Consider the following 121896-nt stretch of genomic DNA (forward strand, 5'->3'; position numbering starts at 1 on the left):
AAACATAAAAATAAAAAGAAAGAAAGAAAGATGTTCAATTGCTTTCTGTTGTGTCTAACTCTTCATGATCCTCTATGGATTTCTTGGCCAAAATACTAAAGTAGTTTATCATTTTCTTCTCCAGCTCATTTTTATAGTTGAAAAAACCAAAGCAAATAAGATTAAATGATTTGTTCAGAATTTCTCTTCTAGAAAGTGTCTAAGGTTCTTTTTGAACTTAGGGAGAAGAGTCTTCCTAACTCCAGACCTGGCATTATGGTGCCACCTAGTTGTCCTTGAAAAAAATTCCTATCCCTAAACATTCAAGTTCCCACCAGTGAACCAATGAACAAGTTGTGTGAGTTTCTTCAGAATCCTTCAGAATCTTCAGCAATGTGTTGTGGAAAGAACACTGGATCTAGAAGACTTGAATTCAAGTCCCAATTCTTCTATTCACTATATTTGTGTCCTTCAGGAAGTCATTTAACTTCTCTGATGCTCAGTTCTCTGAATCTGTAAAATAGAGATATTATTTACACCCCTACACTCCAGGGATATGATGAAGCTTTCTTTCCCTGTTAGAGACCACCATGGTCTTTCCCATCACCCAGACTTACAGCTTCAACCTCTGAGTCATCTTCCATTCATTATTCTCAGTTACCCCATATATCATCAGTTGTCAAATGTTGTTATTTCTGCTTTCACAAGATCTCTTATATATGTTTCATCATCTCTATTCATACAGCCACCACCCTACTTTAGAACCTCATTACTTTTCCTTTGGCTTCTTTGAGAGTCTATTGTTTTTGAATCTCTTTCCTCCAAGTCCAATCTCCACACTGCTGCCACAGTGATTTTTCTAAAATACAGATCTGATCATGTCATTCCTCCTTTGCTTCTAGGCCAAAATCTAAACACCTATTTTCCATTTAAAGCTCTTCACAATCTGGACCTTACCCATATTTCCATTATTCTTATGCTTTAATCCTCTTCTCCTACTCTAAATCTAGCTAAACTGGTCTATTTGCTGTCCCTCATAAATCTCTATGCCATTTCACCTCACTTCTATCTCCAGGAATCTTTGGTTCCTTCAGAACTCAGTTTACGAGTCACATTTTTAAATGATTTCTCTTATAATCCTCCCCAATCACAGCTGTTAAAATACCATCTATTCAAACTACCTTGTATTTATTTTGCATATTTAATATACCTACTCATATGTGTATATGTTATTTTCTCCATTAAAATGTAAGTTCTTTGGGTAGAAAGAGTATTTCACTTTTATCTTTATCTCCTTTGACTTTAGCACGGTGCCTCTAAACTTGTAAGCACTTAAAAAGCGTTTGTTGATTATCTGATACACTACTTCTTTACTACTTTTTTAGTCTCAAAGAATCTTTAGCTTTCTTCACACATGGCACCTCTCTGACATGATTCTCCTGATTTTCCAGTTGTTGGTACCTTTTCTTCTTCAAATTATTTTGTTTTACTTTGTATTTATTTATGTGTGTGTGTTGTATTTCCACCTTAGTCTTTGACATTGTTGAGTCCTGAGAGGACATTCATTATATTATCAAAGAGCGAAGATCCTTATGGCACTGGAAAGAGGGGGAGGGACTAGACTTTGGGAATGGGTTTTGTTGTAAAAGCCCTGGGATTTTCATATCCTGGGATTTTTCTGTTACTATATTCCCCTTAGAATCCTCTTGTTTTTTGTGCTTCATTATCAAAGAGAAGCATTAACAATCTCTATACTTTTTGTTCCTACAGAGTCAGGATTTTTCATTCCTTGGGGGACAAAGAAGAGGAGGTTAAATAGTAAATATTTATTGATGGTAGCAACAAGGAAAAAGTCATTCTAGTTATAGCTGGAGAGAGGTGACACATTTTAAAAAAAAACTTTTTATTTTCAAAATATATGCACAGATAATTTTTCAACACTGATCCTTGCATAACCTTGTGTTTCAGATTTCCCTCTCCTTCCACCCACCCCCTTCCCCTAGATGGCAAGCAATCCAATATATGTTATACATGTTAAAATAAATGTTAAATCCAATATCTGTAAACATATTTATATAATTATCTTGCTGCACAAGAAAAATCAGATCAAAAAAAAAGAGTGAGAATGTTATGTTGTGATCCACATTCAGTTTCCACAGTCCTCTCTTTGGGTATAGATGCTCTCTTCATCATAAGATCATTGGAATTGGCATCATTGTTGGAAAAAAATCACGTCCATCAGAATTGATCATCATATAATCTTCTTGTTGTCATGTACAATGATCCCCTGGTTTTGCACATTTCACTTAGCATCAGTTCATGTCAGTCTTTCCAGGCCTCTCTGAAATCATCCTGCTGATCCTTTCTTATAGAACAATAATATTCCATAACATTCATATACCATAACTTATTCAGCCATTCTCCAGTTGATGGACATCTACTCAGTTTCCAGTTTCTTGCCACTACAAAAAGGGCTGACACAAACATTTTTGCACACGTGGGTCCCTTTCCCTCCTTTAAGATCTCTTTTGGGATATAAGCCCAGTATGCATAATTTGATAACTTTTTGAACTTAGTTCCAAATTACTCTCCAGAATGGTTGGATCCATTACAGTTCCATCAACAATGTATTAGTGTCCCAGTTTTCCCACATCCCTCCAATATTCATCATTATCTTTTCCTGTCATCTTAACCAATCAGTTGTGTGGTGGTATTTCGGAATTGCCTTGATTTATATTTCTCTGATCGATAGTGATTGAGAGCACCTTTTCATATGATTAGAAATGGTTTTAATTGAAGAGGTGATACTGAGATAATATTTCCACTGAAATCCAAAGACTTAGGAGAGAAACTTTCCTCTAAACTCCAGACTTATAAAGATTTCTTTTTTGTTTGTTTTGTTTTTTAGGGAATGGGGGGGGGCAGCAAACTACATATAATGTCAACAACAAGTGGCATAATAATAAACTGGACATTTCCCAAAGTTACTCACATTTCTAACAGGAAGACAACTTTCAACATCTAATCTCTCTCTAACTATGATAACACACCAAGAACAATACTGCATAACCCCCTGTATAGATATCCCAGATAGTCCCCTGAGGTTACAGAGGAGGATAAAAATGATTAATTAGAAACAACATCCATCTGCCAATGTAGTCATTTTCCAAAGCCTGGGCTATGGTGCTCAGTAGGAGTGATGGACTGACTACCAATCTCAGATCTTCTGAAAGATTCTGATAGCAATAGGGTACAAGCTGACACATACCCACACACCAAGAAGAAGGAATGTGTTAGCCCTTCAGCTGAAGAATAGAGGCTCCCAGGGTCCCTTTTCAGAGTCCTTTGGATGATTCTATGCACAGAATGATTTATCCTACCTTTAAAATTGAGTCAAAAAGAAACCAAATGCCCTGAGTGCAGAATCTTGGATAAAGAGTGAAAAAACGAAAGTAAATAAAAATGGGAAAATGGTATCTGGTTTCACGGGTGAGTCTTTCCCAGAGACAACCAGGGAAAAGAAAAACTGTTGGGTTTTTGTTTTTGTTTTTGCTCTCTCTCTCTCTCTCTCTCTCTCTCTCTCTCTCTCTCTCTCTCTCTCTCTCTCTGTCTCTCTTTCTGTGTGTGTGTGTGTGTGTGTGTGTGTGTGTGTGATGGGTTTATGTGATTTTTTGTGGGGAGAGGGAGTCAGGCAGAGGGGATTTCCACAGGTCTCCAGAGCTTGTAGTTTTTCTATAAGAAAAATGAGTAACCAAAAAGGGTTGAAGATGCCAAAGATGAGCTGACAAATTCCTGAACTGAGATGCAGTCAGCTAAAGCCTGATGAAGAAGCATCAGAGAAGACAAAGAGCTACAGGATTTCAGGAAGAGGACCAGGGAGAACAGGATTCTCTGCATAGGAACTATGGGACTCCAGTACTTTTTTTCTTTCTATGGTTGAAACAATATCACCCAATTGCCTTAAGAGAGGATTCCTGAAAATGAATGTTGTAAAATTACAAAGAACAAGTATTACAAAGAAGAGGTAGAAGACACCACCTTTCACTCCTTTGCAGAAATGGAAGGTTTATGAGAGTGAAATATTTAATTTGAGGAGGGAAAATATTGATCAATTTGTCTTTTTTCTTTAAAAAAGCATTCTTTTTAAAAATTATTTATTTTTAATAATATTTTATGTTCCAAATACATGCAAAGATAATTTTCAACATTCATCTTGGCAAAACCTTGTGTTACAAATTTTCTCTCTTTCCTCCCCTTCCTCCTCCCCTAGATAGCAAACAATCTGATATAAAACATGGTCAATTCTTCTAAACATTTCCATATTCATCAAAGCATTCTGTTTTATATAAAATGGCTCTTTGAGAAGGATGAAAGAAGGGGATGAAAGGGGAAATTTAGGAGATGTAAAAGCAAATGATACCAGTAAAATTTATTTTTTTAAAAGAAGCTGTTAATGGGAGTGGGAAATAACCAGGGTGTCACTGTCTGGGATAAATCTCTATGAGGAAGTTCAGAAAAGTAGATGTAATGTCTTTGATGTATTGTCCTTGATGTACTATCATAACATTGGAGACAGAATAGATATTATTAAAAGGTCTCTTCCTGCTAAAAGTATGAATAACTTTGGGGAATGTTCAGGTTATTATCATAATTAAGTCACTTGTAGAAAATATATGTAGTTTGCTGTTCATCATCTCCTTCCCTTAAAAAAAAACAAAACAAACAAAATGAAACTTGATAAATATGGAGTCTAGAGGAGAGATTTTCTCCTAAATCTTTCTGTTCCAGTGGGAATATTATCCCAGATTCTGGCATAGCATTGAATCAAATAAAATATTAAAATTTCCTTAAAATGACACTTCTTCCCAGCTATATCTAGAATAGGGCAATTGTGGCCTTTTCCTTTGGTTGCTGCTATCAAGAGGGATATGCTTCCTCCTGATTCTGAGAGCATTTCCTCTCTTTAGTGGTCCAGAGAGAGCCTCTCCAGATGTTGTTATACTTAGACCTTATGATCTTATATAGAAAAATCCTTGTCCTTTGCTTTAGACCCCCAGGCTACCATTAGCATGCTTCTCTGTGGCCCTGGAGGTAATATGTATCCCAATCCACTTCCTATTTCCAATTCAGTCAATTATGGAATGAGAGAGTGTGTGTGTGTGTGTGTGTGTGTGTGTGCATTCTTCCATCCTTTGATCATTTCAAAGGAGAGTAAGATTCAATTCTGTTTGCATAGACTTCCATTTGTGCACACAAGACTTCCATTTGTGCACACAGATTAGGTGAAATAATTTTCCTTAACCTTCCTCTTCTTTATCCTCCACTCCAAAGATGGTCCTCTTCTCCACTATTTTCCTTCTTTTTTAAAGATCATTAAGAGCCACTCCAGACCTGTTTAATTGATTTCCTCGAAGATTCATGATAATGATAAAGTTCAGAAGGCATACATATTACCTTCTCATTTTATATTGTAAGCAGTTGATCCTTACTTATTGCTTTACAATTATCCTTTTTTATTTGCCTTTTTATTCTTCTTGCCTTGTGTTTCCTCTGATCTTTTCATCAATAATGCTTGGAAGTTCTCTTTTTCATAATAAAATTCATATTCCCCACCCCCTCCACAGAAGAATGCTCAGTTTTAATGGACATGGTTATTCTTGATTAAAAATCTGTATCTTTTGCCTTCTGGAATATCATGTTCTAAGCTCTTCTATACCACAAGGTGATGGCTTCTAAATCATGTGTCATTCTGACCGTGATAAACTGATACTTGAATTCTTTCTTGTTATTTGCAATATTTTTGTTTAACCTGAACTTCTGGATTTTGATTATAATGTATCTGTTGCCATGTTCTCTGCCTAAAGGCTCTCCTCACTCTGTTTTATCCTTTATTCAGCTGTCAAATTGGTATTCCTAAAGGACAAATCTGACTGTCACCTCTCTAGAAAATAAACTTTAGTGGTTCCCTATCACTTCTATGATCAAATATAAAATTCTCTGTATGGTACTCATGGTATTTCACAATCTCAACCCCTTCTTCTTACCTCCAACTTCCCTCTCCCTAAACAGATATTTCATATCTCCCTTGTTAAACCTTCTTGAGAGCAAGGGTTGTCTATTGTCTTTCTTTGTATCCCCAATACATAGCACAGTGCCTGTTACATAGTTGGTACATAATAAATGCTTATTGTGTCACTAACTGGAGTCATCCCCTTCTTTTGAGTTTGTGTCTTAATCATCTATACTCAATATGATGGCTTTTTATGGTGAAATTTGGTTTCTTTTGCTTGTTTTATTATTCATTCTTCTAGCCTACTTCTTGATTTCAGACATTAAGTTCAAGGTCAAACTCTGTACATTTCTGGAGAGAATGTCTGGGCTAGTCCTGATGCTACTTTCTTGGGGTATTGAGTATTATGTCATTCCAGAATGTTAGGGATGGCTCAGACTGAGCACCTGCAAGCTTTCAGTGCTCCCCAAATGGTATGAGCCAGGGCAAAGTCTTATCATTAGCCTCCTGGTCTGAGCTCTGCAAGTTCCTGATCTTAGTCTGAGCACCAAGCTTATTATAACAGACTGTCTGTTGTGGGACTCAGTCATTATAAGCCATCTGGGAATCTCTAATTATTTAGAGTGACACAACTGTAGACTTCTCTTTGACCTGGGATATATGCTCTGGTTATTTCCTTGCAGAGTTCCAACTTGACTGGAATCTTAAGCAGAAATCCAGCTTCAACTCTGGGATTCAAGCTACATAGCAACTGCTTTCTTTTTTTAAAAAAATATTTTTATTTGTTTTATTTTAAAAAAACAGAATAAGAAAAAAGGAAAACTGAAAAGCAATACAAAATGAAAAAGAACATTGACATGTATCCAGCAGAACATCAGGGAGGATTCAAAATATATAATAACAAATCACCAGATCAAGAAAGTATAACTATTAGTAAAAGAAATTATATTTATGAGTGTCCATCTTTTCTTTACTTCATTGCAAATTGTTCTTTTGTTCTCTGTTGCTCACCTTTTTTACTTTATTCTTTTTCCCCCTTTCATCTCCTGCCATCATCCCCCAAGTAGGCTAGTAGTTAAGAAAGAATATATTTATGTTTACATATATAAATACATACACACCCATACATAGACACACACATCTCATCCCCCCCTCTCCCATACACATATATCTTTCCTATTCCTCCTGACTCATTGCTTTAATTCTGCTCCTAATTTGCCTTGCTATTACTTAACTTCCCCCCACCCATGGATCCCTCCCTTGTCTTCTTCCCACACCCTATGCTTCCTGGTCTGCCCATCCCTCTCTCCCTTTATTTCTTTAGAGATTTTGAAGAGTGTTATACCCTTCGTGATATATATGTAGTGTTGCCTATTTAATCCATTCATGATGTGAGTAGGTTTTCAGAACTATTTCCCCCTCTAATGGCTCTGTATCTATTCTTCCTCTGCACCTCATTTGTAGAATTACTATTTTTATGACTGCTGTTTTCTTCTCAACTTATTGTTTGCTGTATCTACTCCTTATGCTGGTACATCACCCTTGAGCACAGGTTTCTTCTTTAATTCATCCCTGATCTGGATTGAGAAAATGGGAACAGAAACTAGGTAATGAGCAAACACTTCCTACGTGGTACTTGTTCCCACTCTGCAGGCAAATTTAAGCCCCTTTCTGCTGAATCTGGGACCTCTTCTTTTTTGGGGACATGACTTTTCTCTGGACTAGAATTCTCCAATATAGCTGCTCCTGGCCAGACCCAATCCCTAGTGTCCACAGATCTCTCTGTCTCCCTATTCTAATCTTGGTTGGAAAAAGACTCAATGTGATTTTTTTCTTGGATTTTCCAACTAGGCTAAAAACACATTTTTAGATATGTTTGGAACAGTTACTTTATTATAAGGGGGAGGAGGAGGAGGAGAGGTAGTATTTCCTAGTATTCCATTGTGATTCTATCTTCCATTGCTTATTAGCTCTACCTTCACTCTATATTAATTCTCATAAATCTTTCCATGCTTCTCTGTATTCATCATATTTGTCATTTCTTCATAGCACAGTAATATTTTAATACATTCATGTACTACAATGTGTTAATCAGTGGGCATTTACTTTGTTTCCAATTCTTCTTTCTACAAAAGCATGGTACTATGCATATTTTGATGTATGTGGGGATTTTTTAAAATAAATGACTACTATCTATTAAGGAATAGCTTTTAGTTATAAATTTCTTTTGTCTATATATATTGAATGTCAAGCCTTTATCCAAGAAATTTGATACCAATATTTTTTTCCACTTGACCAGATAGATCAATTATGTTTGTTTAGAAGCTTTTCAATTTCACATTAATAAAAGTATTTATCTTTTGTAATTGCTTCTGTCCCTTGTTTGATTAAGAACTTACTTACCATTAATAGTTGTAAAAATTCTATTAGCTGCTCTTCTTCCAATTTTTTAATGATAGGATCTTTAATATCAAAATCACATACCCATTTTGAATTTATTATGGCATATGCCCACTATTGCTTCTTACAAGGGACTTGGCAGGCAATTTCCATTCTCAACAACAAGCTACTTTTCAAAAGAGAGCACTCTTTGGCCTCTCCACTTCTCATATAATGTAAGCTATGCCTCAAGCCAAATTATACTCTTTCTCAATTATTTGGAACAAAATGAGCATTTCTTCCATAAGAATCATATGCAGTGGGGTAGCTAAATGGCACAGTGGATAGAGCACCAGCCCTGGAGTCAGGAGGACCTAAGTTTAAATTTTATGTCAGACACTTAACACTTATTTCTAGTTGTGTGACCCTGGGCAAGTCACTTAGAATCTCAAAAAAAAAAAAAAAAAGAATCACATGTAATGACTACACATATATAACCTATGTTAAATTACTTGCCTCCTCAGTGGGAGGGGGGAAGGAGGAAAGAAGGAAGACAAAGAGGGAGGGAGGGAAAGAATTTGAAATTCAAAATTTAAAAAAATAAATGCTAAAAATTGTTTTTATATGTAATTCAAAAAATAAAATTTTAAAAATATATAAACTCTTTGGCACCATCACACTTTCTCAACCAGTTTACTCCAGGCAAGTTACCCAAATAAAGTATGTTAGAAGAGCAAAGAGTCTCACCATGATTAGGGAGGACTTCTAAAGTAATTTTGTAGCAGATTCAATCCCAACCATATTTACTTAAAGCTAGAAGGCTGACTCCTATATTTCTTTAGTTACTCATGGAGGAGTAAAGTCACCAGGGACAGATGAACCATTTGGGGATCATCACTGAAAGCCTTCTTTTTTGGATTGTCCGTGAATACAAAGATAACTGAGAATCATCTGAAATCAGCCAGTGATAGGGTGAACAAGTCATGGAGAAATAGAATTAGAGGATGGGGACCTTTTTTTCTCTTCAACAAATCTGCTGAGAACTGGCTCTCCTTTCTCCTTTTCTCCTTATCTCGATCACCAAATTCTGGGTACTCTCCCTCATTCTCAAAACCACAGTAACATTTACGTTTTATTTACTATAACAGTATATTTAAAACCCCCAATGCATTTTAGAGCCAGGAAAGCTGTTAAAAATCAAATTCACTTTCCCCTCTTCCCATTTTAGAGAAGGGGAAACAGAAAAGAAATGCACCCAAAATTGTTCCTAGTAACAGATCCAGGGCTCCTGACCCAGGGATCTCTACTTTGTGTGGGAAGTGGTCCTGTTTTGTCTGTTTGTTACATGTGTCAATATGATGTATTTCAACTCATCAACTTTCTGGAGTAGGAACTGGTGGTGCTTCCCTTTGCCCAGCACCTAATCCAGTTCTCATTACAAAGAGGAAATTTGCTTTTGTGAGGGTATTTTCACCTCACTCCAATTAAATGATCACAGAAAACTCCGATATCTCAATTGAATCAATCAATGAAAACTAAGCTAAGTATGAATAATTCCTTAATGAAATGGAAAGAATCATAAGAGTTTTGGGTTCCTGAATGAGAATATATGATGTGATATTACATAACACATGTTTTGTGACTCTCCAAAGAGAATCAATTATGTTCTATAGGGTTATTTATAAAAACAGTAAGCTCTTCCAGGGCTGAGTCAGTTGAAAGGTGATTGAATATAGCAAGGAAGGACTTCTGTGATGGAATTGCTTTTGGGGAAGTATGTTTCTCACCTTTCTCTCTTGCCTCCTATTGACTAAATATTGGTCTTGTGAACTTCTCAAGGTGTGAGTAATAGTGTCCCCAGAGTAGTAGTGACCTTCAGTAGTATCTGTATTAGGAGCTGAGAAACATACCAAGCACAAACTTGACATATCAAGAAAAGGCTGCTTTTAAATTCTATAAGAGCTCAACCCTTAGAGCCCAGAAGAGCTACACCTAAGGAGAACTTCATGAGGATTTCATAAAGGAAAGAGTCACCCTTTTTTCTTACAGGTTCCCTACATGTGTGTTTCACTATTATCTTACTTTAAATTTGGGACCTTGTATGTGCAAGGGAAGAATGTGCCTCAAATTTGAAAGGATTGTTTCTGTATCAGTGATCCTGACTATACCTGCTTACTAAATGCCTCTTCTAAAAGCTAATTAAGTCTGTCTAATAATCAGGGGAAGCAAGACAGGGAAGCTCATGAGTATAAGAAAAATCTAAGTCCCTCAAGGTTTTCCTTTAGAACTTGGAGGAGAGTAGTAGTGAATCCTTTTTCTGGTGTCCTGGCTTGCCAAATTCAGTAGTAATTGGGGAAGTAATCTAGAGGAGTACTACTTCTTACTTGAGAAAAGTCACTATTAGAGTGTTACACTCCTTTAATACCTTTTGGGCTTGGATAAAGGAGTTGGGTGGGGAGAGGAAGAGGAAAAGACAGGAAAAAGGAGGGAAGAAAGGGAAGAGGCAGCTGATTGTAATCCTGGCTAAAGCATTTAATTTCATGGTCCTCGGGTAACTCTCTAAGACAATAAATTGCATAGCAATTGATGAATCTGCTTTATAAAAGGAGTTTCTTCCCTTGAAATTCCTTACATCAATGAAATCTTCCTCTCTCCAAAAAATAATTTGTTAAAAGGTTTGTATTATTATCCAATATTTACTGACATACAGATCCAATCTTCAAGGCTTAGCTCAAATGTTATCCTCTCCAGGGAATTCATTAGGCAAAAATGATTTTTATTTCTTTGAATCACACACAGCACTTTGTATTTCAGATTCAAGGATCTGTGATTCCATCAGCATGGATATTCCCTTCACTAATTCCCTATCCAGGACTTCTTATGAGGAACTGGTCAGGCAGTTTCCAGGAATACCCCATTGTACAGCCAATCTACACATAAACTGCTATGACTTCCAGAGGGAAGAAGAGGGAGGAACTCTGGCAACCCAGTTCAGTGGCATTTCCCCCATCCATTACTGCAGAAACAAGGGCACTCTGAGGGCACAAGCTTATTTCACTGACTCTGGGAAACTGACTTTGCCCAGGTCTTTCTTTCATTGACCATGGTTCAGGAGCAGAAATAGCATATATTTGGCCAGAAAATGATTAGGATGAAAGATTGATTGAGTCATTCTTCTCAAAGTCAGTTCCTGGCTGTGAGCCTCTCACACCTTCTTCAGCCAAAGCAAGCAGCTGGTGATAAGGTCTTTAAGCCATTGAGCAGGGAGAACTGGGAAAGACTGCCGGAAAGGTTCTCTTCACCTGTCTCTACTAGACAGTCAAGTGGCTCAAGAGGGATGAAGGGAAAATATAGACAAAGATAGAGGCAGAGAAAGGCAGAGCAATATAGACATGACAGAGGTCTAGAAAAAGACACAAAAGGGGAACAGGGAAAGAAGCCCCACAATGTCTTCTTTGTTTTCCCTAAACCACTCCAATGAGCTTAGAATTCTTTTTTTTTTATTAAAGCTTTTTATTTTCAAAATATATTCATGATAATTTTCAACATTCACTCCTACAAAACCCTGTGGTCTAATTTTTTTCCTCCCTTCCTCCACTCTCTCCCCCAGTTGGTAAGTGATCCAGTATATGTTGAACATATACAATTCCTCTACATATATTTCCATAAATATCATACTGCTTTAGAAAAATCAGATCAAAATGGGAAAAAAAATGAGAAAGAAAACAAAATACAAGCAAGCAACAACAAAAAGAGTGAAAATCCTATGTTGTGATCCACATTCAGTTCCCACAGTACTCTCTCTGGGTGCAGATGGCTTTCTTCATCACAAGATCACTAGAACTGGTCTGAATCACCTCATTGTTGAAAAGAGCCACATCCAATAAAATTGATCATTGTATAATCTTGTTGCCATGTACAATGATCTCCTGGTTCTGCTCACTTCACTCAGCATCAGTTCATGCAACTTCCTCCAAGCCTTTCTAAAATTATTCTGCTCATCATTTCTTATAGAACAATAATATTCCATAACACCCATATATCATAATTTATTCAGCCATTCTCCAACTGATGGGCATCCACTCAGTTTCCAGTTTTTCAGTTTAGAATTCTTTCAGAATTCCTAGCTCTAATCCATGTGTGACACATTCATTCTCCTCTTCCCCAGTGTCAGCTAGATTTAGCCCAGCTTTAAATCCTACCTTTTCGATATCATTCTCTCACTATTTCCAGAGTCATATCTATCCACCTCCCCTTGACCTCTAAACTGGCTCCACATGTCCCAACCTGGGAATTCTCTGAGATCCTGGCCTGGAGCTGTTCTTTCTTTAACTCCCTTATATTGGGGGAGAGCTCTGAAGGAAGGGACTGTTCCTAATCCCTCTCTGTTGTCTCACAGTAGCTCCACATAAAGCTGTAAGAAAAGTACAAACTTGTTGGTTAATGGCTACTTTCCACCAGGAGTGAGAACAGGACAGATTGTCCAGGAGAACAAGAAGTTTACTTGATCCTTTCTTAGAGTTTAGGATGCCAAGACCTAGGAAGGTTAATAATATCCCCCACAGTTTTCAGGAAGAATAAGAGTTAACAAATTATTTCAGAGCACTTCCTGTGTGAGTATTTCTACCTTAAGGCTTGGGGATGGTTGATTTGATAGCACTCTCTAAGGATAAATCTGGATTTTGATTTAGCATAAGAATGTGTGTTCATGGGCAAGTTAGTTCACTTCTTACTAGTAAAATAAAAGGATTATACTAGATGACCCCTAAAGTCTTTTCCAATTCTAAACCAACCAATCATTCAAGAAATATTTGTTATACAGCTGCTATTAAACTTTGTGCCACCCAGAAAGGTGAATGGACTCTGAGACTTCTGGGATACTGAAGTTCCTTCTTCCCAGGAGGAAGTGTATAGTATCATAGATTTATATTACATTTCCAAAGGATGAATAAGGTCAATGAGGGCAGGTAAAATTTTACCTTTTGTTTCCCCGTTAGACACAAAGTAGCTTTCTGAGATTTTAGACTGAACCAGAGATATAGTTTTGATTTCTGTGCAGATGGACCTGGTGAACTAGGACAATAGATGATTGTATGGGAAAGATGCAGAGATTTCCATAGTTAGAAAAGGCACTATCAACTATGATTTCTATCTGGGAGAGAGAGACAGACAGAGAGACAGACAGAGACACACACAGAGAGACAAAGAGAGGGGGGTATAGGGAGAGGAGGGAAGGAAAAGAGAGAAGGGAAAGAAAGAGAAAGAGAGAGGGAGGGAGGAAGGGAAGGAGAGAGACACTCAGGCAGGCAAATAGAGAGGTGGGGGGGAGACAGACAGGCAGAGAGAGAGAGAGAGAGATGGGGGCGGAGAAAAGAAAGAGACAGACAGAGAAAGGAAAAGAGAAGAAAGAGAGGAGAGAGATAAGCAGTAGAATAGACAAAGAGAGAGAAAAAGACAGAAAGAGAGAGACAGATTCAGAGAGATTCAGAAAAAGAGAGGCAAAGAGACAGAAAGAGAGGGAGAGCAAATAATTGAAGAGCCACAATAGAAACTAAGGAAAATGATTACCCCTTTCTGGGGTAAGGAAAAGTAGCAGAAAAGAATTAGAATGGGGGAAGACAAACTCTGGTCCTAATTTTCCTCTCTGAATCACTCTACAAGATGACAGAATTCTGGTTTCTATGATTGACAAAATTATGCCCAGAACACTATGACAGGAATAAATGAATGAGAGTGAACAGAGGACCTTTCCTTTTTGTGGGACCCAGCAACTTTAAAAAGAATGGGGTATTTTAGTTAGTTACTACTCTACTCCACCTTTCTATCATGTTCTCTGGAACTGTTGTTCCCTAACACAAATTGCTCTTACATCTAATTTTCTATGGGCAAAATATTTCCACTAAATAGAATGTAAGCTCCTTAAGGCAAGGACTAATTCTTTTTTGTCTTTGCATTCATCCCACCCCTTCCTTGACAGTGGAAGAAAGAATAAGGAACTCTAAGGGGTTTTTAATTGGCAATGTGGGGGAAGAGAGAGTTTAAGTATGTATGGAAAAAGTCTGGAAAAGCGATATGATAAGTAGAATAGTGAATCAGTTACAGAGATTTAAAAAAAGAATTACCTTTTTGCAGTGAGGGCCCAGTTGAAATTATGTAACAGGATTTTTAGTGAATTCAGATCAGAATTCGTTCATAATTTTTCTCCAGCTTTCTTCAGTAGCATATTAGTAAGAGAGAAGGCATGATGGTACTTGACAGGTCAAAATAATTTATAGAATAAGAGACAAGGGACTTTGAAAGAAGAGGATACTGTTGAGTTAAACTGCTTTGCTAACTGACAAAAATGGAAAAGGAAAAAGTGTTGCCAGTATTGATGATGTGGGAAAGAAATGAGAGGTTGATGGATTGAAGTTCATGGTGAGGATGAGGTATTGTAAGGCAGAGACAAAGATGAAAATATAACATGATTAAATAGAGGGAATTTCAGAGTTCATGAACATGGAAGTGGAACTCTTGTGGGTGATTATAAGATCAAAGATATGATCTGTATATTATACTTATGTAACATAATTTGTTTACCTATTCTCTAGGTAAACAAGTTCCCCCTTAGTTTCTAATTTGGAGTTAATACTTCTAAAAAAAAATGCTAAAGATGTCTGTACATTTAGGTCCTTTTCCTGTGGTGGGATTGGATCAAAGGAAATATAAAGACTAATAACTTTGAAGGTATATTTCTAAATTGCTTTCAAGAATAACTAGACCTATCATAATACCACCAACAGTGCACCAATGAGACCCCTTAGTTACTCATTTTCCTCTTGGGTCACCTTTGCCATTCTGATACATGTGAAGTAGGACTTTAGTGTTGCTTTAAGTTGCATATCTTTAAATATTAATGATTTGAGTATTTTTTTCCCCAAATGGCTGTCGATAGCTTAGGTTTCTTCCTTTGAAAACTGCTTATTTATATCCTTTTCCAAATTACCCCCTTGGGAAAAGGATCTTAGCCTTATCAATTTGAAACGTTTTTTTTTTTTTTTGTATCTAAGATGATATCTATCAGAGAAACTTGATGTAAAGATTTCCCAGTTACTTAGGTTTGTTCATGCAATTTTTTTAAAACATTTTTACAATCATATTTGTCCCTTTTATCTTTTATGATTCTCTCTGTCAATTTAGTTATGAATGCTTCTTCTGTCCTTAGGAGTGGAAAGTTAATTTCTTTATTACTCCAGGAACCATTTGTTCTAACACTAACTTCTCTTGTATCTAATTTTCCATGTACAAACTGTTTTTGCCCAAAAGAATGTAAGTTCCTTAGAGCAAAAAGTCCTGATATCCATTAGGTTGTTAATAAATATTTGTTTAATAGAATTTAAACATATCATATCATATACATGTAGATATCATATACATACATATATGTACATTGTGGAATCATGTCTGACTCTTCCTGACTCCATGGACCATATTGTTCATGGGATTTTCCTGGCAAAGACACTGGAGTGGATTGCCATTTCCTTCTCCAATGGAGTAAAGTAAACTGGTTAAGTGATTTGCCAAGGATCACACAGCTAGTTTTTGAGGTAGGATTTGAACTGGGTCTTCCTGACTCCAGGTCCAGCCCTCTATCCACTGAGCCACCTAGATGACTCCAATATATACATACGTATGTGTGCATGTATGTTTACTACCCTACTCTGTATTCCTGCCCTTAACCAGGAAGCTTGTGGCCAGACCATCCCTAGCCTCTTCATTTCTACTCTCCCAATTTCCCCAAGATGTCCAGAAAACTCTCAGCCACCCAAGATCCCAGAGCACTGCCTTTTGTCCCGTCGTCCTAAACTTCTCCACCTCTATTTGGAGCAGTTTGGAATCCAGTCCTTTTAATCCAGGGTGCAAAAAGTACCTATGGGAGGAAGTGGGGTGGGAAACACAATGACCCGTGGAACTCCCTAGGGAAGAGGGGATTTCCTAACCTGAAGTTTCCTGGGGAATTCCCCTTAGAATCTGGCATCAGCTCTATCTCTTGTCTTCTACACAGGATAGTCAGAATTGCGAGCTGTGGGGAGGTAGAGGGGGCAAAAGGGGAGAGGCAGCCGGATGAATAGAGCAAATAAAAGTAGCTGTCAGCTCAAAGGCCTTTAATCATCCAAATATGCCAGGCGGGAGCCGGGTGGGTTGATGAGTTAGTCACTGTCCTCTGGACTTCCTACTTTCCAAAAATGCAGACTTTCCCGGAGACTGGAAACCACTTGTTTGAGCAATGTTCATTTTAAATGGTTTCTGGATTATCTAGGTTTCGATTATCTGCACCCCTGCCCCTGAGGGCGGTGAAGCAAGGATGCCCCCGGGAGTCGCGGGTTCCTCGCGGGTACTTGGCTTTTTGGCTGGGGAATTGTGGGGTAAGAGGTGCCCAGGACTTCTTCCTAGTATTTTGTAACCTTGCGTCCCGCAGGTGGGCAACCCAGGCATCCCAGGGCTGCCATTTAGAATACCGACTAAATTAGAAGGGGTGTGTGTGTGATGGAGAAATGGGGGAGGGAGAAAGAAGTGGGTCCTGGGACAGATGAGTTGAGAGAGGTTCGGGGAGCTCTGAAACCCCGCTATCTCAGTTTGATTTCTATCCCAGCGGGAGAGGGAAATCTCCCCGAAATTTCCTGGGATTTTGTCTGACCTGTCAGAATCTGAAATCAAGGCTTTGGGAGTGACTGGCTAGGGAGGCGTTCCCTGGGCTGGAGGAAGGAGGGGGGAGAGGGAAGAGAAAGAGGAGAGAGGGAAGGAGGAGGAGGAGAGAGGGGAGGGGCTGGAGCAAGCAGGGGATGCACCGGAGCCGACCAAGGGGCCCCGGAGGCAGCAGCGGCAGCTGCGGCAGTGGCGGGATCGCGGCGGCGGCCCCTAGTGTACTGCCCCCCGGTGTCCGGGCCCCCGGAGACGCCATGCCCCACACAGTCACTCTCCAAGGCCCCTCACCATGGGGCTTCCGCCTGGTGGGCGGCAAGGACTTTAGTACCGCGCTCACCATCTCCCGGGTGAGTCCGGGGCCCGCGAGAGGGAATCCTGGGGAGGGGGATTCTAGGAGGGGGATCCCTGGGAAGGGTCCCGAGACAAAGGCACTTGCAGATCTAGCTGGGATGGGGGACGAACACAGAGCGGTGATCTGTGGCTGGGGCCGCTGTAGTGAGGGAAGGTGAAAAACTGCCAGTGTCCACCGCTGGCCCTGAGCCTCTGTCCCGAAAAAGCCTCTTCCAGGATTTCTGCCCGGTTAGCGCCTGACTGGGGGAAGGCGGCACCCGTCCGTGGTCGGTGTAACTTCTAGCTGCGGATCTTAAGGACCGCGCTGGGCGCGATGCTCCAGGCGCTCGCTGTTCCGCGCTGCGCCCCGCCCCGGAGCCAGTCGGACCCGCCAACCCTGCGGGGCCAAGGAGGTCTGCAGCCTCTGTCCCGGTCTCGGTCCTATTATAACGCCTACAGAACTCACTTTGAGTTCCCAGGCTGTGCCTTTCTGACCAAGCGTTATTGGATCAAAGGGGTCACAACTCTTTTTGGTCTTAACCAAACTAGACCCCCAGTGGAACGAAACTGTCACCCGTGGGGTCTTTGAGGTCCGGGTTCACAGGAGTACCCTCCCTAATCCCCCAAACTCCCTCCGGATTTGGCTGGACGCTTCTCCGTCTCCCTCACCACGCACCCCCCTGACCTCTCCGGGACCCCAGGGAGAAAGTGATGAGGAATGTGCCCTTGGCGAGTGAGGTCTGCCGGCAGTTTGTTTCTTGCGAAGAACAGACAGCCTTACTGACAGTGCAGTCCCCTCACACAATCAATCTTAGCTACTAGAAGAATCATAGCGCCCAACAGGGTGACTGGCCTTCTGGTGGGTGGTGGGAAGGAAACCAGAAGGGGACCTGATTCTTGAGGAAGCTGGTAGGCCGATGGGGAAACAGTGACCCTCCCCGGGGCTGCTTGTTGGGAAGAGAGAAGGGGCCAGCAGCAGCCTTGGCAACAGGTGATCATCTAATGTAAGTGGTCACTTTTCGAATATTTTCCACTGGGGAAGATGCAGAACAACACTGGGCCTACAATCCGTAGGTCCGTGCCCCGAAATCCTTTGCTACAAATTTATGTTAAGGAAATCACTTGATGTTGGGGCTTTCTTCTTCTTCCTCCCCCTCTGCAAGTTCCTCAGAGGCTGGGGCGTTTTCCCTTGTTCCCTTTTCTTTTTTGGATCTCCAGTCCCAAACACAAAATCGTGCACAATAGGTACTTAATACATTTGTGTAGGGTGGGATTCGGCTTGTTTTGGTGAAGACGATGCTGCAGCTCTACCCGTCTGGCGGGGCGAAGGGCAGTGAGAAATCTGAAGCCTCCTCTCCTGACCTGTTAAGTGAGGACAACTGCACGGAAGACGACGTCTGTCCCTCCCCCTCCTCGCAGCCCTACCCCCACCCCCACCCCCAGCTGCTCAGGAGGGCAGGAGCAGGTCACACATTTGCAGAAGGTGTTCACATCTCCATGTCAGCTCCTGTTTAATCAGCTTCACTGACCTTACGAGCTGGCAGTGGGAAGGAGGCAGTGTTTGCCTTGTTTCTGAGAGAGGCAGGGACTGGACTGTGGCCCAGAGCTGGAGATGGCTGTAGAGGCTTTGTCTTTGGGAAAATCCTGTGTCCTTGGAGCTCTGTAGGCTCCTAATCCATTGGAACAGAGGGAATAAAATGGCCCATAAAACTGCCATCAGCCTCGAGAGAAAACCCAGCTGTGAAAGGATGGAGTTTTCCTTTTTCTATAAACAGAAGATTGTTCATGAAATCTACACCGGCTGGAAGGGTAAAGGGCTCCAGGGTGCCTGAGTGAGGGTCACACAATGCAGTTTGGAAACAAGCTGCTTGTTGTGCCGGTCTTGTCTGGGCCCTTCAGCCTCCTTTAGCAGAAAGGTCTGTGGTGTAGGGGAGTAGGTTTCAAGGCAGCTGATGAAGTTTGCCTAGCTGCTCATGCAGAGTGAGCTGAGGAACACAGACATCTGTTAAAACAACACAAACTAGATATGCCCATGGGGGAGTCCTTGGCCTTCCAGGCATCAACATTTAGACTAAGAAATTTCACAGACTACTTGGGTTGGGGATGCAAGGCCTAGAGGGCTCTCACTCTGGTATGATCTTAGGAATTTGCCCCATTGGAAAGATTGCATGGGAAGAAGCTATTTCACTCTAAAAAAACATGAAAATACTTCCAAAAATCTTGTGGGATTTGGAAGCCTTCAAAATCTAGCTCAATTATCTTTAAAACTCTTGTTTTTGTTGATATTTTGTTTTTACATCATCATTTTCAAATGTATCCTTCCCTTTCAAATACCCAGCAATCAAAATTTAATATGAAAGAGATGAAACACACAGATATATAGACACAGACACATGTACCTTGTCTGGCAATATATGCAGTATTTTATATCCATTGTCCCCCACTTCTGCAACACAGAGAGGTATATTTTGCCCTTTATTTTTGTAACCAAAAAGAATGGAGATGATTTGTAAGTGTTGCATTTACTCACAGAGGAAAAAAATATCAGGCAAGTCAGGAAGGTCCAATGGTTCATAAGTAAATGAATTGATTTCAGGTAGGTAGATCTTGCATTAAAAGAAAGAATGTTCTGTGTCAGGGAGGATTCAAATGATTGAACTTATATGCAGTGGTAGAGAGAAGAGTTCTGGATAAGAAGTGGCAACTGGCTCTGACATCATTGATAAAGTAAGGCCCAGAAGGCCTCAGCCAGGTATGCCTAGGGGCCTGGAATTCCCTATCTCTGCTCCTGTGACCTTATTTTCACTACCTCCTGGATGAGCCCATTCATTATAACACTTATCTCTCATGGCAGAATGGAAATCAGTGAGAGGTTACTAAGACCAAGAGAAGGTGCATTTTCTCTACTTTTCTCAGACCAAAACTTTGTCATTATAATTACACAGCTTTGAGCTATGATCTGTTTGGTCTTTAGGTTTACAATGTTGTATACACCGTCAGAGAGTCACGGTCTCTGGGGAAACCTGAAACGGAGGGCAGGAAGCAAGCAATAGTAAAGGAGGAATGCAATATGGTTTTATGGGAAGAGCACTGAACACAGAGTACAAAGACCTGGATTCAAATCCATTTCTGTATAACTGTGCAACCTTGGTTTCTTATCTGTCAAGTGAGGGGATTGAAATTAGGTTGTTTCAAAGGTCTTGAATATTTTCTGCTCCATTTGGAATCAACAAATCCACAAAATCTTCAGCACTCTATTTTCCCCAATAGTAAGTTTAATTTAAATTGTCCTTGCCTGTATTAAAAGTAGCTTAGATCAGCCAAACACTGAGTTTATGCTTTGTGAGTTTATGCCCAGTGTAAGTGGCCATATATGGACTGAGAAATGAATAATACTTCGGGAGCTTCATTGTCCACTTCATGCTGCTCATCTGTTTCCTAAAAGAAGGATCAACACTGGAAGATTATAGGGGGAGTCACTAGCAAATGAGGCAGTTTCTAAGATCCATGCAACACTTATTTCCTTTAATACAATGTCTAATGGCAGGAGTACTCTCCAAAGGCATGTGGGCTGTGGCTTTATCGGAGGCTCCTGGTGCTGGATGTACACATGTGTTTACTGTGACCAAGCAGGGTTTAGGATTTTGGCACAGGGTGGGTGCTGCTAGACTACCAAAATAGTGAAGTGGCTCTTGAAGCAAACAATTTACTAATATTAGTGGAATGCTGAGCTTTGTCTCAGCATACAGTTACTCGGAGAGGAAGCTGGTGAGATGTTCAGGACTTTAATTGTCTCTAGGATTTCAATCGACATCAGAGGAAGCTACCCATTACACAAATGGGAAAGTGTAAATCAGCTGCTCTGGGAGCAAAGGGGAGGCTTGGCTTTTAAGTTCATCCACATGGGAGCTTTTCAGAGCTTAGACCCCGGAAGCAGGGTGTGGCCAGGATGGGAAGGTTTTGTATTTAGTCCCTCTGGTCGGATGTAGGCAATGTCAGACCCAGGCAAAATAATAGAATTTATTTAAATCTGGGACATAAACAAGAAATTTTGTAGTTCCAGTGTCTCATTGTACAGAAAAATAAATTAAAGCCAGAGAGGACAAGTGATAGGATTCATCATTCTTTTCATTTCACTTTTCCTCTCAAAAAAAAGTATTATATATGTACATTCATTTTTTTTACATATTTTCTTATAAATCATGTTGGGAGAAAAAAATGAGAATAAAAGGGAAAAATCATGAGAGAAAAAAAATAGAAGAAAAAGAGGAAAAAGTGAATATAGCATGTGTTGATTTATGTTCAGTCTCCATCATTCTCTCTCTGGATGCAGATAGTGTTTTTCATCCAAAATTTTTTTGGATTGCCTTGGAGAAGAATCAAATCTGTCATAGTTGATGATCGCACAATCTTGCTCTTACTATGTACAATGTTTTCCTGGTTCTGCTTGTTTCACTCAGCATTAGTTCATGTAAATGTTTCCAAGCCTTTCTAAAATCAACTTGTTCATCATTTCTCTCAAAACTCTTGAGGCCCTTGAAGCTAGGACCTGGTGTCTTGCTGAAAGCCGTTGCTCATATTCATGAAGGATTTGCTTCCCGTTGAATTGGCTATTCTAGGTTCCTTGATAATCTTTGGATAAGTTTGTAACTTGTGTCTGTGGGACCCAGGTGTCCCTCTCTCTTTCTGATGAGACAATCCTGTCCCATTCAAAAGTAAGTGTCCCCAGAGGAGAGCTTGGTAAAGGTTTTTAATTTAGTTTAGTTTTTTCCCTACCAGGATTTCCCATTTTTTTCAGGTGGGGAAGCTAAGGCACAATTTGGCCAAATCATTTCTCAAAAGAATGCTAGGTACAAAAAACAAAAGGAAGGTAAGAAGGTGTGACTTCCATTCCTGGTGAAAAAATATTTTATAGACTCTAATCTAAAGTGGATTTAAGTCAGTGCTAAACAAACACATTTCTTTGTTCTATTGTTCCAAGCTAACACACCAAGGCTGTCTCTTTGGCCCTGCTCCAGTGTTTCTCTAGCACAGCTTGATCCAGCCCAGGTGGATATCCTGGGCATCTGGGCCGCATCTATCTAGCATTTTGGACTTGCTTCATAAATTCATCGAAATGCTCAGCTATGGCACTTAATGTTAAGAGCTTGGAGGGCAGCTAGGAAGTGAAATGAATAGAGCAATGGATAGTGAACTTCTCCTAGAATCAGGACCCAAATCCAAGTCTACTTATTAACAGGGGTGATACTTACTAGCTGAGCAAGTCCCTTAACCCAATTGCTTAAAAAAAAGTTTGGGAGAGGCATCGGGTCATGGCTAATAAACTAGCTTTCAGAGTTTCAAAGAAGGCCTGGGTTCTATTCCTGGCTCTTACACATACTGTTTGTAATACTGCCAGCAAATAATTGAATCTCCCTTGCCTCTTTGGGCAACTTTCTAAGATTAAAAATTGCGGGACAAGTTGCCCTCTGTCCTAGTAGGAGGAATTTCTTTCCTGGGAGTCCTCTTTACAATGAAGTCATAGTTCTGGATCAAGAAAAAATACAGAGGGGAGGAAAAGCAAATATGAGCTGCCACCCAGTATTCATGTTCCCATTCTATCCTTTCTTCCTTGTTGAAAAAGCAGAAAATAAAGGACTGAAAAGAGAAAAATGAGATTGACACTCTGACAATGTCACCAGTGAGTCAGTGGCAGAACCTACACTGCCTACATTCTGTTACAGATTCTTAAAGGTTCCTAAAATCTCATTGAGTCACTGCCCTGCTGAAGAATTTTCAGGAACTCCCTAGTGCCTTTGGAATAAAACGAAAATTTCTTTAGCTTTTCATTTAAAGCCCTTCACATTCTAGGTCCAGTCTACCTTTTCAGACTTATTTCACATTGCTCCCCTTTACACACCCTTTATTATTAGCTAATAGGCCTTCTTGCTTCTCCCCAAACTCAGAATTTACTTTCCTTTAGGCCTTTTCATGAGCTGTCTCTCTCTGAACTTAAATTTCTTAGAACTTCTAGTTTCCTTCAAGTTTCCTCAATTAAGGTGCTACTTCTTACTGAAAATTTTTCATATGCCCCTAACTTTATGTGTTTTCTCTGTCATCCTTCTCACTCCCACTTAGAAGGAATTAGCTTGGTGGCTTCTTTAGGAACAATCCATAGAGTCTGGAGTCAAGAAGACCTCAATTCAAATCCAACTTCAGACACTTTTTAGCTAGCTGTATGATCCAGAAGTCATATTGAAAGGATCAAATGAGATAATTATTGTAAAGGGTTTAATACCCTTATACATAATTGGTGCTTAATACTTTTTTCCTTTCTTCTTTCTTTCCTTCTCCCCTCTCCCCTCCCTCCCTCCCTCCCTCTATTTCTCTCCTTCCTTCCTTCCTTCCTTCCTTCCTTCCTTCCTTCCTTCCTTCCTTCCTTCCTTCCTTCCTTCCTCTTTCCCTTTTCCTCTCTCCCTCCCTTCCATCCTTTCTCCTTTTTTCCTTCCTGGCAGGAATTCTTTATCAATTTATCTTTGTATCACTAGAACCTTGCATAGAGTCTTATATCTAGTTCAGAGTATCTGGACTTGGCAGCAAGAGTACTGAACTTTGCTCTAGGCTTATTTGTAACTAATTCTGGAGGTTGATCAAATATTTTATCATCAGCCTCTATGATTTTGCATGGAATTTTTCTCCCTTCTCACTTCTGCCTCTTGGTCCTCCTGACCTCCTCTGCTTCCTTGGTCCTCTGTTCAAGGCCCAGTTTAAGGACCACTTCCTTCAAAGGTTTTCTCTTTAACCAGCAATTAGTGAGAATCCCCTCTTCCCTCTAAGCACAGTATATTTCATCTGTATATTTGACAAGAATTCTTATTTTTGCCTTTCTTTCCCCAAGGCCTAGCCCAATGTTTAGCAATATAGGGCATTAGTGTTTGGTGTTTTTTGAATTTGGTTTGGTGGGTTTTTTTTCCTCAATTTTATTTTTCCAGTTACATGTAAAAATAGTTTTCAACATTCATTTTTGTAAGATTTTAAGTCCCCATTTTTCTACCTTCTTTCCTTATCTTCCCCTCATCCAAGACAGAAAACAATTTAATATAGTTAAACATATACAATCATTTTGAATACATTTACATATTTGTCATATTGTGAAAGAAAAATCAGAACAAAAGGGAAAAACCAAAGGGAAAAAAAAAGAATGAAAATACCATGCTCTGTTCCGCATTCAGTCTTTGTAGTTCTGTCTCTGAGTGCGGATGGCTTTTCCATCTCCAGTCCATGGAATTGTTCTGGATTACCAATTAATGAGAAAAGCCAAGTCTATCATAGCTGAATAACAAGATCACATAATTTTGTTATTATTGTGTGCAGTGTTTTTGGTTCTGCTCCCTTCACTCAACAAATGAAAGTTTGTTGATTGATTACCATAATGTTGGGCAAATCACTTAGGATCATAGGATCAAAAATTTAGAGCTAGAAGGGACCTTTGAGATTCTCTAAACCCTGCCTCTCTCCCCCTCCCCACATTTTACAAATAAGGAAACTGAGATGCATTGTGGTGAAGTCACTTTCCCAAAGTTATTCAGTTAACAAGTGACTGAGTCAGTATTTGAACCCAATCTTGTCTCCAAATGCAAGCTTTTCAATCAGGATGATAGATTTCTTCATTGATCAGGGGTAGAGGCCAGAGCTCTGCTAAATTATTTTGAGCTGCTGAGTCAGATAAAACTCCACCCAGAGTCCTCCATGATCAGATCTAGAAAAATCCTTGTTTTTATTCTCCTTTCATGGGCTTTCCTTGTCCCTCCACAAACCAGATTTTCATTGCTAATTCTTTTTACCAAGCAGTTTTCTGATTAAGCCAGTTCCTTTGCGGCTTCTCCAACTTCCCCATGGAATGTAAGTTTTAACATCCTGCAAGCTCCTATTTACTCACAGTCTGCACCCTGCCTGGTGGTGATGTGAAACAAAAAAATACATCACTGCCACCCCTATCAAGTTAGTGCTAACTTCAAGGAAATGGCTTTGAGGCTTGGTTTGGGGCTTTTGCCAGTCTGTGAGTCAGGGTTTCAGGTTTTCCCAAATAGCTCCTGTTAAATTTTAGCAATAATTTGTTTTCCATGGTATAGCCACCCTCAGCCACTCTTTTCCTGCCTAGATTGGTATGGGCATCCATGAGCTAACTGACTTGACTTTCAGATGAAACCAGCATTTTGTTTACAGTGGGGTGAACGTCCCAAGCTGAGACTAGAATCAGAAATGTATTAGTATGGGGAGTCTAAGGAGGGAATAGTCAGGAGGATGGGCAGTTCACATCAGAAAGCACATATTAAGTATCCACTGTGTGCAAATATGCCATTAGGCTATAGGAAAGATTCAAAGTTTAGTCAAATGTATAGCATCTCCAGTCATGAAAGACCTCTGAGAAAAAAAAGCCTTCAATTGGAGATTGTAAATGGTGGGGACACTACCTCTAAAGACAGTCCCTTTCACATTCTTCCAGTTCTAATTGTTAGGAAGTTTTTCCATCTGTGGATTTTAAAACTGCCTCCCTGAAATCTCCATCCACCCTTTGCTCCTAATTCTCTGCTCTGGGACCAAACAGAACTAGTCATATATCCATACCCATAGCCACATATATACACACATGGACTTTCTCTGCTCATGTCACAAGTGGCAAAAACATTTGCCATGAAACTGCTCCCACTAGCTTTCTGCTCCAGGGGATAAAGACAATTTTTAGTTATGGCTCTGCATGCTACCAAAGGAGGAGCAGCTAAAGCTTTTGATGAGAAGTGAAAGCTTGCTCAGAAGACACTTAGGAACTTTCTTAAACCATAAATAGTTTATACTGATTCCTATGGGTCTAATGTGGTTGCAGATATGGTTCCACATGGAATCTGCCCTTTTTCTCGGTGACTTCTGCCCTACAGAGAATTTAGTTTATTATTTGGTAGTTTTGTAACACCTGAAACGTCCCTCTAGTGCTTGGATTTGTATTTGGGGGGGAATAAGATAGAGCCAGAAGCCAGCTTAACTAAACGTCACATTTGGCCATTGTGCTCAGCTCAGGAGCTAGGAGAGTTCTTGTTAAAGGCAAAAGTGTTCCCAAGAACCTCTATATGCCACTTACATAGTATCTGCTCAAGCTTGGGACCATTGACTACAGCTGGAGACTTCCCTGTCCCCATCCCCCTTCCCTAAATACTATCTCTCATGTCTCAGCTTCCAAAGCAGAGAAGATGTATGAGTTATCTTAGTTTCTTGAAATGAAGAATTAATTTTTTTCTTCCTGATTTCAAACTAATTTGGGTAATTGAAGTTAGTAAATAAACACAGTGATATTTAAAATATAAGGAGAGTCTATATAAAAAGAGCTAAGAGACAGTCTGTGGTGGATATTGGACCAGTCTTTGAATCAGGAAAACTTGAATTCAAATCTTATATCTGACTTCTATTGGCTGAGTGACACTACAAATTATAGAATCTCTCTGTGCCCCAACTTGTTGTTTTTCATCCTTCATTCTCAAAGAAGCCCAATGACATCGTGAGAATGACCTTGACTTGCAAGTGAGTCAGATTTAAATGAGGTGGGACTATGAAACATTATCAACCTCACTCTCTCCTACAGTCATCAGAATCCAGTGGCAAGACAATAGTCAAGATGAGGAAAACCAAAAAAATTCCTGACTTTAACCTCACAAATTAATAAAGTCATCTTTGTTGCACAAGCTCCTTCATCTTTATCTAATTATTTCCATGTCATTCTGAAAGAATGAGATACTTCAGGAATTAATCTTACACATATGACAAATTCAAGCTATAATTTAACTCTTGCTTAGATTGTGAACTGACTACAAATTCAGGTAAAAAAGCAAGATCTTTTCCATTTGCAATTTAATACAATAATTCAGATATCTTAGTATTAACCTAATATTTATTGCGGAAGGGGAACTTGCACTGTTCCCCTTCCCTGATAAAGGAAATTTGCAATAAGAGGAAGAAGCAGGAATATCGTCATAATAGCATCAAAAGTGATCTTCTAGGTTCACATCGAGAATGACTAGATACAGAATAACAAAGTTAAAAAGCATCCTTAACTGTTTGAATTCCCAGTTTTTTTGTGTGTTTTATGGAAATGCGATTATTTTTCCCCCACAGCATGATCAGTAAGTTTATGTATTAGCTGTTATCTAAGTCCACATGCTAAGGTATCTGAGTCCGCATGCTAGAGAGTGCAAACAGCATTATAGCATGTGTTGAAGCTTGTGAGATGTCATGGAGGCAAACTTTCAAACAGAAAATAGGATTGTACTCTCACAACAGATAAGAGTCATAGTTTAGTTTCTGGAACAGCCAGTCTTACAATGTTACAAAGTTCCACTTCCATTTATAGGGTACCAAAGTCAGTCTCAGGATTTAATCAGGTGAGAAACATTCCTATTCAAAAGTAATTAGCACAATGGGGAAACTGAGCCAGGAAAAATTTACCATGCCATGCCAGGATTGTCCTTTTAGCTTTTCCCAGGCATTAGCACCTGTAATAATTGTTTCCAAAATGCCCTCCTTCAGGGCAGCATGTGGCATTTCCCTTGAATGGGAGACTATTAACTTCATGACAATGCAAACTATCACACTTGAAATTAAACTCAGAATAATATCAGATCATCTCATGCTCCAAATTACTTTAAGGCCACTTTTTCAGCATATTACCAGTCTATATTGGGGCAGAAAATTTCCATAGGGATAGGGATAAAATCCCAGTCCAGTGGCAAGACAATAGACAAGATGAGGAAAACCAAAGTGGTTCCTGACTTTAACCTCAGAAATTACAGAAATTAATAAATTCATCTTTTTGTATAGGTTCCTTCATTTTTGTCTAATTATTTCCATATCATTCTGCAAGAATGGTACTTCAGGAACTTAAGGCTTTTTATCAAAACAATGTTTATTAGGAATATAACTCAAGAATAAGATAGAAATTTTTTTTTAATAATTCAAGGTCCGATTTAAATCAACAAATGTTGTGCCAGAGCACCTTCTATGTAAGACCCTGTGTAGGGTAGAGGAGATACAAAAAGGAAAACAAGTCTTTATTCACAAGGAGCTAACAGTAGTTGTTTGAGATATGGGAGTATATACATGTCACCAAGTAACTGTGATACAAGAGTGAAGGAAATGCAAATAAGGTGTCAAACAATGTACAATAAAAAATTAGCAGAGAAATAGATCACTTTTATCTGGGAAATTTGGAGGACATAGGTATGGGAAATTAGGAATGATTTCCTGTAGAAGATGACACTTCAGTTGATCCATGAGGACTTTTTTTTATAGTTTACAACTCACATGTTACACATGCTGTTATATATCATTTAGAAATTCCCTTTGAAAAATAATAATTGATACTCTTTTTTTTTGGCCAATTGATTAGTCTAAAAAGACATCTTCTAGAGTTGACTTTTAAAGAAGTTTAACCAGAGTACCAATCCTGTGCTCACAGATGGTCAGATGCTGGATCAAAAGGGGGAATGAAATTCTCCTTTTCTGTAAGCCAGCTTCACTCAGTTTATTTTACTTGTACACGCTGAACAGGAAGTTGTTTGTTTTCTCTCTGTAGTAGACAGTGTATGAATTTCTCTTCAGGGATTTTGCCTCATTTTCCAAAGATGAATCCTCTGACTTAATGCCAAGGCTACTTAACTCCAGACTTCTCACTTTCTCCTTTGTAAGTGAGAATAGAACTAAACAGCTCCCTTCACTTCAGGGTTCATTGATCTAGTCCTCCCTTCTCTTATTCACTCTATTCAGAGTCAGCATACCCCATACTAATGCAGTCCCTTTCCTCTCTGGGGAGCCATTTCTCAGTGTAGTGTGGTGATTGGGAGCTGAAACTATGACACTGATGAACTCACAGTGATAAGGGGGAAAATGGAGTTTTATTCCAACCTTCTTCCCAGACCTTGAACCAGTGGGCAAGGAAACTCTATACTTGGTGTTTTCCAAGGTGGGGGGGGGGGCGGTTATAGGATCATAGATACGTAGTTGGAAGAAATCTTGACATATTCTAGCCCCCAGTTTCTTAAACTGTGGTTCACAACCTCAAAAAAGATCCCATAACTGAATGTAGGGTTATGAAATCATGATTATTATCAATAAATGTTTGATTTGCATTTCTATTTTATATATCTATATGCCCAAGGTTACATAAAAATTTCTTGGGCAAAAAGAGATCATGAGTGGAAAATGTCTAAGAAGCCCTGATCTAGCCCAACCCCTTCATCTTATACAGGAAAAAAATGAGACCTAGAGAACATTGTCCTACGATTACCAAAAGGGCATTTGAACTCGGTGATATAACTAGTGAATTGTCATGGGACTTATCCCTAGAAAGAGAAACAATGGGAATGGAGGGCAAGGACATGGTATTCCCTAATTCACTAGCTATTCACAAATTTTCCTGGTCAATCTTATCAACCACCAACCAATCTATAGTATTTACCCAGTACTCATTAGGTACAAGGCACAACATTTACTTTTGCTGTAGGAATGAAGAAATCAAGAATTCAGGGCACACCTTCAGAGTCTACATTTATCTGCCTTTTCCGGGGGGAGGGAAATACATTTAAATGCATTTTAGTTGGATGGTCATTTAATATTGAAAAATGTACTTCGAAAGCATAGATTTGAGATCCAACATAATTATTTCTCTTCCAAAGTCCACATCATTTTATCCACTTTCCTGCAAGATGTTCTCTATTGAACTGCTTTCCTAACAATGAAATGCATTTTAGACAAATGGAGTCCTTGGTGAATTCCTGAAAGGATGAAAAATAGAAGATGACTGATAAATTTTTGTTGGAATTCAACTGAATTCTGGAACTCAGAGTGAAAGTACTCTGGTAAAGATTAAAAACAAAACAAACAAAAAACCTGACCTTTTTTTTTTTTTTTTTAAACCATAATGATGCAATTGTGGGCTCTGATGAAATCACACTCAACCCTTTCATTTTACAGAGGAGAAAACTGAGTACTCTGGAAGAATGACTTGCCTAAGAATACAAAGATAGTATATGTCAAAGGTAGAATGTGAAACTACATCCTCTGATACAAGCCAGTGGCATTTTCCCTGTTCCATACTGCCTCGTAAAATGCCTTTAGCGACATCAAATAGTCTTGGGGAATATTGGTGCCTTGGGCTATCAATGTTTTTTAGGCCTTCTATCTCCCAGTCCTCTGAATGTTCAGTTGTGTCTGATTATCATCCTAGCTCTTCATTCCAACCCTATTGTCTTCCTGGAAACTACAGAGTAAAATATTGATTTCTTCCCACATTATTTTCTCTAAACTTTAAATTCTTTAAAACTTCTGTTTATTGCCATTTTTGTGGCTCTCATAGCTTCCAGGCCTAGATGATTTTAGCATTAAGAATATAGTTTCAGTAACCCCAGGATTCTAGAGACTGAAGAAGCAGTATTTTATTCCTAAGCACCTACCAGCTGTGATACATAATGGAAAGAAGAGAGGAAGAAAGGATGAAAAGAAAGAAAGAAAGAAGGGATGGAAAGAAAAGGAAGAAAGAAAGGAAAGAAAAAAGGAAGGAGAAAAGGAAAAAAGGAAAGGAGGGGGACAGAGAGAAAAGAAGGGAGAAAACAATTATTAAAAACCTACTACATTCCAGACTACTCCCATCCCTTTATAAATATTACCTCATTTGATCCTCACAACCCTGAGAGATAAATGCTACTATTACTGTATATTATAGTTGATGTTTCTTCAGTGGAGACAGAAAATGGTTACATGATTGCTCAGGATCATAATGCTGGTAAATGGCTGAGGCTGGGTCTTCCCATCCACTGGGCCATCTGGTTGTCTAATGATGGTCACCGACCTCCTTATGCCCCTTGTTATTGGACCATTTTTGGCTTCTGGACCCAGATTTGTATATACCCTTTGAGATTTGTTCATGAGCCCTAGAATGAAGTTCAAGCTCTGCCTATCCCAGATCTCTAATGAAAATTAATCCAATGACACCATTGAATTATGTGGATTAAAATGGAATTGTCATTGTAAAAAGACAGCATGGAGACTCCTGTTGCATGTATGGCTGGCCTCTCTGTACTCCCTCCCTTTGCTGCCTTAGAACAAGACAGTCTCATTAGAGTCATAAAGTAGTGGATATTGAATTGAAAAGAACTTCAAAGATCAGATGGTTCAAGTTCTTCATTTTGTAGAGGGAAAAAAAAAAGAGGTACAATGTCTCAAGGACTGACCCACAGTCACAGAGTCAGAATTTGATTCCAAGCCCTTCAACCTCAAAATACAGTGTTGTTTTCCATTGTACCCTTGGTGAAGAGTGAGTTCGTCCTAATGTCAGAGAGTAGAAATGCAGTTATTCTGACACATCATCCATCTAATTATTTAAAAAATACCTTTTTATTCAAGATCACTAAGAACCTGGGAGCATGAGGATTGAGCAGAACCCAGGAATTTTGAAGAGTATTTGTAATAGGGATTCTCAGGGCAAGGAGCTGTAGTTCAGAAATCTGCAAAGAAGAATTATTGATTTTCAAAGTGTGTTGTCCTTGGGTGAGACCCTTTTATCAGACAAAATACTTTCTAATCTGTGACCTGAACCACAGTGGAGCCAAAATGAACCCCTGCCTCATTTAACTATGTTTACTCTATTTGAGAGCTTCAACCTCCCTCTATCACTAATGTTTGGAGTTCCTTTTTTATACCTTTTTAAAATTCACCTTATGGACTTTCCATGGCAGCCCAGAGGGGGAGGTGCTGGGAGGAAGAAGCACTGATTACTTTATTTTATGAATTAGAATATTCTCAGGGGAGAGGATTCAGTTCCCCACGACAACCTTACCTGGCCATTAGCTCATCCTCCCAGAGGTTTGTCAGCCTGCTTCAGAGGCTAATCTGGGTTGAGTTGTGGCTTGTCCTCTCTCCCTGTGTGGGCTCATGATGAGTGTTTTGATTTTAAATAATCTTCCTCATGAAAGGTTCCCCTATTATAAGGATAGGCCCAGCAAGCTGTGGTATAGCTGCTGAGGGAAGCAAGACTTATTAAGTTTCAGACTCTAAGAGACAAATGTTCCTTGTAAAGGGACTGACGACAAGGCACGGCAGAACACAGATAAGATGCTGACAATTTATCTTCGGACCTGTTCACAGAGTTCCTTGTTTATTTTATTAAATCATGGGTAACAAGAGCCAGGCTGATGGGAGCAGACACAGCGAGGGCCTTGCCTTTAAACTAGAGACCTCTAAAGGCAATCTCTCCCCATGTCCTCCTTCCACCCCCTCCCCCCCCCCCCCCACATCATCCAGAACTCCAGAAGAAAATGTGTTCTGTTTCAGGGACAAATAGTTAAGATGACCCAATCCACACTTTAGCAACTGCAGCCAGCCCCTGGGGAGAGACCCATTCATAATGCCTTCCTGCTCTGAAGGGAGGAAAAGGTAGGTAACAAAAATCAGAGCTGAGAGAACATGATTAAGGAAGAAATAGAAAGAATGAGTGAGAATGAATATATATATATATGCATATATATGTGTATGTATATATATATGCATATATATATGTGTATGTATATATATATATATACATATATATATATATATATATATATATATACACTTAACATTCAGAAAGTTTACTAAATCCAGTTATTATTGGCTATATAAACAGAGGAAAGTTCATCCAAGGTGGATCAGGATGGAATTTGTTGGGAGGTACTTGAACCTCGGAAACCCTGGCCCTGGTAACCTCATGTTCACCTCCAAATATTTGGCTTCTTTTCCTTTGCAATGGAAAGCACAGGGAGGAGTACAAATGTGCCAGGAAGCGATTGCTGGGGGAAAAATATAAGAAATGTTGTCTTGATGCTTTTAAAAAAAAATCATTGCTGTTATTTCCCAATTCCACACCTCTGTCAAAAATTAAAAATGAAAGAACAGTCCTTTGCAACAAAGTTAAGCAAAATGTACCAATCTTGACTTCTGTAAAGCCTCATCTAAAAATTTCAGCTTTGGAAGAAGCCTTTCCCTAGCTTTCATATTGCTAGTGCCCTCTCAAGGCCAAGTGCCAAGGGAAAAAACAAATTAGTAAGAGATTGCAACTATAGAGAAGTTGGGAGAATTTAAGTGAACACTAAGCAGACATTCATTAGTTTGAATATCTGGGCCTAAATGAAATATATTCCAAGATACTGAAAGAGCTTGGGATATAATGACTGAATCATTATTGCCTTTGAAAAACCATGGAGAATATGACAATTGCTGTCACCTGATAGATAAGATCAGATTCCTAATTTTCCAAAAAGAGAAGATGATATGAATGTACAAAGTATGAGACACTAAACTTGACTATAATTCCTGGCAAAATCCTAGAGCATATTGTTGGGTTTTTATTTTCATTTTTTAGCTAATAAGCATTTAATTTTCTCTTTCAGACCCCTTCAATTAAAAAAAAAAAGAGAACTTCAGGTAACAAGCATAAGCAAACTAAGCATTCTCATAGAATCCATGTTCAAAAATGTTTGTCACATAGAAGTTATTATTAAAAGCATGTTTTATGAGCATCTCAAAAAAGGAATGATGTAAAAATTGGTCTTGGCAAAAACTATCTCATTTATTTCTCTTGAGTTAGGGATGCTAGTTACATCAATAGATAAGGAAATGTAGAAAATAGTTTACCTAGCACCTGACAAAGTCTTTTATCTTGTCGCTGTTGACAAAGTGAATTGTGGGCCTATTACGGTGTTTTGGTATTGTTTGACTGACTGAAAGGAGTAGTCATTGTTGGGTCATTCACCTTGGAGAGAGGTTTCTAGAGAAGGGCTTAAGGATCTGTCCTTGGCTCTGTTCTGTTTTAACATTCTTATCAGTAACTTGGATGAAGGCAGAGAGAGCATGTTTATCAAATTTGCAGCTGACACTGAATTAGGATCCAATGCTAACACAGTGAATCATGAGATCCAAAATGACAGTCTAGGACATTAGCATAAGCTTAAGGAGATGAAATTTAATAGAGATTAATCAATCAGTAATAAGTACCTACTAACCACAGAAAAAGCATAGTAAAAAGTTCTCAGCCTTTAGGCTTACAGGTTAGCTCAGGGAGACCATATGTCTATATATGGATATTTACAAAATAAATACAATGTCCTTTGAAGGGAAAGGCATTAGTAGCTGGGGTAACCAGAAAAGACTTTATGTGGAAAGTGGTACTTGAAGTAAGCCTTAAAGGAAGCTACCCATATTCTAAGAGGGGATGATGAGAAGAGAATGATATCAGGCCTGGGGGCAATCATTATAAAATCATAGAGATGGGAAATGGGGTGCTAAGTGTAAGGAGCAGCAAGAAGTCTAGCTTGACTAAACTGTGTGAAAGAGAGTAATGTTTAAAAGGCTGAAATAGTTAGTTGGAGCCATATTATTAAGGGCTTTACATGATAAACAGAAGAGTTTATATTTGATCTTAGAGGTAACATAGACCCATTAGAGTTTATTGAGTAAATGAGTGACGTAACCAGATTTGTGTATAAGGAAAATTACTTTGACAGTTGTATTAAGGATGGATTTGAGAAGGTAGATACTGGAGGGAGAAAGAGAATCCAGTTAGGAAGCAAATACAGTAGAACAGGTGCGAGGTAATAAAGGCCTGAGAGATATGATGGTAGAAATGTTGAGACTATATGCAGTAAGGGTGATTGAGGATGACATGAAGATTATGAACCTATGGAATTAGAAATATGATGATTCCCTTGACTGAGAAAGGAAAAGGTCTGAGAGAAGAGATAATGAGTTCTGTTTTGGACATGTTGAGTTTGAGAGGATATTCAATTCAAAATATCCAATAGGCAATGTTCTATACTTGGACTCAGGAAAAATAAAACCCCGACAATTTCATGTTTTCTTGCCAAGATAATTACCTGAACAGAAGGCAGGCACTGTCCAGTTTTCACATACTTAGTCCAGGGAAATCCTGAATAATGGCCAAGAAATCCAATGAGAAAACTAAAATAAGTGATTTCTTCCACCTCAAAACTGAATAAAAAGTCAGTCAGAAGCTCAAGGGCAATAGGAAAGGTCATTAAGTCATTAAGACTTAGTGTCTAGATGTAGCAAATACAAAAGACCCCATGAGGGTCAGAGGGTTGAAAGTAGGGTGGAGAAAGCCCCTGGGCATGGCCACAGTTATCTTGATTCCAGAAAGTACAATGCTTCAGTGCTCAGACCCAGATAGTTCAGGCACTCTGGATATTGAGGTCTTTAATTTTCTGTTCTAAGACACCAAAGAGGGCCCTAAAATTCCATTTTTGAAGCCTCAAAGATCCAGCAAAGCCTAAGCCCATGAAGTGGTGGTCAGCACAAGAATCCTCGAGATTTGAGGCAGGGCTAAGCATCCTGTCCAAAAGTACAGCAGGAGGAGAAGGAGGAGTCTGGCTCTGATACGAATGCTCCAGTTCAGGAACTCAAGCTGGAAAGATGAGTCAATCAAAGAAAAATACTGAGCAATATCAGAAATTATTGCAAACTTACCTTCATAATAACTGTAAGCAAAGAAGAAAAAAAGTATTTTCTAGAAGAACTATATATATACCTAGAAGAAAAGAAGCAAGAGATAACAGATACAATAAATTCTCTGGAGGAAATGGAAAAAAAGAAAAAGTAGCTTAGAAAATAAAATGGAGGCTTAGCAATAAGTAATTTTCCCCAAAAGGTAGTCATTTAAACATTGTTAACGATGTTTAGAAGAGAATAGAGGAAAGTTTAGAAGGAAGTACAAACAAGAAAGTATTTTGTGGGAATATTTTATATGTTTCAAAGAAAATAAGGGAATGTAAAGTTGATTGAATCTCAGTTTCATGTGGAATCTTCCTTGTGTTCTGCTAGGCATATGGAAATACTTTTTTGGTATTTGAGCTTAAAATACCAAATGAAAAGAAAAGAAAAAGCAAAAAAAAAATTTCATAAGTTCAAGATGGTGATAGAATGGCTAGAATATTAAAATAGAAAGATCTGAACGATCTAATAGTCATTTGCTGAATCTAGCTCATACTGGCTGGAGGCTGATTGTAAAATTTTCACTGTGACCATTTATACCTCAGGGATCAGCAAAACTACAGATCAGGGCTTGATTTATTATTTTGTTGGTTGTTTAGAGTTAAGAAAACTATGATCAAAATGTTAAGAAAGATAAAACTTTAAAGTGTGTCATGTGCATTTTTTCTCTAAAGAGCTGATTGTTAAATATTTATCAGCATATCTCTGATTGTAAACTTAATATGAATCAAAAAACAACAAAGCAGCCAAAAAACACTATTCAAAATTTAAATTTCATTAAAATAGGTAGATATCCAAAGGAGGTAGGCTTTAGTCCAGGTGAACTTGGTCTTGGTTAGGCCATTTCTGGAGTAAGAAACGTGTTAAATTCTAAACAATACATATTAGGAAGGATATTGGCCAAGTAGTATATGTTCAGAGGCGGCCTATTAGTATTATGAGGGAACTAGAGACTTGGTCTTATTCATACATGTGAGACGTTTAGTACAAAAAAGATGCCCTTGAAATATCCTCAGACTTGGTTACAGATTTCCTTGTTTACTTTATTAAATCATGGATTAACACCAGCTGAGCTGGTGGAGCAGCCATAAATGCCATACTAGGGAGACACTTTCTCCCAGATGTGTGTGTGTATGTCTGCTGAGTGCCTGGAGGGCACAAGGAGAGGAAAGTAGCTAATTTTAAAGTAACTAAATGACATGTGAAAGGAGAATTAGAGCCTTTCAGCTGGTCACTATTAGTGACCTAATCACCTAGGAACAATGGGGTGGTAATTGCTAAGAGACAGACTTAGATTAGATATAAGAAGAGAAAAAACCTTTCTCAGAGGTCTTCAGGTAGATATGATACAGCCACTTGTGGGGAAAGCTATGTTAGACAGTCTTCATCCAGGTACAGGTGGATAGGTGATGGAAGTGCTTTCAGTCTATGATTTTGTGTTTTACAGCTGAGCAGGTACAGGCAAGGGATTGGCACAGTTGGCAAAGCTATTTCTGCTTGTCTCTCAAATTCCCCGATTTTCTTTTTTTTAATTTTAATATTTTATTTTCCCTCAATTATATACAAAAGCATTTTTAGCATTGTTTTAAAATTGTTCGAGTTCCAAATTCTCTCTCTTCCCATATTGAGAAAGCAAGCAATTTGATATAGGTTACTCATGTCCTGTTTCTCTTTTCAACATTCCTTTCCGTGACTTCATATCTGTACCATCACTCTAGGATTCTCATATTAACAATCCTATCCAAGATGAGGAAAGTGTCTAATAAACTCACACTGCCCAGTATCTAGTACTAGGACTAGGTACATCCTCTGGGTCAGAAAGGCTGAATTATTTTTAAAATTTGATTTCTGTTTATATCTTTTGTTTTTATACTACTCTCATTTTCAAATATCTCTCTTCCTCCCTCACCTGATGGACCATCCTATTGTATAATAATTTTAAAAGAAACATTTAGAGAGGATATTGTTTACAGAAAAGATGATGTAATGGTGAAAATTCAGACATTTTGATTGAGTAAGCATCATGGTCATAATTGAAACTCTGAGTGAAGGACCATGAAACTCCTGCTGACACCACATTATGCTATTTTTGACTTTTCTATCAGAAGAGAAATACTTTTTAGTTGGAATAAGTAGTGAAAAGTTGGAAAGGTTTAGAAAAATAAAGCTGGCCTTTTTTGTAACCAAAGTTTCCCTTTCCCTTGCCTCCCCCATTTTTCCATAAAGGAAGATTTGAAACAAACCTCTTAATTTAAGAAGGCTGTGATCAGGAATACCCTCACCTATCCCCTCCTCCATAAGTAGCTAGGTCCAGTGTCTCCTTTCCAGGGAGCTAGCCTAAGTGCTGGGACAATTGAGGCTCCTGCCCATTCTCCAAAACTTTCTAGCGTAGTAGGTCCTGCCAGAGTTTGTTCTACTGTGACAAAGCCCAGAGTCACCTTTACACAACTTGACATAGTTAAAGGAATGTATAGAAAACTCCATATTAGTAGTATAGACTTTTAAATAAATGCTTTGGGTCTTCAGAAGGAGATATTATTTTTAGCTTGAGATCATCAAGTAAAGCTTTATGGAAAAGGTAGGATTAGAACTGAGCTTTGAAGGAAAATCTGAAGGGGAGGGAAAGTGTGATACAGCAATGATGTGTGAGTCATTATGGGAAGTCAAAGTTCTGGCCTTCCATTGAAGGGTTTGGGAGCTGAGGAAATACACCCAAGGGACAGTTATAGAACTGTGAGAGCAGTTGTACTGTTCACAGTTAATAGATAGAGGCTTAGGGATGATATTTCCCATTCCTTTCCTAGCCCTTAAATCCACTGGTCTAGGGCTGGTTTTGGCTCTGTCTCTTCATCTCAGTTTCCCCCTTTGTAAAATGAGAGAGTTGAACTATTTAGCCTCCAAGGTCTTTTTCAACTAGTCCTATGATTCTTGCAGAATTAGACTTGGGGCTAAGCCATACCTGAGGATTGATTCAGATTAGCCACAATTTAACATTGATGGGGTCTACATTATAGTAAGAGTTGCCCTACTGTAGTTAGTGTCCTAGGAAAAGCTGGACATCCTGTTTAGTTCTCTTTTCTCACATCGTTTGGTATATTCTCAATTCTTACTTGAATAGATATTCACAACATCCTTATGATCTAGGCAATTGTTTGGTAAATGAGGAAACTGAAGCACAGATAGAAAGTTGGGATCATTTGGAGAGCCTGTGACATAATAGAAGTCCACTTACTGGATCAAATAGAGACAAAAATAAGGACTCTACCCAATAAGAAGACTCCATGGACCTCAAAGGATGATGTTCTAGTCCTCATCTCTCCCCAATAACTAGCTGGAGGAGCTTCTCTCTCCTGTTCCTAGAAAAGTAAAGCATCTCAGATTTAGATGTGGAAAGAGACCTCACTAGCCAATGGGGTCATTCTCTATTTTACAGATGAAAAAAACTCTCAGGAGATTCAGTGACTTGTCCAAGGTGACACATATAGCCTATTGAGCATCAATGACCCTATGGTGTGGATATTGCCAGTTCTCTCAATGTGTCAAGAACTATGCATTCACTTCTTTGGGGTACAAGTGTGTACATATGCATGTGTATGTGTGTATATTTGTGTGTATGAACAGGCTCTGCAAGTTTTCCAGCTCAGGTCCTGAGTTGAGATAGAGAAGAAAGGGAGAGAGGATGGAGGAACAGCCAACAGTTTTGCGTTCAACTCCTGTCTCTACTGTCAATTATGTGGCTCTGGGCAAGTTGTTTCCTTCTGTCCTTCAGTTTCTTTATCTATAAAATGAAAGAGTTGAATCAAATGAGTTCTGATGTCCATTCTAGTTCTAAATCTAAAGTTCTATAGGTTTAGAAGAAAAATCCCCTATTCTGCTAAGGTCCTTGCAGTCAGAAGTTCAGGGTCTGTGACTCTGGCACTATGGATTCCCCATCATTCTATATCTCACTTCCTTTACCTGGCTGCTTGAAGACATATAAGCTCCTGCCCTTCACTGCCAGTTGACTACATCATGGACCAAACCCCCATCTCCCAGACTTGCCTTGCTTCCCTGAACTAACAGCAGCATCTGTCACAATGGAAGAGCCAAAAACATCTAGAGCAAGTTTTTGACAGCCATTGTCAAAAGTCACTTTGAGATGGGCCTGCCCCCATTTTCTAAGAGGTCAAGCTTCTACACCTTATATCCTACAATCTGGCTAAGGTTAGAATCCTCACCCAGATAAAGGGAAATAAAAGATCACCATATTAAGAGCTGGAGGAAGATTCAAAGATCATTTAGTCCAGTGTTCCCTATGAAGAAGCTGAGCCTTAGAGAGATCATGACTTTTCATGGTCAGAGAGAAATATCTTCTCAAGGTAACACAAAATAAATGGCAGAGTTGGCATTTGGGTCTCACAATTCCAACTTTAGCAGGAAAGTTTATCACTCTTTCCTCTGTACCACCACACTTCTGCTGGAAAAATCATGAAATGAGTTGTGTTCACAGGGGATAACTGATCTATATCCTTCTGCTTTGTGAGATTGCATAACTTCTCACTCTATGATTAGTTATTAAAGAAAAATGTATTACCAGGGAAGAGAAGGAACATGTTCACTACATAGTCTTAATGCCCTTATTTTCCACATGGGGAAACTGAATTCTATTTTTTTTTTTAATTTTTTTTTATTTAATAGCCTTATATTTACAGGATATATACATAGGTAACTTTACAGCATTAACAATTGCCAAACCTCTTGTTCCAATTTTTCACCTCTTACCCCCCCACCCCCTCCCCTAAATGTCAGGATGACCAGTAGATGTTAAAATATATTAAAATATAACTTAGATACACAATAAGTATACATGACCAAAACATTATTTTGCTGTACAAAAAGAATCAGACTCTGAATTATTGTACAATTAGCTTGTGAAGGAAATAAAAAATGCAGGTGTGCATAACTGTAGGGATTGGGAATTCAATGTAATGGTTTTTAGTCATCTCCCAGAGTTCTTTTTCTGGGTATAGCTAGTTCAGTTCATTACTGCTCCATTAGAAATGATTTGGTTGATCTCGTTGCTGAGGATGGCCTGATCCATCAGAACTGGTCATCATCTAGTATTGTTGTAGAAGTATATAATGATCTCCTGGTCCTGCTCATTTCACTCAGCATCAGTTAGTGTAAGTCTCTCCAGGCCTTTCTGAAATCATCCTGTTGCTCATTTCTTACAGAACAGTAATATTCCATAATTTTCATATACCACAATTTATTCAGCCATTCTCCAACTGATGGACATCCATTCAGTTTCCAGTTTCTAGCCACTACAAAAAGGGCTGCCACAAACATTCGTGCACATACAGGTCCCTTTCCCTTCTTTATAATCTCTTTGGGATATAATCCCAGTAGTAACACTGCTGGATCAAAGGGTATGCACAGTTTGATAACTTTTTGAGCATAGATCCAAACTACTCTCCAAAATGGTTGGATTGTTCACAACTCCACCAACAATGAATCAATGTCCCAGTTTTCCCACATCCCCTCCAACAATCATCATTATTTTTCCTGTCATCTTAGCCAATCTGACAGGTGTGTAGTGGTATCTTAGAGTTGTCTTAATTTGCATTTCTCTGATTAATAATGACTTGGAGCATCTTTTCATATGACTAGAAATAGTTTCAATTTCTTCATCTGAGAATTGTCTGTTCATATCCTTTGACCATTTTTCAATTGGAGAATGGCTTGATTTTTATAAATTAGAGTTAATTCTCTATATATTTTGGAAATGAGGCCTTTATCAGAACCTTTGACTGTAAAAATATTTTCCCAGTTTATTGCTTCCCTTCTAATCTTGTCTGCATTAGTTTTGTTTGTACAAAAACTTTTCAGTTTAGGTATAATCGAAATTTTCTATTTTGTGATCAGTAATGATCTCTAGTTCTGCTTTGGTCATAAAGACCTTCCCCTTCCACAGGTCTGAGAGGTAAACTATCCTATGTTCCTCTAATTTATTAATAATTTCATTCTTTATGCCTAGGTCATGAACCCATTTTGACCTTATCTTGGTGTACGGTGTTAAGTATGGATCAATGCCTAGTTTCTGCCATATTAGTTTCCAATTTTCCCAGCAATTTTTATCAAACAGTAAGTTCTTATCCCAAAGCTGGGATCTTTGGGTTTGTCAAAGACTAGGTTGCTATATTTGTTGACTGTTTTATCCCTTGAACCTAATCTATTCCACTGATCAACTAATCTATTCCTTAGCCAATACCAAATAGTTTTGGTAACTGCTGCTCTATAATATAATTTTAGATCTGGTACAGCTAAGCCACCATCATTTGATTTTTTTTTCATTAATTCCCTTGAAATTCTTGACCTTTTGTTTTTCCATATGAACTTTGTTGTTATTTTTTCTAGGTCATTAAAATAGTTTTTTGGGGGGAAACTGAATTCTAAAGGAGGAAAGGGACTGATCCAAGGCCACATACAGAGCAAATCAGTAGGAAAGGGAAGCCAACAGCCTCCTAGTCTTGGGCTCTTTATTTTTAAAGTAATTGTCTTTTTTTAGATTTTGATTCCATAATCAAGCATAAATATTTAATATACAAAGAACCACAGACTCTATACTAATATACTAAAATATTATGTATATGAAATGATAAACTATAAAATATTAATACATGAAACTATAAGCTTCTCTTATGTGCAGTTTGCTTCTTAAAAACTTTATATTAAATTTAATATAGTCATAACAAACTTTCCCTGTTTGTGTTCCCTGCTGAATTTTTTCCTTCTATGTATTTTTAAATGTGTCTTGAATTATTTTATTTTATTTTTACAACTGTATTATTACCCACTAACCTCTCTCTCAATAGAAGAAATATGACCTTAAAATAACACATTTGCCCTGTCTGAAAATGTGTGTCCATTCTATATCCATCAACTTTCTGTCACAAGGTGGTAAGTTTACTTCTTTATCAGTCTTCTGAAATCATGATCGAGCCCTGCATTGATCACAGATTCAAATCTCTTCCTCATGAGTCCACATGGGAGATTTCCTTCATATGTGGTTGGAGAAAAAAGCTCCCCTTGTCACAGGGATTGCAAAAACAGGATTGCAAAAACAAAATGCTTTAAGTTTCCTGGGAGGAGAAGCAGCAATAATGTTTTCTATTAGAGGAATTTGTGAAGTTTGAGGTGAGAAAATATTGGGGGAGAGCAGTATCTGGGCACTAGAAGCCAGTGGAGGCATATCAGGGTCGTTGATCAGGACTGAGCAGACTGCTTTAGGAAGAAGCAAATTGAGGAAGTATTATTTATAGCAGTTTAGTTGATGATTTTGCTGAAAGTCTATTATGTTTATGAAATGACAAACTATAAGATATATGATGCAAAGGGATGAGTTAATCAAGCATTTAATAATTGCTTCCTATGTATCCGATATAGAGCAGCTAGGTGTTGCAGTGACTAGAGCACTGGGTTTGGAATCAGGATAACTAATCTTCCTGAGTTCAAATCCAGCCTCAGATACTTAGTAACTATGTGAACCTGGGCAACTCACTTAACCCTGTTTGTCTCAGTTTCCTCATCTGCCCCTTCTGCACAGTTATTAAGTTGCTAACATTTCTAACTTTCCCTTTTTGCTGTGTGTCTGTGTGTGAGTGGAGGGGGGGGGGTGTAGGAGGGTGATGGGGAAAGGATGTCAGAGGGAATGCTACCCATTAACACAAGAAGGAGGGAAAGAAAAAAAATCCTCTCTTAAGAGGTTTCTTCCTGCTATGATCTAACCATCCTTTAGAAAAAGCTCAGAATAGAACTTCGCAGAATATTAGGATTGGAAGGAACCAAGAATCCACCCTAGCAGAAATTCCTTCTTCGGTATAGCTGGGAAGTAGTTATACAGGCACTTGCACTGATATGGTGCTCAGTCTCTATCAAGATAGCCCATTCCATTTTTGGAAGACTCTTCATTATTCAGGTTTTCTCTCTGTCTCTGTACATCTGTTTCTCTGTCTCTGTTTCTCTGTCTGTCTCTCTTTCTCTGAATCTCTGTTTCTCTGTTTCTCTCTGTCTCTATCTCTGTAATTTCTTCCTTATTAGTTCTACTTTAGCCTTCCTGGTCAAGAAAAATCAATCTCACTTTTCTTATATATGGCATCCCTCTAAATACTATAAGGTCTGTACTAATGGCTCCCTACAAATCTTTATCTCTTCTCCAGAAAGACAGCCTGAAAGTCAGTAGACAAGAAGAAAGTAAGAAAGACCTAGGTTCAAATCTTGCCTCTGTTACTAGTTGTGTGACCATAAAGAAATCTAGCCTTTTTAAACCTCAGTTTTCTCATCTGTAAAGTGGACATTATAGACACTTGGAATAGTGTTCCAATAAAATAATGTATGTGAAAAAACCATTGCAAACTTTAAAGTGCCATATAAATTGTTATGGGCCAGAACTTATAACAAGGCACTAAGTGGAATTGATGAGACAATGTTTAAATCTAGTTTAGCATTGATTTAATCCTACAACAAATAATGGTTTCCTAGTGATATAATGATTGGTGTATACTCAATGTGGAACATATAAGGAGGAGCTGTCAGGGCCAGAAAGGACAAGCCCACTAGAAGCTCCCAGAACCTCAGCCAGGATTCATTTGAGGACATTCAGAAGCCAGAGAAGGCAGCTTAAGCTCTCGGGACCAAAACTACAGAAGGCCTCCAAAAAAACTATCCGATCCCAAAGTGAAGGAGAAAAGACTTTGAAAGAGACAATAAAGGATTTGGACATCAACTCCTGGCTGCATTTGGGGGGCTTACTGAACTGAAATTAAGGCTGCCTTCAGAAGCCCCCCAAGAAACCTGCTCCCAGAGAACATTGTAGAGAAGAATATTACAACTATTAGCATTCTCCTAATTCCTTCAAGAGAGTTTTAGAATTTCCGGCATCTCTTAAAACACAGATCAGTCTTCCGTGTGAAGTGTTTCCTGCCCACCCTCAGCTGTTAGAGCTCTCCCTATTTTCATTTGTGTATAGTTACTTGTAATTATATATGTGGTTTTCCATAATAAAATAGAAGTTCCTTGAGGGTGGATCAGTTTTATTTGCAGAGCTTAACCCTTATAGATACTTAGTAAATGCTTGCTGATTAACTGACTAATGATAGTCTTGCTATATCAATCTCTTTATCTTTCTGGTTGCCTTCTGTATCTTGTCCTTCCATTCATTTGGTGGCTGACCAGGGCAGAATATTGAGGGAACTAAGTAAGATTATGTTATCCTTTTGAGCAAGCATGTCACACTGTCATAGGTGACCCCAAGATCAAAGTCCAATGGTTGGGTTGGTATGGCCTTCATAGAATTTCATCCTACAACCCAACTCCAACCAAATGTACTTGAAACTGAGTATATGTATTGACGTATACATGCACAAATGTGAGGGACATGTGGGACAAGAGGAGGTTTGATTTACATGCTATTGGTATTCAGAAATCTGGTGAAAGACCCACTTCCTGCACCCACATCCAGATTGTCTACATCTCAGACAAACCCTTCTAAATCATCCCCTAAAATCTCTCCAAGGAACATGAGCAGGGTTGGGCTTTCCTATGCCATCAGTCAGTCCCTGAAGACAAGGGGCAGGTCTCAGTGAGGCTGTGCTTTTTAGACCAAGACCATCCTCATTCTCCCTGAACCCCGGGTTCCTAGTGTTTTCTGTGAGATTGGACTATGGCTCTAGACAATAGATTTTGGCTTCAGCTTTTAAGTCATGCATGTTCGTTACCCCAAGTATGTCAGTGAATGGTAAGGAGGTAAAATAAGGAGGACAAAAGCCCCTTCCTCATTCTACATAGGGCTGAGTTTTTCAACAATAATTAACCCTGTGGCTTTGGAGCCTTGGGCTCCTTAAGCTTTAAGATTAAGGAGTCTCAACTTTTTTCTCTCTTGGAGTCATGATTTAATCCAGATCAAACAATTATCCTCTAAACCATCTGGCCCAGCTGCTGTGGCAGAGAGACAGACATGATTCTATGATTTGTCAAATTAATGCCTACCTTGTAGGCTTGTTGTGACAGAAAGAAAGCAAGGATCAAAACAGAAATAGAGAGATACAGCTGTATTTTTAAGCGAAAAGACTGGGAGATTGTGCTATAATAAATAGACAGAGAGCTAGTTCCAGAAAAGGGAGGATCTGGATTCAAATCTCTTCTTTGATTCTTAACTACTACTTCAGCGGTTGGATTAGCTGACCTCTAAGTTCCCTTTTAACTCTGGATTCATGTCTAAAGTGTTATGCTTTCATTTTTTAATAGTAATGGTCTTGAAAAATATGGCAACGCTAAAGTTTAAAAGATATGAGGAGACAGCTTGCTTGCTTTCTGTCTTTTTTTTTTTTTTAACTTACCCAGGATCACACAACTAGTAAATGTCTGAAGCCAGATTTTAATTCAGGAAAATGAATCCAGGGCCAGCATTCTATCCACTGCACTAGCTAGCCACCCCCCGAACAAACAGCTTTCTAACCAGGGCTTTGTCCTCACTGATTTGACTGTAGGTTTTAGAAAAGTCCTATACATCCAAACTCTTCATGGGTCCATCTTGGAAATTTCCAAGATATCAATAGAATATTGTCTTTGTCTTTGCTTTAGAGGCAGCTGGTGGCAGAATAGAAAAGGCACTTAACAAGAAACCAATCGGAGGCTAGATTTGAACTCAAGCCTTATTGACTCCAAACCTTGCATTCTCTCCATTGCTCCACCTAGTTGTCCTACCTTTCTCATTAGACAACAATCAAATGAGACATTTGTAAAAAAAAAAAAAAAATGCTTAGCATTTAGTGGAGCCATGTTAATGCCTATTCTCTTCTCTGGATTCCAAGAATTGATGGAGCTGTGCCATTTATTGTTGTTGCTATTGTCCCAATTCTTTGTGGGGTCCAATCTTTTTATTTTCACTCTCCATTTCCCCCGGGGTATATCTGAACCCACCTGCAGTCTAAATTAATCATGACTCTCACTTCTTTGTGAGCTGTCTGCTAAAGAAACCATTAGGGTCTAGAAAGGATCTGTACATCACTGTCTTGCATGGGGAATATACTCAAAGGCAACAGAAGTACTCTTGTGTTATTTGGAAGCAATAAACGGGGTGAGGAATCCATAGAGAAATAAAAAACAGTGTCTTCAGTTAGACCACCAGCTGCTTCTGCAAACCAAGAAGACAGTTGCTGCTTTATGGGAAAAGACTGATCTTTAGGGATATGGAGACTATCTTTGTCCTCTCCTGCCCCAGTCTGCCTTTCTCCCCAGGCTGAGCAGACAGACCCCTGCCTGAGGCCAACAGTTTACACAAGGGAAGGGCTGACCAGTTTACACAAGGGAAGGGCTGACCAAAGGAACTCAGCTGAGTATCTCTGTGGATGTTCTCAGTTTAGAAAACATGTGCCTGAGAGCATGTGAAGCAAGTGCTTGGCTTGGAAGTCAGGAAATGCTACTAATTGTGAGTGATGTTGAACAAGTATTTTCTGCACCTTAGTTTTCTATTCTACAAAAAGGTATAGGACCATTCTAAGAAGTTTCTCTATGATAACTTTCAGGGAGTAAAAAAGTAAAAATATCCCAGGAAAAAGAATTTACTGTCATTGGTATAAAAGAAGGAGCCACCACATCCAGTTTTGGGAAGGTAGGATCTGAGAGGTTGGGTTGTGATGTTTTAGCTCCCAGAAATGAGTGACCCATCTTCCTTCTTCTGCAGATAAACCCTGGCAGTAAGGCAGCCTTGGCCAACCTTTGCCCAGGAGATGTGATCCAAGCCATTAATGGGGAGAATGCAGATAGTATGACTCATCTGGAAGCCCAGAACAAGATCAAAGCATGTCTGGACCAGTTGACCCTCTCTGTGAACAGGTAGGGAAGGGATTTTGGAATGCGGGGGAGCCAAATATGCAGCATCAGGATCAAGGTGAGCCTTGACAAGGGGGTAAAGTTAGCAGTTTGTTTTCCATCTAACCTGTATCCCTAGATCTTCAATTGGGAAGAAGGGCTGATGGATTCAATAACACTGAAGTGCTGGGAACTTATCACTGCTATCACCTAGTATCTCAGCTATCATCAGACAATCAGGATGTTGAATTTAGAGGATACTCAATATATTGAAAGATTTTTTTTTTTAAAATATAGTTTAAACATTAATATATGTCATGGGTACAATTTTTTTGTCCAGGGAAGTTGTGAAACATTTTTTTAAAATAATTTTTAATTTTTTCTAATTACATGTAAAGATAGTTTTCAGCATTCGTTTTTAATAAGATTTTAAGTTCCAAATTTTTTCTCCCTTCATTCTTTCTACGCAAGATGGCAAGTAATTTGATATAGGTTATCACATGTGCAATCATATAAACATATTTTCACATAAGTCATGTTGAGAAAGAAGAAACACAATAAAAGGGAAAAGCCAAAACAAACAAAAGTAAAAATAATATGCTTCCATTTGCATCCAGACTCTATAGACCTTTCTCTAGATTGAAAAGCATTTTTCACCATGAGTCTTTTGGAATTGTCTTAGAGCGTTGTATTGCTGAAGAGAGGTAAGTCAATCATAGTTGATCATCCCACAATATTATTGTTACTATGTACAATGGTCTCCTGGTTCTGCTCACTTTACCCAGCATGTAAGTCTTTGCAGGTTTTTCTGAAATCTGCCTGCTCCTCGTTTCCTTTTTGTTGTTGTTGGCAAGCTTCTTTTTTAAAATAATAGCTTCTTATTTTTCAAAATACATGCAAAGATAGTTTTAAACAATCACCCTTGCAAAACTTTTGTTTTTTCTTCCTTCCTCTTTACCTCCCTTACCCTGATAGCAAGAAATCCAATATAGTTTAAACCTATGCAATTCTTCTAAACATATTTCCACATTTATCATGCTGTACAAGAAAAATCAGATCAAAAAAGAAAAAATAATGAGAAAGAAAAAAAAAAAGCAAGAAAACAACAATAACGAAAAGGTGAAAATACTATGTTGTGATCCACATTCAGTCCCCATAGTCCTCTTTCTGGATACAGATGACTCTGTCACAAGTCTGCTGGAATTGGCCTGAATCACCTCATTGTTGAAAAGAACCAAGTCAATCACCGTTGATCATCGCATAATCTTGTTATTGTGTACAATGTTCCTTTGATTCTACTTACTTTATTTAGTAAGTCCAGGCCTTTCTGAAATTATTTTGCTGGTCATTTCTTATAGAACAATAATATTCTATAACATTCATATACCATAATTTATTCAGCCATTCTCCAATTGAACCACCACAAAAAGGGCTGCCACAAACATTTTTGCACATGTGGATCCTTTTCCCTCTTTTAAGATCTCTTTGGGGATACAGGCCCAGTAGAGACACTGCTGGATCAAAGTTATGCACAGTTTGATAGCCCTTTGGGCATAGTTCTAAAATGCTCCCCAGAATGATTAGATTAGTTCCGAACTCCACCAACAATATATTAGTGTCTCAGTTTTCTCACATCCCTTCTATTTATCATTATCTTTTCTTGTCATTTTAGCTAATCTGAAATGTATGAAATGGTACCTCAGTTGTCTTAATTTGCATTTTTCCAATCATTTAGTTGCTAATCATTTCTTATAGCACAATACATTCATATGCCACAACTTGTTCCGACATCCCCCAATTAATGGGCATTCCCTCAGTTTCCAATTCTTTGTCACCACAAAAAAAGCTGCTATACACATTTTGTACATATATGCCCTTTGCCTTTTCTATTTCTTTGGGATATAGACCTAGTAGTGGTATTGCTGGATCAAAGGGTATGCACAGTTTGCCCTTTGGACATAGTTCCAAATTCCTTTCCATAATGATCAGTTTACAACTTCAACAAAGTATTTGTATCCCAATTGTCCCACATCTTCTCCAACATTTATCATTTTTCTTTTCTGTAATAGTAGCGTTGATAGGTATGAGGTGGTACCTCAGAGTTGTTTTAATTTGCATTTCTTTATTCAATAATGATTTAGAGCATTTTTATATGATCAAAGACAGCTTTAATTTCTTCATCTGAAAACTGCCTGTCTATATCTTTAACTGTTTTTCAATTGAGGAATAACTTGTCTTCATATAAATTGTATTCATTTTTCTATATATTTGAGAAATTAGGCCTTTATCAGAAACATTTGCTGTAAAATTATTTCCCATTTTTCTATTTTCCTTCTAATCTTGGTTGTATTTGGGTTTTTTTGGGTGCAGTATCTTTTAAATGTAATCAAAATGATCTATTTTGCATTTCATAATGTTCTCATATTTTATTTGCTCATTCTTTCCTTCTCCTGTTTATGTTCTGTTTATGACAGATAAACAATTCCTTGCTCTCCTGATTTGCTTATGGTGTACTAGAAGTCTCTTACCTAAATATCAACAGAATTTTATTGAGTTAGCAGAAAGCTATGCTTAAAATCATACAAATTAATGTAAAGTAATTAAAGGCAGGAAAGCAACATACACAGTGATGACAACAATGCAAATGGAAAGAGAAATAAAAACAAACCAATAGAAACTGCATGCTGCAAAATTATAATGACCAAACATGGTCTCAAAGAAGAAATATAAAAAGGCACTCCCCCCACTCCTTGCTTCATTCTTTTGCAGAGGAGAGAGTCCTCAGTTATAGAGTGTTATATTTTAACATCATCCTTTTTCATTGGTTTTGCTGGTTTTTCTTCTTTATTGTGAGATTTGATTCTGTGGAAGGGGATTGGAAATTGGAAAGGGAAATACAGGTGATATAAAGATAAAAGATATCCATCAAAATGTGTAAATAAAATAAATATTAAAAAATAGGAAGTTTCCATATTTTACCTTCCTTTACCCTGGCAGCCACTTTCTCCTTACAATCTGGCATTCACCTCTCCCACAAATTCCTTTTCTTTAGACTTTTTGGCAAACCATAGCAGCTTTCCCAGTGTTCAAGCTTAACAACATTGAGAGCATATTCTGTGTCACTTACACTGGGACATGGTTTGTGTCATGCTGGGTCCAAAAATTTCTAGTTGCTGTTCTGGTGTCACTTTTCCCAGAAGAGATAGCTAAAGCTCAAATGGTCAACTTTCAGGCATCACAGGGAAAGAATTGGAATGATAGAGACCTTTCAGGTATCCCCACCCTCCTGCTTATATGTAAGGAGAACCTATGTACATGTGCAGAGGGATGACAGTGGGATTGCAGTGGTACATGGTCTATTATCTGAAAGTACTAGCCCCTTCAGGACCACATGAGTCATGGGGAAATTTTCTATGGGTACTGGGAGCAGCAGGTTGTAAGCAGTGGCTATAACAAGGTCCTTGAATAATGAATCTGGCCATACATTACTCATCCTTTTCAGTGAAACCAGAGCTAGCTGGCAGAGAGGATCACCACATAAAACCACTCCAGAGGCAAACAGCTGTGACTGGGTATTGTGCCCTCATGCACCCAAGAAAAAAATCTTCTATGAGCTCAATCTTTGGCTATGGCCCAGAGACTCCAGGTTTCTGGCTCAGCTCAGGGGCTAAAAGGGTGGGTATTTATGGGAGCAAAGCAGAGAAAGAGAGGAAAGGGGGTGAACAAAAGAAGGGGTGAAATCTTGGGGGTGGGGAGTCCCTGCTAGGTTACCATTATTTAATTAGAACCACATTGCTGTTCCTTCCCTGGGGCTGTGGCAAAGAGCAGGGAGGGAGTTGGAGAGAGGAGGAGGGTTATTAGGGAGCACATAAAACTGAACAGGGGATTGAACCAAAGCAAGTTAGAGCCAGGAATTGCTCTGATACTGAACACCAATCCAGACCCAAAGAAAAATATTATTACTGTAATAATAACCAAACCAAAAACCCCACTGAACCAGCTAGAACCAGCACCGAATCTCACCATTTCCTCCAACCACTGGGTAGGAAGAAACACACCCCAGAATTCCTCTTGACCAGGTTTGTGTTTCACTTACTTCAAATCCTTGGTCTCAACCAGATACAAAGTGGTCTGCCCCACCAGCTGCCAGTATCCAATCAGGGATTATTGGGAAGAGGAGAGGAAGAATTGCTCCCGAAGTCTAGATCCCTTTGGAATATGGGAGGGGGGAGAGAGGGGGTCAGGTATTAACCAAAATTAGGGATATTTGGGTTTCAAATCCTGCTTTTGCCATTAACTTTGGGTAAACATTACAATATTATATAAATGCTATCTATTATTTCCTTTAAAAAAGAATACGCCCAGAGAGCAGGGGATAGGATAGATAGGGACATACCCCTACAGGCTTCTTTCCTTTTAAAATTACTTCTAGGGTATTTAAATACTTAAGGTATCTAGTTTCCATCTAGGGATTATAAACTTCTGATCTTCCATCTGTCAGTCAAGCTCCCCAAACCTGGGAGGGACTAACAAAAGAAAGTGCCATCATAAAAGCAGACTATATGGAGAGAGTAGTGAACGAAGAAGATAATAATCAGAAGATAGAATCAGATTGTCCACACCAAACTCCTCAGACATTGACATAGTTCCTGTTTGTAGACCAAGGTCTATTTGTTGGGCCATCTTTCGTTGGGAATAGAGTCTTTCTATAACAACATTTACTGCTTCTAAAGGATATTCTATAATCATTTGGGGACACTAAGGTATAATTTTTCTCTGTTTTTAATAATAGCTTTTTATTTTTTCAAATACATGCAAAGATAGTATTCAACTATCTATAAATGTTTCCAATTCCATTTTTTCTCTCTCCCTCCCCTATCCCCTAGCCAGCAAACACTCCACTATAGGTTAAACATGTACAATTTTTCTAAACATATTTCCATATTCATTATGCTGCACAATAAAAATCAGATCAAAAGAAAAAAACAAGCAAACAAGCACCACCACCAAAAAAAAGGTGAAAATACTATGCTTTGATTCACATTCAGTCTCCATAGTTCTCTCTCTAGCTGTGGATGGCTCTTTCCATCACAAGTCTATTGGGATTGCCTTGAATCACCTCATTGTTGAAAACAGCCAAGTTTATCACAATTGATCATCATACAATCTTGTTACTCTATACAATGTTATTTTGGTTCTACTCACTTCACTTAGCATCAGTTCATGTAAGTCTTTCCAGGCTTTTCTGAAAGTATCCTGCTCATCATTTCTTATAGAACAATAATATTCCATTGCATTCATGTACCCTAACTTATTCAGCCATTCCCCAACTTATGGGGAATTTTCTAATTCCTTGCCACTACAAAAAGTAGTCTTTCTCTTGTAATCACAAACAGAATTGGTCATCACGGGTTTAGTCTGCCTGCCCAAATAGTCATGTTATGGTGAATGAATTTCTTGGCTATTAATCTATTAGTATAAGCTTATTAGTTATTATTAGTTAGCTTATTAGTATAAGAAGCAGGAGAAGGATATTAAAAAGCAGCAGTAAGAAGTAGCCATAACTGGTCACATCTGATTAGACCACATATACCTAGCTTGTCTGGACTAGGATAGTGGGCCTCCACTGGTTTTCATGATCTGACATTTTCAGTAAAGCAGCAAAGTTTTTCAAACACTTCTCACCAACAAGCCCCAATACCCTATGCCCAACTTCTTGTTCTCCTGTGGAAAAGAGAGTAGAGAGCTCCTCATCTTGTAGGAGTTCCTAGTCTAGTTGGGAATCACAAAACATGACCACAGGTAACAGAGTCTGAACAAGTCAATTTAATGTTTGATGATACAACCTCTTGTATTCTCCAAGAGTTCAGAGAAGAGAGAGATTACAGTAAAGAAAGGAGGCTTTCTATCAAAGGTAGGAATTAGAGAGTAATCCTTGAAGGATGAGTAGGAACTGGAGACACAGTGGTCCATTAGGAAGGGCTAGAAGCTGGCACTTACCTTCATATCCCCAAAATACAAATCCACATTTGGAAGTATTATTCTTTTTTTTTCCTCTGAGGCAAATGGGGTTAAGTGACTTGCCAGGTTTACACAACTCGAAAGTATTAAGTGTTTGAGGCCAAATTTAAACTCAGGTCCTCCCAACTTCAGGGCTTGTACTCTATTCACTGTACCACCTAGCTGCCTTGAAATATTATTCTTTTAAAAGAAAAGGCAAGCACCGTTAAAAAACAACAACAACAACAACAAAAAACAACACCATTATTCCCAGGACCCTAAAAGCTAGGGCCATCAGACCAGCAACTTGTATTTTAATAAATTTTGTTTTGATTTTCATCTATATAGAAACAAAAGAAAAACAAGAAATTTTTAATAAAATAATAAAAAGTGATTATAAATGTAACCATACACTTTCTATAGTTTACTAGTTTTTTCCTTTTTTTAATTTCCTTTTTTATTCTGATCTTGATAAACTCCAAAAAAGATGAGTATTTCCCTAAACAAAGTAGAACAGAAAAAGTGAATTACACCATTAGCCAGGAATTTGTAGCATGCTTGTTTCTCCCTCCAAGAGGATGACAAATTCAACATGCTATTTTCAAAGCTGTCCTGCTGTCTGTGTTTCCTATTGACCATTCTTCTGCTCTCTTCTGAGTATTTTTTTTAAATGCTTCAATGACCAGGTACTGATCACGTAGTGATTATTAAAGGAAACACTCTGTATATTAATTCAAACAGGATAATAACAAAATGTCCATTGTAGTCCATGAAAACATTCTTCCTCTGTTAATGTTTTCATTGCACAGCTGTGGTCTGTTTATATTGCTTTTATGATTCTGTTTTCTTCTCTCTTCATTGCTTCAGGTAAGTTTTCCCATTTCCATTTGAATTATTCATATTTCTCATTTCTTTAATTATACTGCATTTTGTTTTGACACAATGGACACTTCCCAATCCAAATAACCTCACCCTACCAAGTACATTTCCTGAAAACAATTAAACAAAATTGCCTAATGGCAAGATTGAGACAGATAGCACACGTCACTCTCCATTTTTACAACTTACTGATTGTTAACAGGAAGGATGTGTGTTTTAACTTTGATAGTGGTGGTATCAACATTGTCTACTGTACTTGACACATACTTTGTTACTGTTCAGTGTGGACTTTATTTCCATACTAGTAGTCAGTATGCATATTGCTGTTTTTTAAAATTCTGTTTTCTTCATTCTTCATCATATAAAATATCTTCATGTGTTTCTTTTAAGTTTCCATATTCAATATTTTTGTGGCATTGTAATATTCCATTATATTTACAGAGTATAATTCATTAGCATTTATTCCATTGGTTAATTACTATTTGTGTCAGTTTTTGTTTTGTTTTGTTTTGCAACTACAGATAGCAGTGCTAAGAATATATTTTGTGTATGTGTGTGTGTGTAATTCCATATAGGGATAGAGACTATGTTTTTACTAGTAATGGACTCCCAAACATCTCGTCTGCAAATCAAACTCTTGAAAAATTGCATAGAGCTCTGAAATGCTAAAAGATTTAACCAATCATATAGTTAGTATGTGTCAGAAGTGATACCTCAACCTAGATCAATCTCCCAGCTTTCAACTATATATAGCTTTTCAAAGAGGTTGGAGCAATATTGTATATAGACATCAATTTTTCCAAAATAATATTGGTATTGAATTTTATTATTATTTCTATTTATATCTTAATCTTTTGTTCAATTCAGTACAAATCAATAAGCACTAAGGATCTATCATGTCCAAGGCATGATGCTGTATGTGAGGAATTAAATGAAACAGCCTCTGTGCCTAAAAACTTATACTCAACTGAGAGATTTCAGCATATACAAAAATAAATAAATAAAAGATCATTTAAAAGAGAGAGAGAGTAATAGCAGTAATGGTAGGTGAGGGAAGTTTCACAAAGGAGGAAGTGGGACCCAGGCTGAATCTTGAAGCAAGTTAAGATACAGAGAAGCAGAGATGAAGAAATCAGTTCTAGGAATTTGAGGTAGACTGGAATGGAGATGGGAAAACAGCTGACTCCCTAATCTTGGGAAACAACTAATAGATCAGTTTGTCTAGAATGGAGAGTGGTTGCTGGAGCCATAGCGTGAACTAAAATTGGAAAGATTGGTGGCTTCTTGTTTATTCTATTCTATTATGAAAATGCTAGCTTTATTTCTTAAGTTCAAATTAAAATAAATAAAGTTTTAAAAAAGAAAAGAAAAAAATGAAGATATATGGGAAGCAGATTGTAGACAACCTTATTTAAGTGACAGTAAAGAAGCTAAGTTTTATATTATCATCAGTAAGGAGACACTGAAGACTTATGAACAGGGGGTCACACCTCAGATGTGTTCCTTTGGAAAATGACTTTGGCAAGTGTGTGGAGGATAGATTGGAAGTCATAGTATCTAAAAGACAGAAAGAGCTTAAAAAGCCAAAGGGCCTGAACTGAGGTGGTGGCCATGTAGTTTTAGCAAAGGGGAAAGATGCAAGAGAAGTTATGGAGGCAGAATAAACTTGAAATGCCACCATAATGAGTATAGGAAGTTACAAATAAGAACAGTCAAAGCTAACTTCCTAGACTGTTTCATCCCTGTGGAGAAACTTTTAGCCTTTCTCTAATCCAAATAATGTTAGTTCTTGATTTCAGATAATTTTTTAAATCATGTTAAATGTGCATCTTTAATGCATGTTATATTTTGTTAAGTGCTTTTGCTACATCTTTCTATGTAATTCTATGCTTTTGATTTTTGATGAGATACCAGAATCACAGAGATGGAGGTCAGCTCTAATGTCATGATCTCAGAAGCCATTGAGACTGTTCTGTACCTAAATAGGAATCCTTTTTGCAAAATAACCTGGTCATCTCACCTTTATTAGAAGACTTCTAATAGTGGGGCAGCCAGACAGAAACCTCATGTACTCAAAGGTAGTTCATTCCAACTTCAATACTTTAATTGTTAGAAAATGTTTCCGAATATCAAATCTAATTTGAACATTAGCAATTTGTTTTACTAAGTTTGGCTTCTATTGCCAAGTTCTAATCCCTCTTCTGTATAATATCTTTTCAAATGATAGGAGAGGACTATTATGTCTTTCCAGAGAGAGAGGGTGAAGGGAGGGAGGAAGAAGAAGAGGGAGAGGAAAAAGGGGAAAGAGAGAAAGAAAAGAGGAAGAGAGAGAGAGAGAAGGAGAAAGAGAAAATAAGTACTCATTAAGTTCTTACAATATATCAAGTAACAGGCTAAACACTTTACCACTATTATGTCAGTTGATCTTCACAACTCTGAGAAGTAGGTATTATAATTCTTCCCTTTTTATAGATGAAGAAATGAAGACAAATAAAGGTTAAGTGATTTGCCCAGGATCACATAGGTAGTATGTATGTAAGATTGGATTTGAATTCAGTTCTTTGATTCCCATACCTAGGGGTCTATCCACCTAGCTGCTTTTAATTATACCTTCTATAGCTTCTTCATTTTGTATCTGTGAAGTTGTTTGTTTTAATTCAAATCTAAAACTTTACATATGTCCCTGTTGAAGTCCATTGTTATAAATTTGGTCCTATGTTCTAGCCTGCCAAGATCTTTTTGGATCCTGACTCTCTTCCAGTGTATTATTGGCTATCTCTCTAACTTTGAGTCATGTGCAAATTTGATAAGCACGCCTCTATCTGTGTCCTTATAAATATCAAAGAGTACAAGGCAACCTAGCACAGACTCCAGGGAGATTCCATTGAAAAAATTCTGCCAAACTGATATTCAAGCACAGAAGACTAGTGTAAGTCAAGCCATTGATTCAGTTTTGACTATTTAATTGCAGTATCATCCTAGTCCTCAGATCTCTCATTTTTTCACAAGAATGACAGGAGATACTTTGTCAAACCAATGCTTAAATCTAGGTCAACCATCACACACAAACACACACACACACACACACACACACACACACCATCCTATCTACAAATCTGTCAGAAAAAAGGGAAATGATATTAATCTTCCATGACTTATTCCTGATGAAACTCTGGTGTGATTATTACTACTTTTTATAATTATTCATTAATCATTTTTAAAAAATCCATTCCAAGATCTTGCTATCATTTATTTTGCACCTTTTAAAAGGAAGAACATGGAATTGAAATGAGTGGGTATTTGACCATATTGGTATCCCTAGGGACTGATATTGTGAAGCTGATATTCTGACAATTACCTGCATCTCCAAGGAAAAGGGGAAGAGAGAGGAGAAATAGGGAGAAAGGGTACTATATCTCTTCAGGGATGCCATTGCATGAAGACTCAAGCCACCAGGAAGAACAGCAGAATTTTACTTGTGCTCAAAGTGCTACAGAAAAGTATTGGGTTCAAAGTCTGAGTATCTTAGTATAATTTTTAGCTCAGTCTTACTAATTGTATGATTTTGAGTAAGAATCTTAAACTCTCTGGGTCTAACATGAAGTAGTTGGGCTAGATAATTGCTTATATAATTTCTAATTCTAAATTCATAATCCCACCATTTTAGTCCCATCTACTCTCTGGGATTAGTCAGTTTAGATAAGGAAGTAGGCACTTAGATGAAGCTATCTCCCTAAATAGCATCACAGGAGCATATGACTCTAGGGTCAGAAGGGACTAAAGCTATCCAATTTAAACCCTTATTTTTCTGATCAAGAAAAAGGGAAGACCTAAAGATTAACAGACTCAAGGTTAGAAACCAGTAAAGGGAAGATGGGATTCTACCCCAAGTTCTCAACCTTCACATCTAGGGCTCTTTTTACTGCATCATTCAGATGCTTTAGGTTTGGCCTGAACTGGATTTGAGCTTCCCCCCAGCCAAAGTGATGGATGGTCTGCTTTGACTCCTTTCACTCCACCCCAGCCAGCAAAACAAAACAAAATATCATTCATGTTGGCTAAAACTTTTGGAATTTCTGATGGGACTTTTTCCTAAAGTGGGGCAAGTGGGAGAAACTGTCCATTACATCTCACTGTTCCATTCAGTCTTTGGGATTTTGTGAGCATTTCCTGTTTTGTGCCCTTTCCATGAAACAGTCCTATTTAGTCCCTACTAGCTTCTAACTATGAGATGAATATTGTTTTTCCAGTTGTTTGGGGAAGAATGAATGAGGATTTGTGCCAGGGGGCATCACCTCAAGGGTCTGGGAAATGCCATTTAATCTTCTCAGAATTTGGACACCATATTTAAATCAGCCTCAATCCTCTTCTGAGATCTGTACTTTCCAAAGCTGAAAAAAAATAGTAATCAAACACCAAACTTCTAAACCTTTACAGAAAATAAAGGTCCTACATACAGCCAGGGTGTGCTAATTATTCCCAACTCTATCTATAGTCAGTTTTGTAGCCAGTTTTTTTCAATTTCATCCATGTTCTTCCATAAAAGGCATTCAGGAAATACTCATTTCCTAACTTTGTATTTAAGAATTCTTTTTTTTTTTTTTTTAATTTAATAGCCTTTTATTTACAGGATATATACATGGGTAACTTTACAGCATTAACAATTGCCAAACCTCTTGTTCCAATTTTTCACCTCTTACCCCCCCACCCCCTCCCCTAGATGGCAGGATGACCAGTAGATGTTAAATATATTAAAATATAACTTAGATACATAATAAGTATACATGACCAAAACATTATTTTGCTGCACAAAAAGAATCAGACTCTGAATTATTGTACAATTAGCTTGTGAAGGAAATCAAAAATGCAGGTGTGCATAAATATAGGGATTGGGAATTCAATGTAATGGTTTTTAGTCATCCTCCAGAGTTCTTTTTCTGGGTATAGCTGGTTCAGTTCATTACTGCTCCATTAGAAATGATTTGGTTGATCTTGTTGCTGAGGATGGCCTGATCCATCAGAACTGGTCATCATCTAGTATTGTTGTTGAAGTATATAATGATCTCCTGGTCCTGCTCATTTCACTCAGCATCAGTTCGTGTAAGTCTCTCCAGGCCTTTCTGAAATCATCCTGTTGCTCATTTCTTACAGAACAGTAATATTCCATAATTTTCATATACCACAATTTATTCAGCCATTCTCCAACTGATGGACATCCATTCAGTTTCCAGTTTCTAGCCACTACAAAAAGGGCTGCCACAAACATTCGTGCACATACAGGTCCCTTTCCCTTCTTTATAATCTCTTTGGGATATAATCCCAGTAGTAACACTGCTGGATCAAAGGGTATGCACAGTTTGATAACTTTTTGAGCATAGTTCCAAACTACTCTCCAAAATGGTTGGATTCGTTCACAACTCCACCAACAATGAATCAATGTCCCAGTTTTCCCACATCCCCTCCAACAATCATCATTATTTTTCCTGTCATTTTAGCCAATCTGACAGGTGTGTAGTGGTATCTTAGAGTTGTCTTAATTTGCATTTCTCTGATTAATAATGACTTGGAGCATCTTTTCATATGACTAGAAATAGTTTCAATTTCTTCATCTGAGAATTGTCTGTTCATATCCTTTGACCATTTTTCAATTGGAGAATGGCTTGATTTTTATAAATTAGAGTTAATTCTCTATATATTTTGGAAATGAGGCCTTTATCAGAACCTTTGACTGTAAAAATATTTTCCCAGTTTATTGCTTCCCTTCTAATCTTGTCTGCATTAGATTTGTTTGTACAAAACTTTTCAGTTTGGTATAATCAAAATTTTCTATTTTGTGGTCAGTAATGATCTCTAGTTCTGCTTTGGTCATAAAGACCTTCCCTTCCACAGGTCTGAGATGTAAACTATCCTATGTTCCTCTAATTTATTAATGATTTCATTCTTTATGCCTAGGTCATGAACCCATTTTGACCTTATCTTGGTGTATGGCGTTAAGTATGGATCAATGCCTAGTTTCTGCCATATTAGTTTCCAATTTTCCCAGCAATTTTTATCAAACAGTAAGTTCTTATCCCAAAAGCTGGGATCTTTGGGTTTGTCAAAGACTAGGTTGCTATATTTGTTGACTGTTTTATCCCTTGAACCTACTCTATTCCACTGATCAACTAATCTATTCCTTAGCCAATACCAAATAGTTTTGGTAACTGCTGCTCTATAATATAATTTTAGATCTGGTACAGCTAAGCCACCATCATTTGATTTTTTTCATTAATTCCTTGAAATTCTTGACCTTTTGTTTTCCATATGAACTTTGTTGTTATTTTTTCTAGGTCATTAAAATAGTTTTTGGGAGTCTGATTGGTATAGCGCTAAATAAATAGATTAGTTTAGGTAATATTGTCATCTTTATTATATTTGCTACTCTATCCAAGAGCATTTAATATTTTTCCAATTGGTTAGATCAGACTTAATTTGTGTGAAAAGTGGTCTGTAATTTTGCTCATAAAGTTTCTGATTTTCCCTTGGCAGATAGATTCCTAAATATTTTATATTATCAGTAGTTACTTTAAATGGAAGTATTTAAGAATTCTTAATTCTGGCTTAGTTACATTGCCAGAATTTAAGTAACCTGAGTTAATAATCTCTAAAACCTCCAATGATAAATGATTCCACCAAAGTTTTAAATGAGTAGAGGAAAGAAAAATCTTTCTGGAGGCTTTCCTTTCTTTCTTGTCTTAACATCACTATTCCCCATTCTTCCTTTACCAGAAAAACATATATATATATATATATATATATATATATATATATATATATATATATATATACACACACACACACACACACATATGTATGTATGTGTGTATGTATGTATATAACAAGTAACCACAATAAAGTAAGTTGGGCTCTGCCCATTTTTTAGGGATAATCTAGTATTCTAGCCATGTTTTCACAAAACTGCTAATTTAACAAACCTACATTTACTTTTTATTTGGTCAGTTTAGTTCCTGCATTCTTCATCCATTGGGCAAAGTTCAAATGAAGTCCATTCAGAATAACAGAAGTCCATTTAGAAAACCAATTGACAAGCATTTTGTTTCCTAATGGCAGACAGAGCTACAAATTGAATTTGAAATGTTTCTGGATATTCTATCTTCCATGTCCAAAATTTGAATTAAATATTTCCAGGTCTTCAGATTTTATCACAGAGCAGCACCTGAACTACAGCAAAGACCTTACTCTTTTGGACCAAAATCCATTGTTTATATTGGCTTTTGGTGCACTCAGTTAGCAAAGTAAAATTTTCAGTTTCTAAAGTCAAAGATGAGAGGAAATGGTGCGCAGAGAAAAGTGTTGATAGGAGATTTGAAAGTCTCAACAAGTTTTTTATTCTGCAGAAAGGGGAAGAGAAGCCATTTTTCTGAAAGAAAAAAGATCTGTCCCACAGCCCAATCCACCTTTGGCCATATTTTTTTCTTTTTTTTAAAAAATAAGTTTACTGATTTTTAAAACATCACAATAGTATTTCCTATTTTTCCTCTCCCAGAAAAAAAAAAAAACCATTCCATATAACAAATAGTAGTTTTCAGAGACAAAAAAAGAAAAAACAACCAATCAGTCCATACATTGGAAAAGCCTCAAAACATGTGCAATATCTATGGACTTCTCACTTCCACAAAAGGATAGGTTGGGCTCTGGCCATTTTTAGGGACAATCATCAAGCATTCTAGCCATGTTGGAGTGTTACTGCTTATCCAAAGTTAGTGAAATTCCCTGTTTCTGTTGGTTCCCAGGATGTGCAGATGGCTACAATTTCCTGATCTGTAACCTAGAGATATTTCAGGCTCTTTAGTCTTGATAAAATCCACCAAAGAATCACAGAATTGGCAGGAGGAACATTAGGGGACAATTAGTCTAACCTGTTGTTTCTCTTGCCCAGTTCATATCTGTGTCACATTTTGAAAAATCGATCAGGTAGCATTTACTAGCATGTCACTAAAAATCCAGAACCTGGCATGGAAAAGCACCCACATTCTTGGTCACTCATAAATGACTAGAATATTGAATAAGCCAACTAAACATGAGAGATGGGCAACATGTGGGCCTGACAGATTTGTGGAGGCCTCATATCTTTGCCAAAAATTTCTGGGAAAATATAATTTCTTTCTATCCTTCTTAAGCAATTTTCCCCACACAGACAGCTGTGGTTTGAGCTGTATTCTTATGGACTAAGAGGGAAGTTTCTGACTTGATGTCTCTCCTTTGGTAGTCAGTCCAGGGACAAGCATGGGAATGAGATGGGAAGACCTAAAGGAATCAGTTTCTTTTTCGTGTTAATTTATAGGCAGGTCCCACTGGCTGAGAAAAACAGGTCAGGAAAATACAGCCTTGTGGATTCAGTCTCATTAATATCTGTATGATCAGGTCTCACTAGAGAACTTCCCCTGGGGACTTGAACAATCTGGAGGAAAAGGGGGTATCCTTTGAGAGGCAGTGTGGCAGAAAGAGTAAAGCAATATACATAAAGTTTGGAAGTCTAGATATGAATCCCTCTTCAGCTACATCCTAATCAGTTATCCTGATTCTAGGTCTAGAAATATTGCCAAGCTAACAACTAAGAATTCCAGAAACTCAGGTTGTCATTTGGGTATGTCTCAACCTTCTTGCAAGATTTGAATCTGTAAGACAGCTTGCCTTTTTTTTTTTTTTTTTTTTTTTTGACTTACCAACATTGAAATATCTTCCAGCTCATTCTGAGAATGAGGGAAGATCATTCTTCCCTCCCCTCCCATCAGGAGAATGGTGGGAAACACAAGTACTATTTCTCCATCCTCACCTATATTGTCAGTCATTCTGGTGAGAGTAAGAAAAAAAATAAACATTTATTGAGTGCCTGCTATGTCAGGGGTCCTCAAACTACAGCCCACAGGCCAAATGCAGCAGGTGAAGGAGATAAACGTCAGCAGCTGAGGACGATTATTCCCCTCACCCAGGGCTATAAAGTTTCTTTATTTAAAAGCCCATAAAACAAAGTTTTTGTTTTTACTATAGTCTGGCCCTCCAATAGTCTAAAGGACAGTGAACTGGCCCCCTATTTAAAAAGTTTGAGGACCCCTGTGAATTTAGGCACTATACTAAAGGCTTTACAAATATTATTTCACTTGATCTTTATTGCAATCTCACTATTCAGCTACAAAAGTCTCCTGAGAGAAAGTATTTTTCATTGCCAGCAAATCTCAGCAGTTAGCATGTGAGCATTTATTAAACACTTACTATATTCCAGGCTCTGTGCTAAGGATAGAAATAAAAGCACAATGTTTCCCCCACCCCCCAAGAAAAGGAGCTTACTCTACTCTCAAGGACTTTACATTCTAATAAAGAAAGACTAAAAGGGGAGGGGGACAGAGGTACCTAGGACTGGGGCACAATGGAGAAGTTTGGGAGTACCCCTTGGTAAGAAATTCTATTTCTCTGACCAGGGTGCTCTCATTTAGGAGCTTCTAGGAGGAGCCAACCTTTGGGAAGAGATAGGGTCCAAGAGAGTAGAGGAAATTTCTAAGCTTTGATTCCACACCTGAAGTGATCTTATAAAGAGTTTTCTAGACCTTCCGTGACAAGAACTATAGTTATTAGAAAAAGATGATGTGTAAGAGAAAGAATGTGCCCTCTTAATTCTTGGTGTCTTTGGAATAGATCAGGTTTTAAGTACCTGATTGTTTGAAGATTTTACTGTGTTGTTTTCCAGAATATCTTCTTTGGCCACCTTAGATTATAAAGAAGAACTACAGAGCCCAGAAGTACTGTGGTAAATAAGAAAACATGTAATTCTTATTGCTAATGATGATAACTAAGTACTAGTTTATCAAAGACTCACTCAAAGTTTAGGGACAGCTTTTATATAACAGCAGTTGGCAAAACACATGTCCATCTCCAATCATTGAATCAAAGTACAGTGCAGTGCTTGTACAGGTAGAAAAGTCAGATACTCATTATGGGCAACTTTATTCCCTTTTGCTTACAAAAGAAGCTGCTGTGGACCAAAATGCACACACTGTTAACTTTCCTGGCTAATTGATTAAAATGCAAAGCAAGTTATTCAGAAAAAAGTTGTAAAATATTCTGTCTTCTGTTTCTTGTATTGCCATTATGGTGCTACTAAGAATTTTGACTTGGCTAAAAAGAAAAATGCCATGGGCTGAAGTCCTCTTCAATGATTTTTCCTTACCAAAATGCTTAGAACACTAGTGCCAGTTTTGTTATTTGATAATGCTTATTATGATATTTGTATATTTGTTTGCGATCCACTTTTGCTCAGTAATATACATGCAAGTTGCATAAGTGAAATAAATGTAAGTACTAATAAAAAAGAAAAAAAAAAGAAAAGATGATGTGTCATCTTTGGTACATGTTCCATCTTGCCTAGACCATCCAAGATCAGTGTAACTCTCCCTGGCTGTCCTTGCTGAAAGCTTCCCTTGGGACAGCAGAGTATTCAAGCATGTGTGATCCATTTTGGGAGAGGTGTCTTTGTGCTATCAGAATTATCCACTTTTGCCAAGGACAAACAAGCATAAAGCATGTGTAGCTACTTCCTGGAGAGGTTGGGGTAGTTAGTATCTAGAGAAGAAAATTCTGTGGCACTGAGCAAAAAGCAAAGAATGGGCTTCTAGTTAGAGGCTCCAGGTACAAATTTCCTTTCTGCTACTTAATTTCTCTGGGCATCTGTTTCCTTCACTATAAAATGAGATAGAGAGAGGTTGGATTAAATACGTTAATTTCTACCTCTAAATCTAAAAACTGTAATGATGAAGGAAACAAGGACAGAAGAAAGTACCATCTGATCTTCCCAACTGTAGCCATTCCCCTGAATACAAAGCAGGGTAGGTCTGGTTTGACAGTGGGAGTTAGAAAATTACATAGACAGCTGCAACCAGCTGGGGCTGTAAAAAATGCTTGCGACCCCTCTGTAGGCATACATAGGCTGTGAGATTTTGCTCTCTGGCTAGCCCCCCAGGACCTGACCACAGCAGGGCACTGAGGGCCAGAAAGGGTGATAACCTTTCTTACTTTCTCCCCTGGTGGCCAGGATGGTGTCCACATAATACATAATGTGTTCATGATCCCCAGCTAAGACCACATTAAGGAAATCAGCCCCTGAAATCAAGACAAACTAGTAGCTGGCTAAGGAGTTCTTTGCAGCTTCTACATCCCAATTTGGTGGAAGAGATGAGCTCAAGATAGACTAAGAAGACTGAGTTAGTTCAGGGAAGGGAGAGGTTTCTGGCCTTCACGGTATCCTGCTGGTTGTCACATACCCCATCATCCACATAAATGTTTCTGTGTTGCACCCTGAGAAGGGAAAACACAAACCAGAATTTTGGTTTTTTTGATGAGAAACCCTAAATCAGAAAGAGCAAACCAGTGGAATTGTAACCAGATGGGGATGCTTGATGTAAAGTACTATGGGGGTTTGTATGTAAGCTGTTTTCCAGAGCATGCTTTAAGAACAAACCTGTTGAAAGCCTATGCCCCACCCCTGATGGAAGGATATGATGATTGGAGCTTTTTAATTATCCAAGTTTAATGAATTTGCCCCAATTCTGGGATTTTTCTTGTTGGGGAATAAATCCATATAGAGGGTAATGAGCCTGAATTGAATGAAAATGGGAAACTGTGAGTAAACTAGCCTGCCTGGAGCCAAGGAGGCCTAAAGGGGCCAAGAGAAAAGAAAGACTCAGGAGGAAAAGTAAGACTTAGGTTGGAACTGACTAAAGATGTAACATCCCCACCCATAATCCACAAAGCAGGAATCAGTCTAAATTAGAAAGGAGAGATAAAACTAGAGTGTTATTTAGGTAATGATTTCCATATATCTGAGCTTAATGTTTTCCAACTTGGGATATACATCTGAAAGCAATTTTCATCTTTAGAGCCAGAAAATTAAATCTTTCTACTAGAAATAGACAAGTAGACAGGCTTTCCTATCACTTAATAAGAGAGAGAATTAGGGACTTTGTTGTTTATGGCATTAACCTGGAGGCAGTGGGATAGGCTAGGGGGCCTTAAATCCTACCTTGGGGATTTCCTCAGTGTTGGCATCTGTGGAGATAAGCCTCCTTGAGTTTTCCCCAAGGACACAGGCAGAACCCAACCTGGGGGTCCTCAAACCCCAACAGAGAAGGATTTGACCACCCAAGTCTTGCTATTGCTTTTTTTGTGAGACATGTCCTTCCCAGGCACCTTCACTAACATGTCTTTATAATCTCCTCCTCTGCTAAATGAGAATAATCTTATCCATGAACATTAGTGGAGATTGTGTCCAGAAAAGGACCATACATATAAGAATATAAGGAAGAGCAAAGTTAGCATAAGTTAAAGATCAGGGTGCAAAAGCCTTAGTGGGACTACAGAAACAGCAAGGCATGGAAATGATTCTGGACTGATTGGAGAATAAAGAGTAGCCTAGAGGGAAACAGGTAAGATAAGGCAAGAATTGTGAGTTAGCTGGAAAGTCCACCTCTATGAGCTCAAGCAAAATGAAATGTTCTGTGTACAAAGCAATAGCAATATTATGGAATAACTAGCTGTGAATGACTGTTATTCTCAACAATACAATGATCCAAGACTACTCTAAAGGACTTATGATGAAAAATGCTATCCATATCCAGAGAAAGAATTGATTGTGTCTGAATACAGATTGAAGCATACTTTTTTCTTGGAGATTTTTTTTTGAGGGGTGGGGAGGAGATCTATGTTTTTGTTTGCAACATGGCTTTTATGGAAATGTTTTGCTTAACTTTGTTAGGTGAGGGTGAGGAGAAAGAGAGAGAATATGGAACTCAAAGTTTATAAAAGAAATGTGAAAAAATTGTTTTTCATGTAACTGGGGAAAATAAATGTATTAAAACATGAAGAACGGTGCGTTAAGAATGATCCACAAAGAACAACAACCAAGTCTAGAGCTGTAAGAATTTGTGAATTTTTATCAATCAGGGTCTGAATTCTGAATAAATTTTATAGTGACTTCTTATATAAAGCTATAAAGAAAGGAATGGAATACAATGAGGAATCCTACCCTTCTGATAAAAACCCTTTCAGGCCAGAATGACCCAAAACCCCAACACCGTTCTTATTCCTTATCAGGGCACCAGACATTCCTGCTTTATTCCAGGTATGAAGGAACTTGAGGCTTTGGGGCCTCTTCAAAGCAGAGTTGGACCACTCCTCAATATCACTCAGATTTTCAACCTGCTTACCTTGTTGTTGCTGGAAACTATTTCTCTATTCTAAATTGTATTTTATATTTGGTTTCTAAGGCAAGGCAGGAATTTCACAATGTCTGAGTTCCTATCTAGACCCAGAGCTAATGTCAGATGGTTTCATCGAAGAGATGACCAAAAAAAAAAAAAATAGAATAGTCAATGAATAGGATCCAATAGATTCCAGTTTCTTACTCACTGAACCTATGACTTCATTAGTATAGGGAATTCCCAATGAGGAAAGTTCTTCTATCAAAGCAGGCCAACATTTCTCTGTAACTTTGGTCTTAAAAAGTTGCCTAGAACTTTGAGAGATTTAATGACATGCCCAGGGTTACACAGTCAGTATGTATCAGAAGCAGTACTTGAACCCAGGACTTCCTGGCCCCAAGGTCTAATTCCTATCCACTATACCATGTTAGCACTCCTAAAGAATCGGAACTGACAGAGGGAAAAGTAAAGAATATTCAGGAGAAAATCTGCATGACTACTAGGGACAACCCTCCCATCCTGACTTGAATATTAACATCAGAAAAGATGATTTTTCCCTCATTTCGATCTGATTTTTCTTGTGCAATGTGATAAATATAGAAATATGTTTAGAAGAATTGCACATGTTTAACTTATATTGGATTACTTGCTGTCTAGGGGATGTTTGGGGGGGAATATGGAACACAAGATTTTGCAAGGATGAATATTGAAAACTATCTTTGTACGTATTATGAAAAATAAAAAGCAATTATAAAAATAAGATAATTAAAACTTAAAGAAAAGATGATAGTTGCTGCTAATTGTTACTGTCATTTTTTCAGTCATATATAACTCTCATATATAAAACAGTCATCTATAACTCTCTGTGACCCCATTTTAGTTTTACTTAACTACCAAAATAGTTTGTTATTTCTTTCCCCAACTCATCTTACAAATAAATAAAGTGAGGGAAACAAGGTTGACTGACTTGCCCAGGATCACACAGATAGTATGTATCAGATGAGTCTTCCTGACTTTAGGCCTGGCAGTCCATCCATTATACCAGCTAGCTGCTCTGCAATAATAATAATAGCATTTATATAGAGTTTTTAAGCTTAGCAAAGCCCTGTACATGTGCATGCTATTTTGTGATGGCTCCATATTTTAAAATCAGCTGGAGTCAGGAATTCAGGTTAGGGGAAAATTGTCAATCTTTATTCTTAGCAGAGATGAAGAAAGGTTGGAGGTAGAAGGGAATCAGCAATAGCAATGTCAGCAGCTGAGTCAAGAAGCTAGCCAGACCAGAAGCCACGAGACCAGCGGCCACCAGAACCAAACGCAGCCAGCAATCTCTCCCAGCCTCTCTTCCTGTCTCTCTGCCTCCACTCACCAAAATCGTCATATCCTATACAACACATCAGGACTTGAACAGAGAGTGGACAGGGGCCATTCTTTATCCAAGCATGTATATTAATAGAGTATAGTCCAGTTACTATTAAGCCTCACGTGCCTGGGACCTCACTGCATCAACTCAAACCTCAGCCCATTACACTATTTCATATGAACCTTGCAACAATCCTGTGAAGTAGATGCTATTATAACCACTACCCCATTTTATAGAGGAAGAGTATCTGAGATAGAATCTCAACTTAGGTCTTTCTTATTCTTATCTACTTAACTATGATCAGGTAACAGACCTAATAGTCCCTTTTTGGCTACTTCTCTCAATGCTGAGTTATCTTCCTCTTTCCCATGATGAGCTGTAATAATAATTATGATTTCTGAGATCCATAGTACTCATTAAAGGTTATAAAATGCTTGCTGAGACTAGCTGAACTCTGCATTTCCCTCCAGCTCCAACCTTCTGAGAGCTGGCACAGGAATCAGTCAGGCCAGATATATTTATTAAGCTCCTAACATGTGCTAGGCTCTGGACTGGGGTCTGGGTATACATAGAGTGAAGAAAAACAATCCCTTGTCTTCAAAGCACTTGAGTACACATGTCCCTCAATGAATTCCTTTTTATGGATAAACAGAAAATGGTTTTTCTGGAAGAAGCCTGAGGGTCCAGGTGGTAAAATGATGACTCCAAGCCAAATTACATATATGCAGGATTCAGCCCATTTGACCAACTAAAGTATTGATACCAAGGGTAATTCTGATACATTCGTAAAGAATGAATAAATACAAAAGCCTATATTAACTGACGGGAATTAAGCACTGGATGCTATGGAATTGAATGCTATGTGTATTTTAGTCTGTGGGGAGGCTGGAGCTTGGGAAGAAGAAAGGGCCCCCTCATCTCAGCGTCTCATGCACATATCCTCTGCCAAAGGGGGCCCTATGAGGCAAAGACTTGACTGGGGCCATTCTCTGATAGAGAATTTTTTTTCCTTGAGAATTTCCAAAACCTCCCCAAGGATTTCCTCGGAGAGAATATTAAAGTTGAAACGTCAATAACTCTTCCCAACAAAGCAGCTTTGAAAAAATGTTTCATTGATGCTTTTCTTTATTTACATCAATGTTACTTGCCAGTAACCTCCATTGCACCCCACCCCACCCACACTCACACACCCTGCTTTGTAACAAAAAAGCACAGTTAAGAAACACAGTCACATTAGTGTCTATCAGAAGATGCCTCATTTTACATTTATACCAAGAGTAGGAAAGTGTTTCATTACTATTCCTCTGGGATTTTTGGTCATAGCAATGAAAGCTGAATTCTATTGTCTTTCAGTCCTCAACAATGTTCATCTCCAATTATGGAATAATAAAAAGTATACTAGAACCAAGAGACCTGGGTTTTAGTCCCAATTCTACCCCTATCTTGATGTGTGACACTGGATAAATTCTTTTCCCTCTGGGCTTCCAAGAGACTTGTATGAGATAACTAAAGTTCTTTCTGGCCATGACATTCTGTAGTTCTATGAATATTTATAAGAATTTTCAGTAGACTAATGGTACTGAGGATTCATTCTTTCTTGTTTTTATTTCTTGCACCTGCTCTCTTTTTAATTTATATAAGAGGAAGTGGAAAGTGTTACTCAAAATGAGCTATCTAATCAGGAATTTTCTGGATTTCCAATTATGTACTGTTTTAGCTCCATGAAATGCCGAAAAGTTGGGTTTCCACAGTGTTGCAAGCTTTGAGATAGTGTGGGATTGAGATACTGAGTACCACTGACCAAGAGGTTTTCAGAATGTGAGAGGTTAAGGAAGATTAGGATTCACAGAACAATTAAGTGTTCAATAGAAGCCTTAAGCAAACAAGAAATTGGGGGACTAGGAAGGCACAGGTGGATTCAGCCAATCGGAAAGACTCTTGTGATTTTGAGAAAACCACAAATTTAAGATAATAGCCCATTCAGCCCAAACTAGTTGGGGTCAATGACCTGACTTGACCAAATCATTATTACCCTGCTTAATAGGCTAATTAACTATTAAACAACACACCCCAGAGGAGGAGTTTTCCACCATTTTTGAACATGGGATATTGATGGGGGGGGGGGGCATGTTTTATACATATTAAGGGGAAACATAGAGTGGGCATATCAGAAAGACTGCAACCCAGATAAAACAGTCTAATCAGTTTTCTGAAGGGAGGAACTGTCACACGAGCCAGTATAAAGGTTCCCCCATTTCTGTGCTCAGTGCTCCCTCTTCCTGAAGAGGAGTGGGACCTGCTTCAGTCCAGAAACGTTAAGAGGATTCCTTAAGATTCTTCTTTAATAAATTTTCCTTGATATCTGATTTTCAGTGTCAAGAGTGTTATTTTTAACAATGATTGACCCTTATTTTGAAAAAACTTGCTCTTTGCTGGCAGATTTCTCTCTCCCTCAAAGTTACCTTTGTGAATTAATCCTCCTTAGAAATCTACAAAACGTTGCTGATTTGCCCCACAATGATCCAGGTTTCTTGATATCAACATTACAGTCGACTGGTATATCTGCCCTAGAGGGCTGAGCTCTGCACTGGGTTTGGAACATTTGTCACATTTAAAGTCACATGAGACTTCAAGATTCTTTTAATGAAATCATCTAAAAGAGTGACATTTGTGAGCATATGTGGCTACCTTGTGTTTCTTCTTGCTGTTTAGAATCTCAGATCAAAACAGAGTTTAAGGAATTCTTTAAATAACATCTCTGGCTAGAAGACCTCTCATGACTTTCAGAGTCAATTCATCCCACTCCAGGTTTTTTAAAAAGTCTTTTCTTACATAGATCTTAAATTTGACTGTCTGAAACTTCCATCCACTATGCTTGATTCTTCTCTCTATGTTTAAACAAAACAATTCTAATCCTTTCACATGACAAGCCCTTCTCAGACTTGAAGACATTATGACATTCCCCTCCTAATTATTCTGTCCTCTGGGTATAGTATCTAGGTTCATAAGATCAGTAACAGAAAGTTAGAAGAACTAAGTCCAGTTTTAAAAGACCAGGACCATGAAGGCTTCAAGTGACAGAGTCAGGATTCCTACTAAGGTCCTTCGATTCCAAGTCCAGCATTCTTTTCTCTACCATGTTGCTAATCCTTCCTTGGCATGGTCTCTATTCACTTTGTCTTCTTGTCATCCTTTGTCATCCTTTTTGGGATGTTCTCCAGCTGATTAACATATGTTCCTAAAATGTGGTGCCCAATCATGTCCAACACTTCATGACTTTCTTTGGACTTTTCTTGGTAAAGATACCAGAGTAGTTTGCCATTTCCTTCTCCAGCTTATTTTATAGATGAAGAAACTGAAGATGAATCTTCCTGACTCCAGGGCTGACACTATCCACTGCCCTACCTACCTGCCTCCCAAAAGATACTGGAATGGCTTATTATTTGCTTTTCCAGTGGATTAAGGCAAACAGGGTAAGTGACTAGCCCAGGGTCACATAGGTGTCTGAATTTGGATTTGAATCCAGATCTTCCTGATTCCAGGCCCAGTAATTGAACTAGCTTTTGTGATCTGAGCACAATTCAGATATAGTGTAATCAGGGTTGAGTAGAATAAGACTGTCATTTACCTCATTGTGGAACCCTTTCTATGTAGCCAAAGATTGCATTAAGCTCCCCTTATTTTCATGATACACTGGTATTAAATTGAACTTGCATTCCAACAAAAACTATTTTTCTCAAAAGAAATATTGTCTAGCTACTGTTCTTCCATTTTATATTTCAGCTGTTCATTTTAAAATTCAAATAAAGGATTTTACATTTACCTCTATTCAGTTTCATCTCAATGGCTTTGATTCACCATTAAAGTCTACTGAGCTCTTTTTAGATCCTAATTCTATCTTCAAACATGTCTGTTTATCCCTCAGTGCTTTGAGTCATCTGCAGATTTGATGTTTGCTATCTATATATATCACAAAGATGTTAAATAGCCCAGACCCAAAAATCTATCCCTCAGACACTCTAAAGAGAAACCTCCTTCCACAATGCCTTCTTATTAACTTATTAACAACTACTTTTATATTTAAACATTATCTTCTAATCTAGTCAACTATGTGTAGGTCACATATCTTGAATCCACATATAGTAAGATAGTTGCTAAAATTCAAGTAAATAATATGCATAACATTCTACTTGTCTATATAACAAAGAAAAAAGAAAGTAAGTTGTTTTTTTTGGGGGGGGGAGGGAGCATATTCTGCTTGTGATGAAGCCATGCTTGATCTTTTTAGAAATTCATTCACTACCAGAAGAAAAATATAGAATTTAATCGCTAATCTAGCTCAACCACAGTTTGAGATTTCTATTTCCTTTCCCTTTAAAATTGGAACATTTTCCATTTTCCAATCTCAAGTATCTTTCCCATTCTCCATAATCTTTGAAAGATCTGAACAATCACACCTATCAGTTATATCAGAATCTTACAATGGATCTTGTTAGAATCAGTTAACCATTATTGAAGATCATGACATAATTAATTATCTTGGAGTTCAACTCCTTATTAGCCAATTTTGTTTTGTTTTTCCATTTTAAACACCATTTATCTTGGCAGAGTTAGGAAAAGCTATACAGAAACTGAGTAGTTCTTTCTTCTCTCCATCTCTCCATCAAAACAAAACAAAACAAAACTTTGTTGATGAATTCACTCTTTAAAGAATTCCCATATTTCTTCCTCACTAGAACTGTTTTTGTTTCCATCATCAGAATTCCAATCTTAAGAATGTTCTATCCTTCTTAGGCTGAATTCCTTGTAGAATTTTAGATCACTGGATTCTACTTATCCTTTCTCTGAATCCTTTGAAATATGCCTGTTCAAAATCTAGGGTACATTTTCCTCTACTAAAAATTCTAACATGGAATAGTCATTTCTCTCCAAAGTTATTATTTTGACTTGAGCAACCAGTCTATCCACATTCATCAGAATCATTTCCAGAATAACTATAGGTATAACTAGCATTTATATAGTATCTATGTGCCGGGCATTGCAAAATGCTTTAGAAATATTATCTCATATGATCCTCATCACAACTCTGGAAGGTAAGCGCTACTATTTTCAGGTTAGAAAACTGAGGGAAAGAGAAGTGAAGTGACTTACCTAGGACAATGCAACTAAGAAAGTATCTGAAGCTAAATTTGAACTCGTCTTCCTGAATCCAGGTCTGGTGCTCTACCCACTTCATAATTTGAAGGCTGAACTTATCCTCAAGGCAAGCCAATAATTTATCAGCCACCTATGTTTTGGCAGAGAGAAAACTGCAACAAATGTTTGAATAATGAAACTATCGCACAAATACTGTGACATAACTGTGTCCCAGTTTTATGATCTATTTTCTTAATTTCTCATCTATTTCCAGGAGGTTCTGAAGTATACCTCAATTTCTCCATGTCAATTTCAACTTGGTTTCTCCCTTTTATTGACTTATCCAAATTTTCTATATAGTGCTTTTTTCTTCTATTTACTGAATTAGATCACATGAATGTATCATTTCAGTGCAACTTAATACTATTCCACCAATCATCCTTTATTCTTTCTATTGTTTTTAAATAAGATATACCTGTCCAGAGATATTCCAGTTAACAATATTAATCTATCAAAGAGTAATGATGTTTATGAGGTCAAATTTTCCCTTTAAATAAGGATTTCTATTTCTCTAGGCCTTTGATTTAATTACTGATTTCTTTTAGTGACTTTTTTCCTCTTGCAAATTATTGGGTATCTCTGCTGTCCTTTTCCTTATATTATAGCTGCTACTCTCTATCATATCAAACTTTGTAGATATATATTCTCCTCCCTTTTCAGCTTAAAGTTATCTCAAACAGCTTTGTAAGACCTCAGGCTATATATTTTTTACCAGCCCTCAGTGAGCATATTATATCTTTGGCCATTTCTATTTTTTAAGCCTTGCTCAAAAAATCCAAATGTTGACCTTAACTAGCTGTTTTCTTACCAAATCTGCTTTTCCTTTGTGAAGCTTCACTGCAACTCAACAGCAGGGATCAGAATACCACATGTGTCAACCTTAGCAATGCTTTCTCAGCTCCTTCTGTTGATAATATTTGTCTTTATGTGGATTACAAGGAGTGGGTTAAGGTCAACAGATTTTCCAAGCCTCCACCATTTCCTAGGTAAATATGTGGTGGGAAGTCAGTTTACTTCAAGAAATATTCATTATATGTTTACTATGTCCAAGGCAATATTATAGTACTAGGGGATATAAGGCAAAGTTTCTACTTTAGGGGCCTTGTATTTGACTAGGAAGTGGGGAGGGAGTTAGCACCTAAACAAATAGCATATTGCAAGAAAAGCTGAGGAGAAAAAGAATATTAAGAGAGGAAGGCAACTAGAAGAGCTCTCATAAAGAAGATGTCTGAAAAGCTGAGCTGAGCCTTGAAAGAAGAGAATAATTCTGAGAAGTAGAGATGAGGAGGAAGTACATTCCAGATGTGAGAAATGGTTTATAACTGAATGGTATAAGGAGATGGTGGGTTGAATTTTGGTTTGTTTGTTTGTTTTCATTTTATTGACCTTTGCTTTATTATCTTCTCAAATAATGCTTTTTTTTTTTTTTTTAACAAATTGAAGGTTCGTGGTAACCCTGAGTTGAGGAAATCCAGTGGTGCCATTTTTCTAATAGCATATGCTCACATTGTGTCTTTCTAATTTTGATTATTCTTACAATATTTCAAAGTATTGTATCATCATTATTGTATCTGTTATAGTGATCTGTGATCAGTGGTCTTCAGTATTACTGTTGTAATTGTTTTGGGGAGCCAAAACCCACAACCATATAAAATGGCAAACTTAACTAATAAATGTGTGAGTTCTGACTACTCCATGCACTACCTATGAGTTTTGGAACTAGCTGGTAATCTAATTTGGCTGGAACAGAGGGAATGTGAAATAAAATTAGACTGCAAAGATAGGTTGGAATCATATTTTTGAGAGCTTTAAATGCTTAGATAAGGAGTTAGTATTTTATTTTACAATCAATGAAAAAAATAGCAGACCTTTCTGTATTAACAACAGATTAATAAATAGCTGAAGAGGCTTCGTGTTGTAGTGGCTAAAGAGCTGGTCTTGGAATCAGGAAGATGAGGACTCAATTTCTGCACCTGATATTATGAGATAATGACCATGTGGTCCTAGGCAAGGCACTTGATGTATCAATACTTTCTCTATAAGAATGAAAGTTTCTGATTTGTTCCTTACATAGATGGAAATCAAAGGTCCAGACAAAAATACCTAAATAGCTGCCTTGGAACTATCACTGAAGAGGGAGCCACCAACCACCAATGTTTGGCTCTTCTTTCTTATAAATTGGCTCTCTCCTAACAACCCCCACAAATCTACATCATTACTTCTTGGGACACAAGTAGTTGTCTCTTCCTAAAAGATGGCAGGAGCTTCATCTGTTACGTAACTCCAAATGGCCAATGGTCCTCTTTCTTCCCTTTCTTTTCTCTGTGTTACATTTTTCTTCCCTCCAGCCTCTGTCAGTTATACCTTCTGCCTCTTTAGCCTCTTCATTCTTTGTTTTTGCCTTGAATCTCTTTAAAATTTTTATTTTCTAAATAAAGACATGCTCTTCTAATCATCTCCTTGAGAAGAAAAATAAACAGCAATGTCAATTTAGTCACTCAGCACAATGTGCTCATATCTGTGCATTCAAACTCCTCAGGAAAGGCTCTACTCTCTCTGCTATGGGGGAGGCAGAAAAGGGAGCAGATCCAGCCCCTGAGCTTGTGGAGACTATAGTCTGAGAGGAGATAAAAGGGGATCAGAGTTGGGAACTACCCCCAGAGAGAGACGAGAATCTGGGAAAGGCAGAGGAGGAGCAAACCTTAGCCCTGTCTCTCAGGAAACTCAGTGTCTGGAGAGATAGAAAGAAGAAACCCTAGTCTCCTGTTTTATTTCTTTTAAAAAACAAACAAACATTGCTATCTTTTTTTTTTTAACTCACCTGTATTTCCAATATATTCCTATCTTCCCTCATTTCCACTCTTATCTCCCAAGAAAGTCATCCCTTGTAACAAAGAGTAAAAGAGAACAAAAAAGAAGGAGAAGGGGAAAAAAGCAAATCAAGAAAGCAAACCAGCATATCAACCAAATATATTATGGCAAATATGCGATATCTCACATTCAGAGTCTCTCACCTTTGCAAAGAGAAGCGGGCCAAATCTGTTTAGTATAACTATATGGCAATTAGTTTCAAAATTTTTCTTGTTGGTCTTTCTTTCTATTTTTGTTGTTTTAATCGTTGTGTATGTTGTTTTCCCCCTTTGGCTTACTTCACCCTGAATCAGCTCATAAACATCTTCCTATGCTTCTCTGTAGTCTTCATCTTTTGTTTCAGCACAATGCTAATTCCATTACCTTCATGTACTAAGTTTACTTGCCTTTGCCCAATTGATGGTCAGGCCCTGTTTCCAAAGAGTTGTGCACTGTTTGGGAAGAAAAGAGGGCTCATACTAAAGACAAAATATGGCAGTTTGTAATCAAGAGCTGGACTTTACCATAGACAACGACATGATGAGACATTGGGAGTACTACATGTTATTACTTCTCTTGTTTTTTCATATTTAATTGTATCTCTGTTTTTGTTTCCAACAAAAGACTAGTTTCACCATGAGGACAATGACATGGAGGGGTGTGGAAGGAGAATGCTAAACAGCTCTTTCGTCCTGACCTCCAATTCCTTAGGAAATCTAGTTCTGAAATCTCAAGAATGATGTCATATAATTGTATTGAAAGGGGACTGCAGAGTCTTTGTGGTTTCCCGGTGCTTTGCCTATGTGAAATATATGTCTAAGTCAATGAAACCAAGGCTACTAGTGTTTCCTATATATTCTGACATCTTTCCCTTAAGCCTCATATTTTGCCTAAATAGGTTTGACATCATTGAGCCATGAGAACTATGGTTTTGAGTGGATGACAAGCAACGTGTCTAAATAATTAAATCACTTGGGCTCGTGATAGTTCTCACTAATTCTCCTAAATTCTCTATTATAGAACTGAAGGTAAGACCTGGTCATCTGGCAGTCCTGATGATGGCAAAGCACAAGCCTACAGAATTAACATAGACTCGGAGCCACAGGTATGAGATGTGGAAGTCCATTGTTTTCAGTCCCAAGTCATGGATGCAAATATGGTTGTCTTTTCATGGGTATTTCAATAGGTTCACAGAGAGGACTATGGAAGGACCACTTGAAACCATTCTTAGCATGCTGGAGTAGAAGATAATTGCATTTACTTTGTTAATGCTTCACAAATCTTCCAGAACTTTAGGCTCCCTTCTGTTTGGTGATCCATAGACCTAACAAAATGTTACCATAATCCTAAATCTGAGTACTTCTTTTTAATTTTAATTGATATCTTTTGTTTTTATATCACCTTCATTTCTGATGTATATATATATACATATATATATATATATACAGAAATACTATGGGTATATGTTACATATATACATATATATATATAAATATATATATATATATGTATATCCCTTCCTCTATTCAGCAAGTCATCCTCTATATAACAAAGAATAAAAAAAAGAGGCAAAAAACAATTTTGTTCCACACTCATAAATCTCTCTTGTCCACCTCTTTGAAGAAGAGAGAAATAGTTCCTTATCTCTTCTTGACAAACAAACATCATCATTATTTGACATTCAATTTCTTTTTGTTGGTGGTGATCTTTGCATTTGCATTGTTTTAATCATGGTGTTTTTCTGGTTTTACTTTTTTCATTACTGGTTTTCCTTTGTTCACTTTGCATCAGTTCATATAAGTCTCTCCATATTTCTCTGAATTCTTCCTCATGTCTTATAGTATGGTTATACTCCAATACCTCCATGTACTACAATTTGCATAATGCTATTTTTTAAATCCTGTGCTAAATTCATTGTTTATCTAGATCCTTCATGGTTGTGATGATTCTGTCTCATTAGAATCTCTGTGTGCCTGACATAGTAACCCCAGCCAGCTCTCTGATTTGCTCCTTAGATATTACTGGGCATTCCATTAAGCTATGTTATCTAGAATAAAAATTTTATAAGTTTTCTTGACTTAATGATCAAATAATTTGGTTATTGGACACTCTATTAGATCGAAAGTTTGAGTTTTATTGACATAATGGTCAAGTAATTTGGTCAGCAGTTTTGGGATTGACCAAAAGAATTGCCTAGGCAAGGAGAAGATCAGGGAACCAATAGAGAGAAGAACACATCTGTTTCAACACAAAAATTGAAGTTGGTAAGAATTAAGGATCTTTAGACAAGATTCTCAGCTTCCTTCTTCCTTCATCTCTCTCTACCCTGATTCCTTTCACTTCTGGGCACTTCTTGTCCTGTGAACAGCTCACAAGCCTTGTAGATCCCAAGTAATGCTGAAATTTCCATTCTTCCTTTACTCAGAAGTGACAATGGAGTGTGTATTAAGCTGACTACAAAACAATTGTGTAAATGTTTTATTCAACATAAAAACTCTGGAATGAACATTCCACAGACCCTAGAGACCCCAGTGATGAGACATAGGCGTGTGTCCCATGTGTCACTCTGACAGGCTAGAAGCACCAATTAGTCCTGAGCACATCAATACTCCCATTCAATCTTCTGTTCAGATGGTGCTAATAAGGACCATGCAGGGTCTCATCTCTTAACAAGAAACCATTCATAAGATCATAAATTTAACTTCTTGAAGGGACCTTAAAAGCTATTTAGCCTACTCCCTCATTTTGTAGATGAGGAAAAAGGGGAGACATAATTGAGTTGCCCAGGATTACAGGAATAGGGAATGAGTGAGATAGGATTTGAATCCAGGTCCTCTGATAGCATAGCCAATAAATATGTTTCCCACTCCAACACCCTGCCTCTCACTCCCATGGTTTGTTCTGCTTCCACCTTTACAGAAGTTTTTTTGTGGGTATGTAAATAGGGGCAGAAGACTAGAAGTTTTCAAAGCCCCAAGTTTTACGCTTTGTTTTGTGTATATATGTATATAGGCATTCTCGAAGACATGTATACGGCAGCTGAGTCTGAGGTGAAGCATTTACATGCCATCTGAGACCTCCCAGCTGTTCCCAGATGCTAAGCTCTGCCCTCAACTCTGCATTGTTGCTCTTTGCACATACCCCACCTCCCTTTAAAAAATTCTGCTTTCTCAATTACCCTTTTTACTTGCCCCAGGGGCAGCTAAGATTAAGATCTAGTCTCTGAAAAATGCCAGGGTTCCATATTAATTTTTAAAGTCCCTATTACATACTGCTTCATTGTTGCTTGGCTAACCACAGCCCCTCATAGCTTCTCTAAAGAAAGGGACCATTGTAAAAGAAGAATTTGGCTGGGAAATTATAACCTTTGTTACTCTTTTCCCCCCTCCCCAGATGGCAAAGCAGTCATTATTATAGGCTTCTTTATGGGACCAAGAAGAATGAGAGCCAAATGATTTGGGGGAAGGGAGGCATCCCCCTCCCTCAAACATTGCCCTTGAAGGAGGATTCCATGTTTTATGTTTGGGGAAATGCTCCAGATCATTTGGGTTTCAGGATTTTCCCACATCCCTCCCCTCCCCCGCCATCTCAATTTTCTTCACCACATCAAAAAGAGAGACTGGAGCCTGAGTTCAGAAAATCAGAGCAGTTCTGCTCCCTCTCTCTCTCCTTCTCTAGCCAGGCTGTCAGTAGGTCCCAGCATTCAACACTCACCCAGGACCCCCTCAGGAGAGTACAAGCATATTCTGTATTTTTGGTCTAAGGGGGGCAGTTCTGGCACGGGACTGTGCCTTCCAGATCCCTTCCTCTTGTCTTGAACAGATAATGTTTGAGGCCAAGAAAAATTGGGCTTCCCTCCTTGTGTCCTCATAAACCCCACATAAGTATTTGGTAGTAATAAGTAGGGAAGGGATTGGAAGGAGGAGAAGGGATTTGAGAAATTGTGCACTTAATAGCCTTTTTCTACTTTTTGAGGAAAGTAAGATTAAGCCCCTTGTGAAGAATTGTGTAAACCTAGTCTAACAGGATAGAATGAGTACATGCCTAAGTCCTAATGAAACTATAGCCAAAAATAATCTATGTATCCAAAGAGCATGAAATAATCTTTCCTGGCAATTCCAGATCCCCAGGGTAGACCCTAAGTACAACTTATGCCATGAAGAAACTTAAGGGGATATGGCTTATTATCATGTTCCTATTGACTCAAGTGGGCAAGTAGCCCTGTACCTATCGATTGCCTTAGAAAGGAATTAAACAGAGAGTTCAAGGTCAGTTCTATACTTGGGCAGATATGAAGCCAAGGGGGAGGCTTCTTCAGCCACCCCAATTAATATCCCTTAGCACTCTGCCCCCATGTCTGGAATTTTACTTTTCTTTCTATGGGTTTTTTTTTTAGTCTTCTGAGGGCAATTACATGAAATACTTATCATCACTCAAAGCACAGTGTGAATGAGTTTATTAGATCATTTTCATACATTTTACAGCATCTGGGAGCTAAGCCTGGGAGAATAGGATTCTAGAAGGAAGTTCTTGGTGGTGGATCACTCAGAGGATCAAAAGGTCCTTGAGATCAAAAGGGGGGGTCTCTTAGAAGAAGAAAATATTAAAGGTAGGGAAGGGGGGACCCATTTTGCCAACATCCTCAATTTGTCCTGTATATATCTTGTTGGTACACAGCTTCCAATTAGACTTTGAGATCCTTGAGAGCAGGGACTGGCTTTTTCTGTCCTTTGTTTCTCCAAGCACATAGTAGGTGCTTAATAAATGATCCTCACTTCAAGCTTATCTCCTATGATTGCTCAAGATTAGGCAGTGAAGAAATGAATCCAGATCACACCCTCCGTGAACTCATAATCTTGGGGGAAAACAGATGAAACAGACCTCACAGTCTGTCTTGTGTAAACTCACCTTTGAGAAAGTGACAGTTCCCTGTCTTGCTCAGATTACATTTAGATTGATCAATTCTGGGGGCCACATCTTAGAAAGAAAATTGACAAACAAGTGAGATGACTAGGAAGGGGGACAGATGATAGGAAATGGAGAGGTTTAGCCTGCAGAAGAAAATGTTTAGAAAGGTAGAAGTAGGCATAATCACTGTCTAAGTAGTTAAGAGAGTTATCATGGGGAAATTAGACTTAATTTTGCTTGGCCCTGGAGGAAAGAACCAGCAGCAGGGAGAGAAGTTACAAAGAACTGATTTCTATTTCATGTAAGGAAAAATTTTCTAACAGTTAGAGTTGTGTTAGATCATGTCGACTAGGAGGCAGTGAGTTGCCCTTCAATTAGAGTCCTTCAGACAAAGGCAGAATGATCATACATTGCCAATATTGTAAAAGGAATTCCTCCTACGGGAAAAATTAATCTCCTCACTCTCTAACATTCCCTCTAATTCCAGAGTTCTGTGATTCTCTGAAAGCCAATTATTAATAGAATAATTAAAGAGCAACATTGAACAGCAGCAGATCTATAGTGCACCTGTGTATGATAAACTCTAAACGAAAGGCAAAGTTTATAAATTTGGAAAGATATACCTAGTAGTAGTTGGGGGAGGGAGTAAGGGTGAAGGAGAGCTTTGAGGGAGAAATGGGGTTTGAGCTGGACCCTAACATGTGGGGAGGATTTGAATGGCTAGAGTGCATCTTCAGGACAATACAAATTGGGGTTGGGGGATGAGGGTAGAAGGGAAGATAAAGGCATCCCAAAGAAGGGTAAATGGCTTCATTCCTTCTAGAAAGAATGTTCAAGAAAGCCAGATGGTAACACTGCAGATTCCAGAAGCAGGTTTGAGAAATTCCCAGTTTGGTATATCCCTATGGGTCCTGCATTGATTCCATCTCCTGGCTGTCCTGGACTTGTCATTGGGCATCACCTGCTGCCCTGGCCTGTCAAATCTCAGGCCACAGATCTTACTCTCTGTTCCACCCTCTCACCTTTGATCCCTCAGCACTGATGAACTTGTCAGGGATGATTCCCTAACCTGTTGTGACCCAGAGAGTTGCAGATTGCAGCAAGAGCTCCCAAAGCTGTGCAGATCTGCTTCCTGGCTCTCCTGGCAGGCACCATAGCTGGGGCAGTATCTGGACATCCTGAAAGATACTGAGACACTGTCCTTCCTTCCCAACTGGGGGAGGATGGGAAGCACATCAATCACCGGGACATCTGGCCCTATTAGGGTTTATTCTCACTGCCTTTGAAAGCTTCCTGCTGGCTCAAGACAGAAGCAGACCAGACTGAGCTGCGGGGCAGAAAAGAAACTAGGGTTCCCACTTTGGTGAAACCCTGGTGAGAGAGTGTCCTGGCCCAAAGTTAAAGTCTCTCTCCCAGGGTTCTGGCAGCCCTTATGGTCAGAACTAATGCAAAACTGCTAAAAATACAAGTCAGATGGGAATTCACTAAGTGTTAGTGAATTTACTAGGTGTGGATTCAACAACTCGTGTCACTAGCCTTGCCTTAGAGGCAAAAATAGAAAATGGAAGGACATGTGTGAGCTGGCTTTAATATGAACATTTATCCTAATTATTACAATTATATTTTCTGTGGTCTAAGGGATGGGCATTTCTGGAGTTTTACTTCAACTATACATATATATATATATCATATAAATATATATGTCAACATATATAAAACATATAAAATATAAAATTTTAAAAAATTTAAAACAAGTTCACAGACAAGTTAATAATCTCTTATCTGTATATAGAGATATATGTGTGTATATATGTGTCTGTGTATATGTATACACAATATTCTACTCTTACAATTCCCTACATTTCTGCTTCAAAGAATGATATATGATCTCTTTGGGAGTTTTAGTGGTGGGTGATTCAGTTGCTGAATACTGGATTTGAGAAATATTCTAGGGAGAATCAGCCCATTATTTAGAGGTAGAGCTGTAGTGAAAGAATTCTGGGTTTGGAGCTTTGTCTTTGCTATTTGTTATTAATTTTACCCTTAACTTTTCTAAGTTTCAGTTTTCTTTTTCATAAAACAGGGATAATAACAGTTGTTCCACCTAATTTCCAGGACTGTCTGAAATTTATAAATTGCTTTAAATAAGATCGAGGGTGAGATAGGCAAAAGAACATTGATTATGGAAACAAAGGACCCAGCTTTAAACCCCATCCCTATTTGTTCACTGTTTATGCAAATTTGATTCACCTTATTCTTTTGGGCCTCAGTTTTCTCATCTGTAAAATAAGGGGGTTGGATGAGATTATTTCTAAAATTTCTTCCTATTCTAAATCTATGAGTCCATTGAATGTGAGGTATTAATTTTGAATTTTTTTATTTTTATTGATGCCTTTTATCTTTACAATATATTCAATTCTAAATACATCCCTTCTCTCCCTCTTCCCTAGTGATCCATCCCTTGATGAGATGAATAAAGAAAGGGAGAAGGGGAGACAGTTCAGCAAACCAAGTCACATTTTGACCCTTTCTAACAGTATATACAATAGTGCATGTCTGTAGTTCCCCACCTCTGCAATGAATGGAGGGAGAAGCATATTGTCAGTGGGTTACTAGTATTAAAAGACCTTGTTGTATTTTCATTTTTGAGGAAAAAAATACTTAGCCCTAGAATGTCAAAATCAGAAAGCATTTTGCCCCCCAGAACCTGCTGGCTTCTGAAACCTGCAATGTTACTATCTGGCCTTCTCCCTAGAAGGAATGAGACATCTACATTCTTTAATGAAAATGGTCTACAATTTTCTTCTTAGTACCATATTTGTTTTACAAGAGGAAATTAGTAGCCTCCTTTCTTTGTCTTATATGAACTCATTCCCCCATCTCCCAACTGCTTAAGTGCCTCCTTTCCCCTCCCCCAAACTTACCTTATATCTTAAACATAAGAGCCTCTTTAGGGCTGCAAATATTTTGGTGTTGTATCACCATTCCCTAGCACAGTGACTAACACATGGTAGGCATCTTAATAAATAAAATACATGTTGAACTATATTTGAAAACTCAACACTCAACACTGAAAATTACATATCGAGGAAAATATTTATTTTTTTTATTTTTTGTTTTTTTTGCTGAGGCAATTGAGATTAAGTGACTTGCCCAGGGTCACACAGCTAGGAAGTGTTAAGTGTCTGAGATCATATTTGAACTCGAGTCCTCCTGACTTCAAGGCTGGTGCTCTATCCACTGCACCACCTAGCTGACTCCGAAAGATAATGAGAATCTTTATAATTGTCACCGCTTTTAATCACCCCTTTGGTAAAAATATGCTATTGAAGATGTACAAATATTATTTTTTTCCCTAGAAATCACAGAATCATAAAAGGTTAGAGCTGGGAAAGGTCTTTGAAGTCATCTAATCTAAGTACTTTTTTATAGTTGAAGAAACTGAGACCCAGAGAGAGACAAAGGACTCACCAATGGTGATTTAGCTAGTAATAGAGAGAACTAAGATGAAAAACCAGGTCTCTTGATTGCCTGCAAGTCCAATGTTCTCTCTATTATATTTTGTTGGAGAGTTTATCTATTGTGTAGGAGAGGGCTTTGAGACCCACCTTTCTATATCTCTTTTCTCTTCCCCTCACTCATCAAGGACTATTTAATCTATAGTAAAAAAAAAAATGAAACTGCACAAAAGAGAGTGTTATAGTCAATGAATCTCTCTCTCTGTCTCTCTCTCTGTGTCTGTCTGTCTGTCTGTCTCTCTTTCTCTCTGTCTCTCTCTCTCTCTGTCTCTGTCTCTGTCTCTGTTTCTGTCCTCTATGTGTGTTTCTGAGCATTTCTCTCTCTCTCTCTCTCTCTCTCTCTCTCTCTCTCTCTCTCTCTCTCTCTGTATTTTTTGACTCTTTCTGCCTCTCTGTCTTTGTCTCTCATGTTCTTACACACACATTCATAGTTGTTTGGGGAAGTTTCCTGAGCCCATTTTTATAAACTATACTGATCTCCAAGAAGGAAAAAAATTGAGATCTAGAAACTTAACTGAGCCTGGGTTTCCCTTCAGAATAACAGAACAGGTTCTATTGTCATCCTAGGATGCTTTGAAATCATTCATGATGAATGACATCTGTGTTGAGGAGAGAATTCCTTCCCTCTGAAAACTAGGTCCTGAGCTTCCCTCTAGCCACATTCCAAAGGTGGCAGTAACACCTAACCCAGGCCCCTTCCCCCTCTCCTCCCCACCCCCTCACCTCCAGTCCCCAGCCAAGCTTGAAAGGTCACTGTTTTCTTCATCAGTTTTTCCTCCCCATGGAGACATCTTAGGATGACTCAGGCTACTCTGACAACCTCATTCTTCCTTTTTTATCCATGGGTGATGGCGCAGAATTAACTCATCACCTACCACTGGCCCTTTGAGTAGACTTTTTTGTGCTTTTACACAAAAACTCATAAAATTTGACCACAGAAATGCTGACGATAATAAGCTTCTTTTGGGATAGTGCCCAGTGGGCACTGATGCCCTGGGCAATGGGGTGAGCCATAGAGGGACTTCATGTTCACCTCCAGGGAAAGAAACAGCCTTGGAGAATTTCCCAGGAAACTTCTTTTTGGTCCAGTTGGTGCCACATTCCTGAGAAAACCTGGGAGCCAGAAGTGTCTTTCAGAGTATTAGGACCCATCAGGGCTCACCCCAGGCTACCAGCTAACAGAGAGCTCATTGTTTAGCAGGGAGGACTATTCTCCCCTGGGAAGCTGCAGGAGAATTAGACTAAACAGAGCTCCAAGTGCCCGGAGAGCAGTTTGGAGATGTTTGTATTCCAGGAGGTGGGGCAAAGGGAGAGCTGGCCCCGATCCAGGGAGAAATGCAGTAAGTTAGTCTCCAGTTCTCAAGTCCTCACATGGAAGATGGTTCAAGGAGCACATTAGAGATCCTGGAAGGAGGGACACTGACACTCAAACTAACCTTGGGAGCCTGGGGGGAAGGGTAGCAGGAACATGGAGCCCTTCTCCTTCTTCCCTGCTTTGGGGGGCAGGTCTGTGTATTCTTTGGAAAAGAAAGCCGTGGCCAGCACACACAGCAGTCAGGCTGGCAGGATAAGTGGAAACATATTGAATCACTCTGGCTTTTCCTGGTAACTGGAGTCACAACTTTGAATCCAGCTTCCTCTCCCACCCCCAGACCCCTAAAAAACCATGCAGCCTTCTGGAGAGACATTCAGAGCCATCCCTGAAAGTTCCATTTGGGTTCAGAATCCAGACTGGCAACCAACCAGGTGCTAAAGTGTCCATGAGCAAAGGGCTTGGCACATGGCAGGTACTTTCCAGCCAAAGTGTTCCCCTCAATGTCAGAAATGGGAAGGATATCAAAGGTTATCAAACACAATCCATACCTGCTCGAGGGTGCCCTTTAATACATGCCCAATGAGTTGTCATTCCAGCTATGTTGCAAGTTTTCTAGTGAAAGGAAACCCATTGCCTCCCACTTGAGCTTTTTATTTTTCACCAAGTCGGAGAATGTCAGCCCTAGAAAGAACCATTAAGGCTATTAAATCTAAGTAATCTATAAATAAGAATTCCCACTACATTCAAGGGTGTGTTGGCAAATGTTTATCAGCCAGTTATTTTTTTTAAAAAAGTGTCCAATACTCTTTCAATTTTGATTGATATTATTGACATTTTCTAATTTTGCTTGGAGATGGTGGAGAAGGAGAGAGAGTGAAAATTATGTAACTCAAAATGTTATAAAAATTTACTGTTGAAAACTATCAGAAAAAATAAAATACTATTTACAAAAATTATAAACAAGCAACACAATGGGATCTTATATTCTCTATATCTTTTATGGAAGTAACAAATATATGGTCTATTATGGAATATTGCTCATAGAAGTTGTCAGTTCCCTACTACCATCCTCACTGAGAAGGTCAATAATGAATTTCTTTATGATTTTCTTAAAATTTTTATAGAGTTGGTATATAAGCATAGAGGTTGATAATGTGCTCTCATTTGGTTTTTCATTGGCATTAATGATGTCTAAGATTTATTCCATACCTTACTTTCTCTTATTTTAAATAACTTATAATTCAGTTCTTTAATACCTTCATAATTCATTTTCCCCCATCTTTATTCTCATTTCTGTCATTTTTAGCTCCTTTATAAGCAAATGTAGGACTGTGATATTAGAGTTCCAGGGAGTGGCTCCATTTATCTTGATGATGAAAAGTTTCTTTGTAGATCTTGGCCATTTTTCATCCATTTCTTGTCCTTCCATTTTCTTTTTTCAATGCCTTCAGGATGACTTAGCTTGGTTGTTGTTTTATTTTAATAGTTTTTTTTCCAATTACATGCAATGATGATGTCAACATTTACCTTTGCAAAACTTTGTGTTCCAAATGTTTCTCCCTCTCCTCCTCCAGGCTTCCTTCTCCTCCTCCTCCTGAAGACAGTGAACAATCTGATATAGGTTGAACATGTGCAATTTTTCTAAACATATTTCTACATCCATCACAGTGTGCAAAAAAATCATATCAAAAGGGAGGAAAGCACCAGAAAAAATACAACAAGCAAACAAATAATGAGAACAAAAAGTGAAAATACTATGCTTTGATGCTTTGATCCCCATTCAGTCTTTATAGTTCTTTATCTGGATGTAGATGGCACTTTCTATCACAAGTCTATTGGAATTTGGCCATACTTTCTTTACACTGGTTTTAACCCCCATGATTGCACTCTATTTCATGAGGCAATAGTACTCATTATCTTCAAACATTCTTCTCTATAAGACTTATACAAACGAGCTCTGCTCAAGCAGGATAGCTTTGAAAGCTATAAGCTGAGTAAGCTCCATACTTTAAAAAAACTAAGCTATATATACTAGAAGTCTGAAGTGCTTTTTTGCCCTGTTCTATATATATATGCAAATACCCTTTCTATTTGGTGTTTATTAGTTTAAAAATTCAAGTTAACAAAAAGCTAAATGTTAATATTTTAAATTGGGATTGCCATTGGTTGTCATATCTTTTTGATAAACAAATTAGACAAGTGTTTGCTAAGGTGTTTTTTGGGTTATTTTGATCTTCTTGTTACATAATTTGATGTACAATATTAAATTTCTTTATCAGATTATTATAATTTGTGTTTATGTTCTTTTCAGTCATATTTCATTTTTATCATCAAAAACTTATGTGAAGGATTGAGTTGTTTTAATTGTCCATAATTTTGTTTTAAAAATTTATCATATTCCTCCAAAAAAAGTTTCCTTATCTCTAGCCTAAATATTTAACCCTCTAGTCACTTCTATCCATTGCTTCCTCAAACCCTCTGCTTCAGCATGAGGTAAGGTCTAATGTTGAGAATCAAGAATTTAAATTTGAGATAAGCTCAAATTTAAAAGGGCAGTTCTATAAGTTATATATATATGTTTGGTTAGTGTTCTACTATCTGGTAAGGACAGAGAAGCTTTAAAACATTCTGCTCAAGAATGAGAGGCAAAAGCTTGCATGAGAACAAATTTATTTTGGCCTGAACCCACCTTGGGAGCAAATATTACATCTATTTTTGGCTGGAATATTGTCTCAGAATTGTCTCCTGACTGATAGAGGAGATTCTGACATTCCAATTGTCTGACTGACTTGGGGTTCAAATGTAGGAATGTCTGAAAATCTGAGTATCTAAGGGTCCAACTTTTCTAACTTACTGAGAAGTCAACAAGTATGTCTATGGTTGTCTGACAAGCCTTATTTATTGGACATTTCTTCTGTACATACTACCAAAGGTAAACTTAAATGTACAAGAAGGAGTATCTTGTCCTGATCTACCCCTAGATCCTTTACCCTAGGGGATTTTGGGGAAAGAAGGAGTTGAAGTTGTTTGGAGACCCAGGAAGAAGAAAAGAGGAGGTCAAAGGAGGTTCACTAAGTTGAAACAAGGGAATTACAAGAAGAATCAAAAGAAAATGAGATGGAAGAAATAGGAACAGAGACAGGAGCAGACAGACTGGAAGAGAGCTCAGGTCCCCCAGGGAAGTTTTGGAATGATGTCTCTCTTACATTGAGATCAAAGAGGGATATCATCCATATGAAAACTCTGTCCTTATATAAATCCCTTAACTTCATTGGGAGTCAGTTTCCTCATCTCATCCCTTCACCCATGAGAAGGGTGAATTTGATGACTTCCAAAATCCCTCCAAATCTAAGTCTATGATTCTATGATCGTTTATAGCTAGCTTTGGGCTCAGTGCCTATAAATAAATAGCTATGGCAAGGATAAATCTGATAGCACTGCTTGTGTCCTCAGTCAATAATATACCTCTCTCCCTAAGGTTGTTGGATTAGTCAAAGATATTCCCTCCCCTATAGGAATATTCTTTAGTCAGAGTCTCTTCTTGCTGATGATATAAAAGACACTACCTCTCAAGAAATCACTCCCTGCAGGTGCTTGGGGATTTCTGTTGATTTCAGTTTGTTTTGTTGTGTTTGGGGGCTATTGTTTCCCCCCCTAGTTTGGAAAATTAGCTGTTTTTCTGTTTTGGAAAATTACTTCGGGTTCTTTAGCTGATTAAGGTAGTAAATACATGGTATTTCCATCAAAAAGTTATAATAAAAACCTCATGTCAGGAACTCCCTCTTGAATGATGTGAGGGGAAGAAGGGTACTGCCATCACCCACTTAAACACATAGCCAGGAGAAGTGGGGGGGGGAGAGGCAAATTGAATGTTAATTCTTTCCATGATAGAGTTCTTATAGGTGCTAACTCTGGCCTTGGATGAAAAGTTGGCCTTGACTAGATATCAGAAGGCAAAGGTAGCACTCAAGACATGGAAGACTTGGATTCATGGAAAATGCTTAAAAACCAAGGCAAGCTGGAATTTCCAGACTGAACCCTCTTATCAGACCCTCAGCGAAAAGAATGATGTTCCCTCTTGACAACGCCAAGGGGTCTAAAAACCTAGACTCAATGAGCCTTGGAGGAAGGAGGAAGAATTGGATGAAACAGGAACCATGTTTTCTATAGGGACCAAATTATCTTCCCGGAGGATACCCACCCTGTCTCCAGTTCCTTCACACATTGATCCTCTAGAAAGATCACTCCTGCAATTCAGTAAGTGCTGGGACCACCGGCATGCTTCTGGGCAGTTTCCAGCTTTAGGCCTGCCCTCAGTACAGAAAAGAAGCCTTAGGATCTTTTGCCCCTTCTCTCTAGCTGTTAGAAAGTTAAAGACATTTGACTATCCCTGTACAGCGGAGTCCCTGTGCACAGACAGACATTCTGCCTTTCCTCAGCCTCAGACCCCATCTGTTCCATGTTAGCTGGAGAAGTTTTTCAGGATGAATTCCAGCAAACCTTATTAGGAGCAGATACAGACCTATTACTTGTGACAGGCTCCAGAGGAGTCAAGTTTCACTGGAAAGTTTCCTGCTCTTTTGTTAACAAAATAAAAGGTGATGGAGGTAGGGGGTAGGGAGGAAAGAAATTAAAAACCTTTCAAACTTAAATGTGAAGCTGAACACAGGACTAAAGTCTTCAGTGACTTATTTGTCAGTGAAACCTGAGGAAAGGGAAGTATAAATTGGAGGAATGGGGAAAGGACATCCCACCTTATTCCAGAGGGGCCTGACACTCAACAAAAAGTTGAGTTCCAGAACTGCTACTGTTGTTTTTAATCTGTGAATCAAATTCTAAGGACTTATATTTTCTACCTGTGAATCAGGATCTTAGCACCACTGTGTCCCAGCACATGCTCATCCCTTATATGCTTACATTGTGAGAGGAGACCTATAAGAAATAGTTCTGGGTCCTGCCCTCAGAAAGTTCAGTCAATGGCTTAAGAGGAAAGTGAAAAGAAGCAGACCTGGACCCCAGCCTCAGGGTGAATGACTGTGAATTGGAATAAACTGGACCACATTGTAACCTTCTCTTTCTCTGTAATCTAGACTTTCGTTTTTCTGAGTGGATGAGAGGTAATTGTTTCAACTCCATGCTCTTCCCAATTTCTAACCTGATTTCCATCTCAGATCAGATCTATCTTTATCTTTTTGACTTCTAAATCCCACAACCACCACCCAATTAGACAAGATACTGGTTTCAACTGGTTGTGTGGAAAATACCTCCATCCCATCTCTCTTAACAGACACTTGAGCAAGAGAAGATTCATTCCCAAGATTTTAATGGGCATCCTGCCTGATACTGAGCTGCCAACATTCTGTGGCTAACAAGTCCTCACTCTGGGACAAAGTTAATTAGCTTCAGTAATGCTGCCACAGAGTGAACACTGTGGGGTTTAAACTCTTAGTCCCTTATGATAGGTGGGGAAGTGAGAACCTTTGATTCTTGAAGATAGATGTTCAGAAACATATCCAGTACCACAGGCAATTGTATGTTGCTGGACACCTGGTTTCACTCGCATTCTCGGTTTGTCTGTATTTAAGTTCTGAGTGCTGTGGGAATTGATGTGAGATGGTAATAGGATGGAAAGGCAAGAAAGCAGGAAATAAGGAGGAGAAAGTAGAGGTAGAGGAAGAGGAGGGTGATGAGTTTATCAAGTTAAAGAGAGCAGTGGGCAAGAGGAGAGTAGAGGGATCACCAGAGAAAGCAGGAGGATGTAGCTTAGGTGTGCAGTTAGGACAGAGGAGTGAAAGTTATGACCTAGGGGGAAGGGCATTGGGACCTGAAGGATCCAGACTGGTATCTGTCCTGATTGGACTCAGATAACTCACCTATCACACATAGGGCCAGGATCAAAGTGGGCGGGGGGGGGGAGGGAGAAGGGGAAGGGCTATAGGGCCTACTGTTTGCTAGCGAGCATGGACTCTGAGGTCATTCACTGACCAAGCAGTTAAACTTTTCTGAGAGTTTGAAGAAATCCCACTATACTTCAGATTAAAAACGAGTTGAGCTGCCCTATAGGAGAATCCAGAGAAACCAAGAAAAACCCATTTAGAGGCAACCTCAAGTAGGACTGGCTTTTAGTGATTACTGGGTTTCACATAAAGACAACAGCCTGTTCTGCCCAATTTGAGGGCCACCCAACCCATTTGAAGATTTTTCAGGATCCCTGGCTCTAGGAGGATACTTTAGCAGAGGCTTAGGGAGGAAGCAATTGGTCAGTTAGTCAACAAATGTTTACCATATACCAGACACCACACTAAGAGTAGAAGATAACAAGAAAGTCCAAAAGTGAAGTTTTTGAGTGTTAAGAAAGTGCCTGTAAAAATTCGACCTGACTTAGAGCTGGACAACAGATTGCTTAGTCAATAGAAGGGGATGACTAGGGTTTCAGGAAGGCAGTAGAAATGGCCAAATTGATGGCAGCAATTATAACTGAGAGAAGAAGCAAGATGACAACCATGAAGAACAACAAACCTTTAAAAATTAAAATGGCTATGAAACCATAGTCTGGTTAGAGCTTAAGCTAACTTGGAAAATAAGAAAACAGAGCCAGAGACAATTTAGTGGAATAGCCTCATGAGACAAATAACAACAACAACAAAATAACTTCAGAGTTTACAGTTTTATCAACACAGGTTCTCTCTCCACTGATGATTACAACCTCCCAAACCCTGTTCTTCATTAAACCATCTTCTTGAGTTACTGTGCCTGAAAAAACTCATCACTTGATGGCAAATATTTTGGTCAGTCTCTGCATGTCTAGACTAAACCTCAGATGATGTACACTGTCCTTCAAAGGATCAAACTCAAAGATTTCAGAGAAACATGATGATTGTCTTCAAATTTTTGATAGGTTGTCTTATAAAATATTAAATTTGTTCTTCTGGTTCCTGAAAGCAAACGCAAGAATAGCAGAGACTAATTTCAGTGCAAGTTGGGAAAAACTTCCTAACATTTTCTATAGTATCTGACTCTTCATGACCCCACATGGATTTTCTTGACAAAGATACTAAAGAAGCTTGCATTTGCTTTTCCAGCTCATTTTACAGATGAGGAAACTGAGGCAAACAGAGTTAAGTGACTTGGACAGGGTCACACAGCTAGTAAATGTCTGAGGCCAGATTTAAATTCAGAAGATGAGCTTTCCCCCAGTCTTTCAAGCATACTGATTTTTTTTTACATGTAAAACATTTTTATATTTGTTTTAAAAACTTTTGAATTCCAGATTCTCTCCCTTCCTCCTCAGCCTTCCCGTGTTGAGAAGGCACATGTGAAGTTATGCAAAACATTTTGATAAGAGTCATGTTGTGAAAGAAAACAGATTTCCCACCCCTAAAAAAACCCTCAAGAAAAATAAAGTTTTTTTTTAAAGTAGAGTATATTGATTTATTAAGCAATGCATGCCAATTGCCTATCAAAGCAAGACCAGGTCTCCCCAGCTTAGGCCTGGACTCCAAATACAGGAGGCACTCTATCCAATGTGTCACCTACTTGCCTATATAACTTTGTATAAGTCTCTTCCTTAGTTTCTTCATCTATAAAATGAGGAGATTGAACTATATGACCTCTAACTCTAACTCTATGATCCTGTGACTCTATGATTTGTCATAGTTTGTTTCCATTCCACCCCATTCCTTTCCCTCTAGTATATATAACTTTGGAAAACCCAACATTACAGACAAGTCTCTAGTGAAACATCAGAAGATTTTTGTGGTAACTCATGGCTTGATGGGAGAAAGTTCAGAAAAGGAGGCACAGGACATTGGTTTCTGTGTGGCCTTTCTTGAAAAGATCTCTTATTAAGTGAGAAACATTACACTGAATCATCTGCCATTTTTACACCTGGAATAATGGCAGGACTTTAGTGGGATAGAGGGGGGAGAGCTAATGCAAAAGATATGAAAGCAGAGTCTCAGAAGAAGTCTGGACTCCACAAGCTATCTTCACTTAAATAGTTTCCATCCAAAAAGAAATGGAAGGATATGAGGAAAGTCCTCATGGGAAGGGATACCAAAATAGAGGAGGAATTTGGCATTCCAGCGAATAAGAAGTTTCCAAAGTTCTTTTAAATGTGGAGGCAAACACAGGGGTACTCTGTTTCCTCCATCCAAGTCCAAGATAGACAAAATTGCATCCTGGCATCTTCTATCTCCATGTCTCAGGGAGGAGGATGTCTCATCTTGCCAAGGATAAGGCTTAGATACAAAGCCCTAATTACACCCTTGAATGTCTCTGTGAATCATCTATCCTTCCTGAGCAGACAGCAAGGTGCCTGCTGTGCTCAGCAGGTAGTTAAATCTTCTCTGCTTAGATGAATATGTGACTACATAACTTTCCAGGCCCCAGAAATCACACCAATGTAATCTTCATTTCTTCTTCTGAAATCTGGATGGCTAATTCTGGGATGGACCTAGTCTTCCCTATTATCATGAATAAGATGCTCTCTCCTAACCACCTGGTTGTAGATCCCTCCCAAGCCACATATCTTCTTCTGGGTTTAGGGGAAGCCATCTCAGTTGGTCTCTCTGGTGGGTTCTTTGTAATATTAATCTCCTTGACAAAAGAAATGTGTTCCCATGTGGCCCTCATCAACAATGAGATGAACCAAATCAGTTCCATTTGTTCAATAATGAATAGAAGCGGCTACATCCAGCAAAAGAACTCTGGGAAATGAGTGTGAACCACTACATAGTATTTCCAATCCTCTGTTTTTGTCCACTTGCATTTTTGATTTCCTTCTCAAGTTAATTTTACCTTATTTCAAAGTCTGATTCTTCTTGTTCAGCAAAATAATTGTATGGACATGTATACATATATTGTATTTAACATAACTTTAACTTATTTAACATGTATTGGTCTACCTGCCATCTGGGGGAGGGAGTGGGGGGAAGGAGGGGAAAAGTTGGAACAGAAGGTTTTGCAAGGGTCAATGCATATATCTTGTAAATAAAAAGCTATAATAAAAAAAAGAAAGAAATGTGTTCCCTGTATATGATAGGACATCAGGGATATCAGGATCTAAGGGGTTAAGGGTCAGAAAGGGTCTGGGTCAGAATTTTCACCTCTAAAAGTGAAGATTGGTCTATAAAATACCCCTTTTAGCTCCATATCCTCAGATATGAACTCTGTTCTCAGAAAGATTTTGCTGTAGTATATGGAGAATGAAGTCTGGAGGGATCCAGAAAAGAAATAGACACCTTCTTTGTGCTCACTTCTGTCCTGACCTGCCTCTCCTTGTTTGACCATGAAGACCCTCCCCCTCCCATCTCTAATCCAATTCAACAAACATTAAATACTCACTATGTAATAATTGGCTTGGTGTTCAAATAGCACTTTAAGGCTTGAAAAACACTTTACATGAGCAAAGTACTGGGATATAAAGACAAAATAAGTTCTTTCCTTCAGGAAATTTACCTTCCATTTGATGGATAAAATAACATATAACCAGATAAGTATATACTTCATAATTTGAGGAGTCAGAAAAGAAAGAGAACTCAGGGCTCACCTAAGGATTTCCGCCAGGATGTGGCACATGAGTTGTGCCCCCAAACCTGGAATTTACTACTTTCTTACTTTTACCCCATAAAACCCCTTTCCTTTTAAAATGGAGCCCAAGCGTCCTCTTTTGTATGAAGCTAATGCCACCTATTGCTCTTGCTTTCCCTAATTACCTTGCATTTAATTATTTATTTTTAACATCCTTTTTTTTTTTTTAATTTTGAGTTTCAATTTCCTTCCCTCTCTTCTGCCCTTTCCCTATCCATCTAGAAGACAATCAATATGATATTGACACATTAATAATAATGCAATATTAGTTATGTTGGGGGAAAAGGCAAGAAAAATAAAATGAAAAAAGTATACTTCAATCTACATTCAGATTTCATCAGTTCTCTCTCTAGAGGGGAATAACATTTTTTTCCATCATGAGTCCTTTGAAATTTTCTTGAATCATTGTATTAATTAGAGTAGCTGAGTATTTTGCTGTTGGTCATTGTTACAATATTGTCGTTATTGTGCACAATGGTCTCAGTTCTACTCACTTCACTTTGCATCAGTTCACATAAAACTGAGGTTTTTCTGAAGCCATCCTAATCATAATTTCTTACAGCACAATAGTATTCCATCACAATCATATGCCACAAGTTATTGAGCTATTATTCAACTGATGAGGATCCCCTCAATTTCCAATTCTTTGCCACCACAAAAAGAGCTTTTATAAATATTTGATGTTTGTGTGTGTGTGGGGGGGTCTTTTTCTACTTTCGTTGATCTCTTTTGGATACAGACCTAGGAGTTGTATTTCTGAGTCAAAGAGTATATACAGTTTTATAGTCCTTTGGCCACAGTTCCAAATTATTCTCCAGAATGGTTGAATTAATTCATAACTTCACCAACAGTATATTAGTGTACCTATTTTTCCACATTCCTTCCAGCATTTTCCTTTTCTGTTAGGTTAGCCATCTGAAGGATATAAAGTGGACCCTAGAATTGTTTTAATTTGTATTTCTCTAATTGATAGTGATTTTCAGAACATTTTTCTTTTTTTATTATAGCTTTTTATTTACAAGATATATGCATGGGTAATTTTTCAGCATTGGGCTTGCAAAATATTCTGTTCCAACTTTTTCTCTCCTTCCCTCCATCCTCTCCCCTAGATGGCAGATAGACCAATACATGTTAAATATGTTTAAGTATATGTTAAATACAATATATGTATACATATTCATACAATTATTTTGCTGAACAAGAAAAATCGGAATTTGAAATAAGGTAAAATTAACCTGAGAAGGAAATCAAAAATGCAAGCAAGCAAAAACAGAGGATTGGAAATGCTATGTAGTGATTAGAACATTTTTCAATGTGAGTATCGATAGCTTTGATTTTTCTATTAAAAACTGTCTATTCATATCCTTTAACTATTTATCAATTATACAATGGATCTTATTTTTATGAATTAATGGCTTAATTCCCTATACATTTGGGAAATGAAGCCTTTATCAGAGAAACTTGCTGTAAAAATCTTCCCTCAATTTTCTCCTTTCCTTCTCATTTTAGTTTCATTAATTTTGTTTGTGCAAATTTTAAAATTTCATGTGATCAAAATTATACATTTTACTCAGTGATCCTCTGTCTCAGTAGCTCATTAACTTTTCTCTTATTCATAGATCTGGTGGGTAAATTTTTATGGCACTTTTATAGCATTTTTATTTTATGTTTAAAGCATTTACTCATTTTGACTTTATTTTAGCATGTGGTATGAATGTTAATTGTGCCCAGTTTCTGCCAAATTGCTTTGCAATTTTCCCAGCAATTTTTGTCACATGATAAGTTCTTGTCCCTAAAGCTTGGATCTTTGGATTTATTAAACATTAGAATACCATGGCCAGTTGCTACTATATTTATGCACCTAATCTATTCTATTAACCTACTACTCCATTTTTTATCCAGTACCAGATTATTATGATGCATATCACTTCGTTATAGTTTGAAATCTAATGAAGTTGGCCCTCCTTCCCTCACTTTTTTTTTTCATGGATTTCCTTGATATTCTTGAACTTTTGCTTTTCAAGATGAATTTTGTTCTTATTTTTCTAACTCTATAAAATAATTCTTTGAAAGTTTGATTACTGTGGTACTGAATATACTTTGCATTTGAGCACCATGTGTATATATGTATTTATTCACTATATATGTGCTTATTGTCTCTATTTTTAGTACACAAGCTCTTTATGAGTGGGATTGTTTCCATCTTTGCAGTTGGAACTTAGAACCCCAATTTACTGAAAACAATGTTTGGCACATAATAGACACTTAATAAGGGAATTGGAATCCCAGAACTGGGATTTGAGCAAAAGAACAAAGAGGATTTCAAATCCATTAATCTTCTTTCAAAGTTCTCCCCATAGAGGTAGCATTTGGCTCAATCTTGGCATGAGAGGTACAGCTATATATGTATATGAGAGTGTATATGGACACATATATAGTGAAGTAGCAGAAACAGCATCAGGCTTGAATTTGGTTATGACACTTATTAATTGTACATTATAAAGTTAAAGTTTAGAACCTCAGAGTCTTCATCTATAAAGTAGGGATAATAATAGCTTCTCAGATGACCTCATAGAGCTATCATGAGATGCTTTAGTAGCTTGTAGGTATTGCACAAACTTCAGCTGTTATTCTTTTTTTTTAATGAATCAATGGCATTTAATTAGTTACTATGTATTAAATACTATAGATAAATAGTGGGGGAAACAAAGAAATAAAAAATAATAATGAAATAGTTACTAATCTTGGAAAACAGCTATTATTTAGATGTATGTGTGTGAGAGAGAAAAAGTGAGTGTGTTTATGTCTGTATGAGAAGGAAAGTGTGTGTGTGTGTGTGTGTGTGTGTGTGTGTGTGTGTGTGTGTGTATGAGAAAGAGAAAAAAGAGAAAGACAAAAAGAGAGAGAAAAAGACACACAGAGAGAAAGACAAAAAGAGAGAGGGAAGGAAAGGGGGAAGGAGGGAGAGAGAGAGAGAGAGAAAGGGTGGGGAGAGAGAGAGAGAGAGAGAGAGAGAGAGAGAGAGAGAGAGAACTTTTTTTTGGCTACAAAACACATCTCTCTCTCACACACACACACAAACATACACAACATTAGACATCAAAAAATGACAAAAGTTTTCTCTCTGTTTAACATGAATGTTATGATCTTGAATTCTTCCTCATGCAATCATTCTATGAGCAACTGCCCCTATGTGACTCTTAAGTATCAGCAGGGGTAGAAAACAGGAATGAAAATAATAAAACCTGGTCAACTTGGGTCGAAAAAATAGTATTCAGGATACTCTTGGGCTCTCTGGCTCCTAACAATCCAAAAGATTGAGCCAAAGCAGACTACTTCTGAATGATTGGAAACTCAGCAAGGACTATGCGTTACCTCTGTGTTGCCTTTATGTTACCCACCTATGTGTTGCTTTTGTATCTCCTTTGGGACCTAGCATCCTTCTCTGCCCACAATAAACACTGAATAAATGCTGTATTATAAATATTCCTTGTGTAACACCAGTGTCAACAGCCTCTCCCACAGAGATTATAGACATAGTAACAGTGTATTGGCATGTTGCACAAATGATCTCATCCAGCATGGGCCCCAAGATGGCATTGGGAGATGACCATGACAATGATCTCATATTCTTCCATTAATTTCTCAAGTCTAACTAATTTTTAAACAATTTCCATCCATTATCTTGTTTACCTTCACAATTGTCTAGAAGGGAGAAATTATTCTATGCATTTATACTTGTTCCAAACTCTGCTAAAAGACTGAGCTTCTCAGGACAAAGACCAGCAGTTACTCATCTTTATCTCCAAGTCTCTGCCAAACACATGGTTTTATAAATAGAAGGGAAAGACGAATGTTTGGCTGAATAAATAAATTAATTTCTATATATAGAAAAGAAAACTGAACTCTAGAGAAGGGATATGACTACCCCAAGCTCATACAGTGGGTCAGTGGCAGGGTGAGCATTACCTTTGATTCAATTTATTGCAGAAATTCATTATGGAACCATGGAAAGACCATTAGTTCTACAGTCAGACAACCTAGATTCAAGTCTCAGTTCTTATTTCTGTTTCCTCATCTGAAAAATTAATGGGTTAAACAAAAGTTCATTTCCTACCCAGCTTCACTCTTCTGGACTTTTTCATCATGAACTAGGAACCTCTTAATCCTGCATGTTCACTTTATTGAAATTCACACCTTATCAGCACCTTCTTCCTTTTACTCTGATTGGAAGATGAAGAGCTCCTCCAAGAACCTCCATTTAAAGACAGGACCCCAAGCTGGCCATAGCTTCATTTTTCACTTGACTGTGATTCTCTGAATTTTTCCATCATCCCCCTACCTTCCTTCCCTCTCCACTTTCCTCCCATCTTATAAGCTCCTTGACTGAAAGGATCATTTTCTTTTTCATATTTGTATTCCCTGCATTTAGCACAGTGCCTGGAGCATAGTGAGAACATAACAAATGTTTATCAACAGACTGACTCTGAGGCCCCTACCAGGTCTAGCTTATAATTATCTAATATCAGAAATTTTATTAAGAATCTCCTCCCCTGAACTCATCTATTCATGTTGACTTGGTTTGAATGGTCTTGCCAAGTTGCCATTGAATTACTCTATTTCTCCCTCTGCAAGAAATACTAGTAGCATTTTTCTATCTTCTTTGTCCTCTTCAACTGATGTCAAATAAGATGCTAATGTCATTCTCTACTGTTAAGGACCATGCCTAAGTGTGAAGGGGTGGGTCAGTTCTCTACAAAGCACAAATTCAGCTGTGAATTATAATACCCTTGAAGGAGCTGCAAAGCAGTCTTTACTGACACAGTTGCTTGTGAATTAGGAATGAAATAAATTGGAGGCAAGAAGGAAGAGGAGAGAGGTCAGAGAATGCAACTGTCTCTCAGTCTCCTTGTATCATCATCATCCTCTCATGTGAAGGGATCTATGCTGCTGGTCAGAATTAGATCCCCAGCAGCCACTAGCAGCCTGTTCTTGTAACAAATGGCATCCGAACAGCGACCCAAGAAACACAAGAAATAAAGAAGCAGCAGCACTCTAGAGCTGTTCATGAGTAGGATCCTCCCAGGAGAATTCCTTCAGTAACCTGTGGGGAAGGAAAGGGAGAAAATATCCGTTAGACTTTTTCATTTGGGGTAATTAAAATGGGCTAACACATCAAAGGGCCAAACCAGGAGACTTATGAGGGACTTATGAAAAATGTCTACTCTGACTTCAATACAAATTCTCTGTTTGTCAGAAAGTTTGCCTCCATGACATCTCACAAGATTCAACACCTGCATGCAAACTCAGATAACAGCCACTTCACAATATTGGACAAACTTAACTGATTGTGCTGTTGGGGGAGAAATAATAGTGTTCCCATAAAACAAAAAATGGGGAATTGTTAAGGACCATGCTTAAGTGTGAAGGGGTGGGTCAATTCTCCAGAAAACCCCAATAGCTGTGAAGCATAACATAGTTGAAGGAGTTGCAAAGCAACCTTTACTGATGCTTGTGAATTGGGAATGAAATAATGCCATCTTCCCCTCCACTACAAAAGAGCTTTTGTGTCTCTTTTATATGAAACAATTTATCCTGTTCTACCTCTCTCTTCCCCCTTTTCCCAGTGCAACTTTTTCCCCATCCCTTAATTTTATTTTTTTAGATATCACCCCATTATTGTTAACTTAAATCTAGGCCCTCTACCTATGTAGACTCCTTTTAACTGCTCTAATAATGATAAGTTCTAAGTGCTTACAAGTTGTCATCTTCCCATGTAAGAATGTAAATAGCTTAACCTTATTGAATACTTTATGATTTCTTTTTTCCTGTTTACATTTTTATGCTTCTCTTGAATCCTGTATTTGAAAGTCAATTTTTCTTTTGCACTCTAATTGGAAATTAGAAATATTTAAAAGTCCTCCATTTAATAAAATAATCATTTCCCTCCCTGAAGGAGTATATTCAGTTTTTCTAGGTAGGGGATTCTTTGTTACAATTATTTCTCCTTTGCTAGGAGCCACGAAATGATCCTTTCACATATGTGCTACTAAATCTTGTGATATACTTCTGAGAATTCGTGATATTTAAATGGTTCTTTTTGGCTGCTTGCAGCATTTTCTCCTTGTCCTGGGAGCTCTGGAATTTGGCTATAATAATTCTGAGAGTTTTATTTTGGGGATCGCTTTTAGGAGGTAAGAAATGGATTCTTTTCATTTTTATTTTACCTTCTAGTTCTAGGATATTTAGGCAGTTTCCTTTGATAATTTATTGAAATATGATGTCTTTGTTTTTTTTTGTTTGTTTGTTTTTTTTTTTGTTTTGTTTTTTGGTCATGGTTTTCAGTTGGTCCAATAATTCTTAAATTACTTCCTCTCAATCTATTTCCCAAGTCAGTTTTTTTTCCCAATGAGATATTTTCCATTTTCTTTTCTTTCTTTTTCTTTTTAACTTTGTTTTATTGTTTCTTGATGTCTTCTGTCTTATGGAGCAATGAACTTCATCCTATCCAATAAGCAGTATTTTCCTCAGTGAGATTTTGGACTTTCTTTTTCTATTTGCCATTTCTACTTTTTAAGGAGTTCTTCTCTTTAGTGAATTTTCATACACTTTTCCCATTTGGCCTTTTCTGTTTATTTAAGGATTTATTTTCTTCAATATTTTTGATGCTTCCTTTATCAAACTGTTGAGTCTTTTTTCATAATTTCCTAGCGTAACTCTTATTTGTTCTATTTTTTCTTTACATCTTTTTTTTTTTTGATTTTTTAAAAATCCTTTTTGAGCTCTTTTAGGAATTCTTTTGGGACCCGAGACCAATTCATATTTTTCTTTGAGGCTCTGCATGGAGCTGTTTTTTATTTATTTTTTTTCTGTCATCATAGTAATTGTTCTTTTTTGTGGTTTGATCATTTTCCTAGCCTATTTCTTGACTTTTAACTTTATGTCTGTGAGGAACCACAAGCACTCTTTTCCATCCTAGAACTATGTCCTGGTTACCTACTTCTGCTAGTGCTCTTGCTTACCCTAGAACTGAGACCAGAAACTGTATGTGGAAGGCAACAGAATCCTACTGAGGGTTCTAGCAAAGGTTCTTCTGGAATCTCCTTCTGACAAGTTGTCAGACCTCCTCACTCTCTGTGGGCTGAGAGCCCCAGAAGCTGCCAGTTCAGTTATCCTCAAAGCCTATTGCTGGCTTGCTTAGCGTGACTCATACTGGCATGGCCTGTGCTGGACTATAGTCTACTCTCACTCTAGTGAGGCAGATCTTTCCTGCCAAAATTCTAAGTTGTCCTGGGCTGGAAAGTCTTTTTTGTTGGTCCTGCTACTTCAGGATTTATGTTGGAGCATTATTTTAACATTCTCTGGAGGGGAATTTGGGAGAGCCTTCATTCTGCCATCTTGACTCTACCCCTTGACAAAATTTTTTTCATTATTTTCATTATTTCCTCTTAATAAAGGTTGTGATTTCTCCTTTTTCATTTTTAATTGTCAATTTGTTATCCTAGATTTTTCTTTTAAATAAGTTAGTTAATATAGGTTTATTTTTGCTTTCACTTTTGTTAACTTCTTTGATTTTTTCAGAACTTCTATTTTAGTGTTTAGTCAAGAGTTTTTGATTTGTTGGTTTTCTAGTGTTAGTTAGCTCCTGCCCAATCTATCTTTCTTTCTTTCTTGTGTGCTTGACCACTGACTTTCCAGGTAGGAACTTTATCCCCGTGACACAGGCTTCTGAATATTTCTTTGTCTAGTTGTAGGTTGGAGGAAGGTACTTACTTTATTTTTTCTTTGCATTTCTTGAACATTATTCCATCAGATGTTCTTGTAGATCTTGAATGTATTGGGTATGAGAAAGCCAGATTCCTCTACAATCTTTAATGCTGCCATCTTAACCAGAAGTTAATTGCAATATTTCAGGAAGCAGAGACAAGGAGAATGTGGATACCCACACTTGCAGGGTAAATGGAGAGACAGAAAGAGATTCCTTCATCACAAGGGAGATGTATCAGATGTCTATCATTATCCCCTGCTTTGCATATTAGTCACAGTGTCCTGGGTGAGACTCAGGTCTTAGCTTGATAGCTCATGCTCTTGCTCAGTATCTTCAAATAATCACATTCCAGAGGGACAGAGAGGCCATGGGAGATGTTCTGTGGTGCCAGCACTGGGGCATCTTCTGTCCACAGGGACTCTGCTAGACAAAGAAAGCTTTCTTCCTGGATGGCAGAAGCCTGGTCTGGCCTGTAATGTTGTTTTTAAGTAATCCCTTCAAACAAATGCAGACCCAGATCACAGGAAGGCTTTAGGCACACTTGGTGTGTGGTGAACCAGCTGTGGGCAATTGGAAAACTCCGGTATTTGTTGGTCTTTGCCATCCTAACTTCTCCATTGGATACTGCAGTAATTTGGATCATCTCCAAGAGAATTCTGTATGTTTGGGGGGTGGGGGTGGGGTGGCACCTTTGAGTGTGTCTGTGGGTGGATGTGCCTGTATGTGTGCTTGTGTGTGTGTATGTGTCTCCAATCTTTTATCCTCCTGAGTTCTATAGGCTACTCTCCTCCCACCTTCCGTGTGTGCCTTCAGTACTCACATGTACCCTCCACTCTTCCCAGACACCCATTTTCCTCATAACTAACCCACTGAGGCATTGGTGCTCTACAGTTTCTGTGGGTGGGGATGGAGGATAGCTGCAAAACTGGCTATTATCATGAAGGGCCAAACAGGTGGCTGTCATGCCCAGGCTGGCTTTGTTTTCTCAGCTGCTACAGCAGAATTATCTGTAAACCTCCCAGTCATTGTAATCCTGCTCCCAACCCCCTGGCTCAAACCTTTGCTGGTTTACAGTCCTAGGGGTGCCCCACAGCCAGGAAGCAGGGATTTGGTGACTCAGAGTTTTGGAAGGTGGGGAGGAAGCCCTCATCCCTTCCTGAAATTGCAGAGGCTGAGAGAACTTCAGAACAGTGCCATCTTAACCAGAAGTTAATTGAAATATTTCAGGAAGCAGAGAGATCAGAAGAAAGACAATCAGGGTACATAGAGAGGGAGAGAGATTCCTTGACCACAAGGGAAATGCACCCCTCAAGCCCAGAGGAATCTCATCCTCTGGCCTCTTGTCCCTTCTAAAGGCTTAAACAATCTCAGGATTGGAAGAGACCGGCTGATATAAAAACCTTCATTTTGTGTAGAAAATAAGACCTAGAGAACAGGGCTAATCCAACATCACCAGTGATTCAGAACTCAAATCCTAACCCAGCTCCCTTTAGGGAAGTACTCTTCAAAGGAACCCAGGAAATAGAGAAGGGGAGGTGGGACTAAAACTGCTCACAAATTACATCCATATTAATTAGAAGCTTAGGCTCACTTAGGAGTCAGAGCTGAGAATCTAGGGGATTATAGGGTTAATTCAAGGCGACCAGATGGTTCAGTGAATAGATAGATCCTTGGGCCTGGAGTCAGCAAGTCCTGAGTTTTGCCTCAGACACTTACTAGATCTGTGTGACCTAGCCAAGTCTCTTAACCTATTGGCCTTAATTCGCTGGAGAAGAAAATGGCAAACCAGTCCGGTATCTTTACTGGACAGTACAGTTTATGAGGTAGGTCATGAAGAGTTGGACGTGATTAAACAAGGATTCGTTCAATTTCTTTGGTGCTAATTCCTATACAAAATCTAGGAGTTTTTATTCTGCCATCTTCCAATTTGCTGCATGTTGGATGCCCTTATTTTAGGTTTTATAAACCAAGAGAACTCTCAAGGAGTAAGGAGAGGGCCCTCAGTTGTTCTGGAGCCATTTCCAATAGATAAGTCTTTAGGAATGGGGAACTCTAGTCCTTTGAATGGGTCATATAGCTAGTAGACTAATAAGAAAGACACTTTCCCTTCCTTAGCTTCAATTTCCTCTTTAAAATAGTAATAATGATTCCCAAGTCATACTTTTTCCTTTCTAACAGGACACACACACACACACACACACACACACACACACACACACACAAACATAGACTAAAGTACATAAAATCTTGTTTTTGCCCTGTTCTAGAAGTGATAATTAAATCAGAACTACTCCTGCAGCTCAAAAGGCCATTTTTTTTTCCAGTGGTTCCACTCACAATCCCTGGGGCTCATACACTAAGACAGCCTTCCTTGGCTTCCACTCCCCTATGTACCTTGTGTCCCTCTATTAAAATATGAGCCCTCTGGAGGCAGAGCTTCTTTTAATTTTGTATTTATTATTCCCAGCACAGAGTAAGTGCTTGTATCTTATTATATTACCAATAAAATCTCCTACTGCCAGGTGTGTAGGAGCTAGCCCTAACAACTCTAGCCAATTGTTAAATTTTCAGTGTGAGCTTTTACACCACTGAAATCAGCAGGGCTTGATTTATTGTTTTGTTGATTGTCTAGATGTAAAAAACAAATTAAATTTAAAAGTGGACTCTGCTTAATGTTTTCCCCCACCTAAAGCAATTTGTAAAACTCTTATGCCCATGTAGCAAAAAAAATATAACACACCTTTATACACAATTTGGGGATAAATGTTATCACATCTTAGACCTTTTAAAGGGACTACTTGCAGTAATTTTACTCATCAGTGTTAAGTGACCAAGTGTATGAATGAGGAATAAATGGTTTAAGTCATGAAAATACCTAACATTGCCTCTACATTAAGCCTAATTAGAGTCATTAAATTCTTTCATGAAGCACCTTTAGCCCCAGAAACATATTCTGATATTATTGTTATCCCCAGCAGAATGTAAGTTCTTTGAGGTCAGGGACTGTTTGCTTAATAACCATTTGTCAAAATGGATCAGATTGAATTGAAAAGGAAAGGGATTTAGAAAACAGCAGCCAATTAATGCTGCCAAAGGTAGCAATCTGTTTCACATGGGGAGGTGGGGTAGGAGAGAAAAATTGGAGTAAATGTGCCCTTTACTATTGCCTCAGTTTACCCTTCTTCTCTTGATCTGCCTCAGTCTCAAAACACTTTCTTTCTTCTAGGACAATGGATTCACTCACAGTAGAAGGTCTTCAGCTTCAGGAGGGAGCCTGGCTGACAGCAAGACTAACCTGGGCCTTCAGTATGGGACCCCATCCCGCCTCTATTCCCACAACAATGAAGCCAGTTTGCAGGCACAGATGAGCAACCTCCATGTGTCTCCACCCCACAGGTAAGTGGAACAGTTGACCTTCACTGTTCCCTTAACACTTCCCTAAAAGTGCCCCTGCCATCATTCCATAATGCCTTGGAGTCCCCATGAATACATCTATCTTTTGGGACCTCTCCAAGGTAAGCTTACCTTTCTCAGGAAATATAGCCCTAGTCCCAGCGCTTTCCTACCCTATCACCAAACCCAAACTGGGCCTGCAGGAATGATTTTTTCACCTGCTCTCATTTCTCTTTCAAAACTACAGTTCTAGCCCTATTTTTGTGTCTTACTGGGGTTTCCATTACCCAATATTACCTACCCTACCTTTTAAGTTGTAGGGCTTTAGTCTAAAATGAATCCCTTTGGTCAAGCAGAAGAAAGGTCATCTTCCTGAGAATGGGCAGCTCCAGAAACTCTCTCCTCTGAGAAGTCTGTTTTCTCAGATATTGTGCAGAAATTGCTGCCCCCAATCCCAGTCAGGCAGGAACTGAGAAGCATATTTGGACTAGAAGAAATAGATGCTAAGCATCCAGTTAAACAACAACAATAAATTAGTGGGGCATAACTGGGAATGAACATATCTTTACTGGTTCCTTGAGAGTCCATCAGACCTGGGACTTGAATTCAGAACTTCCTGGCTCTACATGCTATCTACTACAACATGCTGCCTATTAATATACATGCATACCAATAAAATAAACATTCTAGGACAAGCCCAGGGAGCTTGAAACCTTCAGTGGAGCAAAAAGGCAAAAACTTGGTTCATTTTTATTTTCAGACAGAAAGAAACAGGTGCTAAATGTTCAATAAATCATCTAGCAGACTTAGCCATTAAAGACAAATGTTTTCCAGAATTCCATGTCCTTCGGCCCCTCTGGGGACATATCTAGACTTAATTTTTAACTGTTCTTCTCAGTGTTCATTTTTTTCTGCTCCAGGATTCCAGCTGTCCTGTGAGATCTAGGATAGAGGTCTGCCTCTAAGGCTTGGGCTGGCCAGTCACTACTTCTTTTCTCATCAGTTCTGAGACAGATTATTTTATTTATTAAAAAAATTATACTGATATCTTTTATTTTTACATCATTTTAATTTCCAAACAATTCCCTCCCTATTTCTCTATCCAAAGAGCCACTCCTATAACATAAATAAAAAGGGTGGGGGGAAAATGATTTAGAAAAAAAAATTCAACATATATAAAACAAGTAGGACAGTATTTGCAATATTCTACATTCATCATCCTCCCACTTTTGTGAAGAAGGGAGGGAGGAAGAAATGTCAAATTAATCTAAACACTAATTTAGCCATAGAAAAACAGGATAGGTGGGGCTTTTTGGATCTCTCTTCAATTCCTGACTGAAGGTTAGCTACAAAAGTAATCTCCTTCCAAGTTCCTCTGGGCATGGGAGAAGCAGATCTCTCTTTGGACAAGGGACATCAAGGCTAATCCCAAGCAATTGGTCCAATTTTGGTGGTGATGCTGGAAGCATAGTTCCAGTCATTTACTTTTTTATGCCACAGCTACATGGGACAGATTGCAGTGGGCCAGAGTTTTTAGGGACTTTAAACGTGCCAGGGCCATGTGTATGTTTGGGGTCTGTATTTTTACCAGGTACATGAAGTTGTGACCCTAACCTGTGCTAGACACTCACCCCTTGTATTCCAAATTAAGACAGTGTTTCCTCACCATTCATCAGTACTAATACTCATTAGCTTTTTTTTGTTCCAAGCTTTCATCATCAAAAACCTTAAAAAGCTATAATTCTAATATTTTGGAAAAAATTCCTCACATCTTCCCAGTATCCTTGACCTCAGTTTCCTCATCTGTAAAATTAAATAGATGAATTACCTAGAGACTTTGAAGTCTGTTCCAGCTCTATGATTCAATAAGGTCTCCTTTTCTGCAGCACCAGGTCATAATGCTGAATCTGTAAAAAATGTAGATAATTTTCCAGCTTGCAGTTATAAAATCATAGATTGAGGATTAAAAGAGGCGTTGAGGTTCTCCAGTCCAGAGATATCAGATTCAAGATCTTCGAAACTTCCCTGGCTTTACTAAAATAAAATGCAACTGGAAACTGTTTAACAAAATAAATAAATATAAAACATAGAAAATCTAAATTTGTGGTTTTCTAAATCAATATGTGACTGTTCCATTACTATAAGAGACTGACACTATTACATTAGTCCACCCTCCTCATTTTATAGTTTGAAGAAACTGAAGGCTAGGGGTGAATTAATTTGATCAAGGTCACAAAGTAGTGATTGTAGGATCACAAGTTAGAAAGGGTCTTAGAGACCACGTAGTCTAAAAGGAGTGCTTTGCCCAAAGTTACAATGGGAGATCAAACACACATTATTTGACTCTCAAGCAAGCACACATTCTACTGCACCATATTGCCTCAGTCATTGTGTAAGCTTGAAAACACTGCACCAAATCATTCTGCTTTACCTTGGCTTCTCCCCCAGGTTGCCCAAGGGATTTTGTGGAACTCATAAAGATCCTGGCTCTCCATGCCTTAAACCATGGGGAGCTCTTGGCCATGATTTCATGTAGGATTTGAACAGGATGGGAAAGACCCAGACACAGGAAAGGAAGGAACTCCGTGAAGTTGGTGACTGTGTTGTCTTAGGAAGGGCCCTGAGCTCTACCAGATCCCCCATGAGGGAGAAAAGGGCCAGAAGTGCACTTTGGGAGGTCTCTCCTAAATCCAACATAAGTGGAACACTCCCATTTCAGTATCATGATGCAGTGGAAAGAACGTTGAATTTGGAGGCAGAGAACCTGAGCTCAGATCTCAAGGTTTTGACACTTTTAATCAGATTAGGTTGGGGAAGTCATTAAACCATTCTGGACCATAGTATCTTTGTCTTTAAAATAAAAGGGTGGGATTCTAAAACCTCTTCATTCCTTCCTAGTTCTGAATCTACGATCTTTCTTAGATATTTTTTCTATTATTGTCTTTCTCCTGATCTCTAAACAACTTGTATTGTTCTAGTCAAGAAAGCATAGGGAAGGCTTTCCTTCCCTCTAGAGGTACAAGGAAGCATTACTAGGACTTAGAGGGGGAGCAGAGTCTCTCTAAAGAGAAATCAGAATGGGTCATTCTGCTTCTCACACCACCACCTCCTCCTGGCTCCTCCAACAGACTCAAACCAGGCTGAGTTCTGATACAAGCACAAAAGGAGGTGGGTCTCTCTATCAGACCACATACAACTCCTCAAGTTGATCTGAGGATCTTGCTTGACTGTGAGGGTCCATTGCAGGCAGCAGCTGGAAGGTTCCCACATGGGACCTGTGCTTTCTCTCTCTTCCACACCCAGCAGTGCTGACTCTACAAGATCTCTTCCAAGGAGCAGGAATGGCATTGACGTGGAATCTGATGTGTACAAAATGCTCCAGGAATATGGGGAACCTGCCTCAGAACCCAAGCAGTCTGGTTCCTTCAGATACCTACAGGGAATGCTAGAAGCTGGAGAGAATGGTAAGAAGTCTTCATGTATCCAAGGTTCTCCACTTGGACCTACATTCTTGCTCTATGTTCTCACCCTTTCTTCCCTTCCCTCCATTCAGCCTTATGCTTGCCTAGGATAAAGTATTCAAAGCCCAGCTCTGCCCCTTGCTGACTGGCTATGTTGCTTAACCTCTCTGAGTTCAATGTCCTCATGAAAAGAACTAAGTAACCCTGATCACCCATTAGCAGTAAGTTAGCTGTAAGTTGGGCTCTGGAGGGTGGGTGGGGGGCCTCAAAATACAACTTTCAAAAAATAAGCTTCCCTGTAGCAGTTAATACTTGTGGATCATTCATCTCTGAGTTAGAAGTGCCACAATCCAATGTGATCAACATTGGACTGAGAGCCAGGAATCTTGAGTTTTGCTCTGAGCTCATTTCCTAACTCTGAGGCCCAGAGAGATTTAAGTAACCTGTCTGAAATGACACCCTATCATTCTTTTTCTCTATTTTTTTTTGAAGCTTCAATTTTTCATCAATCATGAACTTAACAATCACCAGCTAACAAGCATTTAATATACAAAGTCATTTTTAAAAAAGAATTGTATACGAAATTGATATCACAGTGTCATTACCTAAAAATGGTTCTGTGACCATTGATGAGAGTTTAGGAAAAACTTAAGGGCTCTAAGCACTTTAAGAGAGAGATTATGGGTGTTTGGGGTATCGTTTTGAATTTTTCAAGGGATTCTTGATCCAGACATTCTTCTTTTACGACTGAGGCACAGTCCTTGGCCTTGTCCTCTGAGAGCTCACACTGGGGGATGGGGTAAGAGATAAGACTAATGCCTTGGATTAATGAACAGTTGTCCATCTAAGACAGTGCAGACTTTAGGACTAGACAGTGCAGATAGACACCAGGACTTGACTGGAGTGATTGGTTTGTCAGAGACAACCAAATCTCTGACTTCTTCTGTCTGTGGGTGGTCAATGGCTCTGGGACTGAGGTGAGACTCCTCTGGGATTTTCATCAAAAGATATGTTTATTCCTATTCTCTGCCTCTATTTCTCTCTATGTCTGTTTTCTTTTTCTCTTTGTTTCTCTCTTGCTTTCTCTCTGTGTGTACTTTTCTATCTCGGTCTCTTTCTGTCTCTATCTTTATGTCTTTCTCTGTATCTTATCTGTGCCTTCTTTCTGTTTCTGTCTCAGTCTCTTTCGGTCTCTCTCTGTTTCTCTTCTCTCTATTTCTTTCACTTTCTCTCTGCCTCTGTCTGTGTTTTCGGTCTTCTCTTTGTCTTTCTGTGTGTCTGTCTGTCTTTGTGTGTCTCATGTCTGTCTCTGTTCTCTCTTTGTATATTTCCCCCATTTTCTCTCTGCCTGTCTCTGTCTCACTTTCTCTGTCTCAATCTCTCTGTGTGTGTCTTTCTTTGTCTCTGACTTCTTTCTATTTATGTCTCTGTGTCTCTCTCTATGTCTCTGTCTTCCTGTCTCTGTGTTTGTCTCTGTGTGTGTGTGTGTGTGTGTGTGTGTGTATCTATGTCTGTGTCTTCTCTCTGTCTCTCCTCCTCTCCCTTTCTTCTCTCTTTTTATCTCTGTCTTTTTCTGTCTATCTCTGACTTTATTTCTCTGTCTCTCTCTGTGGTATCTCTGTTTCTTTCATCTTCATTTTCTGAATCTTTTTTGCTGACTAGAAACCTGCCCAAGTTTCACTCATCTTTTTAAAAAAATTGCCTCCACTTCCTCTCCTCTTGTTATCTTTAACACAAAAAAAAATCTGGATTCTGACTTCATTATTCAACTGAAACTGTTTTTCCCCACAAGTAACAGTAATTTCTATGGTTGTCTATCTCTCAACAATCAGAAGTTAGTGAATTGCCTATGGTCACACAGCTAGCTGGATTTGAACTGAGATCTCCTGACTCCAGTGCTGGTGCACTATCCACTGTACCACTTAATTGCTTCTCAGAAATCTCATAATTGACAAATCTACTGTCTTCTTTTCAATCCTCATCCCTAGTTTCTCTATAAAGCACTTAACATTATTGACTATCTTCTCCTGGATGCACTCTTCTCTCTGAGTTCTAAGAGTCTGCTTTCTCTTGATCCTCTTTCTGCCTGATTTACTTCTTCTTTTCAGTCTTTTTTTCTCTGAATAACAATGAGTGCCTCCCATGGCTCTGTTCTGGATTCTCTTTTTTCTATATGTTCTTGCACTTAATGATCTCATTAGCTCCCATGGATTCAAATTTTCTTAATACAATGATTTTCAGATCTATTTATCCAGCCTTATCTCTAAATCCAATCTTGAATCAGAAACATCCCAAACTGTATATCCCATAGGGCAGATCAGAAATCTTTCTCTACAGGACATGCTAAGCAAGCAGCTGGGCTGAGAGCTAATTACTTAATTCTTGTGATTTAAAGAGTCTATGCTAGTCATGGGATGACCCTTCCCTTACCCTAACCTGGTCTTTGCCCTAGTAAATTCTGCCAACACAATCCCAAGAATTGAATATTTATCATATTCATGCCGTGATTTTGAGATTATTGCTTTTATGGCTTTTTATGGCTCTGTACCTTTGCCAGAAAGAGGAAAGGAATGAAACCTCTAGAATCCAGTTCTGATGTCCTCAGGAAAAGCTACCCAGCCTTATATGTCATATCTGAAAACTTTCTTTCCTTTTCTTCTGTGTCCAGCAGAATCTATTACCAGTATGGTCTTTGAGACCCTGTAGTCTGGGCCAAGGATGACAGGGTACCACAGCTAGCTCCAGTGTTGAGTTGGCAGGAAGCAGAGGAGTTGAACAGAGGATCTGAGGGTGAATCATACATCTAGATTCTCTGGAAATAGCCAAAGGTCATCCAGGTAGTCTTTGTCTTCCCACATGCCTCAGCTTGGGTAATTGGCCCAAATCAGCCAAAATAGGCAGTTTAGTATCACTGCCTCCCAACACTTTTAGTTTGTGGTAATAGGATTTGGAGTTGGTTAATTTTTTGTTTTGTTTAGTTTTTTTTTTTTTTTTTTAGTTTTCTTAACCCATAAAAAGATGAACCTGAGAATCCATCTTTACCTACAGAAGTAAGGGATGGGGATAAAGATGCACATAACTGCTTCCTTAGAGGTCCCTTTACTCTAGGTTATAATTTAGAATAATCCCATTTCTGGATCTCAGACTAGAATGAGTAGACATAATCATGAATAATTATCAGATAATAGCTATTAGAAAGGAACAGGAGAAAAAACAATGGGAAAAATAATTCTAGTTCAAAGGATTCAAATCTTCCTCTAATGCTTATGATATGAGTGACTGGGAAGTCCTCTGACTTCTTAGAACGTCAGTTTCCTCATCTATAAAATTAGGCTGTTGGACTAGATGATTTCCGAGGTCCATTCCCACTCCAAAACTATAATCTTATAACTATATTTTTGCCCTCGTGCGAAAATAGAACCTTTTTGGGTATGGGAATATGTTCAAGGCAACTCTGAGGAGTGTCTGTGCACACACATGTTTGTGAATGTATGTCCCCATACAGTGTCTGTCGTATGTGTGCTGACCTCCCACCAGAATACAGATTTATGACTTAGAAGGAGAGGGGGTGGTAGAAAGAGAAGACAAAAAGGGATAAGCAGAAGAAGGCTTAATTATCCTAGGGGAAGGACGTCGGGCTATTGTGTCTCTCATTTTCTGTAATGTTTTTTTAACACATAAGAATAACAAGCATTTATTAAGCACCTGCTGTGTATTAGACACTAAGTAGATGCTGGAGATAAAAAAAGATGAGAGTAAATTAGCCAATATGGCTCTCAAGGAGGTTACCGACTTGTAGGGGGCACATTAGTTCACAAGTAAGTGAGATGGGAATACACACAAAAGAACTACAAAGTGATTTCAGACTGGGTGAATCATCAGCCTTGTCATTATAGCATTGTTTGGCTAGTTGGTTACTATTCTTCATTCTCAAAGAAGACCAAAATGACATCACTTTGTTAGAGTCTAATTAGTGTGTCCAAATGTGACTAATCAGACCAATGTGAACTCAGATCAGACACAAATAATTCCTACAACAATTGGGATGGATTATTGACCTCTTACCATTGGAGGAATCTATTGGTTGTCTCACAGACATGAGATGGAGAGCTGGAAAGATTGGAGGACTGAGAAGAATTAGGGCAAGATGAGGTTCCAGAGCTATAGCTCTGCCCTCATTTACATAATGAGTGAAGTAAGCTAAGCCAAGAATCCCAAAGCCCGGTGTGTCTGAGGCACAAGCTCGCCATAAAGAAGTGGGAATTGGGTTTTCAAAAGGAAGCTTGTGCCTTTTCAGAATCCAGGCTCATGATATGTCTGCCCCCAACCTGTCTGAGCCTGTGGCACACGCTGGTCCCCAAGTGACAGAAAGATATCTTTCCTGAGTTCTCATCTGTGGTACAAGTGACTCCATGTAATTTGTTGTTTGTCCCACTCTCCAGCAGCCTAAACTTGGGTCAGGACAGAGTTCAAGCCTGGTCCATGTTCAACACATATCCCTTCTTCACTTGGCAGGTGAGAAACTAGATCGAGCAGGTGGCCCCAGGAACCTCAAGTCTCCTGTCTCCAAGCTAGGTGGTCCCATGGGCAGCCTGCAGTTGCTTCCTGAGTGTACCAGATGTGGGAATGGCATCGTGTAAGTACAGACATATTGCCTTCTTCCTCCCTCTTCCTCTGTGTCAGTTCCAGGGTTGGAGGAGGTAATGCACGCCGGGTTTCCTCACAATGATGAGAAAGATTTTTGTAAACTGTTCCCACAAAAGACATATATGATTCTTTAATTCCAAGAACTTCCATGAAAGGACTCAGACCATAGCTAGCTTGTGACCATTAGGCACAGGAGCAGGGCTTTACAATGCTGGTGCCAAAACCATTGAGGCAGATTCTGGGAGCCCAAATATGAGCTACTTTAGCCCCATTTGTTATGCTGAGTTCTTCCTTTGCTGGAGATTTAGAGGTAGGACATATGATCACCTTCATCCTTTTCTTTTCCCTATCCAACAAGCCATCTCTTGTAACAAAGAATCTTTTATTTTTTAATTTTAATAATATTTTATTTTTCCAAATACATGCAAAGATGGTTTTCAATATTCACTTTTGCAAACCTTGTGTTCCACATTTTTCTTCTTCTCTCTCCTTTTTCCCTCTCCCCAAGACAATAAGCAGTCTGATATAGGTTAAACGTGCAATTCTTCTAAACATATTGCACAGAAAAATCAGATCAAAAGGGAAAAAAACAATGAGAGAAAAACAAACAAGCAACACCACCAAAAAAAGGTGAAAATACTATCCTTTGCTCCACATTCAGTCTTCATAGTTCTCTCTCTGGATGTGGATAACTCTTTTCATCTCTAGTTCTATTGGAATTTCCAACAAATAATTTTTTAAAAGAGGATTCAGTAAAGCTAGCCATCATGTCAGTCAAATCTGATAATTTATGCAGTGTTCCAGACTCATAATTCTCTATCTCTATAAAGAAAGGAAGTTGGTACATTTTCCCATGTCTTTTTAGTAGCAACAAGTTTCATTATTATAATCTTACAGCATTTTTGGCTTCGGTTATCATTCTTTTCATTTTCATAGTTGAAATCTTAATGTATGTTTAATAAAAATAAAAAAAAGCAGGGGCCAACAGGTGAAAGCTAGTACTGGATGATGATCTTTCTGTAAACTATCTTTCATGATTTCTCTTCTTGCTTTTCCCTCTTTCCCCAGGGGCACAATTGTGAAGGCACGGGACAAACTCTACCACCCTGAGTGCTTCATGTGCAGCGACTGTGGCCTCAACCTCAAGCAGAGAGGGTACTTCTTTATTGAGGAACGTCTGTATTGTGAGACCCATGCCAAGGCACGGGTGAAGCCTCCAGAGGGCTATGACGTTGTAGCTGTCTACCCCAATGCCAAAGTCGAACTTGTCTGAGAGCAGCCCAGCCATACCCAGACCCAAGGGCATTGACAGGGTGGGCTGTCCTAACCATGCACACACACACACACACATCACATTCTTTGTAACACGGCTCAAACTTTGTAGGTGACACTTTCACAGTAAAATACCTTTACCCTCAGGAGAAGGAAAGGTATCAAATTTGCCCCATGGAAGAGCTGTTTCCTTCTCCTTGCGCTGCTCCCTGTCCATATTGTAATTTCTGCTTTTGTTAACATTTCTGCCCTGGCCTCAACCAAACTTTCTGTAAATATAGGAAGCCTTTTCTACTTTGTCACCAATAAAACCAGCATTCTATATTTTGAGTTCCTTTTCATGGCATAGTAATATGTTCAAGAGATCGGGGGGGGGGAGGAACTACTTGAATCAGCTTAAAATTAGTGGCACTGAATTTTAAAATATGATTCTATTTTTATTTTATTCATATTTTTGTCATATGTCACGTTTTACCAAATATCTTCCTCCCCCTCCCCACTGCTATCATCCCTTGTAAAGTCAACCAACACAAAAGCTAAGTATGACCATATTTATACCTTTGAAAAGAAAGAGCCAACATTCTCAGTCATTATAATTATACATCTTTCAGTTTTGCTTCCTTGTTTTTTGCAATTACATTATTCCAATAATCTTATTGTTTTTCTAATTCTGCTCTTACTTCACTAAATGTCAATTTGTACAAGTTTTTCCATGTTTCTCTAAAGTCTTTCTATACATCATAAAACATGGGAGACTTTGCAAGGAGTGTTGGCTCTGAAACCAGAGATGGGGGACTCAATTATCATCTTAGATAATTATTTCTTATGGAAACTTGAGCAAGTCATTGAACTTCTTGGGACTCATTTCCTCATCTGTAAAATGAGGGTATTAGATTAGACAGCCCTTCTGGTAGCTCCTGAGTGAGTAAGATCTAAGATTTCAAATCATTATTTCTTGCCAACCCAATAAAGGCAGACCCAACTCTATTCAGTCTCCAGTCCTTCATCATCAAGCACATGGCTACATGGTAGCAATCATGCTGAAAAGATCAGGAGATACTTTTTCTTTCCAGGGACAAAAGACAGAATACCAGGAGCACCATTCTCCCATAAGGAGTAAGGGGATGGGGAATCAGAATCTATCAGGGAGGAAGAAATAGGTATTTAACCCAAAACCATTGCTGTTACTCTTCTCTCCTTGGAGTGGAAAGGTTGGCTACTCACTGCCAGTTTATGCTTTCTTTCTGTCCAAGACTCTGACATTCTCCCATGCCCCAAAGATGTACCAGACAGGGGAGCTAGCCTCCCTTTCCCAAAGAGCTATCTAAGACCATGAACACCAGTTTTATTCACTGCATATTAGGGAAGGAAGGGAAACTGTGTCTATCCTCTGTTACACATTGAACCATAGACCCCTTCAACCATGGACCCTGTGGAACCATGACCCTGTGGAACCTTAATTCCTTCCTCTGATTTGAGTTACAAGCTGCTGATGATTTAGTATTAATCAATATTCCTAGTGATGTGATCACCCTTAATCATTTAGCATTGTTCAAACCTATTATGTGCAAGGCATCATGTGGAACCTATGAAGACAAAAATAAAATGGTCCCTGCCCTTAAAAAGTTTAAATTCAGCTGGGGGCACACTACATATTCACAGATAAGTAAATGTGGGATATATATATAAATGCAAAAGCAAAATAATAATGCCAGACAGTTACAAACAAAGACAATCAGGGAAAGCCTCTTGAAAGAGATGGCCTGAGCCTTGAAGGGAGTTCTTAGAGGCACAAGTAAAGAAGGAATGTGGAAAACCAGAAATGAGGAAGAGGGAGTTCCTGCACCTAAGTATAAAAAGCAGCATCTGCCTATGTCACACAATTAGCAGGGAACAAAAAATCCAAGGAGAGGTTTTCAAATCTGCCTACTAAGGGAAGACAGTAGTCAAGGACAGAGAAGTGAATGTCTAGACAAGGACAGTGCACACTGTCCCTTCTGAAGGATACATGTGGTAAGCAATAGTAGAAAGTAGGAGTCTACACAGATTCAAGACAAGCATCACACATGTGAACCTTCTCCAGAAGGTGGGAAACAATAGCCTGCTATCTTCTGCCCTGCTCAGAAGAACATCTCTATTATTAATTATGCTTAGTTTAAGGGAATCACACTTTAGGAAAAATATTGATAGATAATTCTATCCAAAGGAAAGTGACCTCGATGGGGGTTGCTGGCCCGGGGGGGATTGTTGGGAGGAATTAGTGAAGACTTAGAAACTGAGGTGTATTTGGGCCAAAACTTCCTAACAAAGCTAAACAGAAGGGGATTTGTTATTTGTCAAAGCTGTTTTGAAGAGAATGAGTTAGGAAACAGATTGGATGACTTCCCTTCTAGCTATTAGTTTCTATGATTCCATACCTAAGGATGATAAGAGTACCGGACCTGGTGTCAGGAAAACCTGAATTCAAATGTAGCCATAGATACTTCATAGCTGTTTGACTCTCAGCAAGCCACTTAACCTCAATGGGCCTCAGTTCTCTCATCTTTAAAATAGGAACAGTAACAGAATCTACTTCCCAAGTGAGGTTGTTGGGAGGATAAAATGAGACATCTGTTATAAGTTTTTTCCTAACCTTATGCACTATATCAATATTAGCTATTCTGATTTTCTGTGAGGCTATGTGGGTAAGGAAGAAGGGAAGCTGCTCTGCTAGACATGGGAACAAAGAAGTTTTTTTTTTCAGTGATTCTATGAGCTCTTAGCAAACTGTCGACCCAGTGCCCAGACCCTAGAGACAAAGAAACTCACAAAGGATTCTAACATCAGTCCCAAAGAGTGACTCACTCCCTGGCCTAGCTTCCAACAACCCCCACCTCCCATCCCAGGCTGAGAGATGTTCTCACACATGCTAGGACCAGGGCCAAGAGTGCATTTGAAACATGACCTGCTTAGGACCCCACTGCCCGTTACTTCTGAGCACCAGGTGTGGACAGATGGGGAAACAGAGATGTGTTCTATTCTCTAGACAGTTCAGAATATAAAAAAGTAATTTGAGTAATTGGAAACTAGAGAACACTTGCTTCAGGGCAACATCCACACTCTGGTTGGGGAGGCAGGTCAGAGGACCTTCAGGACTGCTAGGATGAAGGGAAGAAGGAAACAGCAGGAGGAAAAACAACTATCAGCTACACCATAACACAGTCTCAATTCAGTAAGTACTCACTGAATACACGAAGATAGGCTGAACCCAATGCTGAACTCCACTGGTCGGTGGATGAAGAAGTCAGAAAGCACAGGCAACACTGTACCCTTGAGTTCACAGTTTGAAAGAGAGATAACCAGAGCATCCCTAGGCCATGACTTCAGTGAGCTAATGAAAGAAAGTAGGGATAGGACAGAAGCAAACCTGCCCTCAGCAAGCTCAAAACCTGGGGACAGAAGGTGAGTAGGTGATTGACCAAACTCACAAAGAAAGCAGGAAAGGAATACGACTTGCCTGTGTGGGATTTGTTCACAGTAAATTAGTTCAGCTCACTCATTTTTGGAGTGTGAGAGAAGGCCCAGGCCATGCACGGCCTGGGGCCAAGTATGCAAAAGCTTCGCTAGGAAAATTCTGATGCTCATGGTAGGCATTTGTAGAGCCATGCCAGGAGCCCACACATCCTGTTCGGAACCATCAATGGGGAGAAAGAATCAGTCATGGTAGCCTGTGCCTGATGGGAATGGACCATCGCCCACTATGGAAAATCCTATTTTCACTGGACAGAAAAGTGTTATTTATTCCTCTGACTGGCATTTAGTATTTCTAGGCACTTTCCTATCATCTTCAAGAATGGGGAGAGGATATAATGCCAAGAAATCCCAAGTCGGTAATGGTGGCTGCTTCGTCTGCTCCTTCTCTGTTCCTAGCTGAACAGATAAGGTGACTGTCTTGTTTTCATGATCTTTTCAGATCTATCACTTGCTCATCTTACAGCAAAGCTCAACTACTTTGAGCCCCTTTAGGTCACACAGAGAATGGTCAAAAGCTAAGATCTCTTTCCACGTGGGAGCAAGAACATATTTGTTTTCCAGTCCTCAGCATGGGGAAGCATTATTTCTATATTTCCTTATGAGGCCCTATTGTCCCCCAGATCCAAGGCCAAGTCTAATCTCCCTTCTGGAGAAGTTGTTGCTTCACTGAAGTTTGTTTAAGAAAAAGTATCATGTAATGATTTTTGATTGTCAGTTTGGCCAAGGCTTCTCTGGAGGAAGCTGTACACATGGGAAGTGGGTAAGGGAAGCAATGTTTGCTAAAAGAAGAGCTGAAGACCCGATAAGGATAGCATGGACTTCACTAACACAGTAGGGCTAATTCATGATTAGGCTCCATTTCCTGGGATGCCCCAGAAACTGAGGAAAGTAGCTGGAATACTCTTTCCCAAATTCCTGGTAACTTCCCAAGCCAGGATTTTTGATTCCTGTAGCTTGGGAAAGTGAGCAGAGGTACTGAAAGATAATTTCTCAAACAAGCAAAGCCCACAGGGGGAGGGAGAAGGACCCTTTCAAGTAGAGGCTCCTCTGAGAATTATGAGGAGGCTATAACCTTCATGGTCCTTGTCTCTTCAGAGTTTATGAAGAGCCCACAGGCTTAAAGAGGCTCCTGTGGGCAGATCCTGGGGAATTATAGCTGTCTAGTAGGAAACAGTAAG

The 121896-nt window shown here is 38.5% G+C and overlaps 1 protein-coding gene across 4 annotated transcripts; it reads left to right on the forward strand.

Annotated features, from left to right (window-relative positions):
• Nucleotides 1–17153: 17153 nt before the first annotated feature.
• On the forward strand, nt 17154–117535 carry PDLIM4 (PDZ and LIM domain 4). 4 transcript variants are annotated; one of them, XM_031953097.1, is made up of 7 exons: nt 17154–17400; nt 47667–47818; nt 78353–78437; nt 107659–107828; nt 111072–111289; nt 115802–115922; nt 117002–117535. In XM_031953097.1, exons 1-7 carry the CDS (start codon nt 17191–17193, stop codon nt 117204–117206), a joined length of 1161 nt encoding a protein of 386 aa, XP_031808957.1. In that variant the 5' UTR covers nt 17154–17190; the 3' UTR covers nt 117207–117535. The 4 variants fall into 4 exon arrangements, with proteins under 4 accessions (XP_031808957.1, XP_003756537.3, XP_012405262.2 ...); XM_003756489.4 differs by having other exon boundaries at nt 111129–111289; XM_012549808.3 differs by having other exon boundaries at nt 17155–17400; nt 111132–111289.
• Nucleotides 117536–121896: the final 4361 nt, after the last annotated feature.

This window comes from Sarcophilus harrisii, chromosome 2, assembly GCF_902635505.1.
Source record: "Sarcophilus harrisii chromosome 2, mSarHar1.11, whole genome shotgun sequence".
Classification (NCBI taxonomy): Eukaryota; Metazoa; Chordata; class Mammalia; order Dasyuromorphia; family Dasyuridae; genus Sarcophilus; species Sarcophilus harrisii.

What these genes read in the sequence shown, in the direction of transcription:
- PDLIM4 (XM_031953097.1), top strand. Translation starts at nt 17,191, where the DNA reads ATGCACCGGAGCCGACCAAGGGGCCCCGGAGGCAGCAGCGGCAGCTGC. An exon ending in CCGCGCTCACCATCTCCCGG is followed by an intron (nt 17,401 to 47,666) that starts GTGAGTCCGGGG and finishes CTTCTTCTGCAG; the next exon opens with ATAAACCCTGGCAGTAAGGC. An exon ending in ACATAGACTCGGAGCCACAG is followed by an intron (nt 78,438 to 107,658) that starts GTATGAGATGTG and finishes TCTTTCTTCTAG; the next exon opens with GACAATGGATTCACTCACAG.